The 144,179-nt window shown below is 40.2% G+C and overlaps 5 protein-coding genes across 9 annotated transcripts; 2 read left to right on the forward strand and 3 right to left on the reverse strand.

Annotated features, from left to right (window-relative positions):
* Positions 1–24,710: 24,710 nt before the first annotated feature.
* On the forward strand, positions 24,711–59,569 carry RHOQ (ras homolog family member Q). The gene is made up of 5 exons (XM_081312954.1): positions 24,711–25,350; positions 26,397–26,455; positions 54,494–54,658; positions 57,378–57,473; positions 59,333–59,569. Exons 1-5 carry the CDS (start codon positions 25,200–25,202, stop codon positions 59,486–59,488), a joined length of 627 nt encoding a protein of 208 aa, XP_081169080.1. The 5' UTR covers positions 24,711–25,199; the 3' UTR covers positions 59,489–59,569.
* On the reverse strand, positions 29,653–85,304 carry PIGF (phosphatidylinositol glycan anchor biosynthesis class F). Of its 5 annotated transcripts, none has more exons than XR_014024517.1 (8): positions 85,199–85,304; positions 83,443–83,692; positions 81,852–81,943; positions 78,133–78,249; positions 69,552–69,660; positions 42,355–42,452; positions 34,766–34,916; positions 29,653–29,929 (listed from the first exon to the last, which is right to left on the reverse strand). XR_014024517.1 is itself a non-coding variant. In XM_081312952.1 (6 exons), the coding sequence occupies exons 2-6, from the start codon at positions 83,668–83,670 to the stop codon at positions 29,882–29,884; spliced, it is 594 nt and encodes a 197-aa protein (XP_081169078.1). In that variant the 5' UTR covers positions 83,671–83,692; positions 85,199–85,304; the 3' UTR covers positions 29,653–29,881. The 5 variants fall into 5 exon arrangements, 2 of the variants coding, with proteins under 2 accessions (XP_081169078.1, XP_081169077.1); XR_014024518.1 differs by lacking the exon at positions 34,766–34,916 and adding an exon at positions 35,484–35,551; XR_014024516.1 differs by lacking the exon at positions 34,766–34,916.
* A 94-nt stretch (positions 85,305–85,398) lies between these two features.
* Positions 85,399–97,673, forward strand: CRIPT (CXXC repeat containing interactor of PDZ3 domain). Its single transcript, XM_081312955.1, has 5 exons — positions 85,399–85,574; positions 91,328–91,393; positions 94,759–94,813; positions 95,487–95,590; positions 95,708–97,673. Exons 1-5 carry the CDS (start codon positions 85,559–85,561, stop codon positions 95,770–95,772), a joined length of 306 nt encoding a protein of 101 aa, XP_081169081.1. The 5' UTR covers positions 85,399–85,558; the 3' UTR covers positions 95,773–97,673.
* Positions 97,674–105,191: 7,518 nt separating this feature from the next.
* LOC308659704 (GTP cyclohydrolase 1-like) lies at positions 105,192–115,617 on the reverse strand. Its single transcript, XM_081313603.1, has 6 exons — positions 115,197–115,617; positions 109,461–109,570; positions 109,013–109,068; positions 107,831–107,862; positions 106,707–106,791; positions 105,192–105,806 (listed from the first exon to the last, which is right to left on the reverse strand). Exons 1-6 carry the CDS (start codon positions 115,507–115,509, stop codon positions 105,680–105,682), a joined length of 723 nt encoding a protein of 240 aa, XP_081169729.1. The 5' UTR covers positions 115,510–115,617; the 3' UTR covers positions 105,192–105,679.
* An 18,698-nt stretch (positions 115,618–134,315) lies between these two features.
* LOC308659353 (uncharacterized protein F54H12.2-like) lies at positions 134,316–135,263 on the reverse strand (the record flags this gene model as incomplete). Its single annotated transcript, XM_081312881.1, has 1 exon — positions 134,316–135,263. One exon carries the CDS (start codon positions 135,261–135,263, stop codon positions 134,316–134,318), a length of 948 nt encoding a protein of 315 aa, XP_081169007.1.
* Between the last annotated feature and the right edge of the window lie 8,916 nt (positions 135,264–144,179).

A 144,179-nucleotide genomic window follows, 5' to 3' on the forward strand; every position in this document is an offset into this window, starting at 1 on the left:
AAGAAAAACTGAAGAAGGATGTAGACTGTTTAATGAATATAAATGGGTTGAGCATTCTTCCAAAAATACTTCAATAAAATTCTGTTCCTCATTCCAAACAATATATACAAAAACAGAGGAAGAATTACTTGATGAATCAAATGTACTGACTTGGAAAGTTACTTGTCAAAGGAAGAAAGCTAGAGTAAGACTGAAGAAAATACCTTTGACCTATTAGATGGGATATTATACTATTAAACAGATGTTTGAATGTGGTTAAGAAAATAGATAACTGTTAGAAATAAAAGTTATTATAATTAGAAGGATAGGATTTGTAACTAGAATATTATATTTTGTTATGAGATGGGAAATATGAAAATTCTAAAAGAGTTTGAATAAGGGAAGCTTTTGGTTACCCAAATATAATTTATTATGAGAAAATTATAAGCCATAGAGATACTCTGAACATTGATGGGAAATTTTAAAAAGCGGGAAAAACAGAATATTGATTGAACAAATGGATTTTAAATGCAAATGCAATTGAGATATGTTTGGGCTAGAAAAGATATTATAAACTGATAATATTGATATTATGTATAATACCAGAAAAATGTGATGAAGATGTCTATATTTATTTGTATATGTGTTAAAAGTAACAAGAATTGTATTTGCCCAGTATGGAAAAATGCATACCACTGGAAGAAGAGAGGATCAAGGAAGCACTGGATGGTGTAGTATTGGAACTAGACTGAGAAAGTTAATATGACCACTGAATTACTAATAGACCCAGACAACATGTTGCTTATTAAGTACTTATGATTAGAAAATTAATATTGTTGTTGTTGTTAGTTGCAAAGTCGTGTCCGACCCATCGCGACCCTATGGATAATGTTCCTCCAGGCCTTCCTGTCCTCTACCATCTTCTGGAGTCCATCTAGGCTCACACCTACTGCTTCAGTGACTCCTTCCAGCCACCTCATTCTCTGTCGTCCCCTTCTTCTATTGCCCTCAATCTTTCCCAGCATTAGGCTCTTCTCCAGTGAGTCCTTCCTTCTCATTAGGTGGCCAAAGTATTTGAGTTTTAGCTTCAGGATCTGGCCTTCTAAAGAGCAGTCAGGGTTGATCTCCTCTAGGACTGACCGGTTTGATCGCCTGAAAATATATATATATATATATATATATATATATATATATATATATATATATATATATATATATATATATATATATATATATATATATATATATATATATATATATATATATATATATATATATATATATATATATATATATATATATATATATATATATATATATATATATATATATATATATATATATATATATATATATATATATATATATATATATATATATATATATATATATATATATATATATATATAAATTTATATATATATATGGGTACTTGAATAATTACACTAGAGAACTGTATATAGAATTGTAATCATTTACTGTTAAAATGATATCCTTGTGGTTTTTTTTCCTTTATTTTTGCAGTTGTGGCCCTGATATTAGGTTGTAGACAGTTGATCTAACTTTCTCCATCATATGACCTTCCTGAATTCCCAGCCAGTAACACCATTGCTATGAATCTTAGAAACTGAAGACTGTGCTCCTGGAGGATGCCTAGAATATAGAGGGCTGATCTCATCCCATACCTGGATCAGATTTCATTCAAGCAGTGTGACTGAGAGCAGGAAGTAGTGATGGGTTTTTCAAAAATTGTTTCTTTATGTATGAATTAACCTGTGAATCCTCATAACCCTTTAAGATTGAGCCTGTAGTCTTGTGTATACTTGCTTCCACAGTTCCACTGAATGAAACTTGCTTCTGAATAAACTTGTGGTACTTTGAATTATGATAGGTGTTCTGTGGCTCTTAAGTAAATCGGGAAATAGTTTTATGTCATTAAAATGTGAAAGCCAAACATTCTGGACTGTTTCTTTAATGGGACTGCTAAAAATTCAAAAGTGCAGCTACGTTGCAAAGTGACACTTATTGCAGGAGTTGATAAGAAGTATCTCCTGTTTAACACTTTCACTCATACTTTCTAAGAAAGATCAAATTAATTCAGAGTAGAAAATTCTGAGAGTGCAAACATTGCTGTTTGATTATTGGAAGGGCTCGCATTGCCTGCATTTGGGGCATAAGAAAACAGTAATCAACACCCCATTTCTTGTGGCATTGTGTGGCACAAACACAAACTCAATCCTAGGAAGCACTGTTGATTTATCCAATTCAGAATCCAGCTGGAGTCATATTTATTGCTTTTGCAGTGTTCATGAAGATGTATCTCCATAGATGTACATATATTTCATTTTAGCATGGAACAAGAAAGATTATGTGGTGAACTAATTCTTCCTTCATCCAAGCTCCCCGTGTTCTTTTTTTTTCTGTTAATGAGTTAGATGCAGCAAGAGTAATTGCAAATTGTGCTCTTTCTCTATAAGACAAGGGATCATAATTCCAGAAAAAATTTCAGAGGAAGAGCAGTGTTGAAATGCTAAAGCTGTAAAATGATTGACTGACTGACCTCTTTGCTCTGACAAGAGTATGTGCGTGATAGATTAGCATGGACTTTCAGAGACCATATGCTCTCATTCTCACTCTTAATTTTGAAAAACAAATACAAACAAAAATGGTGTTTCCAATTTTGCCAGAAGACAAAGATTGAAGATAGTTTTATCTGTAAATGCTATGTGGCGCCTTCTCTTTCTTTCATGGTATTTGTTTTTTAAGATAGCAGTTTAAATGGTGATATTATTTTACAATACTGGTTTTCTAATTAAAAGTTAAAAGGTTAGAATTCAACTGGCAAAAGATTATTTACAAAGTTCAGTGCATTCTACAAGCTGAATTTCTCCTATTAAAAATAAGCACCATTGAGTTCAAGAGAGATTTATTCCCAAGCAATATGTTCAGTGGAGCTTTCTCTCAATTAATTAGTCACATTTATCCCAATAAATTTGGCATCATACTTTATTCTGTTGGATAAATAGAACTAGACTCAGATGTCATGCTAGGCCACTGGATGTCTACCCAATGTCAGAATTTACGGAATCCACTAAGTCAACCCAAACAACATTTTGGCATTGTGTGGTATGTAAAACCAAGTGCTGTCTTGATGTCCTGATTTTGAATTTAAACCCTTCAGATTTTATTGCAGTATAACTGGATATAATTTATTAAATGAAGGTGTTTAATGTAGAAAATTCTGGAGGATCTAAGTTTGTATTTTAATTTTCCATTTTCCACATTGTCCAGTGCATGAAGCTAACAATTGGAGAAGAAATACCTTCTCTCATCTCATATTCAAATAAGGGAATTGTTCTTATTACATCCAAATTTTTTGGCAACAGAAACAGATTTGAAAAACAGCTTGAAAGTTTAAAAAAAACCTTGTGATCCATAAAAACAAACAGTCTCATAATCATGGTATTGAAATCTGCACAACAATAAGTACTGGCAAAACCAATGCGGAAAAGCATATATAAAATATATTTTATACAACTTGTCTTTCTATGAGTCAAGGTGAAAGGAATTATTTAAGGCATTGAAGTTTATTCTATACTAGTCTGTTAAATATTCCTAGACATTTTCTATCCTCTATCCTCTGGTCCAGAAATATTCCTCCAGGCAGCTTAGGTTGGTTCATTCGTTCATTCATTCAATCAATCAATCAATCATCAATTGATCAAATGGTTGCCCAACTTGCAATGCAACCCTATATGGCCAGCATCAGGTTAAAACAACAAACAAAAACTAACAACCGATCACATCCAAGGTCACTCATTCATCCACTTGATCAACCTCTTAAAGATGGCCTCACAAAACACCCTAGGTCTAGTGCCCAAGATCGGTACACATCGAGTGATCAATACAGAAAATTCCAAGACCATCTAATAAGATTCAAACCTAGAATCCAGAACCAGAAATCCTTTTCGAAGATTTATTCTAAATATATAGTATTAGACCAGACTCACACATTGTGTTCAGCCATCTATGCTTTCATAAATTTATTGGGTACACATATTCCATATACCAGCTTGGGCAACTTGCAGGCAATATACAACCTACTCTGGTCTCTCTTCTACAGACTTCAAAGTAAGACCAGATTATGTTGTCTAAATTCTTCAGAAATAGTATAACTTTCTGCAATAATTGTTGTATTTCATAAAAGGCAGAAAAATATGTATTAAGCTTTTTCAAATCAAAATGTGTTTGCTTCATCTATAAATCTCCTTATTCTGCTCCTTCCTTCCTTCCTCCCCAGTGGCTGGAAATTATCACTACTGTCTCTCCAGTTAAATTACTATATTACCACACCTGCTTCTGGTAAAACAAAGAGTTTTACAGTTTTGCAGATTTACAATTCTTTTTTAAAAAATATTTTTTATTGATTTTCCAATATTACAATTGTATCTTTGAAAAGCAATATGGTGTCTGGGTTACAATAGTTCATTTCATACAGGTACATGTTATTACAAATCTCCAATTTGTTGTAACCAATATTTCCTCTCTCTTTTTCCTTTAATACATATTGTCTCTTATCCAAATTAACATACTTCTTATTCTGTCCATCAGTTATTTAGTGATTTTTTTACATTTGTCAATACTTTTATATATTATAAAATAATATATATTTTAACATTCCATCTTTAAAGCATCAGTCACCTTATAAATTTTCCCAGCTTTAATTTGCATTGATATTAAAATTAAACGTTTGAAGTTTCTCATTTCCATATTTCTGAGTGACCCCATTTCCCTTTATCACAGTTCTCTCCAATATCTAATAATCTGGATATACGTCTTATCTATCTCATTTCCATATCAACAGATTAATAGTACAATATAATATTCTTGTTTTCATTATAATTTCCACATACTGTAAATTCAATAGCCAACATTTCTCCCATTTCAGCATTTAATACATCCTTTCTCTTCTCCTTTATATCTGCTCTCTCGTGCTTAGGCTTATAATTTTATTCTTATCATTACATCCAAGTATATTAGTTACATTATATCACTCTTAACATATATACATCTTAGTCACCTTCATTTAAACTTTATAAACAGCTCACCATTTCAATTTAACTATTGATATTCATACATCTAAGTTTTTTAGTGAGTATCTTTCTTTATCTACACATCAAAACAATCTCTCATATTCAAAATACAATCCTGTATATTTAGATATATTCCGTTTTAGGCCTCTTAGATATGTCCATTCTTCTTCAATCTTATTCTGGCTTTTTTCCTTTGCCATGTCATTTTCTGTTTCCTTGCTTCAGGGTCATCAAAGAGTTCTTGTGTTGTTGTATCATCTTGAAGTGACCCTCCAATCTCCATTTTTGGAGATTGTTTTATGTAACAAGTTTTTTCCTCCATCCATTTTGTCAGATTTTTTTTCCAGGTTTTCTCTTATCTGTGCTTGTTGAGTAGTTAAATTTTCTGTCAGAATATTTGGTTGTTCAATTTCTTCTGTTATGTTCTGTCCCAATGGATTATTAGTTGTAGTCACAATTTGAGTTTGCTTATCCAAGACGCTTTCTAGTTTTTTTCCAAAAGCTCTTATTTCATCACTAGCTGTAGAAATGAACTGGTAAGTTTGGCAGGTTATTTTGATCATAGCAGAGATTTGTTTTTGTATTTCTTCCATGGTGGACTCTCACATCTGGTGTTCAAGGTTAGTCTTATCTTGTTTTTTAAAGTGTCAGCCAAGTCCTCTCTCTCTCTCTCTCTCTCTCTCTCTCTCTCTCTCTCTCTCTCTCTCTCTCTCTCTCTTGTGTCAGATTGCAATTTCAGGTTTAGCCACAAGGTGTTCCCCAAGTGCTTAGGAAGTTCTTTACAATTATTTCTTCTATTTTAGGAGAACAGAGCCAAACTTTCAAATAAGAATAAAAAGTAGAGTAGATAATCAAAAGCTTTTAGTCCACAGGTTTTTTTAAAGAATAAAGTTCTAGTTGAGGTCCAATTGTTTTTTCAATGTTTCTTTAACCCCTGTAAGTTCAATCGCTGCTGTTTCTGAAGGGAAGGTTAAAATCCCCCCTCCCTTGCAGGGGGGAAGGTGCTTAGCAGCTTATTTAGGTGAAAAGAAGAAGGTTGGAGTATAAGAGAGGTAAATCTTACCCTGTCTCTTCTGAACTGCTTTAATGTTGCCTGGTGGTAAGCGTGACTTCGGCTGTCTGCAGCCTAGTGGCCGGCCATTTTGCTATGGCCGGTCTTTTGTCCACTGGTTCGAAGAGAATGCAGGCACCAACGGGAGAGTTGCAGTTCCCCCGCATTTCTGCAAAAGCCCCTTCTTGCTGGTTGCCTCTCCGGGGCCCTTTTAGGGCCCCCCAGTGATGCAAAACTGGACGTGAAAGATGAGAGCCGTCCTCCAAACATCCATAGCGGCTGTGTCAGCAAACCAGAAGTCAGATTTACAATTCTTAATAACTGGATTCATATGCCCAAACCATGTTGTTGATTAGAGTGGTATGCAAACCCAGTTTCATTGGTATTTATCAAACATGGTTTGCAATTAGCCAGCAGTTCAGCTCTCATTGCTCTTGTTCTTGGTTGCTCATCTGGGAAACAAGCCTAACTGGACTGGTGAGGTAGGCACTGAAAAGGATCATTCCCCCCTCCCCCCTCTTTTCCTACTTGAACACTGACAGTTGCCTGGGTTTGCACCTACTAACTAAACCAAACCAAACCAACCAGACCACATAAATAGTTTGGTTGTAATATGCAAAGCTTGATCCATGTTGAACTGTTGCTGTTCACATAGCTTGATTATTAACTTTTCCTGCAGAACTTCTAAAAAGCTTACGTATTGAAACTACTATAAAAAATCATCTTGATCCCAGGAGGTTTTAACATTTGGGCTTCTGTACATTTTTGTTACAGCCAAGATCTGGGTGAATGGCTTTTACATTTCTGAGAACTACTTCTAGGCAATAAAGAAGTGTGCTTCATCTGCAAGATGATTGTTTTTTAAATAACTAGACTTCATAATAAAATTTGCACTACCTTGGTGTAACACATTTGTAGCTGTGGAGCATGTTTTTACACACAGCACATCAGGAATCTTACAGCTGGGTCCATAAAGTGGTTTGTCAGGTTTTGGCTTAGTGAACTGAAAGAATCGAAGCACAATATTTTTTTCTTTCATATCAAGATTCAGCCCTACAAAGCAGTAGCCATGTGACCAACCAACAAGAAATCTGTTAGGAGCACCTGGCTGCTTTCCCATTTTACAGAATAACAGATTTGGAAGGGAACTTAGAGGTCTTCTAGTCCAACCTTCTGCAGGAAACCCTATACCATTTCAGACAAATGTTTGTCTAATCTCTTCTTAAAAACCTCCAGTATTGGAGGACCCTCAAGTTCTGGAGGCAAGTTGTTCCACTAATTAATTGTTCTCACTGTCAGGAAATTTCTTCTTAGTTCTAGGTTGCTTCTCTCCTTGATTAGTTTCCATCCATCATCTGTTCTCAGCTGGGCATCTTGTTTTACAGTAGTGAATACTGGTCAGTTTACCTACCCACAATAGAAGGTCTGCAAGCAGCACAGCCTGGTTGGGTGCAGCTAGGCTGAAGCACCAGGGACAAAATGACTGCATCCAGTTGCCTGGCACTCTTTGGAATGCTGGGCTATTAAAAAACCCTAACAAGTTTCCAGGAAGGCCCATGGAACCTGGTTGCTATCTAAGGACACCAAAAATTGATGCCGGCTGTAACTGGGAACTCAGAAGGGGCATACAGGTAATCTTCAACTTACAACAATTAATTTAGTGAATGAAGTTACAACAGCACTGAAAAAGTGACTTATGACTGTTTTTCACACTTATGACAGTTGCAGCATCCCCATGGACATGTGATCAAAATTCGGACTCTTGGCAACTGGCTCAACTTTTTGACAGTTGCAATGTCCTGGGGTCATGTGATCACCTTTTGCAACTTTCTGACAACCAAAGTCAATGGGGAAGCCAGATTCACTTTACTAACCATGTTACTAACTTAACAACTGCAGAGATTCATATCCAACACACTTTCCTCCTCCTATTTTCCCCACAACAGCAACCCCATAATGTGGATTGGGCTGAGAGAAAGGTCGTAAAATGGGGCAAAACACACTTAACTGTCTTGTTTATCAACAGAAATTTTGGGCTGAATTGCAGTCGTAAGTCAAGGACTACCTGCAGTGGTGGGATTCAAATATGTGAACAACTGGTTCTCTGTGTGGATGCCGCTTCCCGAAGTCCATTCTGGGCCTGGGCAACAAAAAATTAGCTACTGGTTCTGCTGAAGTGGGGCGAACCAGCTGAATCCCACCACTGACTACCTGTATACTCACGTGTAGGAAAATGAATGAAATGGCTGTGAGAAGATTAGAAGAAAAAGGGTGAATAATCAGACTTTCTGGCAAAGATGCAAATTACATGAGCTAATGGAGCTAAGTAGGTCTGTGCTAGTATATCAAAATATATTCTGAAATTTTATTTGTGAGTAATCCAGCAATCCCACAGATACTATAGCAGAAAAGCTGTAAAAACAAGGAAAATGACCAGGCTTTTACCCAATGAAATAAATATTTGAGATATATAGTGAAGCTTAGTAGCTAGATAATCCACTTGCTTTAATGGCTGATGCACCATTCCATTTTTGTTATATGAAGCTGAGTGCTGGAATCATATTTTACATTACATAATCCTGTAAAAAATAGCAGGATAGCAAGTCCCTGGGAAGACATTCAGAGTGCCACAGGTTTCCTCCTTCTGTACTACACCAGAACTACCCTAAGTGCCAGCAAATTATATTATTGTTTATTGCAACATACAGTATGCATTCAGCTCACACTCTTCTGATTCTTCTTGAAGTGCATATTTAAATGTCAATACTTGTAAAAGAGATATTAGAATTATAGTTAGTCAGAAGCTGACTATGAATCAACAGTATCACATGACTTCAAAATATTTTATGTTGGCTTCATTCATGGAAAATAATAGCTTCAGATCTGGACACTATGCTTTAGAGGTCTGGAAAGTAAGGCCAATGAGCAAAGGCCAAGAGTGCTGTATGTTTAGCTTTGGGAAGATACGGCTAAGGAGTAGGACAGGGGACAGCACTTCTCACATAGTGATGTCACATTTAAGAATGCCACAATGTTTCTCTAATCTTTGAAGGAATTATGGAGTAATAGTCTTGGGTTATGGGAATGTAGATTCCATTTGAATGCCTGGAAAGCTACACTGAATGTGTCCTCACATTTTACTAAGCCATAATAATTACTAAACCATAATGTGTTGTGGTTTCTGGATCAATAATTTAACCACAGTAATCCCTATATCCATAACCACAAAATTGTACTGCTGCACATAACATGTTTTACTAGGGCTTCCCTTGAGAGTGGTTTGGAAGGATCAATTAATACAGAATGAGAATCAAAGGTGTTCAATAGATAATGCAAATTGATGTGACCAGAATGAACAATGTATTTTAGGTTGATTATATTTTTTTAACTCCAATGTTGGACTTTATTCCCAGCATTGACTTAATCCCATGCTCATCTAAAAAGACAATATATATATATATCATAAATAGAAAAATAATTGCAATGGTAAATGTACTTCAATAGTAAGTCAATATTAACATACTTAAGCAGAGAAATAGAATGAGAAACAGAAATGGGCAGGCAAAAAAGGAGTGGGAGCAGCAGTAACTTATGAGTTCCTGCCAGCTTCTGCATTGACTGCTTGTGGGAAGCTAACAGGGAGCACCAGAAATTATTATTATTATTATTATTTATTAAATTTATAAACCGCCCTTCTCCCGGAGGACTCAGGGCGGTGAACAGGGCATATAAATAGAAATACAAAAGTTAAAAAAAGGATTAAATAATTGCCCAATTAAAACAATCACAATATAAAACCCATTTAAAACTCTAACATTCCCCCATCAGGCCAGGCCAGCTTGTTCGAATAAATGGGTCTTTAGCCCGCGCCGGAAGGAGCGAAGATCCGGTGCCATCCGGAGCTCAACCGGCAGTTGGTTCCATAAAGCCGGGGCGCCCACAGAGAAGGCCCTCCCCCTGGGGGCCACCAGCCGGCATTCTCTGACCGGAGGCACCCTGAGGAGGCCCTCTCTGTGGGAACGCACAGGGCGGAGGGAAGTCGACGCCGGCAGCAGGTGGTCCCCGAGGTATTCCGGACCCATGCCATGTAAGGATTTAAAAACCATCACCAAGACCTTGAACCTCACCCGGAAGACAACTGGTAACCAATGCAGCTCGCGGAGCAAAGGTGTAACATGGGAGTACCGGGAAACTCCCAAGACAACTCTCGCGGCCGCATTCTGTACCAAATCACAATCAGATGACTTCTGGGATGCTACAGAGGCCACAACTTTGAGAATAAAAATAATCTGAAGATCCTTGAAATGTTAATTCCACAAGTGATGGATGTAAGAGTATTGGATACTAGATATTTTATGCATTTTTAGGTTAGTGAATTTGAGGTACCCTAATTCAAAAATCATTGCACTATGATGCAACATTTGGACTAACAAATAATGAAGCTGTAATTAATATATATAAACACCAGCTATTAATTAAAGCAGCTATTACTTATTACCTCTTTGAGTAAGCGTATTTTCAGAGTTCATTGAAGAAAGGATGGTGAAAGTTTTCTATTTCAATGTTGATTGAAGAAAGGATGGTGAAAATCTTCTTGCTAGCCTTCTTTTCTTGGACATTACCCTCCTTTTATAGGATGTGGAAAATACTGAAACTCTGCCTCTTTAGAGAGACAGGCTGTCGTCGCTCTGTACAGTTAAAGAAAATTCTTCTAGGTCCTGAATTTAGTGTGTGAATCAGGAAATGTTCTAATGATATATTCATCTATCTTACAATTTTTGTTGGAATGATAATGATTCAACTTAATTTTATCAGCTGTGCCATAATATAAATGGGATTACATGGATAACTTGGGTGAATTCAGACCACTCAGTATAATATCAATTTCTTAGAAGTTTTATGCATTGTTTGGGAGTTACTTGCATCCTTCAATAGAATATTTATAACCATAGTAATAATATGTTATTTGGTCCAGAAAAGATATTTTATAAATTACCTGTACAACTGCCTCTTAGGAACAGCTGATTTCATTCCAAGACTGAACATCAAACCCATCCAGCCAATAGATTAGGTCTAATAAATGAAAGAATCAAGAAGGCATGTAGCCATCTGCATTTTTCATTAATACAAAAAATACTTTCTTCAGCCTTAGGCTGAATAAGCTAAAACCAATTTTACAAAATTGGAGAAGACAGAGCATTATACATGTTACTGTTTTCAGCATTCAGATGACTTTGATGTTGAGGAATTTTATCATCAAAGCATCTAGGAAATTCATTATTGCAAGGGATCCAGCGTACTATCTCATAGGACAGATAAAAGCAAATTTCTAATTAGAAAAGCTCCACAACTTTTTGAAGACATATGGACTCAGAAGGTTTTTTTTTACTGTCACAACTTAAGCATGACTATGTCCTAGAGAATACTCCAACATTTATTTAGTCATCCTCACAACATTTCACAAATGCCCCCAACTCAATGCAAAATGTGTTATGGGATTTGCGTATGTCTGAACTATCAGTAACCAATTCTTGTTCTAGTAAGATTTACTTCTGAAAAACTATCACACCACTCATGGAATGGTCTGTATGTCACATCTGGAATTAAAATGAGCTGTTTCATGGCTGCCCGAAGCATTTTTCCTCTCAATGTCAAATGATATATGCATCATAACTAGAAAACCTGCAAAAAAACCATGGATCCTTTTGAACTTTAGAAAGCATTTAGTGATCAGGCCAATGATCCACCTTGTCACATATAGTAAGACAAAGATCTCAAGAATATGGCCAACTGTAACTGTCATGGACTCTCCTAGAGATTCAGTAATCTCATGCCTCTTTAATTACAGATCATTTTATTGGATCCTCAACCTTGTGGCAAAAAGGTATGGGGGAAATAATGTTAGAAAGCCAAACTTCCTCAGGAAGTTGTTAACACTGACAATTGAGGCTATACTTCTGACATAATGCTTAAAGAAACTTAGGACTACACTGTGTGGATTTTCTGATAGTGTTCAATGTACATTAACAGATTCAATTGTATTACAGCCCATATTTTAGCCAATATATATAAGCAAATCATTCTTCCTGCCCCCTTTCAGCCACTACAACATGCAGGAGCTAACCCTTCAGTTGTGCAAGCGCTGGGTTCTGTTGTTTCTGTTTTCCTAATAATGAAAAATTTTGGCATTCATGAATATAAATAAAAGCAGTAATTAATTCACTGGTACAATTTTATGCTTGCTAATTGTGGCTATTAAAGTGATCTGTGAACAGACTTCGGTTGGATAAATTTTCTGTATTCTGTTGTTTCAGATGTTTAATTCCATCTCTCCTCCCCAAATGAGAGTTAATTTCTCTTGGGTTAGGATGTTAGCAACTGGAAAAGAATATCTTCAATAACTTGCCTCTGATGTTACCACTAGTAGGTCTTCACCCCCATATTTACATGTTTACTCTTAATCAGTGTAACTGTTGCTGTCAATCTCCCCAAATATAAGATTGAATATCTGATGTTTGTTACCTCTACCAATTGTCATTAGCAGCTTGTTTTTAAAGATGAAATAAATGTTATAATAATGATCCAAAATGTGTCTCTAGGACAAGAACCTGAAGGAAATCATATTCAGATTCCAGATCTCTCTGTAGCCTCCCTAAAGATTTCTTCAGTTAGGCAAGAACATATGTTCTCACATACTTCCACTGTTTATTTTCCTGGTGCATGAAAAAGCCTTGGACTGGGAGATGCGCTGTCCACCTGATCCCCTTATTTACCTGCCTTCGCTATTTAATTAATTAGTTGTATTATTACATAAACATAAGACAAAAGTAAAAGATCAAAATTAGAGATCTGCTAGTCTTTAGCTGCAATAAAGTTGATGTAATTGTCAAGAATACAGATGCAAGAAGTAAGAAGTTATTGCATAATGGCAAAATTTGGTAATAGAAAGCATTTCTCCTTCATTTTTCTTTTCCCTAACCACTATTAGATATAAGATAAGATAACCTTTATTGTTTACTGTTTGTTTCAGAGTTTAATGGTTATTGCTTATATCTCAGTCTTTTGTTTGTTTAATCAATTTCTCTCTTTTTTCCAAAAGCCATATTCTTGTCTGGATGTATATTCCTCCATTACCACATATTCTCTCATTTTTGGTCTCCCAATCCTGTATCATCAACAGGGTTTTTCTTTTTCAGTGTTGTGCCCGATTATTTTTTTTCCTAATGTCAATGTACATCTCAGTATATTATATTTATGCACTCTGGAATCATTCCCATTTTACTTTCAAAATTCCTTGAATATTTGGATGCACTTATTTACAGTAGTTTTGATTTTGATGTTTTTATTTTTTATTTTTTGCATGACATATGATAGTATATTTCTTACTTGTTATGGCATTTCCAGCATCTATTATTACATGATTGATTCATTTCAGCAATAATTGGCAGAGTTGTATATCGTCTATAAAGCTTTTTATATTAATTTTTCTTTAAATTGTAGCTTAGAATAAATTTTACTAATTTTCCCATTGATCCATTGTGATATTTCTTTAAAAATTTGCATCCATTTTTTCATGCAGTGTTTAATTTGTCTCCATATCATATTTCAATAACAGTACAGACACATGACCTAATATGTGACTTTGATTTAGTATATGTGCTTCAAATTCTGTCCTCTTTCTCAAGGATCCTCCTTTTTAAGATTGCTTTTTATCTTTTCAGCTATTTGCAAATACATTAACCGTGGTAGGTTCCTTCCATCCTGTTGTATCTTTAAACTGTTATTTGAATCTGAATATATCACAAATTTACGTTTCAGTAATTTTCTTCAGATGCTAATGTGGCCTCATCTTACTCCACCTCTATATATGAGTGTAAGGCTATGTGTTGAAAAACAACAGTTCTTTTGTGAATTCTTTTTAATTTTTTCTTTAAAAGTTATTTATCAGCACTGATCCTAATTAATGTCTACCTAAGAATAGGTCCTTTGGAGGGCGTGAATGGCTTAGCAAGTAATTTAGCTCATTCATCTTTGGTCGCTTCAGGAAAAGAGACAATAGTAATAATGTTTGGACAAAAGGCAATTTGCAAATAGTGCTATATACTATTCCTGAAATTAATAAAATAATATCAGAAATTATTTCAAAAAGAAGAATGAATCCATTACCATTAGTCAAATATAAAACCTACTCTTTCAACCAAAAATTGTTAATTAAGTATACTTTGGATAAAATGTGCAGTGTGAACAGATCAAATCGCATAGGGGTGTGTATGTGTGTGTGTGTTTGTGTAAAAAAGCAAATGTATGCCAAACCGTGATATTTTCTGCACTGGGACTAGAAGTTGGCAGGTTCAAAACCTTTATCAATCTCTATGCTAATTGTGAGTTTGACTAGGTTTTGGAACTTTTCTTCCTTACGCTGCAAGTTCTTTTCACTATAAAAGGCAGAAAAACAAAATAATCAGTCAAGGGAGTAACACACACCATTTTGCTAATTGCACTGGAAGACATCTGTGCAGACTTTTAATTGGGTGTACCATTACTGGAGGTCTTTTAACATACATATTCTCCAAAAAAAGGATATTTTGTAGCTCTGGGTTGAAATGAGGGGTCCTTGAGCTTGATTGTTTTCTTGCACCAAGGACCCCTCAAAACTATTCTCTGCTGTGTATGTGTGTAAGGGTTGAACTTGTTGATAAATGTTATCTAGGTAGTCCTTGGCCTATAATCACAATTGAGCCCAAAAGTTATGTTGCTAAGTGAGACATTTGTTAAGTGAGTTTTGCCCCATTTTACAACCTTTCTTGCCACAGTTGCAAAGTGAACTGCTGCAAGTCTTAAGTCAGTAACACAGTTAAGTGAATCTGGCTTCCCCATTGACATTGCTTGACAGAAAGTTGCAAAAGGGGATCACATGAAAGAAGAAATAAGGGTGACATGATAGCAGTATTCCAGTATTTGAGGGGCTGCCACCAAAAAGAGGGGGTCAAATTACGGTATTCTCCAAACCACCAGAGGGCAGGACAAGAAACAATGGTTGGAAACTGACCAAAGAGAGAAGCAACCTGGAATTAAGGAGAAACTTAGGTTTTCTTGTAGACATTCCATTACCAAAACAAGGTAACATTATCAGTGCTAGTCATTATCACTAGCATTGATGATGTTACCTAGTTTGGGTAATGAAACATCTGCAAGAAAACAATCAAGCTCAGAGAGCACCAAAGACCCCTTGTTGAAATACATTTGGGATACCTTGCTAGTGGCCATGCTGGCAGGAGCTTCTGTAAATTATAATTAAACAGCACTGGGAAACCACAATATCCTCACCCCATCTCTAGCAGAGACTGCATGTGTTTTAGAAACTTGCTTTGTATCCAATCAGGTTATTTATTCTTTTAGGCAAGCTTTCTGCTTTGGCAGATGGCAGCTTCCAGGCTTTCGGGCACAGAAGTTTCTTTTTGACTGTTCTTTTTAAGCAGAGATGCTGGAAACTGCCTTAAGATTTCCTACATGCTAAGGATGTCTTCTGTCCTTACAAAATTTTAGAGCTTGCCAGACTCCTGATACTATCACCAACCACTATCTGCCATAGGTAAATATCAGCCTTATTTATTTGCCAAACAAAAATCAAGATGTTATCGTAAGTTCCCACATAAGAGTCTCTAAGCACTCACTCAGAACTACTTAGTTGTAGCAAGGTGGCTGCATCATATGCATTCAGGCCTTGTTTCTATCCCTGAGGACGACACATACTTTTTAGTTTATTGTTCCACTGAAACAATATATTTAATCTTGTCACATGATAAATGTTTTGCTAATTTTCTAATTCACTTACACAACAGACATGATTGTGATAATTAATTCATTAATGAGTGCTGGTTTATAGACAGCACTCGACCAAGTTGTACCCATGCGGCCCTTGACCCGACGCAGATCTCAACGGGCCCCATGGTTCTCCATGGAGCTCCGCGAGATGAAGCGTCGGAGACGGGGCCTAGAGAGCTGTTGGCGGTCCAGCCGATCCGAATCCGACCGGTTACGACTAAGGTCGTTTACGAGAACTTATCTCGCAGCGTTGAGGGTGGCTAGGTCTAACCACTTTGCCACCCTCATCGCGTCCACAGATAATCGCCCGCCCGCCCTGTTTAGGGTAACTCGCTCCCTTCTTAATCAGGAGGTGAGGGAGGAACCCTTGCAGGGTCGAGCCGAGGAGTTTAGTCGATTTCTGTCGGACAAAATCGCTCAGATCCGGACCGGTTTGGACTCCGACTGGGCAGAGTCTGACGAAGAGGATACGGGCGGCCTTGTCGATTTAATCTGGGAAGAGTTCGATCCTGTGACTCCTGAAGAAGTGGACAAGATCATGGGGAAGCTGAGCTCCACCACGTGTTTGTTGGACCCGTGCCCCTCCTGGCTGACTTATGCAGCCCGGGATGGGACACGAGGCTGGCTCCAGGCAGTGATTACGGCCTCTCTGAGTCAGGGTAGCTTTCCCGCCGCCTTGAAGGAGGCGGTGGTGAGACCCCTCCTCAAGAAGCCTGCCTTGGACCCAGCAATTTTAAACAACTATCGTCCGGTCTCCAACCTTCGCTTTTTGGCGAAGGTTGTTGAGAGCATGGTGGCGCAGCAGCTCCCTTTGTTCTTGGATGAAGCTGATTACCTAGACCCGTACCAATCGGGTTTCAGGCCCGGGTACAGCACGGAGACGGCATTGGACGCGCTGGTGAATGATCTCTGGCGAGCTCGGGACAGAGGTTGCTCCTCTGTCCTAGTCCTTTTAGACCTCTCAGCGGCTTTTGATACCATCGACCATGGTATCCTGCTGCGACGTCTCAGAGGGTTAGGAGTGGGAGGCACAGTTCTCCAGTGGTTCTCCTCTTACCTTCTGGGACGTTCGCAGTCGGTGTTGGCAGGGGGGCAGAGATCGACCTTGAGACCTCTCATTTGTGGAGTCCCTCAGGGATCGGTTCTCTCGCCTCTCCTGTTCAACATCTATATGAAGCCGCTGGGTGAGATCATTCGTGGTTTTGGAGTTGGGTATCACCAATATGCTGATGATACCCAACTTTTTATTTCTACCCCAAACCACCCCAGCGATGCCCTCGACGTGATGTCCCGTTGCCTGGAGGCGGTCCGGGTCTGGATGGGGAGGAACAGGCTTCGACTCAACCCTGACAAGACTGAGTGGCTGTTCATGCCGGCATCCCGGGAAATTCCGATCATTCCATCATTGGCCATGGGGGGTGAGCTATTACCCCCCGTAGATAGGGCTCGCAACTTGGGGGTCCTTCTAGATTCACAGCTCTCTTTGGAAGAGCATATTGGAGCTGTGACTAGGGGGGCCTTTGCCCAGGTTCGCCTGGTGCGCCAGTTGCGGCCCTATCTAGACCGGGATGCCTTGCGTACAGTCACTCATGCGCTCGTGACCTCTCGTCTGGACTACTGTAATGCTCTCTACATGGGGCTGCCCTTGAGGTCCACCCGGAGACTTCAACTGATGCAAAATGCAGCCGTGCGAGTTGTCTTGGGGGTTTCCCGATACTCCCATGTTACACCTTTGCTCCGCGAGCTGCATTGGCTACCGGTTGCTCTCCGGGTGAGGTTCAAGGTCCTAGTGATGACTTACAAAGCCCTTCATGGCATGGGTCCGGACTACCTACGGCAACACCTGCGGCCGGCGTCAACTTCCCTCCGTCCAGTGCGCTCCCACAGAGAGGGCCTCCTCAGGGTGCCGCCGATCAAAGAATGCCGATTGGTGACCCCCAGGGGGAGAGCGTTCTCTGTGGGCGCGCCAGACCTTTGGAACCGCTTACCGGTTGAGCTCCGGATGGCCCCCGACCTTCGCTCCTTCCGGCGCGATCTTAAAACCTTCTTTTTCGAACAAGCTGGCCTGATCTGATGGGATGGGGTTGGGTTTTTATAAATAGCTCTAATTTTAAGATGTATTAATTATTATGGGCATAATGGTTTAATCGCTTTTAATTTTTGTATTCGGTTTTTTACTATGTATTGCCCTGTTCACCGCCCTGAGTCCCTCGGGAGAAGGGCGGTATACAAATTAAATTATTAAATTAAATTAAATTAAAGTTTCCGTCAGATTTATACATCCTTTGAGATGATAACTAAGGCACTATGATTTATCTGTCTTGGTTTGGAAGTGGGTCATGTAGAGAGCCTAGTAAGGTGGTCCTTTTGTGCAGATCATGTCATAAAAAAGTGTTGGATCAGACTACAATAATTACATTTTCGATGCCAGACATGTCAAACACAAGGCCCGGGGGCCGGATCCGGCCCGCGAAGTGGTTTCATGTGGCCCGTGAAGCCATCCTGGAAACAGTGAGGGAACGGCCCCCGCTGCCTTGGCCCTGGCCCAGAGACCCTCCTTCTGCCAGAGACCCTCAGATCTGTCCCACTCCTGCCCAGGCCCCCATAGGGACCCTTGATGCCAACGATGTAGAGTTGGCCACACCCACCCAGCAGGCCATACGCACTCTAGCCACGCCCACCCGGTAGGCCACGCCCACCCAGGCCACACCCACCCGGCCCCCTGAGGGCAACCGCAATGCTGATGCGGCCCTCAATGAAATTCAGTTTGACACCCCTGTTCTATGCAACTGTTCTTAGCTTTTGTTATTCGAAAGCCAGATTTTAAATTCTCTTTTTAAAAACAACAGCTTACCCTGTAATAACTGGAAGTAATTTACATGTGCAAATGGAAGAGTGCTGTCTATAAGTGTTTCAGCAACACAACTTTTAAACCACGGGGGCTTTGGGGACCCAATGGATGCCTTCAGATTCTCCAAAGATTATGGCAACTATTCTAAATTTTAAAATCTAAAAATGCAAAAACATAACTCTAGAAATTTAGGCCACATCCATCCCGATGTTCTGGAGACCACAAAGAAGATACAGGTAATCCTCGACTTACAACAGTTTATTTAGTGACTGTTCAAAGTTACAATGGCACTGAAAAAAGTGACATGACTGCTTTTCACACTTACAACTGTTGCAGCATCCCCATGGTCACAAGATCAAAATTTGGATGCTTGGCAACTGGTTCATATTTATGACAGCTGCAGTGTCCTGGGATCATGTGATCACTTTTTGTGATCTTCTGACAAATAAAGTCAATGGTGAAGCCAGATTCACTTAATATCCACGTTACTAACATAATGACTCCAGTGATTCACTTAACAACTGTGGCAAGATAGGTCGTAAAATGGGGCAAAATTCACTTAACAACTGTCTCGTTTAGCAACAGAAATTTTGGGCTCAATTGTAGTTGTAAGTTGAAGGACTACTTGTATTGGAAACTAACAGCGATTTGCAGATAATCTTTTCCTTCCTTCCTTCCTTCCTTTTCTTCCTTTCTTTCCACTGATTCCTCAATTCCTCAAAGTGCACTATAGCAAAAAATGGTTTATTTAATTATGTCTTCATATGATGATGAATTTAGCTGATGTCCATAAAACTAGTCTTATTACCATTATGAAACAGCAATAACCTATTTGTCAAAACACAACCCACCCTAATGTATGAATCCTAAAGCCATTCTTTCTGAAATTCTTTCCTTCAAGATCTGAAATTCTTTCCTTCAAGATCTGAAATTCTTTCCTTCAAGATCCGAAATTCTTTCCTTCAAGATCAACATAGGGATACTTCAGTGATCTTCACAGGTAGATAAACTTTATTACACATTTTAAAGAGACTGAAGACCTGCTCACTCTCACAATGAGGGCTAACTACAATTTTTCCTGGACAGAGATAACTTAGCCTTAGTTACCAGTGCTTTGGTAATGGAGATTATTGCTGTAAGTGCTCTCTGGGGCTGTATTTGAAGGCTGTCCAAAAGCTTTGCTGTTATCAAATCTCACTTTCATTCAGCTCAATTCAAATGGTTGTTAGCTTACTTTCCAAAACTTCACAGCATGAGACTCTGATATTTGCTTAACAAATCTCAGCCATCTCAATAGCATCGCTGTCCATGCATAGGATAAGAGGCAAACAGCAAAATGACTTTAATGATACAAGCCCCAGAACTTTTGTATGTGTGCTGCAATGTTTTACATGTGTATGGAAGAAATGGAGTTTGCATAATAACATTAGTTTTCTTCATTCTGACCAAACTGTCACATTCTAGTAATATTTCTGCACAAAAGTACGTAATCTGCAAAGCTGAATGACCTACCAGTATGGTACATATGTACATACATTCATGCATATCATCATACTGTTTACCTTTCATGGTAAGGAACATTATGCAAAGGGAAAAAAGGGAGAAAAAACAATAACCAATAGAATAAAAGCCCTGTCACAATAAAAGAAACATCATCAAAATTATTTACTCCAACACTATTCTCTGTATCACATCATACCTTTCTGTCCTTGTAAACTATCCTTCTTCCACTGCCTCCATACATTGATTTGTACATTGCCTTTGTATATTAAAATTCTCCTTTCTTTTTGAGATTCTCATTGATTCTGTCCAACTATAATTTTCTCTTATTTGTTAAGAATTCCATTTATTTTGAAGGATGCTTCACTTCCATCGTATGGTGCTTTTTATTGCATCCAGCAACAAATTTTCAGCTCAGCATCTGTGCAAAATGTTCTCTTTTACAGGTAGTTCTGACTGATGACTGGAAATGAGTATGGATTTATAGTCATTGCAGTTATTAAGCGAGTCACTGTGACTGAACTTGTTTTTATGATATTTTTTTTGCAGTGGTTGTTAAACAAATTCATTTTCCCCAGTGACACTAGAATTAAATGCCAGAAACCAGCAAAAAAAATAATAATCAAAAATTGCAGTCATGTGACTGTGGGACACTATAGACAGCTGTAAATGTGAATTGGTTGCCTTGGTGGAACAGTGGGCTAATGCCTCCTTAAGTAACACCAGCTGCCTGCAATTAGTGCAGGTTCGCATCCCACCAGGCTCAAGGTTGACTCAGCCTTCCATCCTTCCGAGGTAGGTAAAATGAGGACCCAGATTGTTGGGGGCAATTAAGCTGACTTTGTAATAATGCCGCTTGTGGGTGTGTGTGAAAGCCCTAATAAGCAGGCATATACATAGAATGAAGGCTACTGCTAAGCTTGTAAGCCGCCCTGAGTCTTCGGAGAAGGGCAGGATATAAATGGATTTTTTTAAAAAAAATTCAATCATATGACCGAATGGGTAGGAGTGGCCATTGTAACTTCAAAATCAGCTTTGGGAGGGGAGGGGTCTGTTATCGAACAGTCACTAAATGACCAGTTGTAACTCAAGGACTACCTATACTGCTATTACAATGCCACTTACTTCTCTTATTTTCCTTAGCTTTTAAAACTTTTAATACTTTTGTTTTGTCCTTTACTTCTGTTTCATTATTTAAATGTTACTGTAAGTTTAGACATTGCAAGGTATATAACAGTTTAATCAACAAACGCCAGTTCTCCAGTATGCAAACTATAGCCATTTTACCCCATAAACCAGTAACACTGTTATGAGTTTGGTCATCTTGATTACTGTGAAACAGTCTATCGCTAGGCAACTGATGGATGGTCAGGGATTAAACAAAGAATATTAATGTTCCTTAATGGCTTAAAAACTCTTTTCTATGCCTTTGGGATGGAGAATGACACCATTGGGTTACTAAGGAGGAAGGAAAGAGATTATTTTAGAAAATCTGAATGTGGACAAAGGAAGTATTTAGATAAATTAGTTAAAAATGAAGGCACTTTTTGTTCTAATGTTTTCTCAGGAGCCTAAAGCAAGGTAATGCTTTATGCTTCTTCTTTTTAGGAATGTTTTTTGCTTCCATTAGTTCTTAGCATTTCTAAGAAGATTTCTGCTACTAATTAGCCCAAATGTCTTGCTTTTTGATAAAACAGCAAAGAGCACATGCTCACAATCATGATTCTTGATGCCATCCTTGAATTCATGCTTTAATGAATACCACTGCAATGTATGGCAGTGAAAGCTGGACCATAAGAAAGGCTGAGCGCCAAAGAATTGAAGTCTTTGAACTATGGTGCTGGAGAAGACTCCTGCGAGTTCCTTGGACTGCAAGGCGATCAAACCGGTCAGTCCTAGAGGAAATCAACCCTGACTGCTCTTTAGAAGGCCAGATCCTGAAGCTAAAACTCAAATACTTTGGCCACCTAATGAGAAGGAAGGACTCACTGGAGAAGAGCCTAATAGTGGGAAAGATTGAGGGCAATAGAAGAATGGGACGACAGAGAATGAGGTGGCTGGATGGAGTCACTGAAGCAGTAGGCGTGAGCTTAGATGGACTCCAGAAGATGGTAGAGGACAGGAAGGCCTGGAGGAACATTGTCCATAGGGTCGCGATGGGTCGGACACGACTTCGCAACTAACAACAACAATTTTCAATTTTCTTCAAGTCAAGGAGTTGAGAGACTTGGCACATAAGAGGAGATTAGAAATATTGTTCCAGTATGTTAAATTTAGTCACCACACTGTTTCATGTCATCAAACAACCCAAAAAAATGGCCAGAGACCTTTCTACTTCTATAAGTATACTTAGAGACACCATCCTTAATTTACAATACTAACCAAGAATTTGGGCCTGGTGAACAAATTATGAGCTTGCATTGGTAGAACATCTTTAGAATCATTTTCTTGTTCTGGAATATGCTACAGATGATTGTTGTTAATTTAAGGTAGATGTGAATAAGATCAAATTGATTTTGCCTTCATTTGTGTTAGATGTGAATAAGTTAGTGAATGGGAATAAATATGGGTTTGAAATGTTTTTCCTAATATTAGCAAAGTTGAGATGCATGTACTTTAACTCCCAGAACTTTCTGCAATGGCCATGCTTGTCTGGGAAATTCTTGGAGGTTAGGTCAACTTATTTGGAAGTTACCAAGATTGGGAAACACTAAAGATCCATTTCTTTCTTAACCATGAAGATGACAAGTTGATGCTGGACCAATCATATTAAAGCCTGGTTGTTGGGAGATCCCTAATATAAAGGTTGTATCTTTTAATTTTTTGAAAAAATAGTGGACTGAATGATGAAATTGGATCTTAGAGATTTTGACAAAAGCAGCCTTTCCCAACCTGAGGGCTCCCAGATGTGTTACTCTGTGTTACTACTGTCTTGTGTATAATGTATGGATTCTACCCATTCTGTCAGGCCATCTAGAGAGGGCTTACTTAGGGTCTCAACTCCACTTGAAGTAAGAGGATATGAGAAAGAAAGGCAGAGTTTTTCAATACATTGAAAATACAATGACCCCTACATTGAATCCAGATACATACTTAGCCTTCTTACTTCTAACTTTCAGAAAAACTTTTTAAAAAATCTTTTCCTTTTAAGCATTCTTTTGGCAAATTTTCAACTCTAGTACATACGAATGGCGAAAATCTACATTTATTTTAATCTGTTTCAATTAGTTTTGAATTATTCTCTGGGAGATTGCTATTTAGGATTCTTTTGTTAATAGCCCAGAATCGCCTGATGGGGCAATGTAAAATTATTAATATATTGTTATGTTATCTATACTATAGTTTACTATACTATACCTATAAATTGATGTGTTCAGTTATTATTATCACACACACACACACACACACACACTACTTTGCCTGCTATATTAGATTGTATCAGTTTGGAAGAAAGCTGCCTTAGATTTTCTGCTTAGCAATAAAGATTTCTCAGTGACCTATCTCACAGACTGATTTTATCACACAGTGCTGTTATGAAAATAGACGTTTGAGTTGGCATAAATATGAAAAGTTAATACAGTATACCAAAATAGAACAACTTTGCTAACATCAATTCCATTTTGCTGATGCTATCTAAAGAATTTTAAATTGACATTGATATTTTCCCGATCATATAGTTATATCCCAGCGTTCAATTTTTTTAAAAAAAAAGTGCTTCCAAATACATATAAAGTTACATGACGCACCCCCCCCTCCTTCCCCTTCTGCACTTAACCAATAGAAGGAAATAATTTTAGGAGCAGTTCGTCACTCACAATCAAGAACGATTTGTAAAAACGTTTTGCTAATAGAAAATGCGAAAGAGAATACTCTGCCTCTAAGAATCGGGAGGAGGGAGCCCGGAATCACATTCAATTATTTACTATATTTTGATTATTTACACATCATCGCTCAAAGCAGGAAGGCACTTCGCAAAAGCCGTCGACGTTTCTGGGCGCTGCGGGCTCTTTGGAGAGGAGCCCTCAACTGAACTACAGTACAGGATTTGGCTTCGCCCCGCCTTTCTCCTCCCGAGCGAAGGCGGAGGTGGTGGGGCTGCCCCGCTATTTTCCTGCTTTCTGCGCGTGTTGGAAAAGTGGTGCCTGAAGCCAAGGAAGGGGAGGGGAGGGGAGAGAGAAGGGAAGAGAAGGAAAGTAAAGCAGGATCCCACTCCCAGCCTCGCTCTGGAAGGGAGCCTGGGCCTTCTTCTTTTCCTCCTCCCTTCGGAAAGCGACAGAGGGAGGGCGGGAGGAGGGCTTACCCAGCACTTGCGAAGCAGTTTGGATTCTAAGAGGAGGGGGAAGAGGAGGAGGAGGAGGAGGAGGAGGAGTTGGATGAAAGTGGTGCCCGTCTCGGTGCGGGTTTTGCTGCTCTAAGTTCCTCTTCCAAGCCTGCTGCTGCTGCCGCCGCCGCTGCTGGTCTTATGAAAGCCTGTGTCATCGCTCCTAACTGGGGCGAGAGTAGGGGAGGGAAATCCCCGCCAGCCAAATTTGGCACTGTGGAAGGAGGAGGAGGAGGAGGAGGAGAAGGACTTCGACCACGGCCAGGGACAGAAGAAATGCCATCTTCAGTGATTTGTGGCGCCTGCTGAAACGGGCGAGCCAGCCAAGCTCTGCTGCCAGGCGCAGTCTGACGCTGCCCAACTCCGGAGTGGCTGAGCTCGAAATGCCACCGAAGGAGCGGCGCCTTTGCCGACTCGGCGCGTGAACGGCCCTCCCAATCCTCCTCCTCTCTCTCTCTCTCTCTCTCTCTCTCTCTCTCTCTCTCTCTCTCTCTCTCTCTCTCCCCCCCCCGCCGCACCTCCTTTTCCCTGCTCGGCTCTCCCTCTCTCTAAAATGACGATCGGCTCGGAAACCTCATCATGGCCAACGGGACGGGGGCGGCGGCGACAGTCATGCTGAAGTGCGTGGTGATCGGCGACGGAGCGGTGGGCAAAACTTGCCTGCTCATGAGCTATGCCAACGACGCCTTCCCGGAGGAGTACGTGCCCACAGTCTTTGACCATTACGCAGGTAAAGGGTGGGGGGGAAGACCGATGGTGTCTTGTTTGCAAATGCTGAGTAAGTGTTTCCCTGTCATCTTTTCCCGAAACCCCCCCCCCCTCCGTCCCCCATTGCCTCTCCCCGGCTCTCTCGCTCGCTCCCACCCCTTCGGCAGGAAAAGCAAGGAACTTAAGCAAAAACTTTGCTCTCCCCCTCCACGTTTTCCTCTCTCCCCCTCTCTCTTCTCATTTCTCCCATCTGCCGCCCTTCCACGAAAACCCGGCTCGGCCTTTCCCAACTGGGATTCTTCCAGATGTGTAACGCTGTCAAACGAGTTTTGAGAATATCTGGGCAGCGAGTTAGGGAAAGTCGTGCTGGAATTTATAATGTCTTGAATTGTCTTTTGCTCCTGGAGAGTTTGTAGTAGCTCCTCAAAATGGCTTATTTACAGCGTCCCCCACCCCCAACTCCCTTGGAGGGCTTCCCCTCTGCATTATGGTTGTCGGGTTAGTTATGGCAGGTGGGAAACGGAAAGGGAAGAGTGATGGGATCTTTCAACTGTACTCGGGGTTGTTATGAACCAGAAGTATCCTGCCTGCCCTCTCCCCAGTGACAAAGCCCCTGGAAGAGAGAGCAAAGTGGTAAAAGTTATTTTATTAGCAGGAAAGATCTTTAGTCATACTAAGTGGGACCCTGCATATAATGACAAAAACCTTTATGAGCACAAGGAGAAATATTTCTTTAGGTGCACTTTGATCAGTTGCAGTAGTTTGATCTTGTGAGCACATGCGTGTTAATGTGGACTGAGAAACATGCACTCACATGGACATCTTTCCTAGATGCTGTGACATTGAAAAAGTGTTTCTGTACTCTTTCGTGCTATCAAAGAAACTAGCAGCCTGTGTATATTTTTGTATTTTCAATGCCCGATTCCCCTCCCCCATCCCTCCTCCCCCATTTTCCCACTGAATTATGGTGAGTGATTGAAATTGATCCTTTGCTTGTCCTCTTCTAGAGAGAAAAGAGCAAATATGCTGATCCTCCTTCCCCACTTCATCTTCTCTTTCTTTTTGCAGTCAGTGTGACAGTTGGGGGCAAGCAATACCTTCTTGGGCTTTATGACACTGCTGGACAGGTAAGTACCTTTCTGATCCAATAGAACCAGACAAGGGTTGCATTGAAGAAGAAGAAAAATGTTCGGCTTAGTGTGGACTTAAAAATAAATCCAGCTTAGAGTCTAAAGCTTTAGTTGTTTTTATGCTCACTTGCACATGTTGAATTATTCAAAGATTCTGTTGAGAAGTCTCACCACAGCAGCTTCTGCTAATCGCCTCATTTGCTGTCTTGCTACAGAGCTTTCAGAATGAACCTGCTTCCCCTCTTGTTTGCTCTGCTCTCATTAAAAGACGTTACAAACAGCTCTGTTAATGTGATGATCTGACTCTGGCCTTACAGTGAAAACTGTAGCTGTTTGCACTGCCCCTATGCCTGGGCTGACTTTTGAGTTGCCTGTTGTTTTCTCATTGGTGAATGGGCAACCAGAACTGCTGCCTCTGATTGGTGAATAATGGCATCATCTAATTTGGTAGGAAGGCATCTTGTCTGTTTATTGCAGCCCATTGCTTTCTGTCTTGAAAGAAATCCTTTGAATTGAAACATTTGCAAGGAATGATTGAATAATTTGAGAGTATAGAAGTCTAGGAAGAATGTGTCTCTCCCTTCCTTGGGACACATCTACGTGGAGGCAAGAGGAGCAAAATAAGAAGGGAATCCTAAACTATTGCTTTTGTATCCAGAACTGTGAATTGCCATTGATTCTTGCAGTTTGTCTTCTTTTAATATATATTGGTATGGGCCCTTAAACAATATCTCTCAGAGAATTAACCTAATATTTATTGTGCCAGAATGCTTTAAATGAAGACATTCATAGTCATGATGCTACTAGAATTAAAGATTTAATCAAAATATACTTGGGAAATGGTTATGCAGTCCATGACTCACTTCCTTAATGACTGTGCATCTGAGAAGCATCAAATACAATTCATAAAAAGAATTATGCCTCATCATATACAAAGTTTGTCTTAATCTGCCTTCTCTAAACTGCATGAGTCTATTAAATCCCCAACTGCTATAATTCCCTAGGCAGCATTTTAGGAAAGCACTGGGTCTGGAAGGGCTAAAACTAACCTTTACTTTTTGTCTCACAGTAGCCAGTCAATAGCAGGATTTAAGTATTAAGTGTTCTTCCACCCATATTTCCCATAGATTAGTACTAAAAGGCAAGCTGCTTCTGGTTTAATGTCCAGTAAACATTGAGAAGCTTACTCGTTTTTAAAGCAATTTAAGTTGGGGCCCCCATCTCATCCTGAAGTGGAGGCTGATTTATTTATTTAGAAAATTTAGGTCACTCAATTCACTTACAGTAAGTTTATGAAGATAAAACCCCAGTGAAAAAGCCAATAAATCCCCACCTCCCTGGTGACAGCAATCAGACCAGCTACTTGATGGGTCCATATCACTCTGGGGTCCCCAGGCCCATTGGCACAATCATGTCTCATAATGCTGTGCTCAAATTGATTCATTGTAAATAGTTTGAGAATGTTTGAATACACAGAATCAGGCCTGTAATCTGAATTTTTGTGCTTCAAAGATTTATATCAGGATCTAATGCATGAATTGTGACTTATGTTTGGGTAATAAGATTTTATTCTTAAAGTCACAGAGAATCAAGTTATGACATATGTAGAACTGGACATTTGGCTAGTAGTTCCACATTAATATGGCAATTCAATCTGTAATTTAAAGTTCTTTAGCACATGTTGCAATATACTATCAACTTTTCTCTAGAGCCGTTCTGACTCCAAAGGCTTTGTTTTAAAAGCTAAAGCATTAATTAAATATCTAAAAAAAATAGGGATAAAATTTCAAGGACCCAGACTCTAATTAGAATTAAATATAGTAAATTCTATAATTAATCTTATATCAAGCCTTTCAGATCCCCTCCTTTTTTACAAGGCAGCAGAGTCTTAATAACCCACATAAAATATCCCAAATGCCAATTAGAGATTTGCAGTGCTGGATTTGTGTTTGTTTTTGGTGCTCTTAGGGGCCTAGAGGCTCAAGAAAGCAATACAACGTAATAGTGGAATATTTATCTAAAATGCTTGTAGCTGCAATAGCTATTGATTTAGGATTTCATACAGGGTTCGAGTAGATGGCATACTTGGTGGAAGGCATAAAAAGCAATAAAGATTCCCGTGACATCTCAAAAATGAAGGCTTTCATTGTGATAAATCTCAGGAGGTGGGAGCAATTGGTTTATCTTCTTTGGGTTCAGAAACTAAACAGGTTTGGGTCTGGTTAATACTTTAATGGGAGAATCCCAAAGAATCCTAAGCCTATAGGCATACTGGAAATAAAAACAAATAAAAACATACTGGAAATAAATAAAAAAATAAGTAAAAACAAGGCTCTGGAAGAAAATACTGTAATGTATTTGTGCCAAGGAAATTTTATCTATATATCTACCTAGAAACAATGAGTTAAGCTTGATTAGAAGGCATCTTTATTTTCCTTTGTTACTATAGCATACAATGAAGAAATTTAATGCTATAATAAATCTCTTAGTCTTAAACTTGCTGCAAGTTTTGTTTTGTTGCAATGACTAACATGTTAACTGATGTTTCAGAAGTTATATTTGAAATGTGATAAATATCTCGAGGACTGAAAAAATAAACCCATCTGGGCAATAGATGATTATAAATTTTACTTTTAAAATCTAAATTGAAATAGTCCTACAAGGTAGGTATTTGGTGGATCTCTCTACAGTTGAGATATTCCTCAGTTGGGAGAGTGCCACAGGAGAAGGTTGTTCCTGAGGAACTATAGCTCTAATTCTAGAAGATGATTACCATGTTTCCTCGAAAATAAGACCCGGTCTTTTTTTTTTTGCCTCCAAAAGAGGCACCACGTCTTATTTTTTTTGGGGGGAGGTGTCTTTTCCATGGTCTCACCTTATGGCAGCAACGACAGCCCCACCCAGCTGGCCCACTTCGTCTGTGGCTGCTCGCCGCTACTCGAGCACATCGCCCCTGGCCTCCATTTTGCCGCCAGAGGTTTCAGGAAATGCCTCTGCAGCTGAGAATGGAGCTCTGGATTGACATGTATGCCATCAGAGGCCTTCCGGAAAGGCCTCTGCAGCCGAGAATCAAGCTATGGATTGAATCTATAGCTCGGTTGTCAGCTGCAGAGGCCTTTGCAGGCATTCCTTCTTATACGGTATCCCAAAGCTACGAAGGGTTTTTGAAGGTCAAAATCACAGGTGCTACTAGCCAGAGAATTACTAACATTTATTAATAATGATCTTATTCAGTGTTATTTCATGAGTACATTGCAAAGCTTTTTTGATCAGTGTTTGGATTTGTAATATTTGGAGAGTGTTATATAATATAGGTGGGTATTCCACAGGGCAACCTTCTTCAACATCACGCCCTCTGGATGTATTGGGACACTTCTCAGGCAGCATTGTCAATAGCCACGTTGTAGCATACTATATAGTACTTTATCTTTGCAGTCCAAATCTTTGTATTCTGAAGCAGTTATAGCAAACCTGTAAAATAAACCAGACTGACTATATTACAGATGGGAACAGATAAAATATTACTTGTATAATGCACTCCCACTGAACCCAGGGCAGAAAGATGACTTAGAAAATTATGAAACATTTCACCATTAAGTCAGGGCTGATTTCAAAATTTTCTGTTTTATCAACACATGAGAGGTGTCAAAGAAATACCGTATTTTTCCGTCTATAAGACGCACCCTTGTATAAGACGCTCTGGCATGCGAGTTTCTCCGTGCCAATCAGCTGTTCAGCGGAGCACCAAACAGCTGAGCTGGCAAATCCGGAAGTTCAGCCAGCCGACGATCTTGCCCCCTCCTCCCTCCCGTTAGTGGCAAGTCCACAGGGGCTTGACACCTGCACCAGGTGGCACGGCAACCCACATAGGCATGCCCTGGGCCGCGGAGTTTACCATTATTTTTTTGTGTATAAGACGCTGCACTTGTATAAGACGCACCTGATTTTTGAACAGAGTGTTTGCAGGAAAAAATAGTGTCTTATACACAGAAAAATACAGTAAGTTGAAGGTTTCAGAGAATTAACTGATGAGTATTTATAGCCTATCCTAAGGACCTAGGAGTTGCATGTATAATAACAGATCATTTGTCAGGAACAATGCTGCTAAGGAAAGTGTGTTGTAAGTTGAAAAGCTTGAAGTTAGCTGTCTTGCAAAAGAAAGGAAATTTAAACTATTGAGGTCAAACAATCTGATCTGTAAAATCACAAGTCAGTCTTTTGATGACCGAGATTTCCTGTACAGTTCTAGAGTACAGCTCAGAGGTGCCCAGACACTTATTTGTCATAAGGTTTTTTTTGGCTTGAGGCTATATGACATTTTCATAGCCTTATGGACATCTCTTACTAATTATTCTTGTTTCTATAACAAAATTAGGGATTTTTAAGTATCAACTCATGTAGTGGGAAAACAGAAATATTTGCACTTAATTGCATACCTCAGAAAAGTAGTTGTTTTAGGATATCATATCAAACTTCATTAGACCTTCTGCTAAAGTTACTCTGACATATATGATGCCAGACTTCTCAATTTGATGACCACTGGAAGCCATAGACTACATATTGAGGAAGGCTGTAAGCAGAAGGATTTCTAACATGCTGCTGTTCATCTTAGTGCAAGACATTCAAGACAGAGGAAACTTGTTAATGCTTAAGGTAGAGATTGAGGACATATGGCCCTTTAGTAATAAATATTTCTTTGCATGAGTGTGCATAGTAAACAGGAATTAGAACAATTTCTGAGGAAGATGCATGTATCAAAGCGTGCCATAATGTAATTTATTTGATTTTAGCTTAGTATAGTTTAAGATACTGCAAATGTTGCATAGTTACAATTCAGTATCTCTCAGTCTCGGCCACACTGACATGGGATGTTGGAAATTGTAATTTAGCAATCTCTGGATGGTCACAGATTGCTTTCATCAGTGCTTTGAGCTGAAATGAGTATCTGGCCTTATCTATGGTAAGTGAAACTCATTATCTGATGTTTAAATTAGGAATCAGTAGTAAATAGTCTTTCCTAATTTTCAAATGCTTTCAGAAGAGTAAATTCTCCCTCTCCCTTCAAATTTTTAATGTATAAACATTCACAGTGGTGATGTTTTCTGCCCTGTTGTTTTTGTATTATGTCTCCTAAGAATATCTCTGCTTCTCATTTCATCAGATGTCATGAATTTCATGGTGAAGTAATCTTTTAATTGCTTACGGCTGTACGGTAATCCCTGATCCCTGATATCAACAAGACAAATTGAGACTGAAGATGATACTATTGCCTGGACTGCTCACATGGAAAGCTTAATCAATTGGGGGGGGGTTGTCATATAATGAACCCCATCGTGTTATTGAGAGCAAACAAAATTTATTCAGGGTAACTCTTCTTGAAGAGGTGTAGACTTTCAGTTTTTTGAGTGGTAATTTCTGTAGAACAATGCTTTCTATTCTATTTTTGATGCTGAGAAATATTTGGTAGTTTTCCATTATTTTCTTCTTACCGTCTGACAATGGAATGTGGCAATTGAGTATGTTCAGTCCTCTCTGGAATGTTCTGTTCCTCCAACCTTATCTATAGAAGTTCTCTTTGTTAATGTCAGTTTGCCCCAGCTGTTGACACCTTTGTCCAATGAATGGAAGGTCCTGTTTCAGTTGCTTAAAAATTGTAATTCAGCAGATTCATGTCTTGAGTTATGTTTGTTTCTAATTTTATATATTGATCCAATGGGGCTGTCCCTTCTTTGCCATATTTCTTTAGAGGAATCCATAATTCCTTAGAGTTTAGGATTTAGGGAAGGTGCTGAAGAAAAGAGGTGAGATCTATTCTACTGTCAGATGATGTTCCCATCTGCAGATGAACTTTGTAGAATAAAACTCTTCCACTACTTTTTTGAGAACACAAAATTGGTTATGGCTGATATGGCAGATACTAATTTGTAATGTTTATTACATTTATTAATTATTACTTATATTGAAAAAATAGTGTTTGCGTGTGTCAGTTCACACATATACAGATGCACATCCAAAAAACCCAGCAAACTATTGTATTTGAAAATGCCCCAAATATCCTATTTTTTTAGATTGATGAAAACTGGAAAATAAAGAATGTGAATCTGAAATTATTAATGTTGTAGTAAATAAAATGTACCTTTGCTTATTTAAATATTGAAACATTATCTAGAAGAAAACATTTTTAAAAATTGTGTGGCATCAACTAGATGACTGCAGACTCTATAAGAATCTAGCTTGTTTTTTTTTTTTAAAAAAAATCAGCTATCATAAAAATAGTCTCTTCAGAAAAAATGGTTTTGAATAAGAAGTGTGATTTCCTAATTCTGTAGAATTATTTCTTCCATAGTTACAAAACATTTTTAAGGAATAAACTTCTACTAACACAATTATTTGGGGCACTGACTTGAGGATATTATTCCATATTTTCAAAGAAGAAAGGTCTTCTACTGGAATAGAATTGAAAGTGGGGATTCAAGAATGGGTTGGTGGGAAGAAAAACACCTTTAATCTCCCAAATAGATTTCTCTTAGATTTTAACATTTTTCTGAGGCTTTTTTCTTTAATTTTTAATGAAATCAAATTATGACTAGTATATATTATAAGTGCAAAGCATTATGTTCATTGCTTCCAATTTTGCTCAATTGTGCATCTGTAAATGTGTTCTATTTAGTTTGAACTTTGTAGAATGCTTTAGGATTGACTTGCAGATTTTTAAAACAAGCAAGAGAAATCATGTATTTCATGCTTTGTTTGTTTTGGAAATGTTATTATAACTTCAGTTCAGAAGATGTTATCAAAATATGTAAGATGTAAGAATATACATCTATATCACTGACCAGTTTTGGATACAGCAGTTTGGGACTGTGAATGAAATGTGTGTGGGTGGATAAATATGTGCATGCATACACATGTATGCACAAAAGTTCATTTTGTTGCTAGGTCTGCTGCTTTATAGTTTGAAATATTCAAGGCTCTGTGGAGCAAAAAATAGCCACTTGCACATACACTTGCTGGTCAAGGAATCCTTATTTCATTCTGCAGCTGACTAGCTCCTATTTCTAGGAAGTGGGTGGAAAATGCCACTCTTTAGCAGACATAGCATTCTATCATCAGTTCCTACAGAGGCAATTTTTCTTTTCTGTTACCCAAATAAAGTACGGTAGAATTAAGGATTTTTTTTAGCTTTTCTTGATTGTATAAGAAAACCTATAATACATTTCGAGGTGGAATTAAAAATTAAAAGTCTGCAGTGGTCCACAAGAACAAAACTTCAAAAACTACTTGGGTGTTACTTTTTGAGGAATCGATCAATATGTCACAAACTAGTGAACAAAATGGTTCCCTAAAATTCATCAGTAGGCTAGTTGGTACTCAACAAGTGCAGAGTGAGGGGAGGAAAATAATAATATGCAAGGATTTGGCCAGATGTCGTGACTGTGAGGTCTATACTTTAGATTGCATCTCAAAATTCAAATTGCAGACATGCATTTCTAGGTTGTGTTCAAGTTTATAGAAGTGCTTTCAGATAACCAATACCCTGTTATGTTTCCTAAATTGTATAATTTGGGGTATGATCAGCTTCTATTTGAATTGTTTGTCCACTCCTTCCTCCTTGATATATATTTTTTGCAGAAAAATCTGTTAGCGGTGAACAGAATAACTGCAAAATATGTGGGTTAGGAAAACTCCGATTTAAAAATGCCCTAGAACCAGGAATCAGTCAACTCACTGCTACTGGTCTTATTATTTTCATAAGTAGTTTACATTAATTTGAAAACCATTTTTGTGATAAACTGTAAAGACAGAAACACTTAAAAAGAGTTGTCAATATGAAATTGGTGGAAAACATGGATTTTTTTAAAGAAATATATCAGCCAGGCAGATTACAGTATGAATTCTGTGTTTCATTACAGAGTCATCAACATACCAATAAGATATAAACTTGTGTGATCTGCGCTAGGAAATTTGGGGTTCAGTAAAGGAAAATCAAGTGACCAAGAAGGACATTTTGTAAACTGGAAAAGATTCATCAGGAATTATTTAGTGCACATGAAGATGCAATAACTATGAATAATTAGTCCGCTTTGGTTACACAATTAAGTCTCTAAAGCCACTTGCAGGAGGTTGAATATCTACAAGGCTTTAGCTCAAGTGCATGTTTTCAATACACAGACTGTAGAAGTAAATAATAATAATAATAATAATAATAATAATAATAATAATAATAATAATTAGTAGTAGTAGTAGTAGTAGTTGTTGTTGTTGTTGTTTAGGGAGTTCCCTATGCTTAGGAAATAAATTGCTTACATGACCACCGTGTTCTTGAGCTGATTAACTCATACAGGAGGGTTGTTTGGAAGCACAAACTATGGCTCAATGTATGAAATACTGCTAGTACAAACTGGACTTTGAATATGATATCTGAATTATTTTTTCATCGGATGATTAGAAAGCAGGCCTGCACACAAGGGAAAAGGACATTGATAAATTAAAAATAATTGCAGTTCGCAAAGGAATAGCTGTTTGGTGGCTAGCAGGGCAGCAGCGGAGACAGAGCTAGTGGTGTCAGTGAGGCATTGGAAGTGCCTGGCAGCAGTTTTTTTGGGGTGGTGACATTTGGCAGTGATGAATTTAGAGAATGGAACAGGCTGGTGAAGTTCTTCGCAGGCTGCATGTTCTGCCGTACTTACGCTATGGCTCTCAAAAGAAAAATAAATTACCCCCAATAATAAAGTAGAATGATCTTATGTTCCATTGCATAATCCAGAGCTTTTTTGTTATAAATTGTTTAATGTAGGAGTGTTGTGCATGTTATTTTTGTAGGCGTGTATGTTGAGATTATTACAGTCCATTTTCTTCTTTTTTAGACTTGCCATAGTCTCCAACTTTGTCTTTATTTGAGTTGCAGCTTTAAAATTTTTGCATTCATTGTGTTTTACCTGTAGAAGATTATATACTCTTTATTCTCCCTGGCCTTTCTGCAACACATCAAAAAGCAATTTTAAAGCACTCAACTTCAGAATACCATAAAAAGAGAGGGGTTGGATGAATCATCTTCTGGGAGATTTTGCAGGTCCTCATTACTGAGATGTGCTGTGGAAAGAGATTATAATGTGGATCCAGGACAGGGACTGTACCTCTCTTAAGCCGGCAATTTTGAGTATAGAGGAGTGTTTCCACGTACCATTTTTAGCAGCACTAATGTCTACCCTTCAGCACAGGCTGGCTGGCTTTTTTCACCAGCTTTGACCAATTGCTATTTTTGGTTCTATTTCTAAAAACAGATGGTTCTGATTGAGAACCTTTGTTCCCTACAATTCATTCCTACAATTCTAAGCAATAGATGGTTGGCAGTTCAGCAATTACAAAATCTAGAGACGTTTCTCAAGAGTGTGAAGCCTTATGTAATTTTTAATAAGATGTGCCCAACCCAATGTGTTGATCCTTTGACTTTTCGAAGACATTACCATGGTATAAAATAACACATTTAGAACATTGAAAGAAACAGGAGGGGAAAGGAGAGATTTTTATCATTTGGTGTGGGTTGGAAGGGGATGGAAACAAGGTTGTAACCATTCATTCATTCTTTTAGACAGGTTCTTAATTTAACACCAGCCACACTTTTCAGAGAATATAACCAACTATTCTGTACTGACTCATGGAATGATCATTCTATTGACTGATTGGTACCTTCTGGAATATTGAAAAAGTTTTTCTCTATGCTGTTTCTTCGTTGTCCTGTGGAAGTCTTGGATAATTAGACATATGCCAAGACCCTACCTTTCCAGGGAAGCCACTGTCAATCCCTAGTTTATCCTAGCTGTATGCCTTCCATTTTACAAATTTTGCCTGCTGTCTCTTCTAAGTAGGCAAGTAGAAGGTTTATGGAAGATATTTTGTCTATTCTATCTGAACCTAAAACTAAGATAATCTCTGTTTGCTGTTCCTTATATTCTGTCTACCCTGAAACTTATTTTAGGGGCTCTAGAACTCTATTTCATACTGCAGAATTTCTGGAAATTATAGTTCCAATGCATCTGAAATTTGCAAAAGTGAGGAAAAGTAGTATAAGAAATGTAATTCAGCCTTTTTCCTAATCACCCTAATTATTTTATTTATTTATTTATTTATTTTATTATATTTATATATTAAGAATTGTATTACAATACTGTAACACAAAATAAAAGCAGAAGCCTAAAAACAGGAAGAAAGAAAAGAAATTGGAATTCTAGAATTGGTGCCTAACAATGAAGGGTATCTTTAAAAACGTTTAGTTTAGTTGCTTTTTTCCACATTAACCAACATAATTCATTTGTATTTTTCTAGAGTATACAGGAACTCTTAAAAGACCTCAGGAAAAGGATGTGTATGAATGTGCATCTATCTATTTGAATATTAAGAAATTATTTTTTCTGTGTTTCATCGTCATCCTTCCATATTAAGAATGAAGGACCTCCCCCAAAAATGAAAAAAAAATGGAATTCACATTAATCAGTAGTCAGATTCAATTGGGAACAATACAGTTAGTTTTGAATGTCTGCAAATTAGTTTTGAATGTCTGCAAAATAAAGGAACTATTTACCATTGCAGTAGTTAGTGATAACACAGTCATCTTTGCATAGCTAAGTTAATTGCTTTAGTGACCCAAATGAACAAATAGCTTTAACTGTTTCACACTGGGATCTTGCTTTAAAAAATGTCTAAAGAGAATGGAAATAGGGAACCAAAGGCAGTGAAAGCTGTTGGGAAACACAGAATGTTTGGGTGAGTGTGTGTGGGTGGGTGGGGGTACCTTCAAGGCAGTGTTGACTCATGCTGATTGCCTGGACAAGTAACTTGAACGGAGACGGCAACAGCAGCGACATGACACCAGGGACTCCCATACCTCTGGGAGGCCACGCTCCGGACGGTCCCCAACCAATAGGGGCCTATGGAGTTGCTGCCGGGAACAACGCCCAGAGGATCAGGGAGGGAACTGTTTGGGCGGCTGAACCACCAGAGCTGACGCCAATTAAGGAATCCCTCCACCTTGCCTTCTGCCCACTCTCAACCACCCTTGCCCATTCTCTCCCCACAGGACATAACGGGCCTGGGTGCAAGCCACGGTGGCAGAGTGGCTTGGCCTTACACCTGCAACCCCATAGAGGTGAGAGCTCTATGGGGTATGCTTCACCCAGAGTACGTTCTGGACCACCCCCGGAAGCAGAGACACAACCCATCGTGAGAGGATGAGGAGTGGCCTGCTTCTGGGGGTTCGCCCGGCCAAGTGGCAGTGGCAGGGCGACGATCCAGAAACGCACCTACCCGACTCGACCCTCCTGCAAACTCACCATCCAGGGGACTGCCTTCCCGGAACCCCTTGTGACTATGCTCGTTCAATACTCCAGCACAGTACTACACGCCCTCAGGGGTTCCCCACTCTCCTGGGTGCGACCCGCCTGCACCACATCCAATCTCGATGACGGGCCCAACCACTGGGCCTCTGAGAGATGGCCGGGCAGGGTCAGGGGCCTCCAGCATAAGCCCAACAAGAGGCCCCTGATTAAGTTCTTAGTTAAGTTTTTTGTGGGGTTAGGGAGGGGGGAGGGAGAAGACTATGGTTGCACGGGAAAGGCACGCCTTCCACCCACCATAACACATGCCAGGCCCACGACCATTCGCGACGGTGTACAACGAGGACCAGTCGCCGATAATACCCAGTGGCGTACTGACAAACATCCCATTCCCAGGATGGTGGGGAATGGCAGAAGGTGCACAGACAGAGGGCCGTATCGTCACCGGGAGTGTCATCTCCGCTCTGTACAAGCGGTGAGACGCTCCGACCCTCTGTACTCCCCCGGAGGACCCGGGAGCGAAGGTGTGCACCCTCCCATGCTAAGGCTGGTCTACCTGAATGCAAGGTCCGTAGCTAACAAAGCTCACCTCATTCGTGACCTAGTGGAGAGCGAGCATGCGGACCTGGCTTGCATCACGGAAACCTGGCTGGGCCCAGAGGGTGGTGTCCCTCTGGTTGACCTCTGCCCGCCAGGTTTCCAGGTGCTGCACCAGCCTCGGGCCCATGGGAGGGGCGGGGGAGTGGCAGTTATCATCAGGGAATCCCTTAGCCCGCGAGAGACCACCGTCCCTCAGATGGTCGGGTGTGAGTCTCTCCTACTGAGATACGGCCCAGGGGCGCAGTTGGGCCTGCTGCTGGCGTACCTACCACCTAATCGTGCAGCGGCGGCCCTGCCCGAGCTACTCGATGCCCTCTCAGGGTTGGTGGTTGAATTCCCAAGACTCATGGTCTTGGGCGACTTTAATCTACCGTCCCTGGGAGGATCGTCCGAACTGGCTCGGGAGTTCATGGCTTCCATGGCGGCCATGGACCTGTCGCAAATAATTTCTGGACCGACTCATGAGAGAGGCCACACCCCAGACTTGGTGTTCTTGTCTGGACGGTGGCGTGATGATATCGGTGGGGGTGCCACAACTGTTACGCCCCTGTCATGGACCGATCACCACCTCTTGCGGCTAGACTTCCCCCTTGCCACCCCCCACCGTGGGTGCATGGTGCCAGTCAGATGGTACCGCCCTAGGCGCCTAATGGACCCTGATAAGTTCCAGGCAGCGCTTAGGGACACACATGCACTCCCTGCTCACAGCTCGGCAGATGCCTTAGTGGAAGCCTGGGAAAAGGCAGCCACGGAGGCTCTGGACCGAGTTGTACCCTTGCGGCCTCTGACCCGGCGCAGATCCCAGCGAGCCCCATGGTTCACCGAGGAGCTCCGGGAGATGAAGCGTCGGAGACGGGGCCTAGAGAGCCGTTGGAGATCCAGTCGATCCGAATCCGACCGATTGCGACTAAGAATCCTCACCAGGTCTTATCTCGCTGCGATAAGGGTGGCAAAATCCAACTACTTTTCCACCCTCATCGCGTCCGCAGATAATCGCCCGGCTGCCTTGTTCAGGGTAACTCGCTCCCTATTAAACCAAGAGGTGAGGGAGGAACCCTTGCAGGGTCGAGCCGAGGAATTCGGTCAATATCTGCTGGATAAAATTGCTCGGATTCGAACTGGCCTGGACTCCAACTGGGCTGAGATGGAAGAACAAGACATGGACAGTCTTGTCGACGTCATCTGGGAGGAATTTGATCCTGTAACTCCTAAGGAAGTGGACAGGATTATGAGAAGGCTGAGCGCCTCCACATGCTTACTGGACCCGTGCCCTTCCTGGCTGGCCTATGCAGCTCGAGAGGGGACATGAGGCTGGTTCCTAGCGGTCATCTCTGCTTCTCTGAGTGAGGGCCACTTCCCCACCGCCTTGAAGGAGGCGGTGGTGAGACCTCTCCTCAAGAAGCCCACCTTGGACCCATCCTCTTTGAATAACTTTCGTCCTGTCTCCAATCTTCGCTTCCTTGCGAAGGTTGTTGAGAGCGTGGTGGCGCACCAACTTCCTCAGATCCTGGATGAAGCGGTTTATCTAGACCCGTACCAATCGGGTTTCAGGCCGGGCTACAGCACGGAGACGGCATTGGTCGCTCTGATGAATGATCTCTGGAGAGCCCGGGACAGGGGCCATTCCTCTGTCCTAGTCTTATTAGACCTCTCGGCGGCTTTCGATACCATCGACCATGGTATCTTGCTGCGACGCCTCAGGGGACTGGGAGTGGGAGGCACGGTTCTGCGTTGGTTCTCCTCCTTTCTCCAGGGTCGCTCGCAGTCGGTGCTGACAGGGGGACAGAGGTCGACCCCGAGGCCTCTCGCTTGCGGAGTCCCTCAGGGGTCGGTCCTCTCGCCTCTCCTGTTCAACATCTACATGAAACCGCTGGGTGAGATCATTCGCAGCTTTGGAGTAGGGTACCATCAGTATGCTGATGACACCCAGCTTTTTATCTCAACTCCAAACAATATCAGTGATGCCCTCGACGTGATGTCCCGCTGCCTGAAAGCGGTCCGGGAATGGATGGGGAGGAACAGGCTTCAACTGAACCCGGACAAGACTGAATGGCTGTACGTACCGGCAAGCCAGGATATTCAGAACGTCCCATTGCTTAACATCGGGGACAAGTTACTACCCCCTGTTGATAGGGCCCGCAACCTGGGTGTCCTCCTAGACTCGCAGCTCTCCCTGGAAGATCACATAGGAGCTGTGACCAAGGGGGCCTTCTCCCGGGTTCGACTAGTTCACCAACTACGGCCTTATCTGGACCTGGATTCCTTACGTACAGTCACCCATGCCCTTGTGACCTCTCGCCTAGACTACTGTAACGCTCTCTACATGGGGCTGCCCTTGAGATCCACTCGGAAGCTTCAACTGGTGCAAAGTGCAGCGGCACGGACACTCTTGGGAGCCTCCCGATACTCCCATATCACACCTCTCCTCCGTGCGCTGCACTGGCTTCCGGTTGCCTTCCGTGTGAAGTTCAAGGTGCTAACAATGACATACAAAGCCCTACATGGCATGGGTCCGGACTACCTACGGGAGCACCTTCTGCCAATGTCAGCACCCCACCGTCCTGTGCGCTCCCACAGAGAGGGCCTCCTCAGGGTGCCACCGCTCAAGGAATGTCGGCTGGTGGCCCCCAGGGGGAGGGCATTCTCAGTGGGTGCGCCAGCCCTCTGGAACAGCTTACCAACCGAAATCCGGATGGCCCCCGACCTCCGCACCTTCCGACGCGACGTAAAAACTTTCCTGTTCCAGCAGTCCGGCCTGGCATGATAGCTTTAATTGGGGTCACAGTTTTGTTTTTACTATTGTTTTTTATTGTTTTTTATTGTTCAATCTGTATACCTTCCTTCCTCTGTACACCGCCCCGAGTCCCTCGGGAGAAGGGCGGTTTATAAAAACAAATAAATAAATAAATAAACTGCAGTTTTCTTGACAAGATTTTTCAGAAGTGGTTTGTCTTCTTCCTAAGGCTGAGAGAGAATTACTAGCCCAAGGTCACCCAGCAGGCCTGGTGCCTTAACCACTACACCAAACTGACTCTACACATATACGCCATACTTAGGACACTAGGTCCTAGGACCTTTCTATGGCATGTATCAGTTCCACTCCTGAAACAAAATTTAAGAATTATAAAATCCATGAAGAATTTCAGAATAATCAGATTTTGGAAATCTCCTAGGTCAATATCTGACTTGTTGCTATCATTCTGAAAATGTGACTTTTTAAACAAGGTGCAGGAACCAGTCTTATAACAAAGCTATTAGAACATGGAGATTAAAGAATCTGAGGGGTCCTTGCTGCTCTCTCAGCTTGGTTGTTTTGTTGCAGATGTTTCATTACCCAGACTAGGTAATATCATCAGTACTAAATAGTTTGGATAATGAAACATCTGCAACAAAACAACCAAACTCAAAAGAGTACCAAGGACCCCTCATTTCAGCCCTGAGCTACAAATATTGTCCTTTATCGATTAAAATAACTCTTTTAATTGCCAAGTGGTCATGATATTCTGGCAAACTGTCTTCCAAATCTCAGCATGTTTGCCCTTTTCTGATATATACAGAGAAAATAATGAGTTCTATGTTTTTTTTACAGAAAGTCTTTATGTGGTATGCTTAATGGCTATGAGAGATTATTTGAACCTTATGATGCTATGGGTGTTTTGTCCAAGCTAACATTGGAAGTTGCAAGACAGCTTTTAAAAGTAAACATGTTGAAGCACATACTTAAAGGCAAAAGCATATATAGTTTAAAATATAGCTAGGTGTTACAACCTAAGCATTTTCTGGGTTCCTTGTTACTTCCCAGCAAGTGGCAACAACTGGCTGATTATGTCTAGGAAGTTAAGCAGGGTTCAGCTAGGGGAGTATTTGGATGAGGGAATTCTAACGACAGTATATTAGAGCTGTTGAACAAACTGGAAAAGTAGGTAAAAATAAACATCCTGGAAGCCAGTAGTAGCTACTTACTTTTATGCATTATTGTCAAAAGAATTATGTAGAACTATCCATGAAGTGACCAGAAGAAATACAACTTGAAGGAGACATAACTGAGTTTTTCAGATTTCCTGTTGTTTGAAAATTCAGAAATAACAGTACATTATATGTTACCAAACAGCTATCCAGTTTTCATTTAAATATGAACCGTACATGTTGGTATATAACAAAATATGAAATAAATTTTCTGTTCAAATTCCGTATCTCCAATACCTGCTTCCTCTTCCTTTCTATGTGGATTTTGCTGTGGATACAACAACAACAAAGCTGGAAGAGACCTTGGAGGTCATCTAGTCCAACCCCCTGCTCAGGCAGGAAACCCTATGCCCATCGAGCACTGGACCTAGAACAGAGCCCTGGGGCACCCCACTACACACTTCCCTCCATGTAGATGCAGTTCCATTGAGGACCACACGCTGAGTACGGCCGGTCAGCCAGCTACAAATCCATCTGGTAGTGATGCTGTCTAACCCACATTTTTCTATCTAATGGTAAGTGAGCACCTGTCACCGTAGATGAGTTCAAATCATTAGGACCAGGTGGCCTACACCCCAAGGTTCTGAAGGAACTGGCAGATGTGATCTCAGAAGCACTGAACTATATCTTTCAAAGATCCTGGAGCACTGGGGAACTACCAGAGGAATGGAAAAGAGCTGATGTAGTTCCCATCTTCAAAAAAGGGAAAAAAATCCATCCAGGAAACTACAGACCTATCAGCCTGACCTCAATACCTGGGAAGATTCTGGAAAAGATAATCCAGCAATGAATCAGCGAACCGCTAGAGCAGACTTGTCAAACACAAGGCCCGGGGGCTGGATGTGGCCCACGAAGTGGTTTCATGTGGCCCGCGAAGCCATCCTGGAAACAGTAAGGGAACGGCCCCCGCTGTCTTGGCCCCAGCCCAGGCTGGCCAGGAGCCAATGTACAATTTCATGGTGGTCATCTATGCTGAAATACATTCAGTCTTAGCTCCACAAGGCCATCTGGCAAAAGTGAGGGACCGGCCCGTGCTGTGTCGGCACTGCCCCCTCGGCGCATGCTGGGGAGGTTTCACCCTTTGTGAGGAATTAAGAAATGCACCATTGCCTGGAAGTGGCCAGCACATGGCTCTGCCTACTTCGGGCAGGCTAGGGGTTGGGCAGCATTGTGCTTCTCTTCAGATTCATGCCACCCGGCTCAGCCTCTCGGCACTGTGAGTAGAGCACCCCGCTACCTGCCAAAACCTTGGGGTGTAGGCCACCTGGTCCTAATGATTTGAACTCATCTACGGTGGACAGGTGCTCACTTACCATTATGTTGCCTATCTTGTGTTTCTAATCTGTCTTTTACGGTACTGTTTTTGATAGGTTGAGCTGTTTTTTCCCTTTGTGTAAATACGGATGCAAAAAACGAATTGTGTAGTTCTGCTTTCTTCCTGTCACCTTCTAGCCATTTTCTCCCACTAATCAACCAATCATTGCCTTAATTTTTTTTCTTGTTTTTTACATGTTGAAAGAAGCTTTTTTTGTTATTTTTTACTTTTGTTGCAAGCCTTAGTTCATTTTGAGCCTTAGCTTTCCTCACTTCATCTTTGCAGCCTTGGGCTATTTGCTGATATTCTGCCTTAATTATGTACCCCTCTTCCACATTTTATACTTGTCCTTTTTGTCAAAGAGTTCTTTATGCAGCCATACTGGTTTCTTTTGAGAGCTGTTATTTTTCTTCTTCGTTGGTATTGCGCTTTTATAATCTCACTTTTCAAAATTTCCCAAGCTTCTTGAGTTGTTTTCCCCTTGAGGATTCTCATCCATGGAATCCTTCCCAAGCTGTCTCTAAGTTTATTGAAATTAGCTCTCTTAAAGTCCAAGACTCTAGTTTGACTATGTTCTATTGCTTATGCTTTCATAATGTTGAATTCCAATATTGCATGATCACTCCCCCCCCAAGGTTCCTATGGCTTCAACACCTTCTATCATTTCATCTCTTTCACTATCCCAGGACCACGTGAAATGAAAGTGAAAAATACCTATCCCACATATCTCCAGAGTGGTCTGGAGTGCACTTTATCCCTTTCCCCAATTCCCCAGCTTTTTCCTTCTCCTGCACCATTTAAGGATGGTCTGATATATTCTAGGTAATTTTCCTCAGAAAGACAGATGACATATACTGAGCTGATCTATGCACAGGTGCTTCCCTATGTAATATTTCTACTTCTACTTAGAAGAACAGTATTGAGTAGTTTATCATTTTTCTCTTATGAATTTGTTTTGGAAAAACGGATGAATTAAGTATGGGGGACTATGGGAGGATGGGTTCCAACAGAGAAACACCATCATTTTGGGTTTGATACAGGATGAGTGAACTGTAAATACTTTGTCTTCAAACATCCCGGCTTGGTACTGCAATGTGATGTTGGACTTGGGTTGTAGTGATTGGACTAGGGCAGGGGTATCAAACTGCTGGCCCACGGGCCAGTTGCATCATGTGGAGGCTGCGCGCACCCCAGCTCTGGCAATGCAAAAAAAGTTGTGATACATCGTGACACGTCACGTGACACAGCGAGTTTGACATCCATGGACTAGAGGAAGTTAAGCAGTGATGTTTTTTCATATCTTGTGATTTTAAAAAAATATTGATAATACTGTGGATTGGAATGGAACTTTCTACTTCAAAGCATGTGCTTTATCAGAGTTCTTTGCCAGTTTAGGATTACCATACTTCCTCCACAGAATTAATAAATTCTTCCATAGAATTATGTGTTTCAGATATCTAGTGGCATTGAGAAAATTCAATACAAATCAGGCTACACACTGATTTCCAGAATTGTGACTGAGGAGACAACTATTTAATCCTTTTGATTTTTAAAACAACCTCCCTATATTGGAGCACAGTTTAATTTTTTCCCCTGAGAAAAAACAGGGGTATAGATTGAAATTCACTGAGCAGTTTGTCATTGTTTCTGTAGGCTTTTTTGGCTCTCAGTTATTGATTGTAGTTTCTGGGTGAGTATAATATTCTATGGGATCATACTTGGAAGACCATGTAGCTGCAGTGATAAAAATGGATGCTGCTTTACCCAGGTAAAAGCTAGTATTCATATTTCCCCAACAACTTGCATGTGTGTTTTATCAGCAGAGGAATTTGACATTATGTACCAGGGCTTTTCAACCTTTTCACCCATTGTACCACTTTTAGGATAAGGCAATGTCTAAGTACCACCAGTCACCCAGCAAGGTGTCAAAAACTTGACCAAAAAAAAGGAAAAAAATGATAAAGTACAGGTAGTCCTGGACTTACAACAATTCGCTTAGTGACTGTTCAAAGTTACGACAGCACTGAAAAAAGTGACTTATGACCATTTTTCACAATTATGACCATTGCAGCATCCACAGGGTCATGTGATTTACATTTGGATGCTTGGCAATCGATTCATATTTATGATGGTCACATTGTTCCAGGGTCATGTGATTGCCTTTTGCAACCTTCTGACAAGGAAAGTTAGTGGGGAAACCAGATTCACTTAACAACCATGTTACTAATTTAATTTATTTCTCTCCCTCTCTCCCCCTCTCTCTTTCTCTCTCTCCCTTTCTTTCTCTCTCCTTCTCTCTCTGTCTCTCTCCCTCACTCTATTTCTCTCTTTTCCCTTTCTCTATTTCTCCCTTTCTCTCTCTCCCTCTATTTCCCTCCCTTTTCTTCCTTCTCTCTCTCTCTCTCCCTCTCTCTCTCTTTCTCTCCCTCTCTATTTCTCTCTTTCCCTCTTTCTCCTTTCTCTCCCTCTATTTTCCTCCCTCTTTCTTTCTCCTTCTCTCTCCCTCTCTCTCTTTCTCTCCTTCTCTCTATTTCTCTCTCTCCCTCCCTCCCTCTCCCATTGTCCCTTCCTTCCTTTCTTCTTTCCCTCCCTCTTTGTCGTTTCCTCCTTCCCTCCCTCCCTCCCATTGTCATTTCCTTCCTTCCTTCCTTCCAAATCCATTTTTACCAAGAAACCTGATGCCCACTTAACTCTTTATGAAGCACTGAAGGAAAGTTGGGGAAGATCTATCAACAATACGTGGAGGTTGCTAGCTCATTTAATAAGCTTTATTCCAGCAACAGAAACACCTCGTATTCACTCAGAGTCGATCCACGCATGCCAACAATGCTGCTGTGGACTGCGGGGCAGGAAGGCACACTTCACACGGGAGGGATGGAAGACGCACCAAAACGCCCTTTGCCCCGTTCGCCTTCTGCAGACGCAGCCGGAGTCCCGGGTAGGGGGAGATCTGGGGCTGAGGTGCACTCAGGGAAGCGCACGCTAGCAACTCACAACCAGCTACTCTTGGGGGACGGGGGCACAAAGTCAGCCAGACAGGGCTCGGAGCGGTTGACCATCCCGAACTACAGCTGTGCTTCCACCTTTCCCAGGGTGGCCTCTGCAGCGGAGCACAGCGCAGGGCACCAGCATGCCCTACTGCCACAGAAGCGGCCCACCAGAGCAGCCCCGATTCCTTCAACTCCGACAGGCCCTCATCCCGAAGCCTCCCGCTGCTGGAAACCTGCGGCGGTGGCATAGCAGGGCTTGCGAAAAGCGGGGCGAGTGGCGGTGGCTGCTCCCAGCACCAGCCAAGGGCAAGCAGGGTAAGGCCACTCCTGCTCAAAAGCCAGGGTTTGGTGGCTGACGAGGCGCTCGCACGGGACTCTCCCAGGACTGGTGGCCCGAACGGGGACCGGCCTCCCCCTCTCCGCGCTAGAGTGGCACCGGCTTTCTCTTGCAGAAAGCAAGCTGAAACCGAGTGAGGGAGATTGCAGGAGCGCGAGATCGGCGTTTCTCAGCATGTGCCGATTTGCGTTCCTGGCAATCTCCCTCGCTCGGTTTCAGCTTGCTTTCTCTTGCAGCAAGGCAAGCTGAAACTGAGCAAGGGAGATTGCAGCAGCGCAAGATCGGCATTTCTCAGCACGCGCCAATTTGCATTCCTGGCAATCTCTCTCGCTCGGTTTCAGCTTGCCTTGCTGCAAGAGAAAGCAAGCTGAAACCGAGCAAGGGAGATTGCAGCAACGCGAGATCGGCATTTCTCAGCACACGCCGATTTGCGTTCTTGGCAATCTCCCTCGCTCGGTTTCAGCTTGCTTTCTCTTGCAGCAAGGCAAGCTGAAACCGAGCGAGGGAGATTGCAGCAGCACGAGATCGGCATTTCTCAGCACGCGCCAATTTGCATTCCTGGCAATCTCTCTCGCTCGGTTTCAGCTTGCCTTGCTGCAAGAGAAAGCAAGCTGAAACCGAGCAAGGGAGATTGCAGCAACGCGAGATCGGCGTTTCTCAGCACACGCCGATTTGCGTTCTTGGCAATCTCCCTCGCTCGGTTTCAGCTTGCTTTCTCTTGCAGCAAGGCAAGCTGAAACCGAGCGAGGGAGATTGCAGCAGCACGAGATTGGCGTTTCTCAGCATGCGCCAATTCACGCTCCTGGCAATCTCCCTCGCTTTCCACTTGTGAAGGTCGGGCCCGTACATACGGATCAGCTGATGATTCCGTACGGCCGGCCCCGAGCTCCACCAATGGGCTCCAGTCGGTGGAGGTCAGGGCCAGCTGTACAGAGTTGCCAACAGTGGGGGAGGGAGGGAGTCGGGCGCATTTTTCCCTCCACACCCGCGTTCTGATGGCTTGGCCTGCCCTGGTGCGCATCAGGAAAACAAACTTGGGCCTCGATTCCCATCTGCTGCCGCAGGATGAATCCTCAGGGAGGGTGTGCGCCATGTGGCCGCTTTGCTTTCCCCTTTGCTTTGCACATTGGGAAGAGGAGAGGGGGAAATCTCTCGAGCCCCGGGAGGGAGGCAACATGAGGGCCATGAGGGGTATCGCAAGCTTGCGGGGGGGGGGAGGAAAAGAAGATGGACGCGAGCGGACGCAAACACCTACCTGCCGAGGGAGTGGATGGCTCCGTTCCCTTCAGGCTTGCGCTTGCTTCTGGGGGAAGGATGACAGGGTTGCTGCACAATGAGTCCGGCCTGGTAGGTTCCTGCAGCAGCATGTTTTCCAGCAGCAAGTAAGCTGGGAAGGAGCAGGAGGGAGGTGGGGGGAGGCGGGGGGGAGGAAAGCGACACCACGTACCACCAGCCAAGTGCTCGCGTACCACCAGTGGTACAGGTACCACCGGTTGAAAAGCCCTGTTTTATACTAACAAGCATATATTTGACTATACATACTCCTGGAACCCTTATGTTGTAGATATTTTACTTTTATCAGTATATTTAATCACTGGTCAGGATTGGTGAGACAACATCTAGGTTTTCTGACAATTAGACTTGAGCATATTCTTGAACTAGAAGCTTGAATAACTTCTCATACTTTGTGTATTACTGGAATTGAATTCCAATACATAACTGTCAGGGCCCCATCAGAGCCCAAGGAGGAAGAGGGGCTGGCTCAGGGGGGTGGTGCAGTCTCTATGGCTCAGGAGGAACAACCTGAGAATTAGGACAAGGCAGTCCTGGGCCCATCAGGCCCTGAAAGAGTAGGCAAGGAGGAAGAGAGGTCTCAGGCTGGTCAAGAAAGACCAGAAGAGCTCCAGAGCTGTGGAGAAGAGCAAATGCCTTGCCCGCCTGGTCCCCGAGTGTGAAGAATGGAAAGAAACTAGAGTCAGTGCAGGACGACCTGCCCTCCTCATGAGGTTCACCTGGAGAGTAATATTTAAGGAGACGCCATGAGGAACACTTGCCAGGAACAAGTTTTGTTTTCAGATTACAGTCCCTCAGTTTTGCCTGCTTTCGCCTTGCTTTAAGAACTGTTTTTGTCTGCATCAAAGACTGCCTTTTGCTTTGCTTCAAGAACTGTGTTTGCTCTGCGAGGACTGTTTTTGGCTTGCCCTAGGCCTGAAGATTTTCCCTTCAGACCTGCCTTGCCTTGGACCCTGTCTTGTTTTGAGAAGTGCTCCTTGCCTTGGACCTTTGTCTGGCTTTGAAAACTGCCCTGGCTTTCTGTCCAGACTTTTGCCTTGTGGACTTACCAAGTAATTAAGGGCTGTTGTTTGGGGGGACTGGGGGTGGAGCCTGCCAGGTTAACTCTTACCAAGAGCAATAAAGAACTCTCTGGAGGCCTGCCTGGTCTTGCCTATCTGGGTCATAACAATAATAACAGAAGGCAGCTTTCAGAAATGAAGTCCTTCTTACAAGACTTTTAGTTCCTTAAACATGACTTTATCTTCATTCTAATAACAGTGTGAAGACAGTACACTCTGAAAACAGATTTAATTTGCAAGTATGGAGTTACTTTCAGATTTTGCTGTGGTTTCCATCCAGAAAAGATCGTGTTTACTGGATATGACGACGTGAATACAGAAAGCTAGTATAATAGTAATAATAAGTTGGAAGGGACCTTGGAGGTCATCTAGTCCAACCCCCTGCTCAGGCAGGAAACCCTATACCATTTCAGACAAATGGCTGGCCAGTCTCTTCTTTAAAACTTCCAGTGTTGGAGCATTCACCACTTCTGGAGGCAGGTTGTTCCACTGGTTAGTTGTTCTAACTGTCAGGAAGTTTCTCCTTAGTTCTAGGTTGCTTCTCTCCTTGACTAGTTTCCATCCGTTGCTTCTTGTCCTGCTTTCAGCTGCTTTGGAGAATATGACTCCCTCTTCTTTGTGGCAGCCCCTGAGATATTGGAACACTGCTATCATGTCACCCCTCACTCTTCTCTTCATTAAACTACACATACCCAATTCAAGCAACCGTTTCCTATATGTTTTAGCCTCCAGTCCCCCAATCATCTTTGTTGCTCTTCTCTGTACTCTTTCTAGATTCTCAACATCTTTTTTACATCGTGGTGACCAAAATGATGCAGTATTCCAGGTGTGGCCTTACCAAGGCATTGTAAAGTGGTATTAGTACTTCACGTGATCTTGATTCTATCCCTCTGTTAATGCAGCCTAGCACTGTGTTGGCTTTTTTGGCAGCTGCAGCACACTGCTGGCTCATATTTAAGTGATTGTCCACTAGGACTCTGAGATCTCTCTCACAGTTACTACTATTGAGCAAGGTACCACCTATACTATACCTGTGCATTTGATTTTTCCTGCCTAAATGTAGAACCTTACTTTTTTCACAGTTGAATTTCATTTTGTTAGATAGTGCCCAGTGTTCGAGTCTGTCCAGATCCTCCTGTATCTTAAGCCTATCTTCTGGAGTATTGGCTATTCCTGCTAGCTTGGTGTCGTCTGCAAATTTGATGACTTCCCCATCTATCCCCTCATCCAAATCGTTGATGAAGATGTTGAAGAGCACTGGGCCCTGGGGCATCCCACTACACACTTCCTTCCATGTAGATGCAGTTCCATTGAGGACCATGTCACTGCGTTTTTTCTGTTTTGTCAGCTCAGCATGTCTCACTCTGTTTTTCTGCCAGCTGCATTGTACCCTTATCATTGTAACCTAGGTAGTTGTCACATGTCCAGCCATGTTTTGGTTTCATGTCTGGATCTACTATGTTGTGCGCATGTTCAGCCACAAAAAGTTTACTTCTCTCCTTCTCTTTGTGCTGTCTTGTGAGAGAGAGCATGTAGTCAGTTAAGTCTTTCTTTCATTTTCTGATTAAAGTTTTTTACAGTAGAATATATGTTTCGGGGTTTCTTTATTTTTACCTGATGTTCATCATGCATCAAATGAACCACAGTCCACTAGTTTTGTCACTTGATCAAAGAATGCAATAAGATTTGTCTGGCATGATCTGTTTTTGACAAACCCATGTTGGCTTTTAGTGATAACTTTGTTCGCATCAAGGTGTTCGCGGATTTGTTGTTTGATTATCTTTTCCAGAATCTTCCCAGGTATTGAGGTCAGGCTAATAGGTCTGTAGTTTCCTGGATCTATTTTTTTCCCTTTTTTGAATATGCGAACTACATCAGCTCTCTTCCAGTCCTCTGGTAGTTCCCCAGTGCTCCAGGATCTTTGAAAAATATAGTTCAGTGGTTCTGAGATCACGTCTGCCAGTTCTTTGAGAACCTTGGGGTGTAATCCATCTGGTCCTGGTGATTTGAACTCATCTAGGCTGGACAGGTGCTCACTTACCATTTTCTTGCCTATCTTAACTTGCGTTTCTATTCTGTTTTTTATGGCACTGGTTTTGGTAGGTTGGACTGTTTATTCCCTTTGTGTAAAGACAGATGCAAAAAAGGAGTTAAATAATTCTGCTTTCTCCCTGTTGCTTGTCACCTTCTTGCCACTTTCCCCCACTAATGGACCAATCATTTCCTTAACTTTTTTCTTGTTTCTTATATGTTGAAAGAAGCTTTTTTTGTTATTTTTGACTTTGGTCGCAAGCCTTAGTTCATTTTGAGCCTTAGCTTCCCTCACTTCATCTTTGCAGGCACGGGCTGTTTGCTGATATTCTGCCTTAGTTATGTGCCCCTCTTTCCACTTCTTATACTTGTCCTTTTTATCTTTCAGTTTATCAGAGAGTTCTTTATGCAGCCATGCTGGTTTCTTTTGAAAGCAGTTATTTTTCTTCTTTGTTGGTATTGTGCTAGACTGGGCCTTTATTATCTCACTTTTCAAAATTTCCCAAGCTTCTTGAGTTGTTTTCCCCTTTAGGATTCTCATCCATGGAATTCTTCCCAAGGTCTCTCTAAGTTTATTGAAATTAGCTCTTTTAATGTCCAAGACTCTAGTTTGGCTGTATTCTATTGCTTGTGCTTCCATAATGTTGAATTCCAATATTGCATGATCGCTTTCCCCCAAGGTTCCTGTGGCTTGCTTGTAGTCTTAAAACCATAAAGATTACAATGTTCCAGGCGGCTTGCTTGTCACATTAGAGGTTAACTGTCTTTTGTACATGAAAGTTATGTTTTTTGGTGTTCATGGCTAGTAAGCTCCATGAAATGATATAATGTTTAAAATGCTACTAGCTTTCAGCACACCCAGTAACAGTAAAGTTTATAGACTGATTGTGTTGTATGAATTTTTGCTGTTTGAAATCTGTTCTAGTTAATTGTTTCATTGGATAATCTTGAAAGTACTGTATTTTAAGAGAAATAATTATTAATAATAATAATAATAATAATAACAATAACAATAACAACAATAATAAATAAATTAATTATTATTATTATTATTATTATTATTATTATTATTATTATTATTATTATTATTATTATTATTATTTAATTTCTATACCACCCTTCTCCCAAAGGACTCAGGGCGGTGTACAGGGCAATAAATACAATGAAATACAATGTATAAATGTTAAAAAAGAATTAAATAAGTAGCCCAATTACAATAAAAATTAATAAAATTAATATTAAAATACCCCAAACCCATATATTCTTATCAGCCACAGATTTTACATATTTTTATCCTCTGTGACTTTTTTAAAAACAAAACTAACATGAAAAACCACATAAAGTTTTTCTTTAAAACATACTCCATTCTTGCTATACATAATCACAGGTCTCGTTACTCTTACTAGTTTTATTTCTTTTAGGCCAGGAGATCCAAAACTGAGATTCATTATGATGCATTGGCAATCTTAGCTCTAAAAATACGTTTCAAAGACTGGAAGCAAGGACTTTCTCTCTGCCTTATTAATTAGTAAGATAAAATACATAGTTATGGCAGTGTGCTATCCATTTCACAGTACTACTTCATTTGAGAAATACTCAAAAAAGTAGGTATTCTTAAATATAGGTTTGTAAACAGTGAGATTCCCCAAGAATCTGTTAGCAAGACACTAGTTTCGATGCAATGAAGAATAATCTAGAATTAGGAATGAATAGTCAGGCTGTACAAATAATGGATAACCTCATATTATTTTGACTAATTAACAAAAAAGGGACACTGAAGGGTTCTCAAAGGATCTGTGCATATTGGGCTTTAAAATGTCAAATATCAGTGTGAGCAAGTGATACATATTAAGACAAAAAATCTTAACTTGACATTATGCTACTAGAGTCAGAACTACAAGTGCTTCCCAAACAGGGAAGAGAACCTGCAGTTGTCATTGAGATGTTCCAATAGAAGAGAATATATGCAGGGTTGAACTGTGCTGTTCTTGATGCTTCTGAGCTTGGTTGTTTGATTAAAGCCATTTCATTACCAACTAATATCACACTGATGATATTACCTAGTTGGGTAATGAAACCAAGCTCAAACAGCACCAAGGACAGCAGAGTAGAGAGGTTAACATCCAGCTGCTGTGAAAAAAGGAAATTCCATCCTTATGGAAGGAAGTAGTAGTAAGTCTTTCAATATATGTCTATTACTTCTATTGTAATAGAAGTAAACATGTAAAAGAAGTGAAGCCAATGAGCAAAGGCTACAGTATTTGAGATGTATAAGATTATGAATGGAGCTGAAAAAGTGGACAGGGATTAGTTTTTATGCCATATAATAAGAATATCCAATCCCTTGCAGGGAAGCTGCATAATGAAACAGTCGAGACAGATATATGGTATGACAGATATATGATGTCAGAAATTCAAACAATTATCACAAGATGTTGTGGCTGCTAATGTGAACTACTTCAAAGAAGACTTAAATAAAGTACAGCTAATGGTTGTGACAGCTGTTTTAGGCTATTTCCAGGATCAGAGGCAGCAAATCCTGGATATCCAATTGAGCCCTGCAGGTGGACTTTCTATTGGCATCTGATTGGCCTTTATGGATAACATATTCCTAAATGTTTGATCCAATTCAGAAAAAATGCTTTTAAATCTTTTTGGTGAGGACCTCACCAAATAAACAAGTAGTTCAATTCAGGTTTTTTTTGTTTTGTTTTGTTTTGTTTGACGCTCCACAAAAATATTAAAATCAAGCAACATCCACAGCTTGGCTTAATGTCTTGAAAAATAAGACATTTTTTTCTTATTTGCTGTGTGTGAAATAATTCTTAAAAATATATCCATTATTCCATATATTGTAGAAACCGACTGGGAAGGTAACTGTCTGATTTTTATAGTAATACTACCACCCAAATGGACCAAAAGTAGGAGGAAAGGATAATCTGCAATTCATTGGAAAAAGCTTTTAATTTTCAGTTTATTTAGAATACTGAAATAGTGATCGCTTAGAAACACCAGCATCTGTATCCATTAGAAATGACTCTGATCGAAATTCACATTTTTAGTGAAAAGTAATATATATGTCTGTGTCTGTCTGTCTGTCTGTCTTCAGGAAGACTATGATCGCCTCAGACCGCTGTCATACCCCATGACTGATGTTTTCCTCATCTGTTTCTCTGTGGTAAATCCGGCTTCTTTTCAGAATGTGAAGGAGGAATGGGTACCAGAACTTAAAGAATATGCACCAAATGTACCTTATTTATTGGTTGGAACCCAGGTACGTGGCTTAAACTGTCTGTCTGTCTGTTTGTCTATCTGTCTATACCTACCTACCTACCTATCTGTCCATCCATCCATCCAAAATAGCAAGATATTTTCTTCTTTTACAAAAAGCACATGCACTGCTCGTTTTTGCCTTTGAAATGTTCTCAGAACCTTTAAAGATTAGTGAAGTTCCTTCCTGTGATCTTTACTTCTCTAACTCTATTACTATCAGCTATTAAACAGATTCCTAAGTTCTTCAAGGGCTGTGCCCATTCTAATTGTTTCCTGTGTCATGATGCCCTTCTGAGAATAGTGCCATTTTTTTTTATTTTTCCCTGAAAATTCTTTTCAAATTCATCCTTTCCCATAAAATCTTTGGCTTAACCACTTATAATTCAAATGAAGTCTAAATACCCATAATTTCCTCCTTGTCAGATAAATGTAGCTTCTCCCTCTTTCTAGATCAAGCAACAGTTTCCTCACCCCTTGGTCTTTCCAAGCATGTAGGCTTACATTTCTAGTTTGCAACTAAAATAACAAGAAATGCATCCAAAGCAATCTAATTTTAGAGCCAGAAGGGACAACTGGAGCCCTGTAGTCCTTCTGTGATTAACACCATTAGTTGTAAACAGGCCTTGAAAGATTAACTATGGAATGGAGAAACTGTCCCAATGAAGAGAGAAAACAAAACTGCATCTTAATCTACTTTTGTTGCTCTTGTTAGGGAACGACAGGGCTTTTTTTCTCATAGAACGCTCAGAACGGAGTTCCGGCACCTTTTTTGGATGGAACCTTGTAGGATAGGCAAGGCGGGTTGTATGACACGTATGAGTTCTGGCACCTTTTTCTTATACAAAAAAGCACTGGGGAACGAAGTCCTTTGACAATACCCTCCCCCCCTTTGACCTCTTTATGAATTTTTAAAACCTCTTTCAGCATTTAAATTGAAAGCAAAGCTCTGAACAAAAAGGATGTTTGCTCATAAACAATAAAGCAGCAGTTATAGGATCCAAACAGCTGATTCTGACAAGCGTGGGTATCACATGCTGTAGCTGGATGGAAAGAAGAGTCTTGTGGTCACTAACGAGTCTCCTTTGCTGATAAATATATAGACACACATCTCTGTGTACTCTGGGTGAGAATAATTGGTTCACCCATTTTTACCCATGTGACTGTGGCAGTCTGGGCTCAGTGCCCACCACTGGTTTTCCAAATAGAAATGTGGGGGTATCCTGTTAGTAAGGAAGTACCATTTTCCTTTTCAACCACTCCATATATGGTTTCAAGTATATATTACTGCAAAATCAAACCCTGCTTCCCCCCCCCCGTTTTTATTCACAATTTATGCATCTTACCATTTCCCTGTTGAAAAGTTAACCATGAAATTAATTCTGATATTCAAGATGGAGCTAGGCGCTGAGGACATATCATTGGTAATCCTACTCCCTAATCTCTGAAAATCAGGTAGACTTCATGCATTAAAAACAGTGAGCAAATATTTTCATGTATTTACTGCCCTGCCACTGATGCTAGAAAACTGGAAATCCCTGAATTCATTTTCTGCACTAAGGAAATTTAAAAATTGCTTGTATTCCCCACCCCCACCTATCAGTTTGTCTCTATGCAATATATCTAAATGATTTCTATGAACGAGTTGGCTGCAAATCCCATCAGCTCACTCTTACCTTGAAAGGCCTGCTTGAATCAGCAATAGGGAACTCACAAATATAGAAGCAAGCTAGCTCCATAGAGCTGCAGCAATTCTAAAAGGCAAGTTTTATTATGGCTTCAAGTATGCCACAGTTGAGCCTGAAATAAATTTGCTTGACTCTCGACACCTGAATCCATGAAACCACAAAGGTCCAGAGTTTATTCTGAAGCTGCAAAGAGTAGTTGTGTCTATGAAATAACTGTTTCGCAATTATCCGTTTACCAGTAGCCATGCAGAGACACTTTCAAGCTCCCACTCAGATAATGTTCTACAGGCCTTGAAAACCTGGCTTTTTTTCTCAGGTTCTGGCTTAGATGGATGAAGCCTCTTGCTGGGTGCATGATATATGTTTTGGCCCTTTGGCTGGATTTGCCATTTTACTTTTTTTTTTTAAAAAAATGTAATTTGTACATCCGTTATGTTTTCTGCAGTTGGTGGTGCCTAAGTGAAATAAATCAATAAACAAATATGTACGTAGCTGCAAATGGTTTGGGGAACAATTAGCCTTTCTTTCTTCCAGCTACCAATTTTCTTCTGCAAATTTCCTCCAAACTTTTTCTTAATTGATTTCTAGTCTCAGAATAAGCAGAAGAAAGAAAATAAGTAGAAAGATAAAACAATCCCTGCCTCTCATATTCAAATTATTGACTTCTTGTGTGCTCTTCGCTTCTTGTATGTGGAGCTAAAATTTTGGGAGGATGCCTTTTGAAGGCTTTCTCTGGAAATGTCATAGGGCCTTTTAATTTGCACACGGTTATTTGAACCACAGTACCATACGGAAATAGGCTTAAGATTAGGTTAAAGCAAAAGTTTATAGATTGAATAGCCTGAGTTAGCTGTGGTTAAATCTCACCAAGTTCAATATTAATCATGCCTAATTCAAATCCCAAAGTGTTCAGTGAGATATCAGCATTGTCACCGTGTATTGGAGCCACTTCTGTTTTCTTTTTTTATAAAGTCTGTGATGTAAAGTTTGATTCGTAACAGAAGAACTACATATCTTCTGTAACTTTCCTAACAGATTGATCTTCGTGATGATCCTAAAACATTAGCAAGGCTAAATGACATGAAAGAAAAACCAGTATCTATGGAACAAGGTGTTAAATTAGCAAAAGAGGTAAGCTGGAGATTTAGAATTCAAATCTTGCTTGGTATTATGTGTACTGGTATTATGTGGACTTGCAGCAGCCATAGAAAAGGATCAGCCCAAGCTACAGGTAATCCTTGACTTAAGTCTATTCATTCAGCAACTGCTCAGAGTTACAGCGGTGCTGAAGAAATGGGCTTATGACCAGTCCTCCAAGTTCCAACAGGTCCTGTGGTCCTGTGAGTACAATTCAGAGGCTCAGGTGCCCAGCTGCAATTACAGTGTCACAGTGTGCCACGTCACATGATTGCAATTTGCAACCTCCTGTCATCTTCCCACAAGCAAAGTCAATGTGGAAACCACCAGGGAAGGTTGCACGTCGTCCCTATAAGTTAGTCCTGCAGCTTTTTCTCCTGAGAAGCCCACTGAAGAGTACAAGAGTACTTGTATTCCGTAGCACATCTGCACGTGGTAGCTCCTGCCCACTACACAGTGCGCACCCTACCCAGCACTCCTCACCTGACCCACTATGTAGCACACTCCCTCCCCCCCGCACTTAAAAATCCAAACATCCTGAGGTTGCAATGGCTGACAGGAATGCCGTCATAACTCAAGGACTATCTGTGTTTTAGAAGTTGCTGTTCATGGCAACAAGAAAGTGTATTTCTATGTATATCCCTTTGAGTCCTTGGATATAGGATATAGAGGACATAACTCTTAACAAGTAAATAAAAATATAAAATCAGTAGACCTTAGTATAGCATTTTCATGTAAAAAAAAGAGTCAAAGAAATTTGGGGGGGGGAGGGACAATTGCCCTTTAGTTCAATTATTCCCAGATAAACTATATAACGACAATTCTAACCAAATGCCCTCCTGATGATTTGTTATGCTATACATCACATTAACTGTGGACAACAAGGGCCATAAGGAAGCTGATGTGGAGGATTTGCATAAATTACAAACAGATTTTTCTGCATATGGGTTCTTTCACCTTTCTTACATTAAATTATCCCTAAAATTTAATACTGCATTGCTGTACCATTTTCCTCCATATGTGACTTCTTTCCAGACTTCCTGCATGGCCAGCTGTCAATATTGTCTGGCATGGGCAGGATGTGCTCCCAAAATCCTAGCTGTGCCCACAATCTCAGGGAATAAACTAGATTTTCTGTTTTCCAAATGGACCAGTGCTACTTTTTGTCTCTTTCAGTGAGAAGGAGCAGCAAGAATGCAGATTTTTATATTACATTTTAAAAGCAGCGATGTTAGAATTAAGCAGTACATAATCTTATCTGTTAATATAGCTGTTTTGTTTGTGAATAAAATATAGAATTAGATGTTATAAGTAAGAGTTCATTTAGTATTTTTCAATAATTAAAAGATAACTTACTTCAATACAAGGCAATGGAACACAGTGAGAATACGTTTGAGAAAATTAAAACAATCACCTGAATTTTTAAGTCTCCAAAGTATAATATTTATATCAGGTGTGATAATGTTTTTAACTATAGAAATTTTTATGTTTGATGGTAATCTCTGTGTGTGCGTTAAAATATTGGTACGCTTCATTTGCTCTTTAAACTTTCCTAAAATGGCTCAGATACAGATATACTACCAAAAGTAAAACAAACTGAAAACTCCAGTGTATTTAATGTGTTTTTTTTAAAACCCTGAATGAAAGGAAAAGAATTCTAAATCTGTCACCAAAAGACAAACTTCTTTTTCTGGAAGGTAAAGTGCTGAAATGTTTTTCTCAGGGCAAAGACGAATCAAAAAACAAACACTGATGTTTCAATAAAAAATGAAAGCCCCCTGAGTTCACTAACAGAGTTTGGGGAAGATGCCCACTGTCTATGTAGCTATTAAATGCATTTGTTTTTTTGACAGATAGGAGCCTATTGTTATGTGGAATGCTCAGCTTTGACACAGAAAGGATTGAAGACTGTTTTTGATGAAGCCATTATAGCCATTCTAACTCCAAAGAAACACACAATGAAAAAGAGAATAGGTTCAAGATGCATTAATTGCTGCTTGATTACATGAGAGCTGCTGGACAATGGCCACGAGTACTGTGAAACTTCTGACACTGTGCAAATGTACACTTCAAGACAGCAACAGCTTATTGAGAAATCCACTGACTGACAGGGAAGCGGATTTTAGGAACTGGCATTTGGTGAAACCCAGAGGGGGAGGGAGAAAATCACAAACATGTAAAGAAGCAGGCACCATCTACTGTGAAGATTTTATTCATACGGGAAGGAATGTACAATCTCTCAGGGGTAATGTAGTTTAGGACATACAACAAATGTATGATCAAATTGCCAGTGCATGTTGACCATGCTGTAAAAAAAAGAAGAGTAAAGCCCAACAATGCTCTGAAAAGATTTGGAAAGCCTTTTGTTTTGGCCGTACCCCTGTGCAGTCTTCATGGAATCTCACAATCAAAATGCCTTTATTCCTTGCGCCAGTTATCTGCTTTTGTATGTAAGCTGCTTCCTATTCCAATATATCCACAAAGATGCAATAAAGAGACCGGCCACATACCCAAAGGTGGCTCCAAGTGAACACGAAATGGGCCACACCTGAAAGAGGAAAATGCTGCATTAGAAGAAGAAAAGGATGATCTTCAATGAGCACAAGTTTTTGGTATAACTGAAAGACACCAAAATGGGGCACAGAATCCTTTGCAAGGCTTGACATGCTTTTACCGAAAATGGTTAAAAAAATGGTAATAGCCATCAAACATTTGTTAGGAATATGAACAATTGTACAGTTTTAAAACTTCTGTGCATTAAAGTGTAACTAGCTGGTGGCTATTCCATATGACGCTTGATGAAAATCAGGTAAGAAATACGTGGTGCATCTGTGGTCAGAGCAGTTAATGTGTTCTTATTTTCCAGTTAATTTGCTGTTGTTTTTTTTTTAAAGCTTCTCTCTCTCCTTTCCCTACTGTATTCTTTCAGTCCTAGGTTAGCTGGGTAACAGATTTGATATTGAAGCACAACTGAATGAAACATTAAAGGAGACCATAAATCAAAGGGAAGGGCAGGGGCACAAATCATAATGACTGCTTCATGCAATGACCTTTCATTGCAATAGCAATGAATATTTGCAAGGTAAAGTTCTGCTATCGTGCTAGAAAGCAAATTGAATTAGATCTAAGCATCTATCTTCTGTGGATAGAAGATTCTCCATCACTGGCGACTTCTGATCCAGGAGAAGAATGGAAGAACGGCTGGTCTTTCCCAATTCACCGCTTTTCCTATAGTCTTCTGAAGCTGCTTAGGGTCCACAATATTAGGGGGATGGAAATGGGTTCTATACTGAAATGCCCCATTATACCAGCAAGAGAAATCTGAGCAGAAGTTAGTTCAGAGAAAGTTCCCATGGTTGGAACGAGATCCAGCCATCGCAAAACAGTTGATTTCTCTTTTTTAACTCTTCCTACCTCTCGGTGCTGTTCTCAAATGAAACTAATTGGCATTAATTCTGAAGTATTTTTGCTGCTTGTGTATTACACACGCACTTGGAATTCCAAGTTGGGTAGATGAGGTGGAGCTGCAGTTAATATCCCAATATCCCTGTGTGTTTAGTCAATATCTGAAAAATGTAAGGATGAAAATTCTGGGAGCATTGCCGAATGTGGAATTCAGTAGTTAGTATTACACAGCTGAAACATGGCAGCAAAACTCCCCATTTATGCAGCACTAACTGAATTTAAGCCTTAAAACTATACTCCAAATCTGTTTGTGATGGGTGAAATCAGAAGTAGCTAGCCAGATTCATTCAGAACAAAATAAAGACACTATTCCACTTGTATGTAAGAACTCAGGCTATCAGTCAGGGACTTAAACAAGCCAGCTAACTGATCAACTGAAATGGAATCTGAATTAAAAAAAATAACTTTACAGAGAAAAAGCATACTTGTTATTTTCAAAAAAAAAATAAACATCATAGAGAAGAAAGCTTCAGAATGTGAAAAAAATAAATGCTTCTTCCAAGATAGTGCCTGCTTTCTAATATATATATATATATATATATATATATATATATATATATATATATATATATATATATATATATATATATATATATATATATATATATATATATATATATATATATATATATATATATATATATATATACACATATACATATACACACACACACACACACACACACACACACACAAAAGTTAAAATTAAAAAGTTGGTCAATTATCCAGGGTACCTTTTTAGCCAATAAAATAGTTTTGATTGGTTTTACTGATTAACTCACAAAATGTCAGTGTAATAAAAATGAATCCATTGCAAATGAATGCTGCTTTAAATTCCAGTGGATATGCAATCAAATGAGTTCCTCAGTTAGGGTTAGGGCATTATTTTGATCACTTTTCTCTCTTGAAGTGAAATCCAGTCCAAGCTATCTTTATTGGGCAAGACAGGAAATATTTGCTGCTTAACATAGGTGGAATTATAAAAAGAGAATTTTTATATGTAGCTCTATGGAGTTTTCCTCTTTCATTTTTGCTGCTCAACCATGGCAAGAGGAATGGGTCACTGGCACAGAAGGAATGGATGGGTTGAGGTTCAGCAGGACTCCATTTTTACAATTATGAATGTGTCCTGCAGCTGCAAATTCATTGTTAAAGCACATTGAAAATGATTTAAATTTTAAAATGGGTTAAGAGTTTATTAAGGCCTGGTTCAGATTTGAAATCGACAAGCTATAAATATAAAATAAAGACATTTCAGTGAGCATTTTTAAGAACATTAGCCTCGAGCAGGCTACTTACCCCCATTTTGATATAAAAGATAAAATTAATTGCAGATGGGAATATTAACAGAAAAATAGACAAGGGATATGAAAGCTCATTAAGAGGCATTGGCTCATAGTTCTTTTGTCTGAGCTTTTATGTGTGAGAAAAAAGAGGAATAGGGGCTAGCTAGTTCTACTCTTCCTTCATGCTCTTGTTGCTTCCTCCACACTGAAGTCAATTGTTCAAAGATTCTGTAACCCAGGGAAGAGTCTTGCTCTACAGCTGTCCTTCCCATATAGAAGGTTGTGAGAATGGGGAAGGAAGGGTTTGTTCATGCCACCTGTACACACACACACACACACACACACACACACACACACACACACCCCTACATAAGGGCCATTGAATAGGGCTACTACTTTCATAGCAAGCCTATATTTATTTCCACTCTGCTGATTGCTGAGCCTCTTGTAGCAAAGGGACTCTTAACCTGTGAATGCAAACTGCTGGCACAATGGCCTTTCTTGGCATGATTCACATTCTGCTCTAAGCTAGTTACTCTAAAATGAATGGAACGGATGATGAACTTGTGGCCAAAAACCAACTTTGTGCAAAGACACAGCTCCTGCATGCACATAGTGTAAATAATCTGACCTGAAGAACTGGGAATGTCTTGCACTCACTTTTAGAGTTACAGATATAACATTGCAGCAATCTTAGTTATCTGTTCCAATCTAAAAGTTATCATTGTGTATTCTTAATATGGACAATATACAGTGATCCATACTATTTCTATGGTATTAAAAGTATGCACAGAAATTTTCAACAATCATCCCAATGTCAGAGGACCCCTTAGTACACAGGTGTCAAACTCTCCATGTCACATGATGTGTTGCGACGTATCGCAACACTCTTTGCATTGCCAGCAATGGGGTGGGCGCGGCTTCGGTATGATGAAAGCTGCCCGTGGGCCAGCAGTTTGACACCCTTGCCTTAGTACATCAGTGGGCTGGCCTGTAGATTTATTTCAGCTATTTTCATGTAATACTCTACAATTAAATTTCTTAGGACAACAATTCTCATGGTTCTCAACTATTGTGATCAGGAATTTGGCTCTTGCATATTGAAGTACATCCAAAGAATTGTACATCCAGGCGTGAAAACTGATATACTTGCTTGGAGGTTTGCACAGACAACCATTTACTAGAATTTATTTTATATACGTGTAAGGCAATGCCCAGTTAGACAAATCAGAAAACTATCCAATTGCATGAACTTTAACTTACTTGAACCACTCTTTGTTCAAGTAAAAGGTAAAACAAGTAAATGGCTTGAGAAAATTTTCTCGATACCAATGGTTTACTTTGATAAACATTTTTAAACATTGAGGGAAAATTAAAGACTAAATTATTTGATTAATGAATTGACTTCAGTACCAAAACCTGTTGGCCCAGATAGCATAACAGAGGTCATATTCTAATTTAAGAAATTAAATTAATAAAAACACTATGTTGCAGTTTATCTCTCCTCTTTTGTACAATGCTATAGGTCCAGGCTATCTTTACAGTGCTATGCTAAGCTACAGGTATACACTATGTATATTTCCTTAATTGCACAATTTACAATCCTTTGTCCTTCATCTTGTTTTTTATTCATCTCCCGGACTACAAATGAAATGTGTTCCAGGCAATATAATGCAAAACAGTTTGTGTGAGGGTGGCATTTAGCTCCTGTCTCCAGCTTGCAATATCCATGCATACCAACAAATTCTAAAATATCTTTCCTTACTGTTGTTTTGGAAACACAATTGACAGATATTTGAGATATCGTCCTATTCAACCTGGGGGGGAGGGGAGGGCTCCAGGTTGATGAAACATATTTCAGTTTTGAAAAGAACAGGCAGGAAAATGAGTCAACCTATTCCACATGTTCTCCTATCTGTTAAAATTTTCCATCATATTATGCAGGTAGTCCTCAATTAATGATCACAATTGAGACTAGGAAATTTCTCGTTGTGGTATGGTTCTTAAGTGAATAGTGACTGCAACCAATTTTTCTATTATTATTTTTTTTTGCCATGGTTGTTAAGCGAGCTATCACATGATGGCAATTTGCAACCTTCCCTGCCAACTTTCCTATTGACCTTGCTTGTTGGAAGCCAGCTGAGAAAGTCACAAATTATCGTCACTTGACTCCGGACCACTGCAACCATTGTAAATACATGATGGTTGACAAATGCCCAAATCGCGATCATGTGATTTTTGGGATACTGCAATGGTCATGAGTGTGAGGACTGGTTGTAAGTCACTTTTTTCACTTGTAACTTTGAACAGTTGCTAAACAAATGATGATTAAGTCAAGGACTACCTGTAATGCATCAAACCAGCTCCTTTGTTGTTTGTAATCTGTTTTGATTTGATCTTGTGCGTTTAATCTTCATATCACTAAATGTGCATTTAGTGTTTTATATATAGCATTATTTGGAGGTCTTCAGAAGAGCAGTCAAAATAATAATATGTTCATGAGGTGCCTTAGGGACTCTTATTGACCTTGCTTTGACCTTTTATTTACAGCCTGAGAAAGGTCACCATTTCAATTTGTCATGCCTGCTTTTCAAACCAAAGATTTACTTATTCATGTTCGGTAACATGGCACTGCGTATTTTCTGCAGAATGTTAAATAGTGTATATTCAGTACTAACAAACTGCATTATTTGGTCTGGTGAAGGCTGAATTTCTAATGGACATTTTCTTTCAAAATAAATTTAATTCCTTCAGGAATTAATCAGACATTAAACAATAATAAAAAATAATCAAGGCAATGGTGTACTAGTCTCTGTATGCAAAACTGGCATCATTCATTCCCTTTATGTCCAACATACTTAAACCTGCAGGGTCCAATCTGGGTCAGTCACCGGGATCAGAGGCTTTGTCTTCTGAGCTTTCAGACTCAGAAGCTGTTCCTACCTATCACTTTGATTACATCTTCCTTCTCAGAAGTCTACTTAAAGGTACAGACCAGATTTCCTGACACAACTCAGGAGCCAAGGCAAATAGGTTCATACAACCAGATTTAATGAGATTAATACTGCTAAAGACTGTTTCTTGTTCCTTGCATAACCAGGATTCTTTGGGGACCAAAGTCTAGTTAAATTGGAAATGAGACTATTTAGGCTCAGGGTATTTTTTTCCCCCACTTAGGTCAGGAAAGAAAATATAGTCATGGAAGAAGAGGGTTGCATAGCATCCTTGGGCTCGTTTTCCATCACTTAGATTCAAGACTACCTTAAAACATCTACTGAATTACAGAGGTTAGCACTACCAGTACAGACAAACTGCATGGGAATTAATTTAGGATTAACTCAAAAAGTTGTCACTCCAACTCACTCTATCCTGCCAAATGCCTCTGCTACAAAAATTGTTTTCTAAACTAGGAATACAAAAATAACTCCCTCTCTCTAAGCATTCTTCTGCTTCTCATACTGTGCAACACTTTTCCATTCTCCCACCCTTTTTCTTTATTAAATATTTTAGAGGCATTGTAAGAACTACAGAGTCCACTGCTTCTCTCACGGATACTGCAGAAATGTTTTTAGAGGATTGGTATGATCTCGAAATAAGCGCAGGGAACAAATGTAACAAACTAATTTTGCACCAGCTTAAAGCAAATCCAAAGAACTAGAAAAGAGCTAAAAAGGTAAAGGCTCCCCCGCACATGCGCGCTAGTCGTTTCCAACTCTAGGGGTCGGTGCTCATCTCCGTTTCAAAGCCGAAGAGCCAGCGCTTGTCTGAGGATGTCTCCGTGGTCATGTGGCCGGCATGACTAGACGCCAAAGGCGCACGGAACGCTGTTACCTTCCCACCGTAGTGGTCCCTATTTTTCTACTTGCATTTTTACGTGCTTTCCAACTGCTAGTTTGGCAGAAGCTGGGACGAGTAACAGGCGCTCACTCTGTTACACGGCACTTGGGATTCGACCCACCAAACTGCCGACTGTCGGGCCCGGCACGCCCGACATTCAGCGGGGCCGTGGAGCGACCCACCGGGCCCCGAAATCCACCGCCGGCGCCCGCGGTCTCCCGAAAAGCCGGGAAAGTGCACGACCGCCGCGACGGCCCAGCAACCGCCCGCCCGACGCCCAGGGAGGCCACGGAGCAACCTACCGGCCTCCGGGAACAGCCGCCAGCGCCCGCGCCTTCCCAACAACCCGGAAAGGAGAGCAGCCAAGGAGACGGCGCAGCGGCCACCCGCCCATCAGCTGGGGAGGCCGCAGAGCAACCCGCCAGCCCCCGGAAGCAGCCGACGAGCCAGGGAGGAGTGCGGCCGCCGAGTTGGCTCAGCAGCCACCCGCCCGGCACCTGGAGAGGCCACAGGGTGTCTCGCCGGGCCCCGGGAACAAGCCAGGGAAGGGCGCGGCCGCCGATGCAGCCCAGCAGCCTCCGGGGCCGTCCAGAAGGCCGGGGAGCGGCCGTACGGTGGAGCAGCCGGTAGTTGTCCAGCGCCCGAGCAGCAGAACAAGGACGGGCGCCAGGGTGGACCAGGAGGCGGCGGAGTCTACCGGCGGGACGGGGAGGGGCTCAGGACACGCACCAACATTGCATCCCCCATTCCCGCAGAGGCCACGTCCCAACGCTCTGCCAGCCTCCTTGCCCGTGACAGGCACCAGCGGCGGATGGTCCGAGCGGCGCAACTCACGGCGGTCTGGGGACCTGAGGGGGGAGGCGAAGATGTGCGGAGCTCTGGGGGAAAGGAGGATGGTTTGGGCTGGGGGGTGGCTTACCGGCTGCAATGGTGGTGGGACGGGGCCAGGGAGGATACGTACCTGGGGGCGGGTGCCAAAGGGTGGGAACCAAGGGGGGCGGTAGTTAAGTAGGGTGAGGGCGTGGTGCAGCAATTAAGGGTGTGGTGGTGGGTGTCGGCTTTGCCGGCTATTTAACAGCGTTGATTGTGCTGTGGGATCAACGCTGACTTCGTTTGTCTTTGAGCAGCTGTTTGTGAAGATAATAAACGTGGCTCAGGAGAACCAGCTCCCGTTCCGGATTCATTCTTTTTGGTGATTCGTCGGACGGGGGGCTGAAACCGACCTTCTGATTGACAAGCTCAGCGTCCTAACCCACCGAGCCACCGCGTCCCTTATAAATATGTTATTATATAATCCAGGACCTGCAGATTTCAAGACTTCAGAAGCTCTCAAAGTGCATACCTTCCTTTCTAATCAATGCGAAGAAGCAGCACCAAATACCTGAACTACTCTGTATAGGTCTTCCAAATTTCTGCACAGGATATGAATGAACCTTTATTGTCAAAGTACAACCATGTATGAGCCACCCTTCGTGCTCCCACCCCCCAACTCACAGTGACAACCAACCCTCCATCTTATTACACCATGTGAACTAATTGCACCACACACATACCACACACCGGCCTCGCAAGTCAATTCTGCATAAAGTTTATATGCTATATGCTATTACATGATATACCATAGTAGACTGCAACATCCAAGGCTTATACTTTCTTTCATTCATAAAATTATTTCTTTTTCTATGAGTCAATTCTCTATTTTTTTAAAAACATTTGTTCTTAAAACAATATAAATTATCCAGGTGATTATTTCTTGAGACCTATTTCTCCAGCACAATCCCAGTGACTCATCTGTTTGATATAGTTTACAGGCTCATTTACTGTATAAACTGCTTTTGCAACATTAATCTAAATACATGTACAAACACACACTTTCATTCAATGTCCCTTATTAAGAGGGTGATAAAATAAAGCCTGGTAGTGAATTGGAAAGCTCTGCCCATTTGTACCACGCCTATAATTACATTTGCTGCTATGTGCCTAATCATTTCTAATGGCTTCCAAAAGGAGAAATGGCAAAACAAAATATTGCTGACAGGATGCTTTCTAAAACTTCCTGGAGACTAGAGCCATCTTAAGGTTATCAGTTATTATGTAGATTTAATGAACTAAAACCTATTTCATCCACAAATTTAGCTCTAATACATGAAAAGTGATATCCCAGTAAATCTGTTCAAAGACCCCATGCTCAACAAAGTCCTCTTCCTGTCAAGCATTTTGCTGGTGGAAGATTAGCTCTGAGCTTCCAGGTACATAAAGATGCTGAAAGCAGCTTTTAAAGTCTTCCTCTGAAAATGGAGGGGGGGGGGGCAGCCTTGCCTCTTAAGGGGAACTCTACCTCATCCTGTTTCTTGCGATTCTCCCGTCCTTCTCACAGCCATAGCATGTTTGGAAATGGGACACTGGTGTGCCCCTTTAATAACTTGGTTTTAGGGGGCTTGTCCTCAATTTGCTTTATATTTTGATACATGTTACTTATGATAGATCTATCTAATGTAAAAATATGTGGGAATATAATTAGATGTATGCTTTTTTTAAAAAAAAGGAAGAAACCAATGTCCCAAATTTCCATTATTATTTCTGACTTATATAGCAAGTTCATTGGCATTTAATCTGAGACAAAAATGATACAAGAATAGTAATTAAAACTGGACTACATTTATTTACATCAGACATTTTGTTCAATCTAGCAAGATTCAGAATGCTTTTAATGCCAAATACCTTTATTCTCTGGCTGCGGGTTTTTCTGCTTTGAGAACATTTTAATCCACTTTACATTATTAGCAGATCACTTTATTCTCTCCACCCTTCCCCAACAGTAATGTTGGCAGATGAATGTACAGTTGGTCCTGCAATCCTGCCAGCTTCTCATTTTTCCTACAAGCAGCAAAATGCTTAAGGCCTTGTTGGAAAACTACAAAACATGTTTTCGGCACAGGGTGGCTCAGCTAAGGCTGTTTCAAAGATCAATCTGAAGCCAATAGCCATTTCAAATGCATTTTGTTAAGTGCTTTTAATGGAAGGTAGCAGCACACCACAGGACACATTCTCAGATGGCATAAGTGGGGATGGCCTCCCATCACATTAATGGGCTGGATGCTGACTGGCTACTGCTTGAACTTGAAAAAAGTCATTAACTGTACATTAGCAAGCAGCAAGGCCTTGTTTGCACTGAGTACATCTTGAAGTATTCTGGCAACCACGTAACTCACACTGAGGAAGTGGCTTCATCCACTTCCAGCTTGTTAGAGAAAATATTCTACCATGTTGTTTTCAACATTCTTTACAATGGAATTACAATTAAATCTTAAAGACCACCAGTGTATGAAAAGAAAATGCTAGAAGGAAAAATAGAAAAGACCCTTTGTACTTTGCTGATAAGCTTTTATAAGGGAGTAAGGTAATTGCAAACTAAATGTGGTACTGGATGGAGCTGGTCTGATCAGTTTTATGCAATTTATATAAAACAGACAGAGCAACCAACCTGCCATGGACGGTCCCAGTCCAGTGGAATAGGAAATGCTCCAAGCCATGCTCCCACCACACTGCATATTGTGGTAATCTGGAGATTGTTATCCCAGATAGACATAGCCCTAAAAAAGAAAGAAGGTTAATCTTTAAAAGTGTGTATTCTTTAGTAGTTGATTTGTTTACTCTCCCATAGCTTTGACTTATCTATGCAAGACTGTAATGTTACAAAATATGTACTACTCTTTTGCAGATTCCCATCTATTACTGTACTTCAAAATTAGATTTTAATATTCCATCACCACTCATCTTTAATGGGATGTTTTTTAGATGGATTCATCAGTCAGGATAATCTGCCAAAGAATAATAATAAACTCCCTCTATTTTTTCTCTAGTCATATTAATTTATAAGTTATGTTTTTGATGAAGTCCAAAATATGGACTTCATAGGAAATCTGAAGTCTTCATATGCTTCTAGATTGAACTATAATTTGTTTTGTTGCTGATAATTAAAAAAATAGTTTTACTTTTTAATGTTACTTATAAACATTATAAAATTCATTAACTATCTGTCACAATATAAACTACCATCCTGGCAAAATATCTATTCTGAAGTGCTTTAAGGAGCACTTCTACTTCTGCTGATTATGGAAATGTTTTTTTCCTCCTGCAGCATGAAAACTTTGTATCTCCCTCAGGATAATTTCTGCAATATCTCTTTTTTCTTACTAACTCTGAATCTATTCAATTCTATGTTGATAATAAGATAATGAAAGTGCTAGCAAGGGAGTCAAGTGGTAATTATGTAATTTAAGTATGATTTTTTTTCCATACTGAAAATGTAATTGTTCAAATAGTATTCTATATATCCGGTGCGGCTCATTATTTTCTAAAAAAGGATAAAATGGTCGGAGATTTTGTTTTTTTTTATTTTTAATAAAAAATTTCCATATGCACCTACTGTTTTATTGGATCTTCCTGAGGAAATAAATCATGCAATATATGCAATTAAGAACCATATCATTTTATTGTTAAAATACTTCTGCGTTGCTGATCATTAAAATAATCCTTCTGTATATTCCCAGCTTTTTTTCTTTTTGGCTTAAGGCAAGCTTTAAAGTCTGGCATTTTGTTCAATTGTATAGGCAGGAAAAAAGGGAAGGAACTGCCACTTGGGAAAAAAGAGACAATATATGAACCATATACTAAATGTTGGTTTGATGTAATGACTGTACTACGTTATAGAAAATTATTCCAGAGATTGCCTTGAAGGGTAAAATTTTAGTTATCCTTATGCTTAGATTGGCTCAATAACTAATGCATGGTTAACTGAATAAAAACAACTTTTATTTGGGTTTGTACAATGCAGTAAACCATAAACCAGACAACACCCTGCCCCCAATTGTGCTGCCTCATTGTGATGGTGTTTTTGTGAGGGATGAGGACAGGAAGTCAGAAATGTATGCCAAGAATATATATTGCCAGCAGGGACACTCAAAGCCTGAAGGTCATGTTAACTGTGGAGCTAAAGCAAACAGACACTTATTTGAGGTAGCAAAGATTTATTATTTTTTCCATTTGTTTATTAATTTGTTCATTCACTTGTTCATCCATTTATTTTTTTTATGGCTGCTTATCTCAAACATATGACTCTGGGCAGTTAACAGAGAATAAAAACAAGACTGAAAACATCAGAGCAAAACAATAAATTTTAAAAAGTATGAGCTGAAATAAAACCAACAACACTAAACATAACCAAGTTACCAGGTCAACCACATAGGAAGATGCTGGAGGAGGAGGATCATCAGAATAAAGACATCAATTCATACTGTGTGGGAGAAGGCAATAAAAAGCCCTTCCTGTATTTAACCAAGAAAACAACACGGATAGGATATATAAAATGATTGACAAATGGGGAAAATATAGCTAAATGTCGCTAAGAGTCAACATTGACTTGATGGATCAAAATTTTTGATAGATCAAAATCACAAATTTTATATTCATTACTTACAATTCTGAGGAAAAAAAGTAAAAAATGTGCCTTAGTTGAAAACCGTATTGCAAAAATGCTGCATCATAAATACTGGGACACATATTCTGTTCAGCAAAACTACTGGAACAGAATCTGTCAACTGGATGAGAATCCCATCCTCAGAGGCACTGATGCAATGTAGGAATTCCACATGCATAGCAAGATTCACTAATTAATTTTAGATTTGGTCAGGAGCCATTTGGACTATACTGCAATTTCTTCATTATGTTAGCAGTTATGTTCAGCTGGGAACAAAAGACTCACAAGCTGAGAATTTAAATTCACAACTGAGAAATAATTCAAATCACGTACTTTTACACAGGTGAAACCTATATTCTTGTCAGATGTTATGGAAACTGTGAATAGCACTTATGTGAAGAAGCAACAGAGTTGTTGCTTTCTGCAATTGTCTCCCTCCTCAGGTCTGAGGGGATTTCTGCTTATTTAACAGCAGCCGTTGGGTTTTTAATTAAAATTGGTTGAGTTTTATTCCACCCACTCCAGAGAAAATAGCTGGTTAGGAAAACATATTGGGTAGGCAGGAAGAAACTTTGGTAACTCTGTGCCTCCGGCCCAAAAGATGAGATGCAATCTGTACCATATATAAGCTGACTTTCTGGAGCCAGCACAGCTGTCACAAAATACACCCGTACAAGCATTGAGTATGTTCTTCTCTATATTAATATAAAATGATGCTATTTGCCTATGATGAATAAGGACCTCTCTCTTGAATTAGCTGGAAAAACTCTTATGTACATCCCTTATTAAGGTGCTTATGATGGAATATATGAAGGACCCTGACTTGCTCCAATGCCAAGTAGTGGAACTCCCAGCTCCAAGAAGACTTAGGAGATCATGTCTACTAGTGTTCCAAGAAGTTTCAAAGCATGATTGCTTTTTTAAACTCTCTTCACTTATATAGTTTTTCACTTTTGCTTTACTATGCTCTCAATGCCATTTGTTTTTGAACTTTTTAAAGTGCTTTATCACTTGCAGAAATTAGATGACCAAATACATATAAAATACAAGGACTGAGTCAGGCACCAATATTTTTGTCCTTAAACACTCTGCAGGTGCTTTAATTCAATCTGTATATGTGATAAACAAAACTACCACCACAATGCTTAGTTGACTCAAAAAAGAGATGCTTCTCACTTAAGTGTTTGATGTTTTGTAGGAGTGGTTCTCAAAATGTGGTCTCCAGATCCCTGGAAATCCCCAAGATCTTTCAGAAGTTCCATGAAGCCAAAACTATTTGCCTAATAATACTAAGATGTTATTTGCCTTTTTTCACTATCATACTCTCACAAATGTACAAGGGAGTTTTCCAGAGGCTACATGTCATGCCACTGTGTGATGGCTAATGGAATGTGTGCTTGTGTAACCCTGCATTTTTAGATTCTTCTAAGGTTCAGGTTTAAGGAAAAATGTGTTTTCAGAAATTAACTCAGTTCATCTTAATACTTAAACTGTATTATACGTATACTGCTATTACTAGCTATCTTTGGTTACACATGCTATAATCTTTGTAATCTCATTATCATCCAACCAACCATTACTTTGAAATCCCAAAGCTATGCCTACACAGAAATACAAAAAAGTACATTTGTTATCCTCTTTGCAATATTTTTTTTAAATCTAGATGTTTAAATTTTATTTCAAGTTGATATTGTTTTAGAATTTAATATTTTATAAAAGAAAATGTATATTATATCTTTCTTATACTTAAGGATGGACTTGGCTTAAAGCAAAAAGATTATGCAACTTGCTTTCTCAACCCACACCTCCATCTTCTAGGTCTAAAGATGCTGAAAAAAATGAATCTGACATATCACAGAGTTCTCTGACTCATGGAACAAAGGAACCTATTCCACGGAAACTGGGAAAAATGCAAATGAGAATCAAAATGTGACAAAAAATGTCTTTCCCTGAAATATATAGATATTAACAATATATTACATTAATTGTTATGAACGAAAACATACCATAATATTATAGTGCCAGTTAAGCAGTAGTATCATTTCAGACCAAACTTGCAGAGTTAAAAAGAAATCAAGTATTTTAAAAATAGATGTGATGAGCTTTTTAGAAGTCAACATTATTTTTTATAGCTTTTCAAACTATAAATGAAAAAGCCACTGAAGCTTTTTATAGGGTAAATTATCATCTTGCATTGGCTGAAGAAGCATACAAAATAATTGAGAGACTAATTAAGGGTTGTATAGTTGACATGGGTGAATGCCGTCTAGATGAAAAGTCACTAAAGAAATCACTGCAGTGCTACTTTCCAGCATACAGTAACATGTGGATGCTTGTCCACAACACAAATAGCGATGAAATGTACAAAGTGCTGAACAGGGTTTTTGTTTATTTCATGATTTATTCTTATGGTGGAATGTAGTCCAGATTCCCAGGAGGGAGAGGATGTATTCCAGAAGAGCAAGAAACTGCGAAGTTTAGATAGTTTGGTTGGGAGGAAGAGGATCAAGACAGCTTCTTCCTAAAAGTTCCCTGAATATATCTTTAATGATGCAAGTAGTTTGCTTTAGTTTGGTAAGACTAATGTCTGGCTCCCCAAAACAAGAAAGACACACTGGGTTTCTTTTAAGCAATTTCCTCACCTATAGACAGAAATCCCAAGAGAGTAACTCTCTTGATTAAAGACTGCACATGTCTTGAAAAAGGTAGGCACGTGAAAAGATGCTGGGACTGCTGTCACAGTCACATGACATCGTAACTCCTGAGCTATCTACACAGACCAGCACCTCCAAGCTAGCTGGGTAAATGTGGAAGGCATAGCCATCACATCTACTCAAGGAAGAGTATATAAACTTTTAAGGAAATCTTTCCATTTTAATCAGGTGAATTGGGAGGAGGAATGGGTTGCCTTATGATAAATGGGTTCAGCACATGAAAGAGATGATCAGAGAAGATCCAACAAGCTGAATTTCAAGGCTCATTTAACCAAATTGTTTCTACACCAAGATCTGACCTTTTCAACTGAATGTCAAGTTGCTAAGAACAGGGCATTTGAGGTACTTTAGCATATACCTAGCTTTACATGTTTATGTTTAACAGGAGACTATTAACAAAATATATAAAAATTATTAAATTTCATCCCCAAAGACAGTTATTACTGAAAGGATGCAAGATACAAACCCAAACTCTTAGGAACAATTTTTCAAACAGTAGATTTTTTTAAAAGGAAAACAAAATATATTAAATAAACAATGAGTACATACTGGAATTAATTAGCATAGTATAAAGCTATTTAGACTGTTATCTTATGAGCCAATGTCTTGTTTCCACTTCTGGCTAAATTTGCAAAGAATGAGAATGTTTAGAATTAAGAAAAAAATGGTGCAAAAACCCTCAGCTTGTGGATTCCACCTGTCCAGTATGACCATGCAACTAGATGTATTCATTGTCGTTAATCAGGATAGGATAGGATAGGATGGGATGGGATGGGATGGGATGGGATGGGATGGGATAGGATAGGATAGGATAGGATAGGACTTTGTAGGTCTTCTAGTCCAGGCCCCTGCTCAGGCAGGAGAACCTATATCATCTCAGACAGGTAACTGTCTAGTCTCTTCCTAAAAATCTCCAGTGATGAAGCACCCACAATTTCTGGCGGCAAGCTGTTCCACTGGTTAATTGTCCTCACTGTCAGGAAGTTTCTCCCTAATTCAGGTTGCTTCTCTCTTTGATCAGTTTCCAACCATTGTTTCTCGTCCTTCTCTCTGGTGCTCTGGTGAATGTGACCCCCCTCTGCCTTGTGGCAGCCCTCAAATACTGGAGTACTGCTCCCATGTCTCCACTATTTTTCTTTAGACTAGCCAAACCCATGTCCCACAGCCGTTCTTCATATGTTTTAGTCTCCAGGCCTTTGATCATCTTAGTTGCTCTTCTCTGAATTTTTTTCCAAACTCTGAACATCTTTTTTGTGATATGGTTACCAAAATTGGTGGCAGTATTCCAGGTGTACTCTTACAAGGGTTTTATAAAGCGGTACTAGTACTTTGCGTGATCTTGATTCTATGCCTCTGTTTATACAACCCAGGACTGTATTAGCCTTTTTGGTTGCTGCTGCACACTACTACCTCATAGTCAACTGATCGTCTACTAGGACTCCAAGGTCCCTCTCACAGTTACTGTTTTTAAGTCAGGTTCTTGTCCAGTCTGTACTTGTACCTTTGATTTTTCCTGCTTAAATGTAAAACTAACTTTGCCTTTCTCCACACTGAAACTCATTTTGTTGGATAGGGCCCATTGTTCAAGTTTGTCAAGATCTTTTTGGATCCTGAGTTTGTCTTCTGAGGTGTTGGCTACTCTTGTCAGTTTGGTGTCATCTGCAAATCTGATGACTTCCCTTTCAATTCCCTCATCTAAGTCATTTATGAAGATACTGAAGAGTACTGGACCTAAAACGGAACGTTGTGATATCCCACTGCTTACTTCCCTCCATGCCATTGAAGACTACTCATTGAGTACGGTTTGCCAGCCAGCTATAGATCCATCTGCTGGTGTTGTCTATTCCACCTTTTTCTAGCTTACCAAGGAGTAGGTTGTGGTCTACTTTATCAAATGCCTTACTAAAATCTAAGTATACTATGTCCACAGTATTTTGCTGGTCTACTAGTTTAGTCACTTTATCAAAGAATGAAGACTGGTTTGGCATGATCTGTTTTTAACAAACCCATGCTGGCTACTAGTTATGATTTTGTTTGCTTCTAGTTGTTTGCATATCTGTTTTTTGATTATCTTTTCTAGGATCTTCCCAGGTATTGATGTTAAACTGATTGGTCTGTAGTTTCCTGGGTCCATTTTTCCCCCTTTCTTGAAGATGGGAACCACATCAGCCCTTTTCCAATCCTCAGGTATTTCTCCGGTGCTCCAGGATTTTTGAAGGATATGGTTCAATGGTTCTGAGGTAACATCTGCCAGCTCCTTCAGAACTCTGGGATGTAAACAGTTGTAATCTTACATGTGGTTAGTAAAAAGAAGCCAGTCATATCCAAAATTATGATGCACTTTTGTTCTTGCATCACAATTTAAGGTTTGAATGCTAAAGCCTAATTCAAATACCGCACTAAACTGATTTCTGCAGTTTGGTGCCTCCTGTTGGTGGAACTAGCTTGTTTTTTTAAAAACTCAGAACTGGAACCCAGCAATAAACTCTGGCTTGTTAAGATAAAAAAAAGGCAGAGATTCTACTTCAAATAAATGATGGAGAAGAGGAATCACAATTGTAATTACTTCTGATGGCAGAAGGAGGAACCACTGAGCAGATCTGCATTAGATTACTTCTTGGATCTGCTAAGCCAGGGCTTTTCAACCAGTGGTATGCATGGTCACTTTAGCTCATTCCCTCTCCCCGCTAAACTTGTCTAGGCTGGGCAGGGTCGTGTACCGCCTGCCAGGTGCCAGTGTACCACTGGTGGTACATTCGCACCTGGCAAGTGGTACACGACCCTTCCCAGCCTAGACAAGTGTAGCGGGGGGAGGGAACGAGCTAAGATGGCGCAGCACAGGACTTGCCGTGAGAGAATCATCAGGAACTGCAGGGCTGCTGGGCCGAGACAAAGGATCAGGATCAGCACTTCTGGCACATCCGGAAGAGAAAGGAGGAGAGGATATAAAAGGAGGCAGTTTTGGCAGGAGAGGGAAAGGGGGGAAAAAAGATGTCGAAGAAAGAGTCAGAAGACAAAGCTTTTGTCAGAGAAGCGGTGAGAGAGAGAAGAAAGGCTTTTGGGGAGGTGTGTGTGAGAGGCAAAGAGGAAAGGCTTTTGGGGGGAAGTGTGTGTATGCGAGAGAAAGAGGGGCTTTTGCAAGCAAAGGATGAGGGGAGGGAGGGAGGGAGAGAGAGAGAGAGAGAGAGGGGGGGGGGGGGAGAGGGAGGGTCGAGCAGCCACATGACCATCAAGGTAGTGCTACATATTAATAAGTATTGAGAAATTCATTATACATTTGTCAGTGTAAAGGAAAAGTGATTCAGCAAAGGAACTGCCACCGAATAAATTAAAAATGGTACTTTTCCCCCTTTTTTTACAGTTTGTAACATTTTATTAGATTATAGAATAAAATACAAAAGTACAAAAACAAATAGTAGGACACAGTGGGGAGGAAAAAAGGAAAAAAAAGTGAGGTGGAGAAGGGAAAAAGAAAAGGCATTGACTTCCGACTTCCTCTGTTGCAGTAGAAGGAAGCATTAACATTGAACTTCAACTTTTTACTTTTCCATAATATTATAAACTAGCCATTTCTATAACAACAAATGAATCTAACTAGTAAAACCCAAAATCCACCCCCCGTTTTTTTCCCAGTCATCAAGTTTTTGACACCTTGCTAAGCACTGGTGGTACTCAAATGCTGTCATCTCCTAAAAGTGGTACAATCTGTGATAAGGTTGAAAAAGCCCTGTGCTAAGCCAGAATGTAGAAGCCTTCTATGCAATGTCTCAGATAAAAATATGGCCATTATTTCACTATGATTAAACTATTAAAGAAGTACCTAATCTCAACTGCACCAATGGCATTGCAAATTCCAACTGCATGTAACTTACCCATTTTTACTGAACACTCTCAGCCATATTTGAAAGTTTGGTCCCAGCAAACATAAGCAGGGCAAAGTAGTAAAGGTGGATAAAAGAACTGCAAATAAAAAGGTCTCCCAGACTGACCTGGAAAAAAAAGTGAAGCTATTTTAAAGGCCTATCTTGATAACCATATTGAAAAAGTAAGAATGATAAACTGTAAAGCCTTTGTGTTCAGACGCCATGTGAAAAGTGGTTACAGTAGGCATGAACCTAGCCTTTCTCTGGGTTTGCCCAATCCTTATTTTCTTCCTCTGGAAAAGTTATCAAAAGACTGGGAACCTTTGCTTTGAAGTTCAATTAATCACAACATACTAGTATGCTTAAACAGTAACCAACATTCATTCTGCTTTTTGGAGATCATTCAGTTGCATAAATGAAAGCCATTATAACCTGAGACCTCTGAGCCCCAGGATAGCTCCAGAAATTTCTAAAATTTGTGGCTAAATGATAACTTAAACATAATAAGAGAAATAGGGATAGGAAATTATTGAAAAATGACTAATATATTAACTACATTAAATTCTAATTAAAATTAAAAGTCAATCAGACACAAAACGTTCTATTGGAAGATGTGGGGAGAATCTGGAATACAATTACTTTGTAATGCTTAAATATTTTTTTTACTTCTCTCTAATTCACAACAGTGGTGATACAATCAACTTAAGCATATTTTAACATGTTAATGTGGACCAGATACTTGATGGATTTGATGTTTGAAATATAATTTTTATATTTAAAATGAATGTTTTTAAAGTTGACATTAAGGACATTGATGGTTCACATTTTACAGAACTGGAACATCTAATAAGGAAATATTTTAAAAATGTAAAATTTGATACAATGGATGTAAAATTAAAATGGATTCATCAAAGAATCTTAGTTCAAGTTTACTCAGTTTACTGAACAGAGAATGCATTTGAAATGCATTCTGTTGACCACAAAAAAAAGTTATTGACTCATAATTTAATCTTGTGAATAAATGACATCCTTTAGAAATAGCATTTTAATGTACATTAATAGCTTTATAGGGACATTATTTAATTATTAAAGAAGTTAATTAAAGAAAAGAAATTTGGGGTTTGTTCTAGCTTAGCTTTTAGTTTTTAGAAAGTAGTCCCGAACATCCCATTTAATTCAACTATGGCTTTTGGCCTAGAAAAAGTTGTGTATCGCTGTCACCCAAAATGAAGATCTAAACAAATCACAGTAGAGATTTATCCATGTTTACCAAATTTTAATACCATAGCAGGCTGTAATAAATACAAAATAAAAGCAAATGTCTCTGATCTCCTTCTGAATTCATAATCTGGGGCATGTGTGATTAATGTTTAATGTGACATCCGAACACAAACAGTGTCAGATTCTGAAGCAGTTTATACCTCTTATATAAAAACTGGGTTTTCGTAACCCTGAAACTCAAAACTTCTACCTAGTGATTATCACACTACTCAAAAGTGCTTTTCTGATTTTATTACTTTGCTGTAAATATAGTGATCATCAGTAGCAATTTGAAGAAGGAACATCGCTGGAACATTTTGCCTCAGAACCCATCAAAAATTAAGATGTATGGTGTAACACTGACATTTGGATGATCACATATGAAAAAACCCATCCCACAACCCTGATTTTTTTCTTATTTAAAATAGTTCAAATCTTGCTATTTTTCACTACAGTACAAAGTTTCCAGTGATTGAAGACAGGATTAGAAATCAGGAAACTGTGAGCTCTAGTTTCACTTTTGACATACAAACCTGTTTGGGTGACACCCCCACATCTGCTCAGAAACAAGTTTCCAGTTTTGGCTTGTTCTACCTTTTCAGATTGCATGCTAAAGACAGAACATTTTAATGCTTCTCTATAGAAAACAAATAAACAAATAAATATCCTACGGAGACAACTTGAAGGTTTGGGGAAAGGAGGGGGGAATTTGTGTCTAGTGTTTTCTTTGTCATATCACTCTTTCTTGCAATGCTAGTGCATATTTACTTATTTTGAGACAGAGCAACTTTCAAAAGTGGAATTTAGTTTGATTAAATTCACCTTAAACTGACCTCATTATGATCAGGTCTCAATAACACATTTGTTTGCTTTTTTCACTTTTCACTTTTTCATTTTCCTTAATTCTCTAAAATGAGCTGAAAATGACACATAAATGCTCAGCTGTATATGTACACTTTACATATTTTATGATTTAATATGTATCCTGTGGCATCACGTTCATGAACTGTTTTCACTTGTTCATCTTTCAATATTTTGCAACCTTGAGCTGTTTATAAAAATAATAAAGATGGGATAAAACGTTTGTTTGATTTGTTAAGGCCACCAAAGTCTCTGGAATCTTTTTATATTTTGCCTATTCAACTTTATGCTACAATGGATTATCATGGATTTATAGCAGTAAAATAGAGAACTGGACTACCTACAATTGAATTACAATTTCAGTACACTATTAAGAGCTTGGCAATAATATATTAAAATAAACCAGGTTCCTACAATAAATAGTATTTCTATCAATATGTCATTTTGATCAATGGAGCCAAAGTCAAATTCAAACTGACTCTGGGCTAAGTACTCATTCATAGTGCAACCCATCTTATGGGGTGGTTATTGATGGGGATAAAATTAGGGGAGACTCCGGTATAAATTATCTTGAGTTCCTTAGGAAATGTCAGAGGTAAAAATCATGAATAATAATTATGTACCTCTATTATAGAGTCATCTATACTATCCTCATTTCACAACTTTGTGAATTGCTGCATCGTTTTGATCACATATAGCCAGGTTATCTGTTCTCTACTTCTTTGATTGCTCTCAACTTTGCTAAACATACTTATTTCTCTTTTCTAGACCATCAGTTCCTTGTCCCACATGTCTATATAGTTATCCTATTTGGGATAGAATTGATTAGTTGCTGCTATTTGCGATCCATGGTAATCTTACTACATGTCATTTGGTCCATAATTTGTCCTCTTTCTCATTATCTTGTCTAACATTGTGCTTCTTCCTTAGAATTAGTGCCTTCTTTAATTCACCAAAAGGGACACGGTGGCTCAGTGGGTTAGGACGCTGAGCTTGTCGATCAGAAGATCGGCAGTTTGGCAGGTGAAATCCCGAGTGCCGTGTAGCAGAGTGAGCGCCTGTTACTCATCCCAGCTTCTGCCAACCTAGCAGTTCGAAAGCACGTAAAAATACAAGTAGAAAAATAGGGACCACTACGGTGGGAAGGTAACAGCGTTCCGTGTGTCTTTGGTGTCGTCATGCCGGCCACATGACTACGGAGGCATCCTCGGACAAGCGCTGGCTCTTCAGCTTTGAAACGGAGATGAGCACCAGCCCCTAGAGTCGGAAACGACTAGCATGCATGTGCGGGGGAACCTTTACCTTTACCTTAATTCACCAGCAAACTGTCATCTTTATTCTTGAAGCTAGGAAAACAAAACTATCTGTCATTGACTTTTTTTTATTATCAACTCTAAGTTCACTAAGCAGATGAGTCATATCATTTTTGTCTTCATTATTAATATTTAATATTATCCCAGAACCACATATTTAAAAGCAAATCCACATTACCTTTCCCTACTAGAGGGTCTTATGTGGAACACTATAAATCCAGACTGATTCATAGTTCAAATTTCTAAAATTTAACTTTCTGATTTACCAGGTGGAATTATAAGAGACATACTTACTCTAGTAATGGTGCTCCATAAAGAACAATAATTCCATGGAAGAGGATACAAGATATGAAGAAATATACACAGCATCTTACAAATCTTGTCACCTTTTAAAGAGAATGAATACATATCTATATAATGCCATCAATATACATAATTTTTTTACCGAAGACAAGCACTTGTACATAAAGTATATGATTAGTTATTCTTAGATTAAATTAAAACCCTTGTAAACCTTTTCTAGATCATTAACACTGAACTAGTATTTGAATTCTTAGTCTCTCGATAGCAGAACCAAAACTGACAATGATTTACCATATCCTCTTCTCCCTTTCTGCTTGACCCCCAACCCCATCACCATCCTGCAGCCTCCTAGGCAGGAATATATCTCTCTTGCCAGAAGTCCTATCTGATTTCTAGTAAGACGTTTAAAACAAGGCTGAGTTGCATAGCGCAAGTGGTTGCTCATTGTTGAACTGTAAATTATTTAAAAACTGAGTTTTAATATTAAACTAAAGTGCTTGTTTAAACATGTTCAACTGAAACAAAATGCCCAGATTGAAACTCTTTTAAGTTTATATAAAGAGGTTTAATAATGTGTTTCTATCTCCTGTTGAAACTGGTAAAACTGAAATGCTATAATTTGAATTAGTTTTATACCATAGTGAATATTGTGATACTCTCAAAGTTAGGAAGATGCTCTGGTAGCAGCTATTGTATTGCACATTCACAGCTGATTCAATATGTCTGAATCAGATTTACAAGCTAAGGATAGCTTTGCAAGCAAATTTCACAAAATCAGTCACGTGTCCTAATCAATTTTATGACAGTTGTTAAACATAATTGTTAAAAAGTTCTTAAGTTTACTTTTGTTTTTTTTATAAGCTCCACAACAATATTCTGACTATTGAACTGTTGCAAGATAAATCTACACACAAGCTTACACACATGGGCTTGGAAAATTTCCTACAAGAGTGCACTATCATAACTCCTAAAATATTGTGGCCAGGCACAATGCCAGGAAAACCTGTTTATAAAGGACCACCACTTCTCTCTCCATTTGTTGCCATTCTTTGGGAAATATGATTGGAGTCCTTTTAACACTTAAAATGCAATTTCATTTGATATGCAGTTTCACTTGATATGATTGTTCCTTTTAAAACTTTAAATGAAATATAACACAGACTTTTATAAAGTAAAGTTTTATAAGATTATATCACTACAATTCAAATATTGTTCTATAGTCAAAATACTGAAAAATATATTTAAATAGCAGCAAGGTATGCCTCATTATTTAGAGGAAGAAAAATCAGCCTCCTTATAGCAGAAATATTAAGAGAGCAATTACTTATAGAATATTTTATCTTTTTAGTTAGAGAAATGGTATGGAATAATACTGAAGACATGGAGCTTTGAGTGTTATTCTGATTGCAACCACAATGTTCCTAAAGAGCTGAAAGCATACAATCATTCATTCAATTTTACTCTTTCATATGATCTTCCATGTAGCATTGGAACAAATACAAAATTACTGAGAATCAAAAAATGCCAAATAAAGTTATCCATGCCTCATACCAATAATTAAATTTTATCAAACATAACATACCTTGTGGGCAAGAGAATATCTTCTTGTAGATAAATATGGCTTTAAAATCATATGTAAGATTATATTTATACTACCAACGCTTGCTGAACAGATGCACAGCCATGTCAAGTGTGTGTCCAAGATTGAGAAATTCTTCAAGAACAAAGAAGGAACAATAGTAGTTACGATAACAGAAAATATACAGATGACATTGGCAGTCAGCAGTCTCTTTATTTCTGTATCTTTCATGTTGTCTTATTTTTATTTCCACCTGTTGAGAAGCAAATTAAGGTATTTATATTAATATTGGTAGTAAAGGCAATTCTCCTTTGTATAGAAGGGAATGCATACCTGCAGAAATTAAATGTGTTTATACAGTGCTTTTTTTGTAAAAGAAAAAGGTGCCGGAACTCACACATGTCATACAACCCGCCTTGCCTATCCTACAAGGTTCCATCCAAAAAAGGTGCCGGAACTCCGTTCTGAGCATTCTATGAGAAAAAAAGCCCTGTGTTTATAGCATATTCCTGCAATAACATTTAGGGAAATGAAAAAAACAAGTAAGCTCCAAAGTTAAAATTTGCTGTATGAAAGAAAAATATATATTTAAAATAGTTGATAAGAATGGATGCCACTCCACATTAATTACTCCAGGTCTTTCCAACTTCTCATATGCGCTGGATTGGTTTAGTTGCAAACATCTCAATTCTAAATGAAGAGAACTGGAAGTAGAAGTACATCCTCTTACCCTCAGAAAAAGGATGTATCTGTCTAAGTTACTGTTCAGATCTGATCTCCTTCCAAGCAACCAGCACCAGTGAAGAATGGAACAGATACACCCATCGATACAGGTAGTCCTCGACTTACAACAGTTTAATGATGACCATTCAAAGTTACAATGTCACTGGAAAAACCTGACATGACCATTTTTCACACTTATCACTGTTGCAGCATTCCAACTGCCACATGATTTACATTCGGATGCTTAACAACTGACTCACATTTATGATGGCTGCAGTGTCCTGTGGACATACGATTCGCCCCTTGCGACCTTCTGACAAGCAAAGTCAATGGGGAAAACCAGATTGACTCCACAACCAGGCGATGAATTTAACAACTGCAGCCCTTCACTTATTAACAAATGTGGCACGGGGAGTCATAAAATACGGTAAGTCATAAGCAGGCATATACATAGAATGAAGGCTACTGCTAAGCTTGTAAGCCGCCCTGAGTCTTCGGAGAAGGGTGGGATATAAAATGGAATTAAAAATAAAAATAAAATAAAACGGGGCAAAAACTCATTTAACACATTTCTCATTTAGCAACATAAATTTTGGGCTCAACTGTGCTGGTAAGTTGAGGAGTACTTGTACAGGTTTTTATTCCAAACGGAGCACCGAAAGGTACTTCAGGCCGCCTTTGTAAGGTTTGTTTAAATAAGTTGTTTTCCCTATCGCAGGGGTAGGCAACCTCGGCTCTTTTATGACTCATGGACTTCAACTCCCAGAATTCCTGAGCCAGCATAGCTGAGGTTGCCTACCCCTGCCCTATCGAGATGCGTTCGGATGGGTAGGGGTTGAAAATGTCGATTAGGGGACTTGTCATCGACAGAAGGCCACCATTGACAGAAGTCTCTCCCAGTTTCCCTTCCTTCACCTACCTGCCTGCTTTTAGGAGACCGCTCTCCGGCAAAACATCGGGGCCAGGTGGCGGCAGGGTCGCCCCTACGAGAGGCAGGGAACAAGGCTTCTGAGACAACGGCGCCGACCCAGCTTACCTGCCGTTTCCCCCGGATGCTAGCAGGGGAAGCTTCGCAAATACGTCATAGCCTCACCTCGAAACAACCTCCGCTCTCCTTGAGCCCGCAACTGGCCGCACTCAACCCCACCCCCCACCCCGCCCCACCCGCAGGCTCTGACGTCACGACTGCTTCCGTACCGCAATCCGCCGGTTCGTTAAGGCGCTCTCGTGCCCTGGAGATCACGAGGGAGCCGGAAGCGGAAGTGTGGAAGCTCAGAGGGGTTCGGCGCTGGAACGTTGTTGTGGTGGGGAGGTTGGAGCCTCTCTAGGCCGGCTGAGGCGGCGGGGGGGGGGTGTCTTTTCTTCCGGTTTCGGTTCGGTGTTTCAGGCCTTGGCCATGGTGTGCGAGAAATGTGAGTTGAAGGGGATATGGTGGGAGAGCGCGCGGTGTAAAGTGAGAAGGCTCGTTTGACAACTAAGGTGCAAGTTTGTGGGAGGGAGGGAGGGGGGGCTCGTCCTGAGAAAAGAGTAACATTCGGGTTGCCCGACGCTTCTAGTTTTGGGTCCCGGGATTGCCCTCCAAAGAACGGCTCCTTCCCCCAGGAAGGAAGTCCAGCTGTACGTCTGAAAGGAGTCGGGACCCGGTGTGTATCAGATCAGTTGTTGTTCAGTCGCGAAGTGGAAACCGACTCTTCCGCAATCCTATGGGCCGTAGCACGCACGCCTTCCCCCCCCATCCTCCACCGTCTCCCGGAGTTGGCCCAAATTCATGTTGATTGCGACGATGACACTATCAAACGCAGATACACAGATCAGTGCCACAAGCGAAAATGGAGGACTGCTTGCTGTAAAAAGAGTTGTTATTTCTTTGTGTAACGAGGACCCAGATTGTTGGGGGCAATAAGCTGACTTTGTAAAAATGCCGCTTGGGGGGGGGGGCGAAAGCCCTAATAAGCAGGCATATACATAGAATGAAGGCTATTCCTAAGCACATTTTTTTAAAAAAATTCCATTTATATCCTGCTCTTCTCTGAAGACTCAGGGCGGCTTACAAATTTAGCATTGTGCTTCTTAGATTGTAAGCCGCCCTGACAGAAATTTGTGTCTGCTGCTTTATATTGCTGTTCTGAGTGCACTTAATGGGATTTTGGTCTTTGAGTACATGTGCTTAAGATTATTCTGTTTGGAGATATGGAATCAGATGTATTGTGAATTTACTATGAAGGAGGGTTCAGAACACTTAAAGTGACTTAAAGGAGCAAGTATTTTGAGGTTGCTGCTTATTTGATGTTTTGATTCCCAAAATAGTGAATACTGTAAAGTTTTCAGTAAATCCTAGCAGTGATGGCTGTTTGCTGTTCTGGTAACAAAATGCCTAGAATGCATTGATCAGATAAAACAGTAGAAGTTTGTTACACTATAGGTTTTTTTGTCAGCTTTTGGGATTATTAGTTACAAATAATATACATGTCAACTCTACAACGAACCTGGCTGAAGCCATCTTGCTCGTTCTAGATTGCCACAAGAATGGGAGGGAGAAGTGGAGGTTTTCTGCTAGTCTAAACAATTCTCTGTCCCATGGGAACCAAGGTCATTTCTATAGATCGAATTGAGGGTGGGGGTAGAGCATTTTGTCAGAAAGCCTGCCAAACTATTCTATTGGGAAACGTTAATTGCATAGTAGGGGGAGTTTAACTTTGTAATATTACAACTCTTTGGAGGGAATTTCAGTCTTGGTTTCACTTTTGACTGTGCCTATACTATGGAGGTTGATTAGGCACCTGGTGCAGCCTGAGTCAATTAGAACATTTAAGTTCATTTGGGCACCTGACTTGGGTACTACGATCTTGACAGGGATAGCAAAAGATGGGTCGTCTTTGCCCTCCTCATCACTGTCATAAGGAGCTGGCATCGGCAGGCGCTCAGGTGGACTTTCTCCTTCTCCCTGGGAAGGAGAAGTGACTTGAATGGCTTGCTCTTGACGGACCCAATTTGATTTCTCCCGTCGAGGTCATGGGTTCCTCTTTGGCTTTGGGGTGGCAGCAGATGCACTCTTGGCCTGGGGCACAGGGACTGGACAATCCGCAGCACGATGACCTGATTGCCCAAACCTGAAACATTTGATCCGGCAGATGCTCGGCGAAAGCTATGTCATGGTTCCAATAGATGAGACCAAACAAATCAGAACTCCGAGGCTGGAAGTTTCTATTTTAGAAAGAGAGAACTGAACCTGAAAGATACCAGCTGAGCTCATTACAAAAATAAGATTCAATGTTATCATTACATCTTTTCTCAGCCCCAAGGACTTTGTAATGGTGCATAGGGATTAAAAGTTTTACAATTCTTACTGTCTCTTAGTCACTTGACTACATAAAGGTTATGGCATCTAAATAATTATTTTAGTGAGTATAAGAATTTTCTCTTTTTCCTCAAAAATTGTAATATACTGCTCAAAAAAAAAGAAAACACTTAAACAACACAATGTACTGTATTTAATAGTAGGATGTCTTATCTTGTGTTCACTTTATTTTTTGAGCAGTATATTAATGTTAATATATATAATATGATAAGGGACGCGGTGCCTCAATGGGTTAGGACGCTGAGCTTGTCGATTAGAAGATCGGCAGTTTGGCGGGTCGAATCCCAAGTGCCGCGTAACAGAGTGAGAACCTGTTACTCATCCCAGCTTCTGCCAACCTAGCAGTTCGAAAGCACATAAAAATGCAAGTAGAAAAATAGGGACCACTACAGTGGGAAGGTAACAGCGTTCTGTACGCCTTTGGCGTCTAGTCATGCCGGCCACATGACCACGGAGACGTCCTTGGACAAGCGCTGGCTCTTCGGCTTTGAAACGGAGATGAGCACCGGTCCCTAGAGTTGGAAACGACTAGCACGCATGTGCGGGGGAAACTTTACCTTTTTATATATAATATGATCTGCATAAAAATATATCCCAAGCTATCTTTGTTTACATATACAGTAGATAAGCTGTGTCTCATCAGGTCTTTTCATAAATATTTTCTTGCCTTACAAAAATGGCAGAGCTTTTAATATAGGAAGATATTCAGAGATGTATATCTGCCTTGAAAATAGTCCATGTCGAATTATATAACATAATCAAACATCAGAAGTTGATCACAGGAAATAATGTATGTCATTTATAAAAATGTTTTATAAAATTTGCCAAATTTCAATTCCACAAAAGTCATGGGGTCTAGATTTTGGATCCATTCTATAAGTTATCTGATTTGTGGTACATTGTTTCAAAAATTTATATCCTACGATGCATCATTTCAGCCAGTTAAAGATGACATACAAACATGAGAGTTTTAGTAGTATATACATAGATATCAACTGCAAATATTAGTTGATTTAAATAGGCGTCGTTGGTTTTTATACCATCTTTTGCCCAGTCTAGTTTGTGAAATACTTCTTCAAGTCACGTTGAGAAAAGGATAGGTGATATTGTATTGCCTTGTACACCTCGTTCTACGTTGATTTCCACTTTAAATTGTTGCTATTGTTTTTCATATATTGATTGTAGTAAGTTTATGTAAGCAGCATCTATGCCTTGTTTGAGCAATTCCTTAATTATTGCTTGGTAGAATACTGAGACAAACACCCTTTCATAATTAATGAAACTCACAAGACCAGAAAAGCTATGAAGACAAATACAAGAGCTGCACAAAGCAGGAGATCCATTTGGCTTGAAAAATCTGAAAAAGAGCCAAGTTGTGTTTAATAAATTTACCAAAGACAGAAAAAAAATAACTGGAGAAGAACTACACGTAGTAGATCACTACATATACCACATGGACCTTGGCCAATGGATCTCAAAGGAAGGTGATACAATAAAGGAAATTGAGCAGTATGTTAAATGTGATTGACAGGCATTTGGCAAGCTAAGCATAATTTTCAAGAACAACATCCCCCTATGCCTGAAAAGTTTTTGTTCAGTGTGTGTTACCTGCTCTAACATGCCAGCGAAATATGGACACTAACCTCAGAATCGATACAAAAGCTAAAAGTGCTGGAAAGAGTCATGGAAAGATACATACTCGGCATTACAAGAAAAGATAGAAAGACCTGCACATGGATTAGAGAACAAACAAAAGTATACGATATCAAGAGAGTAAAAGAATGGAAATGGAAATGGGCTGGTCACATAGCAAGAAGAACTGAAGAACTGGCAGGTAGGATTCCACTTGATAAAAAGCATCACAAGAGAGACCTAAAACAAGATGGATTGATATCAGCAAGTATTGTAGGCCCAATTGGCAAAAGAAAGCTCAGACCGTATTGGAAACATGCGGAAAAGGCCTTCATCCTGCAGTGGATAGACAAAGGCAAAAAATGATGAATGAATGATGATAGATAATTCCTGTAAACGATATAATTCAGTGATATACATATCACTTGCAGATTTTCTATAAACCGAGTACTGGAAATAAAATTAGCACAATCCCATGAATGTCAGTTTAGAAAGCAGTAAAGATTTCAGTGACTATAAGGTTGCAGCTTTACATGGATTTCTCTGTAAAAAGTGCTATACTGACAACATAGCTATACATTCTTATTCCTAGGACATATGAAACCAGAAACCAGCTTATTTTCTTTTATAAAAATATACACTTTTCAAAATATCAATTGGTAAATTGGCAAAATTACATATCCAGCACTGGACTACTATATTATGATAGAACAGTGGTGGCAAACCTATGGCACGTCTGCCAGAGGGGGCATTCAGAGCCCTCTCTGTGGGCACATGTGCCTTGCTCTTTGGCTAAGTTTTTGCAGGAAAAAGCCATTTCTCAAGCCCCTTCCTGGTGAAAATGGAGCCAAAGTGCACCTCACTCTTATTGAGAGTGAAGCTGCGAAAACAAAGATGACAAAGGACAGCACAGTTAGTTCTGAAAATGAAATCCTTAAAATGTGGAATTCTCTGCCAAATAATTTTAAGTCAATGAAAGCACCTGGGATTGCTTTCCTTACTTTGTTTGGATCATCTTATGCTTGTGAGCAGCTGTTTTCAGCTTTGAATTTTATCAAACCTGACACCAGAAACAGACTGACAGATGACTTGAGTGCTTCATGTGTTGCTCTCAAACTTACAAAGTATGAACCAAGGTTAGACAAATTATCTGCATGCATACAACAGCAAAATAACATTAATTATTCAAAAGCATGCCAATGCAAACTTTTACCTTTCAATAAAAAGTTGTTTGTATCATTGAAAGCTTTGTTATTGTGTTTTTCTTTTAAGACAAAAGATGTTAATGTGTGAGTTGTTTTTTCTAAACTAAAACCTCAGTATTTAGGTTAAATTGCCATGTTGCCACTGCAATAAATAGGTTTTGGGTTGCAATTTGGGCACTCAGTCTCTACAAGGTTTGCCATCACTGTGATAGAAGTTTCATTCATTAGAGCAATCCTTATCTTTTCTAGACTCAAGGAGTTTATGTGGTGATTACACAGCAAGAAGCAACGTATGTGATTATGGGAATTTCTGCTACTTCAATCAATTGACCCAGATTGTTGGGGGCAATTAAGCTGACTTTGTAATAATGCCGCTTGGGGTTTGTGTGAAAGCCCTAATAAGCAGGCATATACATAGAATGAAGGCTACTGCTAAGCTTGTAAGCCGCCCTGAGTCTTCGGAGAAGGGCAGGATATAAATGGAATTAAAATTAAATTAAAATTAAAATTAAATTAAATTTGCTATATATGTCTTAAAATCTGCAAACTACTATTTGTTTGCATTCACATTTGTTATTTTTACATTTATGTCCTGTTTTAATCATAATTTCTTGTAATTATTAACACATGTCAGAGATCTGTCATAGTTATTGATAAGTAATCCCTACTGGATTTAGAAGGACTGATACCTCACAGCTTTAAAAATATGTGTTGGCATCAAAAGTCACTGAATCCCAAAGGACAATTTGTTGAGTCACATGACAGATTCCATACATTTCATGCATCAACAATGGCTTCCAATTTTCCTAGAATCATAGTTATAGAAAAAATAAGCTATATGGACCGCGGTACTTCATATTACTAATATTTTTATTATCAGTTCTGTGAAATGATATGGCCTGAACATATACTGTGCTGTTGTAATCTATTATCATAATTTTTATTCTGTTGTTTCTATGCTGCTTCGTAGGTGAAAGAAAACTTGGTACAGTAATTACACCTGATACCTGGAAAGATGGTGCAAGAAACACAACAGGTATTCTCACAAGAACTGCTATTTTTGATCATTTCTCATTTCTTGATCAGGAAAGCATAAAGAAAATGTCAGTGGAAAAACTGCAGATCTTCATGTCAAGCTATATGTTCTTTATTGTCTCTATAATTATTGCTTCAATAATCCCATTTCTTTTACCTTTGTTCAGAAAAGCAGTGTTGCTCATAAATGTAGAATTCTGAAAGAACTTCATAATCCACTTATTATTAAGCAATAGGCAATCTAAATCTGGCACTGCCATGTATAATATTTAAGCAGGTTTTCTTTCTAGCATGTGAACATTACAGAGACATTTGTAAATTAATCTTCCTTTAAGTACTAATGCTAAAAACCTTTACAACTTGAAAATTGCAACATGCCTGACGTTTTTATGGTTGAACCTAGTTTAAAAGACTCAGCATTTCTAGTTGAATCATTGTCGCATATTTAGTATTCCAGTTGTAGTCAAAATGTGGCTCATTTAAATCAATGAAATCAATTTAAAGATGCAACATAGCAATAGCACTTAGACTTATATAATGCTGCACAGTGCTTTATAGACCTCTCTAAGCAGCTTAGAGAGCCAGAATATTGCCCATAATAACCTGGGTCCTCATGTTACCGACCTCAGAAGGATGGAAGGCTGAGTCAACCTTGAGTCAGAGAGAATCGAACTGCTGACTGTTGGCAGAATTAGCCTCCAATGTTGCATTTTAACCACTGCGCCACCCTGGCTCATAATTATATTTGCATGCATACAGCCAATAATACAGTGTATCTTGGACCCCCAACAATGCTTTGATACTTAATTGAGCTACCCTGAGCAAAAGCAGAAACAGGATTTATATATCTTTGGCCCAGTACATTGCAAATCCAAGGGAAAAAAGGCAGACACAGTGGAAATTACGGCATGATGTTGAAATATTTCAAATAAACCCAGACGTTTGACATTATTATCCCTGCCTACTAGGTGAATAGAAACAATTTGATTAGGTCACATGTTCCTGTCTGATTATTCCACCTGTCACAGCTACGCATATTAAGAAAGCTTTGAAGGGCACTTTAAGCAGTTCATACGTATTGGGGATTCTCAGATGATTGGCAATGCAGCTTATATGTGTAAGGGGGAGGGCATCTTTAACCACTACAGTATATTCATATATAATTTAGGTCTGCATTAGTCTTCTATTGACTTAAGTGCTTGTACAAACACTTAAGAAGTATTGATAGCAATATTACATGTCCTATGATGCAGACATTCTTAATCAGATTAGAGAAACCTGTTGAATATCTTTCCCATAGATACACACAGTCCTGGTTTTAGACAAGTATTTTCCTGTTTTGAAGTAGTTTTTAAAGGAAGACAACTCACCATGCTGTTCTGTTTTGATCTTTAGCAATATACACTTTCTGTTTTGGCTGTTCAAATTGCTAGAGAGAACAGGAGCTACTACTGAGATTTGCAGGAAAAAAATCAATCACAGGAATAAAATATAATAACAACAACAAAAGTTGGAAGGGACCTTGGAGGTCCTCTAGTCCAACCCCCTGCTCAGGCAGGAAACCCTATACCATTTCAGACAAATGGCTGTCCAGTCTCTTCTTAAAAACTTCCAGTGTTGGAGCATTCACAGCTTCTGGAGGCAGATTGGTCCACTGATTAATTGTTCTAACTGTCAGAAAATTTCTCCTTAGTTCTAGGTTGCTTCTTTCTTTGGTTAGTTTCCATCCGCTGCTTCTTGTCTTGCCTTCAGGTGCTTTAGATAATAGCTTGACTCCCTCTTCTTTATGGCAGCCCCTGAGATATTGGAACACTGCTATCATGTCACCCCTTGTCCTTCTCTTCATTAAACTAGACATACCCAATTCCAGCAACTGCTCCTTATATGTTTTAGCCTCCAGTCCCCTGATCATCTTTGTTGCTCTTCTCTGCACTCTTTCTAGAGTCTCAACATCTTTTTTACATCGTGGTGACCAAAACTGGAAGCAGTATTCCAAGTGTGGCCTTACCCAGGCATTGTAAAGTGATATTAACACTTCTTGATTCTATCCCTCTGTTAATGCAGCCTAGCACTGTGTTGGCTTTTTTGGCAGATGCAGCACACTGCTGGCTCATATTTAAGTGTTTGTCAACTAGGACTCCGAGATCCCTCTCACAGTTACTACTTATTGAGCAAGGTACCATCTATACTATACCTGTGCATTTGATTTTTCTTGCCTAAGTGTAGAACCTTACTTTTTTCACCATTGAATATCATTTTGTTAAATAGTGCCCAATGTTTGAGTCTGTCAATATCCTCCTGTATCTTAAGCCTATCTTCTGGAGTGTTGGTTATTCCTGCCAACTTAGTGTTGTCTGCAAATTTGATGAGTTCCCCATCTATCCCCTCGTCCAAATCGTTGATGAAGATGTTGAAGAGCACTGGGCCCAGAACAGAGCCCTGGGGCACCCCACTACACACTTCCCTCCATGTAGATACGGTTCCATTGAGGACCACACGCTGAGTACAGCTGGTCAGCCAGCTACGAATCCATCTGGTGGTGATGCTGTCTAACCCATATTTTTCTGTCTTATCAAGTAGTAGGTTGTGGTCTACTTTATCACATGCCTTACTGAAGTCCAAGTAAATTATATCCACAGCATTCCTCTGGTCCACTAATTTTGTCACCTGGTCAAAGAATGCAATAAGATTTGTTTGGTGTGGTCTGTTTTTGACAAACCCATGTTGGCTTTTGGTAATGACTTTGTTTGCCTCTTTTGGCTTTTGGTAATGATTTTGTTTGCCTCTAGGGGTTCGCTGATTTGTTGTTCATTATCTTTTTCAGAATCTTCCCAGGTATTGAGATCAGGCTGTTAGGTCTGCAGTTTTCTGGATCCATTTTTTTCCTTTATTGAAGATGGGAACTACATCAGCTCTTTTCCAGTCCTCTGGTAGTTCCCCAGTGCTCCAGGATCTTTGAAAGTTGAGGAAGGAAGATGAATACAAAATATGTTGCATCCAATGATGTGTCACACAGCAGAATCAAAACCAAATTCCCTCAGTTCATATATATCCTTGAAACTTAGGAGAGAAGATTTGTGGTCTTATATGGATACAGAAGGAAGACAAATCCCATTGTATGTGTAGAAGTCTACCTATATAGTGTTAGATAGGTCTCACAAGTAGTTAGGTGGTAATAAAAAATAAAAGGGATATAACTAAGATGTAGTTGGCAAAAGTGGCACAATTTTAGCATTCTCAGAAGGCCTTGTTAAACTGCTCATTTTCATGTTTATTGTTAGGTACTCTGGACATTCATTTTTTTTCTTTTTAATGGCTTCAACTTTAATTTGAAATGGTTTCAAAATTATATCTTTTCATTTATAGAAAGTGGTGGGAGAAAACTAAATGAAAACAAGGCATTGACATCAAAAAAGGCAAGGTAATTAAAAACTTAATTCAGTTATCAAATGTTAGAAAAATTGTTAACTTGTCTATTCTACATTCTTCTGAATTTTACTCTTCCATATTTCCACATATAGTCATTCCTACTTCCTCCAGCCAAGAGTTGGCATAGAAACCTTCTCCCACCCCCATTACATTGTACTTTTGGCACCTATAACTCTTTACCAACATCACTATATCCTGAGAAACATTGGCTAAATTAGTGTTTTTCGAACTTGTCAGTTTTAAGAAATGTGGACTTCAACTCTCAGAATTCCCTAAAGTCCATCTTGTAGTTGCCAAGTTTGAAAAACATTGGCGTAGATCATGGTAATTCTGTAAGACACTTAACAAATAAATGAAGGACTGGGAAATTTATCATCCATATGTTGTCTGGTCTGATTTACTCTAAGTAGAAGAGAAGAGGTGTAAGACAAAACATGGACACATGGATCATTTATATACATTATGTTGTGCAAATATATAGTGGTAGTTCAAAATGTCAAATTGCATTTTGATAATTTTATGCAAATGCAACAAATAAAGTCTCTTCAGTCATTTGTTAGCTTTCTTGGGGAATTTGTGTCCAACTCTGCCCCGCTTACTGCAAATATATAAAAGTAAACAAATTATTTTTATAAACATCTAATTCACTTGTTTTATCTTCTTAGATTTGATCCTTATGGCAAAAACAAATTTGCAATATGCCGAATTTGTAAAAGTTCAGTTCATCAGCCAGGCTCTCATTACTGCCAGGGATGTGCATACAAAAAAGGTGAGATATTTACCTTAAATCCAGTTTCTTCCCTTTAAAGTATATTTGGTTACTGAGAAATAAGTTATACTGGATGATCAAAAGTAATTTCAGTATTCCTGTGCTTTTTATTAACAGGTATCTGTGCAATGTGTGGAAAGAAAGTCTTGGATACCAAAAACTACAAGCAAACATCAGTTTAATTATTGTGGATTTTTTTTTATAATTGACCACTTTGAACTTTGAAGCAATTGCTGAACATCATCATTACTGATAATGCGATGAGAAACCTCTAAAGAACTTGCATAGGATAATTGTGCTATTTTATATCTAAGTTTAAATCTGCATTAATGGCTATATTAATTTAGAATAAGACATATTTGTTCACCATAATTTGATTAGTCAGAATTTTCGTTTGGAATTTGATAGATATGGTTAGTGCCAACTGGGGAAAAAATAAAGTAAAATGAATACATAAGTGCTTAGAGGACATTCAAAATTTCTTTTAGAGAAACTTGAGGGTTAGCAAATAGTTTAACTTTCTCAATGACTAAGCTACTCTTACATTAAGAATAAGGATTGCTGAATGCACCAGCAAAACTTTAATAAAATTGGCATATGATTTATAGGGTAAATGAATATTTAAATGTAATACTATGTAATTTTAGCAATTCATCTACACCAATAGGCAATTCTTCAGTTTATTTGTGTTACATGCTTAGAATTGCTTGCAACAAGAGCTTTCAAAGCATCTGACAAATAACAATATATGAATATTGAATTTCATTCTGCTGGATTGGTTGCACATTCTAAATAGTGTACCTCGGTTGATAACTGAACTTTTACTTAAAATTGGCATTATTTTAAATGTTAAACTTGTAGTGGCTTAAATTTAAGATAGCATTAATATTTCTAAAATATATCTCTAGCTTGATGTTGTACAATTAGTGTTCAAGAAATAGAATGCAGAGTTCCTAATTTGTTGCGCTCATATTTTGGATTTTATGAGTCTCTTATATGCGGTACTACAATATTCAATAATAATATGTTTGTACATTTTTATCAGAGTTGCAGAAAAGTAGCAAGTATTTCATTAGAGAAGGAATTACATTGGCCTGTGTTACTATGGACTACCTGACTGGATAGTTATATTGGTTTGATGCTTTTCTAGCAATTTGTAGGTGCAATGTCAGAATTTTTTAAAAAATGGTTCGAAAGGGGCAATCAACATAATTCCAGTCACGTTTGTTTAATAGTTTTTATGAACTTTAAAATTTTATTGTGATAGTATTCAGTTTGTTTGTTTTGAGGCTCTATCCTAGTGCCGATGTGATTTTTTAAAAAAAATTCACAAATGCCAATGGCTTTGGGGTTTAATAGAAATGTTACCTTGAGTTGAGTATCTGAAAAATGGACAGCTATATGAATGTGCTACTTAACTTTGATCCTTATAACTGAACCATGGAATATAATTGTGGCCTAATCACAATGTGATAAGATATACCTACACACACACACACACTCATACACACATGAATTGCATTCAGTACCAAACCTATGAGATTCCCCCATCCCCAACCCAATACCTTGCAAGAAAACATTTACAGCAAGCGGAATTGACTCTGAAAGCAATAGGGAGAAAAATCAGACAGGCGTCTATAGCCCAGTAAACCAAATTTTTATTAACCATATATCAGATAGTATAGCCAACATGCAAACCTAGTAGGAAATGATAAACTGCAAAGTTTAGCTCATCAAAAACATTCCAATGTCATTTTATTATTTATTTATTTGTATCCCATCTTTATTATTAATTTAAGAAATAACTCAAGCTGGAGAGCATATCCAACACACTTCGCTTCTCCTATTTACCTGACAGCAGCCACTCTGTAAGGTGGGTTGAGCTGAGAGAGAATGCCTGGTCCAAAATCATCCAGCTTTAATTTATCCTATGTCTTTTTCCTTTTCCTTGTCTTTGAAATGTAAAAAGCCAAAAGCATGTAAGTTATGGTTCTGCTTTTGGTCAAGGCTGCCCAACTGGGCAATGAGCCCAGTGTACATTGGGTGATTGTTTTTATGCTAATAAATTTATGTCATACCTTCAGTGTGATTTGGTTACTTTAAGGGAGCCTGGTTTTGGCCACAACACCTATACAAATTATTTATTAGGGTTAACATGGACTTACCAAAGGTATATTTAAGACATAGTTTGCTCAGCTCAGCTAATTCAGCTAAAATGGCTATCTCAGATCTATATTATTGGTAGCCATCCTTTCCCAAAGATGCTTTTTCACGAGGCCACTGGACTTTCTTGTCTTTCTTTGAAGACATTTCGCTTTGCATCCAAGAAGCTTTTTCAGCTCTGACTAGGTGGTGGGGAATGGAAAGTTTATACTCCTGGAGACAGATTCGCATTCTTTTACCGAGTCGTTAAAGCTACCTGGAGTTTTATGTGTCTTCAGGGTCACTTGGTGGAGCAGTGGGCTAATGCCTCCTTAAGTAACACCAGCTGCCTGCAATTAGTGCAGGTTCGCATCCCACCAGGCTCAAGGTTGACTCAGCCTTCCATCCTTCCGAGGTAGGTAAAATGAGGACCCAGATTGTTGGGGGCAATAAGCTGACTTTGTAAAAATGCCGCTTGGGCCCCCCCGAAAGCCCTAATAAGCAGGCATATGCGTAGAATGAAGGCTATTGCTAAGCACATTGATTTGTGCTTCTTAGATTGTAAGCCGCCCTGAGTCTAGCTTGATGGTGAGAAGGGCGGGATATAAATAGGAATAAAAAATAAATTAAAAAAACTTGAATAGTGCAAATGGGTGTGGAGCCTTCTTGGAACTGTTGAAAGGACTGGACATAGATGATATTGGTTTCCTCCCCCTCTGTTGAGAGAAGGCTGTTCAATTCTGACATAGATGGTCTCTTTGACCCCTCTTTCAAAGGGCATCTATGGGCATCTGTGTCAAAATTGAACAGCCGTCTCTCAACAGAGGGGAAAGAGATCTAACATCTCAGGTCCCAGGGTTTTGTGTTTTTTTTTGAAAATGCGTTCTGCAGAATTCTGGGATTCTGCAAGATCTTGATGGGGTTCTATGAGATTAAGAGCCAAATAAATTTCAATTGAATATAGCCAAGTTTCTATCACAAAAGTGTTGCTCCTTGATCAGGGATGTTGAGATTTTTAAAATTAAATTACAGGCCCTATGGCCTGAAAAAGTTTGAAGACCTGTATTATGCCACTCCAGGCTCTTCTGTTCTTTGAAACCATTTTTATTTCTACAATATTATTTTTTCAATTTCATATCACATTGCCTTGAAATTTCTCACTTGCTTTACAGGATCTCCATCCAACCACATTTTTCTTATTTTCCCTTTTCTCTTGTCTTATTTAGTTTTATTTTCATTTTGTAATTTAATCCTTATACAATTTCCTTATGAAGCATTTCAACATACCAATATCTTTGTATTCAGTCCATATTGTATTCAGTCACAAAGGTGAATGTCCACCATTCTCATTCTATTTAACTTATTTAATGTTGATATGATATATCCAAGTTTTGCTTCCATATAAAAAAAGATGAAAGCATGTCCTGGTGCTACTATGTTTATTTCTTTAGACAAAATTTATTTCTTATAACAGATCACATACTTCTCACTATTTTTCTCCCAGCGTTTACATTTTTAAAATAGCTCCATCCATATCATCATTGTTAGTAAACTCTGTATTGAGAAACAAATTCCTATACTTTATGCATAATTTGCAATAGTTCATTCCATTTTCCTGGTCAAAATAACCTTAGTCCAGGATACATTAAATTTCAAAACTTTATTCCCATTTGTGTAATATAATTTTAGATTCACTGCAAATAACATTTACTGTAATAGCAAGACATGCTTTTACTATAGCATTGCTGGCTTGGGAAAGCAATTTTAATATAAATTGGGAAGAGGAGGAATAACAATAATGTAATCTAAAGGTCAGAGTGGAGAGATGGTTTGGTAATGGGAAGATTTATTTTCACATTCTCATTCATATATAACTGAGCCATCCTGCAAGCTAATCTACCTCTGAGATTGAAAGGGAGAAGGAAATAATACACATTATTCTGTCTCGGACAAGCTGAGTACAATAAAATAAAAATTCAAAATAATTAATAAAATAAATTATTCATTTAATATTTAGAAAGACTTGGACATGCTTTTCAGTTTACTCAGACCTACTATATTTTTAAAAGCCATTGAGAAAGGAAATATTACAGGTGCAGGGTGGAATCAAAGTTCTATCTGCCATATGTCATAGTCTGGTAATTCAGAGGCTTCTTTACAGACTGTTTAGTCTGTATAAATTGTACAGAAACATCCTGCAATAAAATAGCACTTAACTGATTTGATCTTATGCTAGTTTAATGTAATTATATTATAATACAGCTAAAAATAAAAGTCAAAGAAACACAGCAATATGTGATGAGATTTTTATCATTTGAATACAATGGCACTGCTTAATAAACTATTTTTAAAGATGACAAATCAAGCAGAAATGAAAAACAGGTTTTGTATTACAAACATTTTATACATGCAAAATATGACCTAAATAAAGTAGTTTTGTGCATTTTAGTATCACATTGATGCAATCATATTAATAAAACTATTTTAAACAACTTGGTAGCTAACAGGAAAAAAGGGCCTCACATTTATGAATAGGACAAATGTTTCTGCTGCTAACATGGAGTTCCCGGTGTGTGGCTGTGTAGGCAGACACTAAAAAAATCATAACACAGTAGCCCTTTTCCCCTCTGGTGAGTAAATTGTAAAAATATAATTATATATTGAGAGCCCTCCCTTTCCCACAGACAACACAGTTTTGCATTTACGAAATGTCAACATTTTCTGCATCTTCAAGTTATTGGAGTCTATAAGGCACATTTCAAGTTGTATGACAGTTTTTCTGCAAACAATGCAGTAATGTTTACAGTACTTTATAGCACAAAGATCCAAAGGTCAAAATGAGGCAACAAAAATCCTTACTATTTTTGTTCCTATTGATGTTTTTTAATGCCATTATGCAAAAAGTAATTGCAGTTAAAAACTTTTCAAACCAAAAATCAATATTCAGCACTCTCCAATATGTCTTAGAAGACCTCTATGTCCTCTAAATCTAAGACATACAGTATAACATGTTTCCTTCTGCCTGTTCTCAGCAAAAGACTACATACTAGCACAATTTGCTTCCCAAACTTATCTCCTAAATTACAGTACTCAGCATTGCTAACCATTAGTCATTGTGACTGAGCACAGAAGCATAGCAGATATCTTAGTTTCAACCACGAAGGAATACCCTTCCCAATACTTGTTCAATAACATGTGAGAGTATGCTGTTGGATTCATGTTCTGCTGATGGCCTCTACAGATATATTTGGATGGCTATTGTCAGAAAGAAAAGCTGGACCAGACAGTTTTTTTTAATTTGATCTGGTCTGACTCTTACATTCTTAACATAAATACTGTAGCTCTACCACATTTGAAAAATTGAATTTCACTTGATTGAATAAATTGGTGACTTAGTGACCAAGGTTTGTACTGACAACATAGCGTAACTCAAAATATGTCTTGGTAAATTCAAAAGAATTTTTTAAAGCTGCTGCAGTCATTCACTCTCTACAATTTTTAACATCCTTCTCTTAAAATTCCCAAGGTTTTTTAATCCTAAATCATTAGCTTAAGTTGCCAATAAAAAAAATCTTACTGAAAGACAGATGTATTCTTTTGACATCAATAAGGAATGCCACTATAAATGATCAATCTCTCATTTAAAAAATTATACATTTAGATTCCCATACACTCCTTTCCCCTTCATGGATTACTGCCTTGTCGTGGCGAAGGGGCTTGCGTAATTCTATGAAGCTATGAGCTATGCCATGCAGGGCCACCCAAGACGGACAGGTCATAGCAGAGAGTTCTGACAAAACGTGATCCACTGGAGAAGGAAATGGCAACCCACTCCAGTATCTTTGCCATGAAAACCCTATGGACAGTACCAAAAGGCAAAACGATATGGTGCTGGAAGATGAGCCCCTCAGGTCGGAAGGCGTCCAATATGCTACTGGGGAAGAGCAGAGGGCTAGTACTAGTAGCGCCAGAAAGAATGAAGCGACTGGGCCAAAGCCAAAAGGACGCTCAGCTGTGGATATGTCTGGTGGTGAAAGGAAAGTCCGATGCTGTAAAGATTTTTTCTCCATAGGAACCTGGAATGTAAGATCCATGAATCAAGGAAAGCTGGACGTGGTCAAACAAGAGATGACAAGACTAAACATTGACATCTTAGGTATCAGCGAACTAAAATGGACAGGAATGGGTGAATTTAATTCAGATGACCATCAGGTATACTACTGCGGGCAAGAATCCCTCAGAAGAAATGGAGTAGCCTTCATAGTCAATAAAAAAATAGGAAAAGCAATACTGGGATACAATCCTCAAAATGACAGAATGATCTCAGTTCGAATCCAAGGCAAACCATTCAATATCACAGTAGTCCAAGTCTATGCCCCAACCACCAGTGCTGAAGAGGATGAAATTGACCGGTTCTATGAAGCCCTACAGCACCTTATAGAACTAACACCCAGAAATGATGTCCTTATCATCATGGGGGATTGGAATGCTAAAGTAGGAAGCCAAAAGATAACTGGAATAACAGGCAAGTTTGGCCTTGGAGTACAAAATGAAGCAGGGCACAGGCTGATAGAATTTTGTCAAGAGAATACGATGGTCATAGCAAACACTCTTTTCCAACAACCCAAGAGACGGCTTTACACATGGACATCACCAGACGGTCAACACAGAAATCAGATTGACTATATGCTCTGCAGCCAAAGATGGAGAAGCTCTATACAGTCAGTAAAAACAAGACCAGGAGCTGACTGTGGCTCAGACCATGAGCTTCTCCTTGCAAAGTTTAGGCTTAAATTAAAGAAAGTAGGGAAAAGCGCTAGGCCAGTCAAGTATGAATTAAATTATATCCCTGTAGAATATACAGTAAAGGTGACAAATAGATTTAAGGAATTAGATCTGATAGACAGAGTGCCTGAAGAACAGAGGTTCGCAAGATTGTACAACAGGTAGCAACTAAAACCATCCGAAAGAAAAAGAAATGCAAGAAAGCAAAATGGCTGTCTGAGGAAGCTTTGCAAATAGCTGAGGAAAGGAGGGAAGCGAAAGGCAAGGGAGAAAAAGAAAGATATACCCAATTAAATGCAGAATTCCAAAGAATAGCTAGAAGAGATAAGAATGCCTTCTTAAATGAACAATGCAAAGAAATAGAATCAAACAATAGAATAGGGAGGACCAGAGATCTTTTCAAGAAAATTGGAGAGATGAAAGGAACGTTTCATGCAAAAATGGGCATGATAAAGGACCAAAATGGCAGGGACCTAACAGAGGCAGAAGAGATTAAGAAGAGGTGGCAAAATTACACAGAAGAACTATACAAGAATGAGCTTAACGTCCCTGATAATCACAATGAGATGGTCACTGACCTCGAGCCAGACATCCTAGAATGTGAAGTGAAGTGGGCCTTAGAAAAGCTGAGCAACAACAAAGCTAGTGGAGGTGACAGTATTCCAGCTGAGCTATTCAAAATCTTAAAAGACGATGCAGTAAAAGTGCTACACTCAATTTGCCAGCAAATTTGGAAAACTCAACAGTGGCCACAGGATTGGAAAAGATCAGTTTACATTCCAATTCCAAAGAAAGGCAGTGCCAAAGAATGTTCAAACTATCGCACCATTGCACTCATTTCTCATGCTAGTAAAGTTATGCTTAAAATTCTACAAGCTAGACTCCAGCAGTATGTGGATCGAGAACTACCAGAAGTACAGGCAGGATTTCGAAGAGGCAGAGGAACTAGAGATCAAATTGCTAACATACGCTGGATCATGGAGAAAGCTAGAGAGTTCCAGAAAAACATCTACTTCTGCTTCATTGACTATGCTAAAGCCTTTGATTGTGTGGATCATAACAAACTCTGGCAAGTCCTTAAAGAGATGGGCATACCAGACCATCTTATTTGTCTCTTGAGAAATCTATATGTGGGCCAAGAAGCAACAGTGAGAACTGGACACGGAAACACTGATTGGTTCAAAATTGGGAAAGGAGTCCGGCAAGGCTGTATACTGTCGCCTTGCCTATTTAACTTATATGCAGAGCACATCATGAGAAAGGCAGGGCTAGATGAATCAAAAGTTGGAATTAAGATTGCCGGAAGAAACATCAACAACCTAAGATATGCAGATGATACCACTCTAATGGCAGAAAGTGAAGAAGAACTAAAGAGCCTCTTGTTGCGGGTGAAGAACTAGAGTGCAAAACGTGGGTTGAAACTAAACATTAAGAAAACCAAGATCATGGTATATGGCCCTCTCAATTCCTGGCAAATAGATGGGGAAGAAATGGAGGTAGTGACAGATTTTATTTTCCTGGGCTCCAAGATCACTGCAGATGGGGACTGTAGCCAAGAAATTAAAAGACGCTTGCTCCTCGGGAGGAAAGCCATGACAAATCTAGACAGCACACTAAAAAGCAGAGACATCACCCTGTCAACAAAGGTGCGTATAGTCAAGGCTATAGTCTTCCCAGTTGCAATGTATGGCAGTGAAAGCTGGACCATAAGAAAGGCTGAGCGCCAAAGAATTGAAGCCTTTGAACTATGGTGCTGGAGAAGACTCCTGTGAGTTCTTTGGACTGCAAGGCGATCAAACCGGTCAGTCCTAGAGGAGATCAACCCTGACTGCTCTTTAGGCGGCCAGATCCTGAAGCTAAAACTCAAATACTTTGGCCACCTAATGAGAAGGAAGGACTCACTGGAGAAGAGCCTAATGCTGGGAAAGATTGAGGGCAATAGAAGAAGGGGACGACAGAGAATGAGGTGGCTGGATGGAGTCATTGAAGCAGTAGGCGTGAGCTTAGATGGACTCCAGAAGATGGTAGAGGACAGGAAGGCCTGGAGGAACATTGTCCATAGGGTCACGATGGGTCGGACACGACTTCGCAACTAACAACAAAAACACTCCTTTTCCACAAGCCTGGCCTCTAAACTGGAACATTAAACCTAGAACCAATGCATAGTCTGAAGTTCCAGGACAAGCCTACCTTTAAAACCTTCATATAGAGAAGACTATAAATAATAGCTAATTGCCTAGGTCAGTCAAAATATGTGGAACTGTGAATAGAAGAAACCACAATGTAAAACAGCTGCCTTGAATTAGACTAAGGGTCTGCTTTGTTCATCAGTATTTATAGAAACAATTTAGTATTGGAACTATATATATATATAAAACAACTGGAATCCTAACACCTATCAGCCAATGAGGCTGATAGTAGATATAGTCAGTATATCTGGAAGTCACCAAGATGAGGAAGGCTGGTATCTAGGAACTTGCTTTACCCAAGGCAGCTTATTATACATCTAGTCAAATACACCTTTTCAGTCTCAAACAGAGAAAATGCTTCTTGCCTAATATCTGATATTTACACTGAACATGTTGCAGTTCAGACGATTTACTTACAAAAAAAATGTTTTTCCCTGCTCTCTTTTTCATATTTGAAGTCATTATATCAAGGTCTTAAGCCGGAAGCCTTTTTCAATCAGCGCTATCATAGGGAGGAAATGGACTGATCATCTTATTAATATATATAAACTTTTACCAGGCATAGATATAAATCTCAGCAATCCAAACACTCACCCTTTTTTGGAAACTTGGCATGATTAATCTTTTTATTAAAGAAAAAAATAAAACCATATATTGTGCAGCACACAATAAATGAAATAAATCTCTTGCATAAGTCAATATTCTAGGGTTTAAGGCTTTCTCCTCCCTCAGCGGTTATTTGACTGTTTTTGTTTTGTTTTAACAGACTTGGAAGGCACCATATTAATTTATGGTTCTGTTTAGTCAGGAAAACACTGGGTCCTGTCTAATCAGTTTCATTCTTTGCACCAAATATGAAATGATAGCTTTTCTTTTTAATTAGCTTCTAAAACAATGGCTACACAGCTTCTAAAACAATAATCATCAGTTGTGTATGCTCCAAATCATTGATATAACCACAAGCTGCTGCTGTTTAATTCTTGATCAAGGCAAGAAATTCCTCCCTTGTTTTTGAATCTTCTTGGAGGATGCCGAGCATAGTGCTAGTGACTGTTGTGCTGTTCATTTTCTGAACCCCCCTCATGATCATGCACATGTGTCTGTCAAAAAAATGTTAAAAGAAGCATTTTTAGAACATAAGCAAATACTATGGGTGCATCAGCATTCAAATTATAAATATAATCTGATTTAAAATAATAATAAAAACAACAAAATTAAATATAAATTCTAGTACAACATTATTCCAGAATGTAGAAGCATGCATTTATTTTAATAATCTTCCCAATAGCAAATGTTTTTAAAAATCCACATATCCTAGGAAATCTACATTATCTCAATGACACTACAGTTCATATGTAAAGGTAAAGGTAAAGGCTCCCCCGCACATGCGTGCTAGTTGTTTCCAACTCTAGGGGCCGGTGCTCATCTCCATTTCAAAGCCGAAGAGCCAGCGCTTGTCCGAGGACGTCTCCGTGGTCATGTGGCCGGCATGACTAGACGCCAAAGGCGCACGGAACGGTGTTACCTTCCCACCGTAGCAGTCCCTATTTTTCTACTTGCATTTTTACGACTACTTAAAAACAAAGTTGAGTTTGATAGAATTCAATGGAAGTCATTCATAGATGACTTATTTTCTTAACATCAGATATAATAATAAAAAAGGGATAATTTCTCTCAATACTCTTATTTTCATAGTAGAAGCCTATTCTGGATCAAAGTGTTTCCTTCAGAAGGAACACCAGATGAAGCAAAATCACTTGCGAAAATGTTGAGATTTGCAGTTCAGGAACATTTGGATTGCGTGGTAATACCAGGCTACACACTCATTGAATACACATAGTGTCCCACAAGTAAATATATTTCTACTTTTGTGCTTTTAAGGTACTATTGCATTACTTTTCAACAGCAATGGAAAAGAAATGGAAAGGAGAATAAACAATTGACAGCAGAGGGAAAGAATTACAAATTCAACTAAACCGAATAAGGAATGATGAACTTACGAAGCTTCTATCACCACAGCTACTCCAACAGGGTTCAGAACTTCAGTAATTGCTAAAGCAATCTGTTTTGTAAGCCGCTCCTGGACTAGAAAAACAATTAGTGTTTTATGAAAAATTAGGTTAGTCAGAATGAATTGACAAAGTAAATGCAAAATTGTTCTTTAAGGATAAGACGACACAAAAGTTTTTTCATAAATAATTTTAATCCAATAAAAGAAAGGTCTTTGAAGGAAGGGAGAGACTTCCCTTCTTGCATATTTTGTGGTGGAAACAAAACTCATCTATTACAAATTTTCAGTTTTTAAATAAAATTATTGATTTAAACTTACCGTATATGACCTCCTATTCTATGGCACATATATCTGGGTAGCTAACAATAGTAAATCACAAGCAATAAAATCAATACAAAAATTAAAAATCCCTGGGACCTTTGCCACAGGCTAGCACAAGATTATGTCCTGCCTAGGTTACTTGTTTTTGAAATGAAAATTGAATTCTCAGTTTCTTTGCACACAGATCAACGTCTGGTTTTTACACTGCAATGAGCAAGAACAAACATACAATTTTACAGCTACTAAGATTGTTGGACAAGCAGACACAAAAACAGCCAGAAAACAATTGAAGCCTGGGAAACAGGCCCCCTCATCAATCAACAGGAGTGCTGATTTAGCACCAGCTATTTACCGCTATCAAGTACCTAGAAGGTGAGGGCTGGGCAGCACAGGCAAACAACAGCTTAATGACTTAAAAGCCAGCCATCAACACACCCCAATCAACATCTAAAAAGCCACATACAACAGACACTATAAATACCACACATACAACAGCACACATGCTGCTAGAGAGAAATTCCCTAAGATGGCCTCCAGCACAAGTCCGAAAGCTGAAATCTCTGGTCCCGGTGATCCACCCAGATTGGAACCTGCAACATTATCTTGGGACACATATATTTGCCTTCATTCTGGATTTCCCTCCAAATAGGCTAATTGCAGAATGGAGCCTTTCTCCTGGTCAGGTAAACTTTCCAGAGAAATATCAGTGTGTCCTGTTTTGCCTTTAGCTCATCCTGTTATATGAACTGAAAAATATATTAAGCAGATCACAGTGCCAGAAAAAGTACTAACCTTGGAGCCTTCGGCTAAACATTTCAACAATTCTGGAAAAAAGAGGAAAAGGATACACTAATGAGAGAGGAAGGTGGCATTGATGGAAATGCAAATAAGAAAGTGGCTAAGTTTGTTTATAATTGATCTCAGACAATAGTCATCAAACTTTTTTTTTACTTCAGTGATATCCCAGTGATATATATATATATATATATATATATATATATATATATATATATATATATATATATATATATATATATAGAGAGAGAGAGAGAGAGAGAGAGAGAGAGAGAATATATATCTGCAACCATGTTTTTGACTGCAGTTTAATATTTTTCCTAATCTCTGCCAGCTCATAGCTGCAATTTCAATGCTAAAATTCCCTGTAATGACACTATAGCTCATTTCAGGCATTTGCCTGAATGAATATTTGAAAACCAGTCAAGAATAAGGCTGTGCACATAGCTATACCCATTTGTCTCACATGTGCCTAATGTTCTACCAGGAAGTATGAAGGATTGTAGTATCCTACCTGTAGAACCTTAAAACAAGTTATTATCCATGTGAGTTCCATATAACAAGGTTCAGAATCAGAAAGACGTATTGATATTCAAATAACCAATAGAAGAGAATATTTGTAGCTCAAAATTGAACTGCGGGGTCCTTGATGCTCTCTGAGCTTGGTAATGAAATATCTGCAAGAAAACAACCAAGCTCAGAGAGCACCACGGACCCCACATTCAAGTAATACATGTACTATTCTACTTTTGACTCCCAAACAATGTATGCAGGTTTCTATCCATTTTTGAAACCTTCACACATTCAGACAAGTGTCTATACAGGGTTTCATCATTGTGCTATTCTGGTTTTTAAACAGATGAACTCACATAAGGTCTTGCACCATTAAATAGCTGTGATGCAATTGCATGGCTGTCATCTATTATCTGTGACAGTGCATTTAAACAGTTGTATATGATGAAGTATTATGTGATGTAAGTATTCCTCCCCAACGTCTACCCTCATTTACCTTTAGATATGACAGTTGTTTATTTTAAACAACTGTCACATCTAATAGCTACTCTCTATAAAGAAAATCAGGCACACTCATATGGTAATCTAAGCTATCTTTTACTGTTGCCTTACTGAATCCATAACATAAAATAGTAATTTATTACTCAGAAGAAGAGTAATAAATACCTTGCAAGTTTACTTAATCCAACTACTTTCTTCCTTGGTAAATATCCAATGTGTACCTGCAGACATTAAAGGAAGATGAAGAATTATTAATGTATACAGTAATATTCAATCCAGGACTGCCTCTATTTCAAGCTTTTTCCAGTTGAACTTAGAAATCAGTTTTCCACCCACATTATATTATTATATTCAACATTCAGTTTCTCAGCACTGCAGTGAGGAAGCTGAATATGCAGTATAACTGCCCAACTCGGCTGAAGTCAGCTCCCGGTTATATTTCATTTGGGGGGAAAATGCTGCTGATAATGCTGTAAAAAATTAGTCAAATAGATTATTATCCAGTTATTCTGCAAGGCATCTTAAAATTAGCAACAAATTTGTTCCACTGGTTATATGGTTCAACCTTATGACACTAGAATTCAAAATAAATCTATGTTTCCACTGTCATTACCTTGCCAAAGAAAGGAACCAAGTGATGTTCACAAAGAGAAAACATATCAATGCCTTTTACGATAACCAGCTCATCATGGTCTTCATCAAAAACAGCATCATTGAGTATCTCTAGAAAAAAACAAAAAAGAAATGGAAGATCTCTCAATCTAGTTTTATCCTTTACTACAGAATAACTAAACAAATAAACTGCCCAATAGCAATCTATAGAATCTATAGCCCTATAGATTCTTTACAAACTATTTTGTCTTGTCAACACTTTATTTGGGCACTTAATTCATATGTAAACTTCATTTTTTCCTCACTTATTTGCTTTATCAATTTTTTCCCGATTCCCTGTCTGGTTGAAGTATAAACTGGCATCACGACTTAATCCTATATGCAGCAAAATTTGAATACGACTCTTATACTTTTCTGGGCCTGATAAAAAAAATACATCCATGAATCTTTATTTCTGCTATTGACACCTGTAGTTTTAATATTTATCTGAGGGACTGTTATGAAGTTACATTATACCAGAGGTCCCCAACCTTTTGGGCACCAGAGATCGATTCTGTGGAGAGGTTTTTCTGCGGATTGGAGGGTGCACTGTTTTGTGTGCTGCCTGCATCCCATGGATGGGGCTTTTCTTGTTTGTGTGGACCGGTTGCTGGCATGCCACGGCCCAGTATTGGTCCACATACTGGGGGTTGGGGACCCATGTGTTACATGGAAGTTAAGCTAATTATAGGCTATTTAGAATTTTTAAATAATTTTAACCAAATTATTTGGTTCTCCAGGATATTTTCTATTTGACTTACCAATGAAACTAAAAATATTATTCCCTTAAATGAAATTTGTATTTTCCTGGCCATTACAGTTTTGAGATCATATAAACTAGTCTTGAGGTGTTTACCCCACTTATGTTTTGTACATGTTTGATTACTGGAAGCAGAATGTACAGAGTAATTCATGAACAGACAATTACTAATATTCTTTGGGTTTTTTATTTTCCAGAATAGGCAATTCTAATGCATTTGTTTTATTTCCATTATTGCAGCACTCCCTAGCATCTGACAAATCAGCAGTAAGCAAAGGCAATTTTAAAAATCATGTGAAAGTGTTCAAGTGGTGCAAGTAAAAAAGTGTTTTATTTTATTTATTTACTTCCATTTTGGTACAGCCTGACTCTATACAATTCAGGGCTGTTCACGATATAAAAACAAATGCAATAAGATGACTTTAAAAACACAATGTGAAATATAAATCAAATGACAAATTTGGACTGCTAGAGTCAAGCATACTTGATGAACACCCTACACTTTTTCTAGAATGACATCATAATCGGAGCCATCTAGCTCTCATGAAGGACCTCATTCCAGAGCACAGGCCGGAATAATTACATTTTTGCAATTATTGAAAAATAATTTAAAAACATTACAAAAATGTACAAACCAGTATATTGATATTTTTTATGAAATTGTGTTTTGAGTTAGGAGGCATGTTTTATAGCAAGTCAGACAACTGAAGTTCCCTGTTTTGGAATGAAAAAATTAAAAACAATATACATTTATATATTTTGCAATGATATTATATTATATGATAATAGTCAAGATGTATCAAATCAGCCATGTTTCAGTTTTTCTAGTTCATTACATGGTACAATATATGGCATGGTATTCTTCTTAAAACAGAGTTCCCCAACCTTTTGGCGTTGGCAGCCCGGAGTGGGGGGAGGAGGGAAAGAAGGGATGGTTTTGTGGGAGGGGTAAATGCATGCACGCACACAAACACCCATTCCTCATGCGAGTGGGGCTGCGAATGCCTGCAACACTCACAGCAATGCTCGCTGAGTGGGGCTGTGCACACACGCATTGGCCAGTCACTCACGTGGTCCGGTGGCCAGTAGGCCACAGCCTGGTAGTGGGCCATAGCCCACAGGTTGGGGACCCCTGTGTTTAAATGTAAGCTTGTAGTGTAAAGTGTTTATCACATTTATCACACAGGAAAATCCACCACTAAAAAAATATGCCAGCAAATTCAGAAGACAATTTTCTGGATGTCTACTCAGATGTTCTGTTATCAGAATGCTTATTTCTGTACAGACCTGCTGTACAGAGCTCTAGCAGAGGTGAGCGCTGGGACGAATGGCTATAAAGCAGCCTATGAACCAGAGTGGGTATATGGACTACAGCAGGTGGAAATCTAGGAGTCCATCAGAGCAGATGGAAGTCATGAGTTAGGAGGAACATGCCTAGCTCTGCCTGGTGCACCATGCAGCCATTCATAGAAAAGAATGCGGTAAAGACAGACATGGATGCAAATGCTATTTCTCAAACGGTGTACCGTGTTCTACATGAGCTGTCCTAAAAAGCTTCCTGCAAACTTCAAATGGTGCAAAATGCGATGGCCTATGTGTTTACAAGTCAGACCCATTACTGTCATATAATTGCATTATTATGGAAAATGTACTGGCTATCAGTTAATCTCCAAATGCAATTCAAGACAGAGACTGGCTATTCTGGGTAGAAACCAACATGCATAAAAAGATAAGTGAGGGCAACCAACTTATTAACATGTTTGGCAGGAGGGAGAATGCAAGTGGGCACTCTCTTTGGGTGAACCCTTCCTATGGAATAGCTTGCATCTGAAAGCAAATAGCCCTTCTCTAACAGCCTTCCAAAAACTTGTTAAGACATGATTAATTCAGAAGACCTTTGGTCATTAGCCTGATACAAGATTTTGTTATAAGAAACAGGCAGCATCTTAGTATTGAATCAGCATACTAGAATTACTTATTGTTATTGTTTATGCTTATTACTTTATTATATATTGTATGCCGGTATTTTGAATGTAAACTGTTTAGAAGTGAGTCAAATGAAGTAATAAGAAAGTTCCACAATAAAGGAAAAGGAACACTGGCAATGTTCGGTGACTTTTACCCAGTGCTTTTTTTGTAAAAGAAAAAGGTGCCGGAACTCACACATGTCATACAACCTGCCTTGCCTACCCTACAAGGTTCCATCCAAAAAAGGTGCCGGAATTCCGTTCTGAACGTTTTATGAGAAAAAAAGCCCATCATCAACTTGAGCCTGGGATTTTGAATTATTGCCAAAAAGACCTATAGGAAAATTATGCATCATCAGGAGATTTCTATTTAGTTATATCTAACAAAATTAATAATTCCTTAAACTACACTATCTATCTTATAAAGTTTAAATGCCAAATCATCAGGCCCACACTGAAGGAGTAATGTACTAAACACAGAACAGAAAACTACAGAACACAGTTTGCTATCATCTGTAAGTCCAAACTAAAATCATTCAAGTACATCATAAATGATCTTCAGCCATTCCTGTTATGTCCATGTATTTGCTGACAGGCACCTGGCTGATCTAAAACAGCTGTTAACCACCAACAATAACATTTCACACTGATAAAGATGCAAGAAACAAATGATGTGGTGAATCCACATCCCAATCTCCTACCTACTCTGACAATATTAGCAACAGCAATAGCACGTAGACTTATATACCACTTCATAGTGCTTTACACAGCCCTTTCTAAGCGGTTTACAGAGTCGGCATATTGGTTCCATCACTACAATTATTAATTATATCCCTAGCATCAGAGGTGCATTGACCTGTTCATCCTTCTGCATGCTATATGCAATCATCTGTAATAACTCACTGCTATTGATTGGACAAACTATCTAATCTCTACATAGAAGAATGAATGGATACAAATATGTCATTGGGAATGGCAATCATCAAAAATCAATGTGTACTCTGCCATTCTCCAGGATACTCTGCTGCTAACCTCAAGGTAAAAATTAATGAGGAAAGGAATAATGATTTCAGCATCAAACAGCACAGTTAGAATTGATTAGAAGATGTAACACTACTTCTCAAGGAACTGAACAAAGATTATTGTCTCATAAATGCTAACTAGCTGCTTCATGAAAGAATATCTGTACTATACCCAACTGCTGCTCTGTGGTCATTGGAGATAATTTTTACTATTTTCTTTTTCTTATGTCTCTCTCCCTATCTGATTCTCTTCTTTCCAACAACAGCAGGAGGCGGAAAACGCTATTTTTGATGGAAAGCAAAAAAAACTCAGGCGAGATAATCTCTCCAGCAACCTAGGGTTTGGCTGAGGATATTGTCCATTCTGCCTTCTCAAAATGATTGATGGCCAGTTATTGTACAATAAGCAGGAAATGCAAATCAGCCCATATAAATGCAAATCAGCCCATATAAATACATTTCAGATACACCTAAATTACTCAAGTCTCCAACCGCTTACATAGCATTATGATGAGACAGTCATTTACCAAGAAAGATTGAGGTTGCATGCTTAAATATGTTGACTGGATTCACAAATTGCACAAAGTTATAATGCAGCTTGTTTGTCAGTAACTTGAATTAATCCAGCCAAATAGGATCAATTCAGCAAACCATGGTTAAGCAAATTATAATTTAGAAGGATGTGCAAACCTAGCCACTTTTCTAGGAACTAAAACTTTTTGATGATTGTATGGCTTATGAATAAGACGAGACCTACCCAGGAATGCATGTGAAGTGATTGCTGTGTTTCATTACACAAATCCTACTTGTTCTATCTTATTTGGGCACAGTATATAGTTATTTGTGTCTTATGAAATGAATACTTTGATCTGTCATTCTAAAAAATCATTAGCTATCTTGTTTTCTAGTCTCTTTGTCTTACTTATGAAGAATTAGCTGTTTCTTGGCTGGCACCTTATACTTTTATATGAGATGAACCATTTATACTATATATATATATATATATATATATATATATATATATATATATATATATATATATATATATATATATATATATATATATGTGTGTGTGTGTGTATGTACGTGTACATGTATATATATTTGATGGGTGGGATTAGGAAAACATCAATCTTAACTATGCTGTTGTTTATTTAAATGCAATTTCAAACCATGGGATAGTGGGTTTTACATTTTTTTTTAAATTCCATTTATATCCCGCCCTTCTCCGAAGACTCAGGGCGGCTTACAAGCTTAGCAGTAGCCTTCATTCTATGTATATGCCTGCTTATTAGGGCTTTTGGGCTCCCCCAAGTGGCATTTTACAAAGTCAGCTTATTGCCCCCAACAATCTGGGTCCTCATTTTACCTACCTCGGAAGGATGGAAGGCTGAGTCAACCTTGAGCCTGGTGGGATGCGAACCTGCACTAATTGCAGGCAGCTGGTGTTACTTAAGGAGGCATTAGCCCACTGCTCCACCAAGGCTCTTACATTCTGTATTTCATCTAATTCACATTTGTGTTGAAAGAGTTGAAGGACTAGGACAAGGGTAGGCAACCTCGGCTCTTTTATGACTCATGGACTTCAACTCCCAGAATTCCTGAGCCAGCATAGCTGGCTCAGGAATTCTGGGAGTTGAAGTCCATGAGTCATAAAAGAGCCGAGGTTGCCTACCCCTGGACTAGGATCTAGAACTGCCAGCTTCATTTTTTTTACCTGAACACTTTCAAGAGTGCTTCTAGAAGCCACCCTGCTGAAAGCACTTTGCCTTCATTCTGCCCAAAAAAAGGCACTTTAAAACGCCTGTTCTGAGTAGAGATGGAATGGAGATTTTAGGACTATTTAGACGTCCCTCGGAAGGACCCGAAACCCACTTTCGGATAATGGATTGAAAGTGTCCTGTTTCACTAAAACAGGAAAGGGAACTCGTGGCCCGAAGGAGACTCACCTTCGACGGATTCATAGTAGCCCTTGGTGAGAAACTGCATGGCTTTAGCCGCCCTCCGAGGCGTCAGCAACAGTCCTTGCCTACCCGGGTTTTCGCCCAAACCCTGTAGGATGGCGGCGTAGGCGGCCTCCAGAACCGGGAGGCGCTCTATTTCTTCCGCTTCTGGAGCGCAGTGGCCCTTCTCGTCCAGCGCCGGACGCTGGAACTTCAGAGACGCTCTCCGCATCTGGCCGCCGCTCTGCACCTCGAAGAGGCAACTGGGATGGAAGTCCCCGTTTTGGCAGCCCTGCAGGTTCAGCTGGAGCGGTTCCATGGCCCGGCGCTGGCGGCGGACGCGTGACAAGGGAGCGAGGCGCGAAAAACAGCTGAGACGGCGAGCAGTTCTTTGGGGCTCTTCGGGCTTTGCCACAGCAGGCGCCGGTCGGAGGCGGCGAGCAGCGGGCGTCTAGAACAGGTGAAGCGCTTGCTCGGCGCTTTGGCGGCAGGAGGAGCAGATTCGGAAGGGCTGCAATGGGGGTTTGGCGTGAGCTTTGAGGCGGGAAGGCTGCGTCTCTCTTTCTTTCTCTCGGCTCTTCTCTCAGGCTGGGGTGACTGAGCGCCAGGCTTCTGGTATTTATGGAGCCCCTCGGTCTTGTTGATCAGCTCTTCTCCGTCAGAGGGGGGTCATCTTGGGACTGTCAGCTGGGCGAGATCCACTGAAGCGCCCTTTGTCACCTGGCGCCCCCCCTATTCCTGCTTGCTCTAATCGGAGGAAACAAGCATAGGTCACGAATATTAGTCACGCTGTACACGCGGAGAACACACGCAACCTTTCGCCTGTACCGACCAGTGAGGCAGCCAGCAGTCTCTCCCCCCCACCACCACCACCACCACCACCACCCCCCAGCCCTTCACAATAACTCTTTCCTCTCGAGATTTTATTCTCATTTCTTAGCTCCGACGTGCTGACTGCTCGGCCTGCAATCACGTCGGCTGCAGGGCTAGATGAATCCAAAATTGGAATTAAGATTGCCTGGAGAAATATCAACAACCTAAGATGTGCAGATGATACCACTCTAATGGCAGAAAGTGAAGAAGAACTAAAGAGCCTCTTGTTGCGGGTGAAGAAGGAGAGTGCAAAACGTGGGTTGAAACTAAACATTAAGAAAACTAAGATCATGGCATCCAGCTCTCTCAATTCCTGGTAAATAAATGGGGAAGAAATGGAGGTAGTGACAGATTTTATTTTCCTGGGCTCCAAGATCACCGCAGACGGGGACTGCAGCCAAGAAATTAAAAGACGCTTGCTCCTGGGGAAAGCTATGGCAAATCTAGACAGCATACTAAAAAGCAGAGACGACACCTTGCTTACAAAGGTGCGTATAGTCAAGGCTATGGTCTTCCCAGTTGCAATGTATGGCAGTGAAAGTTGGACCATAAGAAAGGCTGAGAGCCAAAAAATTGAGGACTTTGAACTATGGTGCTGGAGAAGACTCCTGCGAGTCCCTTGGACTGCAAGGCGATCAAATCGGTCAGTCCTAGAGGAGATCAACCCTGTCTACTCTTTAGAAGGCCAGATCCTGAAGTTGAAACTCAAATACTGTGGCCACCTAATGAGAAGGAAGGACTCACTGGAGAAGAGCATAATGCTGGGAAAGATTGAGGGTAATAGAAAAAGGGGATGACAGAGAATGAAGTGGTTGGATGGAGTCACTGAAGCAGTAGGCATGAGCTTAAATGGACTCCAGAAGATGGTAGAGGACAGGAAGGCCTGGAGGAATGTTGTCCATAGGGTCGTGATGGGTCAGACACGACTTCGCAACTAACAACAATAAAGATAAAGGTTTCACCTATGCCAGGGATGTCAAACTGCTGGCCCATGGGCCGGTTGTATCATATTGAGGCCACGCCCTCTGCAGCTCCAGCAATGCAAAAAAGTTGCAATACATCGCGTCATGTGATGTAGTGAGTTTGACACCCGTGACCTATGCAGTCATGTGGGACTCTAGAGGGCAGAACTCACATCTCTGTTTTTTAGCCAAGGGAGCCAGTGTTGTCTGAAGACACTTTGATGGTCATGTAGCCAGCATGATTATACGGCAAGGGGCAGGGAATACTGTTATCTACCCACCAAAGTGGTACCTATTCATCTACTCACATTTGCATGCTTTCAAACTGCTAAGTTGTCAGGAGCTGGAGCAAGTAATGGGAACTCACCTGTTACACAGCGTTCAGGTCTCAAAACGGGCTGTCAGCTTTCCAACTTACAAACTCAGCGTCTTTAACTGCTGAGCCATTGCACCCCCTTTGAACAGTACTTACTGATGATTAATCACAATGTCTTTTTATGTATAAACATTCTTGCTTTCATCACTGGTGCTCTCCAACTGACCATCCCTTTTTCAGTTTTCACATTTATTCCGAAGCATGTGCTACTACAGCATGTTGAGCGTAAAATCTCTTGACATTATCCGGGTTGAAAATACATTTCCTAAACTTTTTATAACCATTTTAATAGAGCTGTTGTCTAGAAAATCTCAGTTACTACAATAGTAATTCTGGGAACTCAATTTATGTTTTAAAGCAACTTTTCCAATCGAAGTTCTATTAAGGGCATTGGTGCTACAGGGTTTCAAATTATTTAGCTTTATCACCAATTATTATACGTATTGTAGGATGGAGAATTGTGGGAGTTGGACTAAGCAAAGGAACTGCTGGGCTCAAATTTGCCACCTCCTAAAGTACTTTTGTCACTTAAATAATGGGCCCCAGATTACCATATGATTTTAAAATGGAGAAATTAAAGGAGGCCCAACTTGATGTATTTCTCATCCAAAATGGATGTACTCTGATTTGTGTCCCCTTTGAACACACAAATATGGGCTGCAAGCTACAGTATCTACAAGATTAGATAATGCAGGTAGCACCCTGATCAAAAGATTAGGTTCATATTTCCATAAATTAATGTGGTCTGAAATGGTTTTATATTGAATCTGCCTTTCAGCATATGATACATGTGTGTAAAATTAGTAACTTATATTTTCAGAAACCCTACATCAGTCCCCCCACATTGTTCTTCATAGGGCTTATGCATCTGTCCTCAATCATCATGGACTGCCACCTGTGGCAATGACTGATACCCACTGGGGCTATAGGCTTTTCTACTTTATCAGAAAGGCTGTAAAGACATGAGCTTCCACAGGGAAAAGTCTCACAGATGAAAGATCTTTTCTTGTAGTACAGGGGTCTTCAAACTTGGCCCTTTTATGACTTGTGGACTTCAACTCCCAGAATTCCTCAGCTAGACACACTGGCTGAGGAATTCTGGGCATTGAAGTCCACAAGTCATAAAAGGGCCACGTTTGAAGACCCCCTGATGTAGGAGGTAATAGCAACATTTCAGAAGAGATAAATATTTGGCAACTTTACAGTGAAGCACTTTTCTCTGCTCCATGCAAGCACACTCTTTGCTGCCGATTATGAAGGCTTTTTTTCCCATTGAGAAGACAAAAGAGAGGTTCTCGAACATTTAATAAAATAAGCCACAATTCCCTAGCTAATAGATTTGCTTTTATTTAACAGTTCACATGTTGTGGCAGCCTACACTCATGTAAGTCAGCTTTGTGTGCCAGATTTCACTTTATCTTTCAAATGCACTGGCTCTGGAAATGGCACAAATAAGCAAATTGATTTATGTCTAAAAAGTCATCCAGAACACATTATGCATGTCTTCAAATAAGCACAGTTTTTTTTCAAGTTCAGCATGTTTTACCAAAAACTTCAGCTAAATTTCCATAAGATTGCCACCCCTCAAATCACAAGTCAATAAATGTTTTTATCCATAAAGACTCCTATTGATTGAATGAAAGGCTGTGAAATTGTGATTTCCCCCCCAAAATAACTTAAAGTTCAATTATAGAATGGTACATAATACAGGTCTTTTTCACTCTGATGTATTCCAAATAACAAGAGAAAGGAGGATATACAGATAGCTCTCATTTAATGACTGTTTCAAAGTTATGTTGCTGCTGAACGAGTGGTACTTACAACCAGTGCAAGCTAGAAGTTCTGGTTGTCCCAGCACTCCCACAGTTATGTGACCACTTGGAAACCAGCTTGCACGTATGATGGTTACTGTAGCTTTTGGTCAGGTGATCACCAATTGCAATCTTTCCTGCTAGCTTTCAACAATCAACACTGGCAGAGAAAATTGCAAGTTGCTCTGGTAAGATCCTCACACTTTCCCCCTCCTGGCAACAGTCCCCCTCCACCCCTCTACACTCATGCCATACCAGCCACCCATGTGCCCTCTCCCACCCAACAGCAGCCACCCCTGGCCCCACCATGCCTTACAGGCCACCCATGCACCTTCCCCGACACAACAGCAGCCACCTCTGGGCCCTCTGCACCTGCACTGTGCCATATCTTGTGGGCCATCTGCATATCTTCCTTTGCTTGGCAGCAGCCACCCCCAGGTTTGCCATGCCAGCAACCCATGCACCCTCCCCTGCCTGGCAGTAATCACTTACCCACCTGCCTGTTTGCAAGCCAGCTGGGACTTGCTTAATGACTCACAATCTTTGCTTAATGATGGCACCAGACATGCTAGGATTGCTATCGTTAGTAATATGGTCACCTGATGTTGCACTTTACAACTGCAGCAATTAGCAATGGAAATACTGTTCCCTGTTACTGTTGCTAACTGAGGACTATCTATAATTTTTAAAAAAATTAAACATTGCTTCCTTTAAAATCTAAAAACATCCTACACACAGGTTGCAATTAATGCAAGTTTGATTAATGTGATACTCAATTTAGTGTGAATTGTAAATTGATACCAAGTTGCATTTAATGCAACTCCAAATTCAGTTAATACAGGGCTAGCTTGTGCATAATTGAGGCTTCTGCATGCACAGTTGCAATTAGGATTTTACATAATGCTCATCTTCACATGTGTGCAAACTGGAGAAAAGGAAGGCTTCGTCATAGAAAACAATAGAAGGTTAAAAAAGAAGAGGCTTGTTATTACATTAGAGCAAAAATGTAATGAAATGAATAAATGTGATCATAGCAACACTAAAATAAAACGTTGGAATGCCTGAATCTACAGTAGAATTTTTTTTTGTTTTTATTTTGTTTTGTATAACTCCTCTGTAACTTTGTTAATCAAATGATATAACCTCAGAATCAGAGTGGCTGCATGTTATTGGAATTCAGTTTAAGCTTATTTTATTCCATCTCATTTTCCACAGCGTCTGGACACCATAAGGAGCTCCATTACATCGCTGGACTGGACTGGGATGGTGATGCATAACTTAGCATTATCAGCTGTCAGATTTTGGCAGTTGCTTCAACATGAAAGCCATTCTTTCTAAGCAAGGTTCTCACAGGGTTTTTTAGCAGGTTTTTGAGACACAACGGATAGTGCTACAATAATTTCAACAGCTCAGCTATGCCCCATCTACAGCCATTTTTTTTCCTAATAGAAAGAAACTAAAAAAAAAAATCTCCATTCTAAACTAAGAGTCTTCCTGAGATCTGGCAGGGAGATCGATCTTTTCACTGGTAACAGGTAAGTTTGTAATAGACTGTTTACAAAACCATTTCCTCAATCTGGGAATTAACCATTATCTCAGTTTACTGAAGATGCCTCGCCTCAAATCAGTGGATTACCTCCTCCAGCAGTTTCTTAACAGATAGTAATGGTGCTTCACAATAGACTATTCACTGGCTTAAACATTGCTTCTCCACAATCACCAGCTGAAACTGCCTATTCAGGAAAAGCAGACCTCAATGCTGCTCCTGATCCTGAAGCCTCACATGCCCCCCACACCCGCCCCTCATAAGGATGCCATAGTCGATGATACTGAATGCCACCAAGAGGTCTAACAGAACTAGAAAGAATGCACTCTCCATCACTGGAGGCTTTTAAGAAGAGACTGGACAGCCTCTTTATCTGGAAAGGTACTGTATAGGGTCTCCTGCTTGAGCAGGGGGTTAGACTAGATCAGGGGTAGGCAACCTTGGCTCTTTTATGACTCGTGGACCTCAACTCCCAGAATTCCTCAGCCAGCCATGCTGAGGGGAAAGGGAGGTTTCCAAGCTGAGCCAGGCTGGCTCAGGAATTCTGGGAGTTGAAGTCCACGAGTCACAAAAGAGCCAAGGTTGCCTACCCCTGGACTAGATGATCTCCTAGGCGACTCTTCCACCTCTGTATTCTGTTCTGTTCACTCTCTTTGTCCAAATGTCATGCAAGTCACACTCCAGAGGGGCCAAAGTGAGTCTGGTCTCTTGCATAGGTCTGAGCCTTGATGTAAGACATCTGGTGTGTTAAAAGAAAGACAATAAAGTCTAACAAAGAGTGAAAACATCTCTTTTACACTGAACTATATCCTCCTCTTCCCTCCATTGGGGCCAAATAGTTTTGCCTATTCTACTGACACCAATGCATCAGGAACTAAGTCTTCTCACTGCTCTGCCCAATGTGGACTCTAAATGCAAAAAAACCAGCAACAGATTCATTATGTAATTGGCATTAATTGCAATGGCAATCAGAATAGTATACGACCCACTTGTTTTTGAGTATGAATCTCTCCCTATATTACATATCCTAGATCAGTGATGGCGAACCTTTTAGAGACCGAGTGCCCAAACTGCAACCCAAAGCCCACTTATGTATCGTCGGGTGCCGGGTGGGCATGGCCCATTGGGTGGGTGTGGCGATTTGGGTGGGCGTGGCCCATTGGGTGGGTGTGGCTGCGGTGATAATGGCAGACTGGGTGGGACTAAAAAGTTCAATCAATGAATTCCAACTTTGCGAGACCTTTTTTTTCCCCACGAGAAGTTGAAAGTGACTGATTGATTGAACTTTTTTTTTGCACACAGCGGCGGAGGCCTAAAGCGAAAAGGTTTTATAAAACCCAGCTGAAGGTCTAGGACTGGGGCGACGGTGCAGGTGCCCCCAGAGAGGGCTCTGCGTGCCACCTGTGGCACACGTGCCATAGGTTCACCACCACGGTCCCAGATTAAAGGCAACATGCTGTCTATCTGAAAAGGCTGAAAATGGCTTGAAATGTTTTTCTCTCTCAGCATCTTATTGGAACCTCTGCATTATAAGCAGACTCCCTCACTGGGACTCTTGTCCGTAAATTGTAAATACAGCAAAGATTAAGACAACATGTCTTCAAAGAGTCTTCACCAGAATGATGCAAAGTTCTTGGCCACCTTCCTATTGGAAGCTTCATCACTGGGGAAGTTGAAAGGGTACAATAATAATACCATTAATCCCACCCTTGATGTAAGAGCAACAACACAGAAAATTCATACTGATCAATGCTATCCAAACTACAAAAGCACAATACAGGTAGTCCTCGATTTACAACAGTTCGTTTAGTGACCATTTGAAGTTACAACGGCACTGAAAAAAGTGACTGACGTTTGTTTTTCACACATACACAAGGCAGCATCCCCATGGTCACGTGATCAAAATTCAGAGGCTGGACAACTGGTCACGTGATCCCCTTTTGCGACCTTCTGACAAGCAAAGTCAATGCAGAAGCCAGGTTCATTTAAAACTGTGTTACTAGCTTAACAACTGCAGCGATTCACTTAACAGCTGTGGTAAAAAAAGATTGTGAAATGGGACAAAGCTCAATTAACAACTGACTCGCTTAGCAACAGAAATTTTGGGCTCAGTTGTGATTGTATTTTGAGAACTACATTTGTATTGCAAATATGATGGTATGTGGAAGAAAAATAGTTATAGTGAGAGAAGGCTGGGATTCTTACATGTTTTTATAGTGGTCTGGGGGAACAAGGCAGTTCTTCTTTTCAGCCTAATAGCTTTAATACTATGAAGGACAGTATTGCCTAGCAGTCACAATAGCAGATTAATCTTTTGGAAATATTTGTCTTTATTACTAGTAATAAGGGAATGAGAAGCACAGATATGTAATGCTTTTACATATTCTTATGAATTTAAAAAACACATTTTTTACAGACTTGGCCTTATTCAATTTATGGAAAATAAACCAAGCCAATTTAAGGTGACCAAGGACAGATAGAATGAATTATAGTCATTTCTTTTCATATTTCTGAAATCACAGGAGTACGAATCACAATCACATGATATCAACCCTGAGAAACCATCGTTGCTTATGGCAGCTTCACCCTATCTGAAGCCTTCCCTGTATGCTTGGAGTACAGTCCTCAGGGAAAGGGCGGTATATAAATGCAATAAATAATAATAATAATAATAACTCCCCAAATTCCCATTTACTATGTCTTTTTTTTAAAAAAAATGTAATTTTCTTTTTATACCTTGTTAGTTGCCCAGAGTTATTTGATTAAGGTGGGTAATCGTATAAATGTTCCTAAATAAAATAAATAAATACCGGGGGAGAAGGTATTTTATTTTCCTTCTGAGCATTCCAGAAGAAAGTCTATAATTTTATATTAGAAGCTTCCAAATGACATAACTGCACAACTAGCTTTGAAATGAAGTTCATTCAATATTCTCCAGTTAGAATCAATGAAGGGAGGGAGGGAGGGAGGGAGGGAGGGAGGAAGGAAGGAAGGAAGGAAGGAAGGAAGGAAGGAAGGAAGGAAGGAAGGAAGGAAGGAAGGAAGGAAGGAAGGAAGGATCTTCTAATCTCAGAATTCCCTTACAGGCTGTTCTACCAATACAGCAAAAAGTTGCATTTTTCCTTTTTTTTTTATAGATGCCTGCATGTCTGTCTGTTTATATCTCTGTGTTGTAGGTGAGTTATATTTTTTCAACTGTTGAAAAGTACACAGCACCACAAAAATCAATGAAATTTTAATTACTTAATGTCACATATCTGAGAAAGCAAAAAGAACACCAGAATTTTAAGCATGAAGTCAGCTGGCAGGATTGAGAAGTCGAATGATTCCGTGCTTGGAATTACAGAAAGTAGAGTCAAATCTGTACTTTTTTTCTTCTATATTTTTATGTTAATCAGTTTAGGCTCAATAAATGAAACAAATGTTAATTTATGTGCTCCAGAAGGGACAAAAAGTCTTTTTTTATTATTCAATACATTTATTGGCCTCCCATCTTACCACAGGGTAACTGGGCGGCTTACAATATTAAGCTCTTCATTGAATATATACTCTATATTTAGGAAATCTAGCCCAGTAAAGAAAATTGAGCAATAGAGATGGGGATGGAAGAATCTGCAGTATAAGAATTGCATCATCTAGAACTCTGGTACATTTGCATTGTCAAAACAAAAGAGTAGCATATTTCCCTTTTACTTATTTCTTTCTATGACTAGAGTTTGTCTCTGAAATTGGGGTGAGTAGATGAGAGGGATTTGCAGCGGGATGATTCAGAACCTCCAATGAACCATCCCTGGCTTAATAAACTCCTAGTAAATTTAAAAATGCTTTACATCTTAAAAATCGGGCAAATGTATGTACCTAGGTCACTGAGAGCTTTAAACCAGAATATTTGATTCAATCTGGAATTCAGCTGGTGTGGTTGTCTCAGAACTTCCTTTCCTTTTTTATTTAGGTGTGTTCCACTTTATGCCAACTGATGATTGGGGGACTGGAGGATGATTGGGGGACCAGAGGCTAAAACATATAGGAAACAGTTGCTGGAATTGGGTATGTGTAGTTTAACGAAGAGAAGGGTGAGGGGTGACATGATAGCAATGTTCCAATATCTCAGGGGCTGCCACAAAGAAGAGGGAGTCAAGCTATTCTCCAAAGCACCTGAAAGCAGGACAAGAAGCAACGGATGGAAACTAGTCAAGGAGAGAAGCAACCTAGAACTAAGGAGAAACGTCCTGACAGAACAACTAACCAGTGGAACAACCTGCCTCCAGAAGTGGTGAATGCTCCAACACTGGGTGTTTTTAAGAGGAGACTGGACAGCCATTTGCCTGAAATGGTATAGGGTTTCCTGCCTGAGCAGGGGGTTGGACTAGATGACCTCCAAGGTCCCTTCCAACTTATTTATTTATTATTATTATTATTATTATTATTATTATTATTATTATTATTATTATTATTATTATTATTATTATTATTATTATTATTATTATTATTATTATTATACCATGATCATCATCATCATAGTAACGGGGTCCTCCTGATGAGTTTTCTGATGATAGAAAACAAGAACAGCAATGTTTGGGCTTGATGTTTCTTTCTTCCTCTCTTGATTGCGTGTTCTCTGTGTATTTGCTTGCAATAACTCATAGTGTTTTGCTTTTCTCCGTGTAGAACTGCTCAAGGTCCACCTTGCTAGGCTCTATTCCTTCACCTCATAGTGCTGTGGGCTAATACACAAATGCCACTGCCACACTTCCCCTATTCTGTTTCTTCTTTCCATGGTTGCAGAAAGTCATCAGTAGTATAAGTACATACAAACTTTTAATGAAAATTATCAGTAGTTTTAATCAGTGACGTCATCAAAGTAAACAAAGCCACGTGCTGATTACGTCACCAGGCCATGCCCATAAACAGAAGTGATGTGCGCAGCCCTCCTCCCCGGATGTGATCTGCATAATCCTCCCCCCATGTGGTACAGTACTCACAAGGTCATAACCCTAGCCGGATATGATGTGTTGGCCTAACCCCATCAAAATAAGCATGGGTAACCCTAACAGATAAGGTATGGTGCAAGGTCATAACCCTATTTTCAGATGGTGCTTGCTGAACCTAATCTCATCAAGAAACATGTGGCAGTCACGCTTCTGTGTACTTGAATACATTAACCCTAGACTAATTCTATGGACATGCAAATCGGTTTTAGGAAACAAAACCCTGCTTTTTGGGGGGGGGGGTAATTAAAAAAAGGCTTTTTATTTCTAATCATTCTAGCCTAATGATGCTTTTAATTTTTGTGGAGTTTTAAAAATCAATACCTCAAAAGCAGGGGGTGGGGGGAGAAAGGAGCACCTAAAAGGCGGCCAGGGTTTGCATTTAAACCAGGCAATTTTAAAAACATTTTCCCTGAATGTAGGGGGGAAAAACCACAGACTTTTTAAAGCCCACAGCCGGTTTTTACCTTTGTAAAAATCTAAAGACATATATTTTGGCATTTGCAACCCCCTCGAATCCATATGTACGCGTAACCGTTCACAGCAGATTTAATAAATTTTATTCTAACCCTACAGCAAAAGACAAGGAATATTAACAGGAATTTAAATAAATAAATAAATAAATAAATAAATAAATAAAAAAAATAATTTTTAAAAAATGCTCACAAGAGGTGGACAGCCAGGAACGCAGCTCCGGGTATGTGTGTTTGAATCTGCTAGTAAAAAAATGGGGTTAGGCCTTGTTCAGGACATGCCTGGACATGTCATTCCCCGTGATTCTGGACAGGCGCAAGGCTCAAGGACGTGTCATAGCATGCGCAGGGGAGATTGTACAGGCAGGTCTGAACAGCTAGCAAATTAATTCCAGCAGTCTTTTGAAGATGACAGATACTGATGGAGATTTGTTTGATGTAAATTTGACCCCCAAACCTCCCAAGCGTAGACGTAGAAGAAGAAGAAAAGGACCTGAGCTATATGGCTTTGTGGAAGACAACAAACTTATAAAGCCTTGTTGTTGCAGATTCTGCAAAACATCAAATGGTAAGCAAATATAAAAATTAAGAAAACAGTATTTTGATTAGTTGAAACAGCTAGACTAATTCTACCTTATTTCCTGTTTTAGAAACGGTGGAATCTCAAAATGTCAGCATGTCTCAGATTCTGAAAGCGTGTATCATTAAAATATTACACCATTGTTTAATGGGGTGTCTACAATCAGATGAAGACCATACGGATGGAACCAGTGAAACAGAGCTTATTAGCAGTTTATGCTTTAGACTTTCTATGCCTCATGTTCTCTGGGTCATCATCAGTATTTCTGACAAAGTGAATAACTTATATTTCACCAGGGATTCCCTTGGGGAGCTCAAGAAATTTATACATCGTATAGCGCTTATGCGTAATCCGCTGTCATTAATGTCAAAGATTGAAGCCAAATTACCATTATCTCTGAAGAGGTTCATATGTCAGAATGTAACAGAAATTGATTACAAGAAACTGTTAACGCTATGAAATTTATAATAAAATGTGCTTTACAAATCGCATGAAAGTTGTATTATATTTTTTTCTTGATATGGGGTGGACTGGTCAAAAGAGGTGAAGAACTCACCAGAATTATTCACAAGAAACTATTAACACTATGAAATTTACATTTGCTGATCTCGTTTAATCCTATCAGGTGCTAGACACAGATATATAATCTAATCATTGTTCGTGTGATTCAGCTGGGGGGAATTACCTGATTGGTGGGCGATGTGATTTTTGACATCGCCAGAGTGTACAAAAAGTAGGACTCATACTGACCCCAGACATGTTTGCCAGTTTCTGGCATATTCATACCTCTGGACCCCTGTGATCTGCCAAGAAGACCCTCTTTACAGAACGGATGCTACAAATGTAAGCAATTTTATTGCTAATTTTTGAAACATTGTTCCTCTTAGCTATAAAAAATGTGTTTATAATATTCATGGCCTGTTTGTTTTCTTTTACTAGATGAAATTAACTGATTCCGAATGTGTAAGGGGGGCAGCTCTTGTAAGTAATTTTATTGCTAAATTTTGAAACACTGCCCCTCTTAGATATAAAAAAGAATGTATTTATAATATTCATGGCCTGTTTGTTTTCTTTTACTAGATGGAATTAACTGATTCCGAATGTGTAAGGGGTGCAGATCTTGTAAGTAGTTTTATTGCTAAATTTTGAAACACTGCCCCTCTTAGATATAAAAAGAATGTATTTATAATATTCATGGCCTGTTTGTTTTCTTTTACTAGATGGAATTAACTGATTCCGAATGTGTAAGGGGTGCGGATCTTGTAAGTAGTTTTATTGCTAAATTTTGAAACACTGTCCCTCTTAGATATAAAAAAGAATGTGTTTATAATATTCTTGGCATGTTTGTTTTCTTTTACTAGATGGAACTGACTGATTCCGAATGTCTGGGGTTTTATAATGGTATTTGTTTTTCATACCTTCATACATTCAGATTCTTACAAACATTTCTGCAACATTTCTGACCATTGGGTTTTTCTTTTCCTTCAGAATGGGAAGATGATCAACCATTTGTGGATCTCGCTATACCCACAGAGCAGGAAGGACCCTGGCATGGCATGACCCCTCAACCATGCACAAGCCACACAGCACAAGAGTTAGGAGGTATAACATCTAGCATTTTATCCAACTACAAAACCATTATTATTTTATAATCTAAAAAGGGGTGCATTTGTATTACATTATTAGGAATGTTGGCGATAACATTTTGTTTGTTTGATTAACCAGGACCATCCTGCAAAAAAGCAAAAATGCATGGAGGTGAACTCCCCGCATCCCCAGCAGACAGTGATAGTAGTGAACATACGCCTGTATCTCAACCAGAAGAGGAGATATATCATTCTGTGCCCCAGCTACAAAGCCCTAACTCTGCAAACTCTCAGAATATGAACAATGTTTATCTGGATTTGGTGCAAGAGTGGGAGCATCCTATCCGAAATTTCATGGTTGTGGAATACTATCAGCGATATAGATTTGTTAATGTTGACCAAATTCGGTCTTTTGTACATGCTATAGAGGCTATTCATAATGCTATACAGAATCTTTTGAATAATGTTGCTAGAGACATAGGACCAAATGATTTTGTCCAACTCCGGTTGGATGCAGATGGGTTAAATCATCCTCTCTTTTCTCTGAGGAGGAATATGGATGGTTTAAATGCTGATGATTTTCTGACCAGTATTGAAAATCTGCTTCAAAGTAAGGCAGAGATATTGTGTGTGTATGGGGGGGGGGGTGTGATTTACAATTAGTGGTTACCATTGTGAGGAACAATGAGGGGGAGGGCTTAGGAAGTTAAGCACTGTGCTGCTCACCAAAGTACTGGAGAAAAAAAAACGGCACCTAGTAGATTTCAATGTGGAACGCGCATTTCTGTGTTTTGCTAGCTGTTTGCTCTGGCTCATTGGTGGGGGTGTTAGTAATGAAGAAATTATTACCAGGGCTAGGGAACTTCACATCAGACTGGGTATTTCCACAGAAAACATGATTAACTTTTCTCAGATACACCTCTTTGAAAAAGATTTAGGGGTTACTATAAAGATCTTGTTTTATCTGCAGGACGGATGGAGGTTTTTTGTTACAGGCCTCCCACAGCAAGAAAAAATAGTGTTTATATTGTTACACAACAATCATTACTATGCCATCAAAAATATCAAGGGTTTCCTGGGCGAACGCTATTTCTGTAAATTTTGCCACACCCACTATCACCATAAATTTAGTCATGGTTGTCAATATATCTGCAGAGCATGTCTCAAGCAAGAATGCCAGCAGGTAGAGAAGGAAAAGATGTGCTGCTATAGGTACAAAGTGGTTTGTCGTTCTAAGGTATGTCTTGAAACTCACACACAGTTAGCTATGGAGGGAAAAGTTGACTGTAAGAGTAAAGAATATTGTGAAAAGTGTGGGGTTTACGTCTTTACTCCCCACATAAAATGCAAGGAACACAAGTGTGGGCAGTGTTCTGAGAAGGTTGAAAGTTTGGAATATCATTTATGTTTTCTAAAAGAGCTGGACCGGCCACGAATTGGCCAAAGGTACATTATTTATGATTTTGAATGCTGCCAAGAGACAGGCACACATATACCTAATTATGCATGCACCAGGGATATGTTGAAGGATGATGATGATGAAGATGTTGTGAGCTGGGATTGTTATGGTGTTAGATGTCTGGATCAGTTTGTAAAGACATTTATAAATGATAAGTTTAAAGGATGCACTTTTATCGCTCATAATGCCAAAGGTTATGACGGGTACCTAGTACTGAGGCAGTTGATCCAGGAAAAGGTTAGGGTTCAGCTTATAAGCCTGGGAGGAAAACTTCCGTGTATCACTCTGCCGGCTTACAAGATCCAGTTTATTGATAGCCTCTCATTTTTGCCCCTTAAATTAAATAAATTACCCAAAGCTATGGGGTTTTGAAGGCTGCAAAGGATATTTCCCCCACTTGTTCAATACAATGGCCAATCAAGACTACGTTGGGCCGCTCCCTGAAACCAAGTATTATAGCCCTGAAATCATGATGCCTGGGGAGAGAGAAGTATTCCTGAAATGGCACGCTGCTAATACAGGTACTGTATTTAAACTAAAGAAAGCTCTGGCTTACTATTGCAGGCAGGATGTAGATATATTAAGAGAAGCATGTATTCGATTTAGGGAGCAGGTAATGGAAATGACTGAGTGCGAGTTCATCAGGAGGGGCGGTGCGCTGCATCTGGGAACAAGCATGGAGGGCCATGGTTGAGGATGACACCTCTTTGAAGCAGTTTCTGGTTGAGAATAAGCTCCCAACATCTTTGATACCTCAAGATGCTTTTTTTTGGTGGTAGAACAAATGCCACGTCTTTACTACAAACCAAAACCTGGTGAGCAAATCTTATATTACGATTTCACCAGTTTGTACCCCTTTGTGAATAAGACCAAGGAGTACCCAATTGGCCATCCACATATTATCTACCAAGATTTTGGGGACATAAAACAATATTTTGGGTTAGCCAAAGTCAAAGTGTACCCGCCAAGGAATCTCTATTTCCCTGTCCTACCCCACAAATCAGGGGGCAAATTAATTTTTAGTTTGTGTGCAACCTGCACAGAAAAACTGCAAACCACCCCCTGTAAACACAGTGGTGAGGAAAGAGCTCTGACTGGGACATGGTGTACTGTTGAATTGAATGTAGCTTTAGAAAAAGGTTACAGAATTGTTGAAATCTATGAGATCTGGCATTTTGAAAGTACATCAAATGGGCTATTTTCAGATTATATTAACACACATCTCAGACAGAAACAGGAGGCCAGCGGCTACCCTGACTGGTGCAAAACAGAACAGGATAAAGAGCAATATATTCGCGATTATGAAAAGATGGAAGGTGTCCGCTTACGCCATGAACACATTGAGGTAAATCCTGCTAAAAGGCAGATTGCCAAACTCTTTTTAAACTCGCTGTGGGGCAAGTTTGGCCAGAGCACCAATCACCTGATAACCTCTGTGGTGACAAACCCTGAGGATTTATTCAAATATCTTTTTGTGCCCTATTATGATGTTTCCTCCTGTGAGTTTGTGGATAGTGAGACAGCTGTTGTGACGTGGAAAACTGCCAAGAACCATCCCACCAAAGCCTCCTGTACTAACGTATTCATTGCCAGCTTTACTACAGCGTATGCACGGCTGGAATTATATAGGCTGCTGGATGGGCTGGGCGATAGATGCCTGTATCATGACACCGATTCAGTCATTTTTGTAAGTAGAGTGGGGGCGTGGACTCCACCTTTGGGTGATTATTTAGGACAGCTGACAAGTGAGATTCCTCCAAACACTACAATAACAGAGTTTGTTGCGGCCAGTCCCAAAACGTATGCCTATGCTTTGTCCAACGGTGAAGCGGTGCTAAAGGTGAAGGGAATCACACTAAACTGCAGTAATAGCAAAAAGGTTAATTTTGACAGCTTGAAAGATTTGGTAGATGATTATTGTCTGTCTGGTGCAGAGAGAAAAAAAGAGATCAGGGTAGAACAGTTGGGGATTGTTAGGGTTACGAAACAGTGGACCCTAGAAACGAGAGTCCTCCGTAAAACTCTAAAAGTAGTATATAATAAAAGTTTATTAAAGAACGAAGATTACTGTACGGTGCCTTACGGCTATTAAGGATGGTGGAAAATATTGCACAATTTGTACACCCCTTCTGTATTATAAGCGGTCCGTCCAATTCTGGCAAATCTTTTTTTATCAAACAAATGTTAGAACATGGTGATGTCGTGTTGTCTCAATTGCCTCAAAATATTGTATGGTTTTATAGCTGTTGGCAACCGCTGTACAAAGAACTGCTTAATAAATTCCCTTATATTAAGTTTATGGAGAGGCTTCCGTCTTCTTTTGAAGATGATGATTTGTTTCCGCCAAATCAAATTACTCTAGCTGTGATAGATGATCTCATGACATCGGCCAGTGAGAGCGATCAAATAGAGAAGGCATTTACACAATACGTTCATCACAGAAACCTGAGCATTATTCTCATACTACAAAACCTGTTTTTTCAAGGTAAGAAAATGAGAACAATAGCTCTGAATTCCAAATATTTGGTTTTATTCAGCAACCCCCGTGATCAGATGCAAATTGTCACACTGGCCAGGCAGATGTACCCCAGTAACACAAAGTATTTTTTAGAAGTATTCCAAGATGCCACTTGCAAACCACACGGGTACCTTTTGGTAGATTTGGCAGCCACCACTCCAGAATCCTACAGGTTGAGAACAGGCCTCTTCCCACCTGATTGGCCTGCTGTTTACACAATGAAAAAGAAGTGTAAAAAGCAGTAGCCCGGCTGCCTTAGCACTAGTACATTTAAGATGTCAGAGAGGGTACGTAGAAATTGGGGGCTTTTAAAAATCTTAGTAAAGGCTGGACCAAGACAGAGAAAAGCCATCTTCTGCAATGCTAATAATGACCTGGTGGGGGCAATAGCAGAAATAGCTTTGAACACCCTAAAAGGAAACCTTCCTCTGAAACCTTCACAATTCCGGTCTCTAAAGAGAAAGAAAGGTGTCATTAAAAAGTTGAGTGATAGAAAGGTCTCACTCAAAAAGAAGAAGCAGGTCATACTTCAGTCGGGTGGTTTTATCGGTCCCTTACTAGGGGCAGCTATACCGCTATTGACTAGCCTGTTAGCTGGATAAGCCATGGATCATGCCGAGAAAATGTATCTGGTATCGCGTCATCAGATGGAGCAACTACAGGGCAGGCCCCCTACTATGGGGGCTACAGCCGCTAACCGGTTGGATGCTGAGATGCGTTCCATTTTTCAGAGAGCTGATTTGTGTGAGGATGACAAGATTAAGCTCTACAGTTCTGCATTGCAGAGGTATCTAAGACTAACCAGGCAAAATGAGTCTGAAAAGGACAGACTGAATCTCATTTACCCACTGGAAGAACCTCGGCCACTTCCAACATTACCAGAACAGCCACCACAGCCATCTCTGCAGGACACAGCGATGGCCGAGATCCTAAGCGGTGTGAGCACCCATTACAGGAAAAATGCGGAACTTTTGCTGAACAAAATGAAACAGCATCAGGACGTCTCAACCTGGGATGATCGCGGTACCTTTTTATACAAAGGGGTCCCTATTCCTGGTACTAATATTTTAGACTTGGTGAAAGGAGCCTCGCAGCACTGAGCCCCTACTGAGAAGCGGAAACCTAAAGTCTGGGATGACTTTATGAATGCTATGGCTAAGGTGAATGTTCCGACCTCTGTGTTTGGGTCTACAGCTGTTAAAGAGCAAATAGAAAAGTTGAAAGATTCTCTGGTTGTTAAGGATGAAACTGCTACTAGCCCCGACTCTGTTATGACAGCCCCTTTTGGGGCTCAGAAGCCTCTGTTTACCAGTGCCCCTTCTAGCCCTTGTACATTAAACTGTAGAGGTAGGCTCAGGTTTGGTGACTGGCTCAATTTGTAAAATGAATAAAAACACAGTGAAACAAGTAAAAATGTTTAAGTTTTTTTCTTTATTTTACAGTAAGGCAGGCATGTCTGCATGCACTGGTGACGGTTACAGGTTCCAAGTCCCCTTCCCACCTTTATAGTTTTTACAAACAGCTTTACCATTTGATCATTTTTAATATCGACATTGGAGTACATCTTTAAAATATTTTCATAGTCTACTCCTTTAGTCCGGTTCAGTAGAAAAAACGCACAGTGTTGCCCGCAGGTCACAGCGCTGGGGTGCTGCAGTTGACATTGGTGAAATGTGTACTTCTCAGCTTGCTGCTCTAAAAACGTCGCTATGGAGCCAGGAAAGTCAGGGCTATCTGGCAGTCTTCCATAAGAATCAAAAAATTCGCCATATCCGGGAGATGGGAAGTAGAGGGCCAGCCAGTGTTCACCAGGCAGAGTGTGAGGGTGGGTATTTACAATTAATCCAAAAGGTCTTTTGGAGATTTGTCTCTGGGGTAGCAGGTTACAAGGGTAGACCCCTAGAAAGGCTTTATTTCCAGAGAACAAGTGGCAGAGTTGCAGTGTGTCTATACTCACATATAATCAAAGAGCACATTCCTTGTGTGACTTATTTCAATAAGGTTTTCAAAGATTGCATAGAGAATCATGTTGATGGTGTTGGGGAGGGGTTGTGCAAATCTAATTTCGGCTCTGAGGTTACCGTTCCTGATCAAAGAATAGTGCTCAGAGCACCCCTGATCAGGACTCAAGTCAAAACAATACAAAGTATACCCTCGGTTAAACTCTTCCCTACTGATTAACAGCAGCCTGTCTTTCATGCCTTTGCCTGTGGCCTGCACCATCTGCATGTACTCTCTCACAAAAAGACCGTGCTCATAATCAGGCTGAAGAGGCTTTGCAGGAATTTGCTCGCCATCACAATGCAAGGCAGAAAAATTGACATTGCAGTGTTGAAAATTGAACGGATTTCTTTCATAATCCCCACTAAAAGATGCATTGTCCACAAACCCAATCACTAATTGTTTAGGTAGCAGACCCAGAAATAGATTTTCCTGATTACACACAAGGCTACCTGCAGGAATGCTGTAAACCTTCATTCCCACTCGATCAATGGGGTATTTGGCATTGGAGGACAGCAAAGCTTCTGCATGACCAAGGCGCACTCCTGGGGCTACTTTTACACATTTTACAAAAAGAGAAGCCGCCAAGAGTTGCACTTTGTAATTCTCGTTGCCATCCTTCATCACACAAAATTCATTTCTGCTTCTTGTGAGTTTGACTTTCACATCAACACCATTAATTAGCAGTCTGTCTTGAAAAAACAGATTGCTATGCAGAGGCCCTAGCAGGTCCCATTTATGACTACCGGCCGTGTGTCTTGCTCTCGCTTTGAAACTGGAGTTCCCAGCGGCTGTCAGTAGAATACTCTCCATGAGGTCCGAGTCATCTTTGTAAAAACCGCCAGCTGTAAATTGAGTACCCAGCGCATCACCACCAAAGTTCAGAATCAGTTCAATCATGGCCCGGTAAGAATAGCAATGATGGCTCTGTGTAATGAGCCCATCTCCCAAGGTAACATCCAGCTGATTAAACAGTGATGCTATGGGGTAGTTGGTCAGGGCCACCCTAGCCCTGTCATCAATATCCGAACCGTCAGCCTTTACAATCTTGCAACTCACAGCAGGGTGTTGTTTAAATCCGTGTAATGTTCACCATGCCCCGTGATAAAAAATTCCAGGGGAGCATTGGGTGTCAGCGCTGATAAAGGTGGGATCTTGACATAAGTACTGTTTTCAATACTGGTCTGAGTAGGTGCCAGTTGAAAAAGGTCCAGTTCTGATTTAACACATTCCTCTGAAGCAGAATGAATAAGTGCTATATCATATTAGAATATGTCTTCCTTGTCACAGGGCTTCCTCTTCTGTGCACGTCTCCTCTTGGTATGGCGGGTCTATTTCACAAGTCTTCTCTTTTTAAATGGAATAGGTGGGCCCAATGCATAATTCTTCTTGGTTATGATCATCCCTGATCCATCCTGCCCCCTCTCAACAACACGAGATACAAGATGACCCGCAACATCTCTGGCAATGTTTTTGGCAGCAGATTTCACATGTGGCTTAATGATTTCTAATCCTCGCCTCAAAAAGGCATTGCTTTTTGAAAAAGCCCATGGAACAGACCCCCTAAACCTGTCCCGTACATAATGGGGGCTCCTCGGAAGCCTGGAAGGCCACCACCAGCTTGTTCCCTGTAGTAAGCCACGTAATCTTGAGGGTTCCTGTACTCCTTGATCACAACCATCCTTCACTTTTCCGAGGCCTAAAATGAAGCTTGACAATCACCTTCCCGTGATAAAAATGCACATTTTTGTCCTGATCGGTTTTGATTTCTATGGTAATGGTATCGATGTGATGTTTGCTGACCGGTACATAATGTGGATGGTCATAGGTCATTGTGATGAAATCATTGTTTTGCCCTCACACAGGCACACAGTGCAGTAACGGCACATAGAAATAGCCCACTATCTGGAGCTCTACAATGTCTGTGTAAACATATAATGTGCTGAATCCAGGGAACATACCTAACAGATGTCTGAGTTCTCTGCTAACTAGAATGGTGTGCGGTTCATCTCCTTTAAGATTAATTTTTCGACCCACTGAATCATAATGTAGGGTTGTCTTAGGTCCATCCTGGACGTTTGATATAAGCTTGTTCATATTTTCTAACAGATGTCGGATGCTGTTATAGTACCCGCTTCTCAAAGAAAAATGCCATCTCTTTCTCTCGTTAGCAATTTCAAAATATCCAGGTGAAGTTAATGTGTGCCAACTATGCGGATACTGTATCTCTGCTAGCGCTACTTCCCATGATCCTGGAAGATCCAGCAATCTCACTAATTGTATGGTAAAATTAGAATTTTTGTTTTGGGGGGAAATTGCTGCTGATGCATTGCTGGGTAGGGTGATGTAAAACTCCTCCATATCAAAGATGTTGTACTTCAGACTCCCTAATCCAACTGTTGAACTTTTCTGGCCAACCCTGCCATTTAACCAGGAATTCTCTTTGTTTGCCCCTCCCTCTTTTCCGTAATATTTTTTTCAATTCTGTAGACGCGTTCTTGATCACTAGGAAATTTTTGCAGCTCTTCTGGGTAAAAAGACCCACGTACCGGCTCTTCTGCATAATCCATTAATCTATATACATCCCTTTCTCTCCGCCTAACCCTTTCTTTGACGATAAATATTTCATCTGTAAAGGTTTGCTGATATCCCTTTTCAAACTTCCCCTTTAGCCTGGATATCCTAACGTGATACCCCACCTTAAAGTTTTCTGACTTTCTGTCCGCTTTTAAAATATTCCTGTATAGACGCATCCACGCATATTTTTCATTAGATTGTTTCACCATGTTGGGAGCTGTCCGGATACTGCGATGGTAAGCGCTATTGTAACTCCGCATGAGAGCTGGTAATACATCCACATACCTGTGTGTATTTTTAGCTGTGAAAAATCTCCAGAGCTTGTTTTTCAGAGTTCTATTAAACCTCTCTATAACCGCTGCTTTAGTTTCACTATATGTGACAAAGTGATGTATGCCATAGCGTTCAAAAAGCTTCTTTACAGGCTTGTTTAAAAACTCTTTCCCGGCATCCGACTGCAGCTTTCTGGGTGCCCTTCCTGATTGGAATATACTTTGGAAGGCACCAGCAATCCCTCGTCCAGACTTATCAGTTAAACAGACTGCCCAAGCATATTTGGAAAGTACATCGATTACCATTAAAATAAATTTTGTGCCGCTGTTTTCAGAGGCAAATCCTGATAAATCCACAAGGTCAGCCTGCCATTGGCAATCTATGCAGGAAACTATTGTCGCGTTCCTGGAGAATTTTATTCTTGCAGGCTTATGCAGGGTATAAGCTTCTTGACCGGAAAGCCATGTCTTGACTTGCCTCAAGGTTAAGTTTTTAAAGCGTTTCCTCCCAGCCTCAAATAGGGGTTTTACTCCACCATAGCTACCTGGACCTTCCGGCGTATAATACAGTTCCTTTAGTACATTTTCACACTTCATTCTGCACCGTTCAAACCTTACAATAAACACACATTGCGCTTTAGCACAAACCTTTTATTTGTAATTTAGATGCAATTATCATCACGTTCATTTACAGAATAATATCCTTCATCATTACTATCATTACGGGGGTCATGTGTATCATCAGTATCTTCATTCTCTGTAGGCATTGTACATATACAATTGGATGCACCACAATCACATTCTATATAGCAGTCATTTGGGGTATCTCTTTTGAGATCAAGCTGTAGACAATCTGGACAATCAGACGGACACGGGTCTAGGTAATATCCGGGGAACTCACCTGTTTAAAAACACAAAAATAAACCGTTAGTAAAACCCTCTTTAACTCTCCATTTATTATATAAAATTAATGGTAGCATGCATAGTAAAAAGACAATTCATTTACCTAGATCAGGGGTAGGCAACCTCGGCTCTTTGATGACTCATGGACTTCAACTCCCAGAATTCCTGAGTCAGCTATGCTGACTCAGGAATTCTGGGAGTTGAAGTCCATGAGTCATCAAAGAGCCGAGGTTGCCTACCCCTGACCTAGATCGACCTCTGCATCCTCTTCATCACTTGAGACGTTTGTTATTAAGGAGGCACTGGCATTATAGCTATACCCCGGAACAGAACCTGGAAAATGTATTTAGCCATTAGCAATCACATCGTTAACAGGAGTTATTGCGCTTTACACATTTGAACACATAACAGGTTTTTACTTACTCGGTTCTGCCCCCCGACCCTGCTGTAAAGAGCCTCTCTTACACGCTCCACAGCTTTCCAGGTAAGATCTGTCACTGTTGGCCTCATCTTCACGACACGCCATCTCCCGCACGTTACAACAGGGCAAGCGACATCCAAACAAGATAGACCAGAAGTAGTCTGGGGTTTCATCACGAACATCACAGCACATCTTATGGCAATCTTTCAAAAGAGATCGTGTCGCCAATCAAGATGGAGCAGGTTCTACATCCTTTTTATTATTTCCTTCACAAGTTCCCATGACACTGTTAAAATAGATCTACGCTTTAAAGTTGCCAAGTTGTCTGTGGCCACGCACATGCTCTATAGCAAGAGCTTATAGGTCATGTCCAGACATGCCCACAACACACATACCTAAAACATCAATCTGTTCTGATCAGTCAGAAACGCTTCGCTTTTGCTGTAAGGTTAGAATAAAATTTATTAAATCTGTGCTTTGAACGGTTACGCATACATATGGATTCGAGGGGGTTACAAATGCCAAAATATATGTCTTTAGATTTTTACAAAGGTAAAAACCGGCTGTGGGCTTTAAAAGGTCTGCGGTTTTTTCCCCCTACATTCAGGGAAAATGTTTTTAAAATTGCCTGGTTTAAATGCAAACCCTTTTGTTTTTGTAAAACTCTTTAATAAAAAATAAATAAATAAATGCAAACCCTGGCCGCCTTTTAGGTGCTCCTGGGATTAGGTTCAGCAAGCACCATCTGAAAATAGGGTTATGACCTTGCACCACACCTTATCTGTTAGGGTTACCCATGCTTATTTTGATGGGATTAGGCCAACACATCATATCCGGCTAGGGTTATGACCTTGTGAGTCCTGTACCACGTGGGGGAGGATTATGCAGATCACATCCTTGGAGGAGGGCTGCGCACATCACTTCCGTTTATGGGCATGGCCTGGTGACGTAATCAGCACGTGGCTTTGTTTACTTTGATGACGTCACTGATCAAAACTACTGATAATTTCCATTAAAAGTTTGTATGGCACTCTTCAAAATAGTAGTTTGCGCATGCCCAAGATGGCGGACGTGCTGGGCTGAGCTCCGTGGAGAGTTCCCAGTTTTTGGCGTCCTTGGTGGTCTTTCGGGGGTCCGACGGGTCTGCAGAGATGTTTTTCTCTGTGTCGAAGTTTCGGAGTGACGTTTGATCTGAGAAGAAAGAAAGGTCAGCATTTTGTTGGAGTTGCAGCCCTCCATTTCGAATTCCATCTGAGAGCTTCGGCATTTTTTCGGAGGTCCCGATGGAGCTGGGAGGAGCCGCGGCTTGGAGGGCTCCGAGCAGCTGATCTTCGGAGCCGATAGAGCCGCGGCCTAGAGTGGCCTCCAGAATTGCCGTATGCCTGTGAAATGGAGAATGGCCCGGCGTTGCTGTGGAGCGGCGGGCAGTGAGTTGAATGGGAGCATCATGCCGGTTTATGGTTTCTTTGCGGTCTGCTTTTGGTGGTTATCTGAGGCTGTTACGCCCGTTTTTGGTGGGGGAGACCTACGGCTGGCGTGGACTGTTGGACTGTTGGCGCTGTGTGTCGCTGGCCGGACGACACGGGTTAGCTCATGCCTTCTATGTTCTGGCCATTTGGTCTTCAGTTGCCTGCTCTGGGGTCCATCCATCTGCTGTTCAGCCTCTCTTGTTCTCCCCGCTTTGAGAAGAACTGTGCTCTCCAACTTGAACATTGTCATCTCCAGGTTGTTATGCCTGATAATTGCTGCTCTTTTTTCTCTTTTCCCCCATGAACCCACTGGACTTAGAAGGTCTTGGATGAGCCCCTGTGAGAGGGTGGCTCGGATGCACCATCATCTATACCAACCTATACCATCTGGTGCCTCCCTAGAGGTGAGAGATCTAGGGAGGTATGCCTTATTTGGGTTGGTATTCCGTCCGCTCCAAGATGGATTTGGGCCCTCCGTGAGAGGGAGGTGCCCGTTCTACTTTGGAAGTTACCTGAAAGGTACCCAGCTCAGTGGCAGGGAGCTGGTGGACTGGACATTTTCGACCTTCTATTTTTCATCTTCCTGACTGACTGACCATGGGACTGCCTGACTGGACCTACCCGGACAATGGTCCATTTATCCTATTCTAGCACAGACTTATTTGCGCTCAGGGGTGCCCCCCTTCCTGGGCGTGACCCGCCTTTGTTTCCATTGCTCCTCTTGATGACGGGCCCAATTATTGGGACCCCGAGAGATGGTTGGGCAGGGACAGGCGCCTCTATCACAAATTTAATAAGAGGCCCCTGGTGTGCTTTTTAGCAAAACATTTTGTAGGGTTAGGGAGGGGGTGGGTTCACAGGTTTGGTTGGAAACTGGGGGGGTTCCACAAACCGTTTTTCAGACCAGGCCTGGGATTGATCACACCGTGACGGGGCTTGGGTTGGGTGCCTACGGGGCCCCGGAGCAGGGTGTGGGATTACCTATTCCCACGGCGGTAGGGAATGGCCGCAGGTGCATGAACAGAGGGCCGTATCAATATCTGGGAGTGCGTCCCCGCTGTCTTCAAGCGGTGATGCGCTCCGACCCTGATTTCGGCCCGAGGTACCAGGAGTGAGGATGAGCAGCCACCTGAGCTCAGGCTCGTGTATTTCAATGCCAGGTCCGTAATGAATAAGGCTCCTCTCATTCGCGAGTTGGTTGAGGAGGAGCATGCGGACCTGGCTTGCATTACGGAGACCTGGTTGGGCCCAGAGGGTGGTGTCCCCCTGGCTGATCTTTGCCCATCAGGTTTCCGGGTGCTGCACCCAGGGTAGGGGCGGTGGAGTGGCAGTAGTTGCGAGGGAGACCTTATGTCCGCAGGAAGCCACCATGGTCCAGATAGTCGGGTGTGAGTCCCTCCTCCTGAGATGTGGCCCTAGAGCTCAGTTGGGCTTGCTGCTGGTGTACTTTTCGCCTAGTCGCGTAGCAGCAGCCCTGCCTGAGCTTCTCGATATCCTCTCAGGGTTGGTGATTAAGTTCCCCAAATTTATGGTTTTGGGTGACTTCAATCTACCATCCCTGGGGGGATCATCTGAGTTAGCTCGGGAGTTCATGGCTTCCATGGCGGCCATGGACCTGATGCAGGTTATTCAGGGTACAACTCATGGGGGGGGGTCACATGCTCGATTTGGTTTTTCTATCCGGACGGTGGTTAGATGATCTGGGTGGGGGCTCTCCAATTGTTACACCCCTGTCATGGACTGATCATCATCTCCTGCAGCTGGTCTTCCGTTTTGCCACTCCCCGTCGTGGGGTTGTTGAGCCAATGAGATGGTTCCGCCCTAGGCGCTTGATGGACCCTGAGCGGTTCCAGGTGGCGCTTGGGTCCCCACCTGCCTCCTTTGCCCACAGCTCAGCCGATGCCCTTGTGGAAGCCTGGGAAAGGGCGGCTACAGAGGCACTCGACCGAGTTGTACCCATGCGGCCCTTGACCCGGCGCAGATCCCAATGGGCTCCATGGTTCTCCATGGAGCTCCGGGAGATGAAGCGTCGGAGACGGGGCCTAGAGAGCTGTTGGAGGTCCAGCCGATCCAAATCCAACCGGTTGCGACTAAGGTCGTTTACGAGAACTTATCTCGCGGCGATGAGGTTGGCAAGGTCTAACCACTTTGCCACCCTCATCGCGTCCGCAGATAATCGCCCGGCCGCCCTGTTTAGAGTAACTCGCTCCCTCCTTAATCAGGAGGTGAGGGAGGAGCCCTTGCAGGGTCGTGCCGAGGAGTTTAGCCAATATCTGTCGGACAAAATCGCTCAGATCCGGACCGGTTTGGACTCCGACTGGGCAGAGTCTGACGATGAGGACACGGGCAGTCTTGTCGAAGTTATCTGGGAGGAGTTCGACCCTGTGACTCCTGAAGACGTGGACAGGATCATGGGGAAGCTGAGCTCCACCACGTGTTTGTTGGACCCGTGTCCCTCCTGGCTGATCTATGCGACCTGGGATGGGACATGAGGCTGGTTCCAGGCAGTGATAACTGCTTCTTTGAGTGAGGGTAGTTTTCCCGCTCCTCAAGAAGCCTGCCTTGGACCCAGCAATATTAAACAACTTTCGTCCGGTCTCCAACCTTCGCTTCCTTGCGAAGGTTGTTGAGAGTGTGGTGGCGCATCAGCTCCCTTTGTTCTTGGATGAAGCTGATTATCTAGAACCGTACCAATCGGGCTTCAGGCCCGGGTACAGCACAGAGACGGCATTGGTCGTGCTGGTGAATGATCTCTGGCGGGCTCGGGACAGGGGTTGTTCCTCTGTCCTAATCCTGTTAGACCTCTCAGCGGCTTTTGATACCATCGACCATGGTATCCTGCTGCGACGTCTCAGGGGGTTGGGAGTGGGAGGCACAGTTTTTCAGTGGTTCTCCTCCTACCTTCTGGGATGTTCGCAGTCGGTGTTGGCAGGAGGGCAGAGGTCGACCTTGAGGCCTCTCATTTGTGGAGTCCCTCAGGGATCGGTCCTCTCACCTCTCCTGTTCAACATCTATATGAAGCCACTGGGCGAGATCATTCGTGGTTTTGGAGTTGGGTATCATCAGTATGCTGATGATACCCAGCTTTTCATTTCGACCCCAAACCACCCGAGTGATGCCCTCGACGTGATGTCCCATTGCCTGGAGGCGGTCCGGGTATGGATGGGGAGGAAAAGGCTTCGGCTCAACCCTGACAAGACTGAGTGGCTGTTCGTGCCGGCATCCCGGGAAATTCAGTTTACTCCATCTCTTGCCATGGGGGGTGAGTTATTGCCCCCCGTAGATAGGGCGCGCAACTTGGGGGTCCTCCTAGACTCACAGCTTTCTTTAGAAGATCATATTGGAGGTGTGACTAGGGGGGCCTTTGCCCAGGTTCACCTGGTGCACCAGTTGCACCCCTATCTGGACCGGGATGCCTTGCGTACAGTCACTCATGCGCTCGTGACCTCTCGTTTGGACTACTGTAATGCTCTCTACATGGGGCTGCCCTTGAAGACCACTCGGAGGCTCCAACTGGTGCAGAATGCAGCCACGCGAGTTGTGTTGGGAGTCTCCCGATACTGCCATGTTACACCTCTGCTCCGCGAGCTGCATTGGCTGCCGGTTGCCCTCCAGGTGAGATTCAAGGTGTTGGTAATGACTTACAAAGCCCTACATGGCATGGGTCCAGATTACCTACGGCAACACCTGCGGCCGGCGTCAACTTCCCTCCGTCCAGTGCACTCCCACAGAGAGGGCCTCCTCAGGGTGCCTCCGATCAAAGAATGTCGACTGGTGGCCCCCAGGGGGAGGGCGTTCTCTGTGGGCGCGCCAGACCTGTGGAACTGCTTGCCGGTTGAGCTCCGGATGGCCCCCGACCTTCGCTCCTTCCGGCGGGATCTAAAAACTTACTTATTTGAGCAATCCGGCCTGGTTTGATGGGTTTGGGGGTTGGGGTTTTAACATGGTTTTTTAATTATTGTATATATCGGGCATAATATTTAATTGTTTTTTAACTTTTGTATTTTGTCTTTTAGTATTTATTGCCCTGTACACCGCTCTGAGTCCTTCGGGAGAAGGGTGGTATAAAAATTTAATAAATAGCCCAAAACCTAAGAGAGAACTTTTATAAAATGTTTTATAGATGGCATTTAGATCCTAAAAAGCTTGCAAGTATGTATCCGAACTATCAACC

The sequence above is a fragment of the Vipera berus genome (assembly GCF_964194415.1).
Source record: "Vipera berus genome assembly, chromosome: 1".
NCBI lineage: Eukaryota > Metazoa > Chordata > Lepidosauria > Squamata > Viperidae > Vipera > Vipera berus.

Excerpts from the sequence above, each read along its gene's own strand:
- LOC308659704 (XM_081313603.1), bottom strand. The coding sequence starts at position 115,509 with ATGGAACCGCTCCAGCTGAACCTGCAGGGCTGCCAAAACGGGGACTTC. Across the intron at positions 109,069-109,460 it reads TGGTTCCTTTCTTTGGCAAG|GTACACATTGGATATTTACC; the intron begins GTAATGACAGTG and ends TAATGTCTGCAG. Across the intron at positions 106,792-107,830 it reads GTTTAGCCGAAGGCTCCAAG|TCCAGGAGCGGCTTACAAAA; the intron begins GTTAGTACTTTT and ends TTGTTTTTCTAG.
- PIGF (XM_081312951.1), bottom strand. The coding sequence starts at position 83,670 with ATGAAAGATACAGAAATAAAGAGACTGCTGACTGCCAATGTCATCTGT. Across the intron at positions 81,944-83,442 it reads GATATTCTCTTGCCCACAAG|GTGACAAGATTTGTAAGATG; the intron begins GTATGTTATGTT and ends TCTCTTTAAAAG. Across the intron at positions 69,661-78,132 it reads AGAGTGTTCAGTAAAAATGG|GGCTATGTCTATCTGGGATA; the intron begins GTAAGTTACATG and ends TTTCTTTTTTAG.
- CRIPT (XM_081312955.1), top strand. Across the intron at positions 91,394-94,758 it reads TGGTGCAAGAAACACAACAG|AAAGTGGTGGGAGAAAACTA; the intron begins GTATTCTCACAA and ends TTTCATTTATAG. Across the intron at positions 94,814-95,486 it reads TTGACATCAAAAAAGGCAAG|ATTTGATCCTTATGGCAAAA; the intron begins GTAATTAAAAAC and ends TTATCTTCTTAG.
- RHOQ (XM_081312954.1), top strand. The coding sequence starts at position 25,200 with ATGGCCAACGGGACGGGGGCGGCGGCGACAGTCATGCTGAAGTGCGTG. Across the intron at positions 25,351-26,396 it reads AGTCTTTGACCATTACGCAG|TCAGTGTGACAGTTGGGGGC; the intron begins GTAAAGGGTGGG and ends TTCTTTTTGCAG. Across the intron at positions 26,456-54,493 it reads TTTATGACACTGCTGGACAG|GAAGACTATGATCGCCTCAG; the intron begins GTAAGTACCTTT and ends GTCTGTCTTCAG.